The sequence below is a fragment of the Colias eurytheme genome, chromosome 4, assembly GCF_061535395.1.
Source record: "Colias eurytheme isolate Ceu_HAF_F1 chromosome 4, ilColEury1 Martin Lab GWU primary, whole genome shotgun sequence".
In the NCBI taxonomy this organism is placed as follows: domain Eukaryota; kingdom Metazoa; phylum Arthropoda; class Insecta; order Lepidoptera; family Pieridae; genus Colias; species Colias eurytheme.
The window spans coordinates 7,740,757-7,866,390 of NC_142983.1; the positions used below are offsets into that span (position 1 = coordinate 7,740,757).

Genomic DNA, 125,634 nt, shown 5'->3' on the forward strand with positions numbered 1-125,634 from the left:
CTGGAACATTACAGTTTCTTTTGTTCCATTCATGCTTTTAATTAATATTCTTAAGAATTGTCGCAGTTAATTTGATACCTGAAACAGAAAAATCTCACGACTTCATTTTCTTGTTTATTCGTTTTAATATTTTTCTCAGCTTCGGTTGTGATTTTAAATTAACCAATGAAGACGTTATGTTGAAATGACTGTTTTTTTTAATTAGCTACATTTAATTTCATTTTAAAATATAAACATGTTCGATCGATTTTGGTCGTTACAAAAACAAAATTTACCCATACGTGATTTACTTATATATTACATATAAGTAAAAATATATCAACTTGATATGAAACAAGCCCAGCTTATTTAACTTTCAGTAACCAATAACTCAAATCCAAAGAACAATGAGTACCAATAATCCTCACGAATAAAAACGCATAATGGTGAGTAAATAGCAGTCATTGTGGAATATTCGAGCAATATATGAAGCCGCTTTAGGCAATGGTATCGCTGGATTTACAGTGCAGTAAGCCGTAAATACATCGGCATGAGCCCGACGGCCACCATCGATCTTGGATGCCCCCTTTGTTTTACCGAAATTACGATTCGAGCGGAATGTTGATAGCGGTTTTTGCGATGATTACCTACTGCGTTTGTTTATGCATGCACACATAGTACATACATTTGAGTAATATGACCTATGTATTTGATTTTTTCTAGGTACGTATTTGGATAATAAGAGATAGGTCTCTTATGAATACTACATTTAAGTTCAAATAAGATAAACATGAACTTGGCATATCTACATCTGGGACCCGATCAAATGATAATCCTAAATTTTATTTGTATCTAGTGATTTGTTTTTTCATCATAATATTATTAAAAAATAAAAATGTATTATTTTATTGGCCCCAAGCTAACAGCCCTTTCTAATGTGCAATAGTTTAAATAGCATAACGAAACAAAAAACAAACATCTAATTATGACTAGCATAACTTGTTCAATGCAATATTTTCCATCATAAAACGAACAATAATAAATGTCTAAAGCCATAAAAAACTCTACAAACATCTGATTTGTTTACATTTCCTTGTCATTCAAAGCAGAGCACGTTAATCATGCATTATTACAAACTTGTTCGTGTTGCAATACAATATTAATTATAGTCTTCATCAGTAATGAATAGAGCGAACAATTGAAGCCCTTCCGCAAGACCAGTTTTATTGTTCAGCCATAAATGCCATGGCGCTTATTATTTTCCTGTCGTAAAACAACAAAATAATATTGCGACAATCATCTGAGCCCCTCTAATCTCGGTACGACAGTTTCTCACAATAACACATTTTATTACGCATTGTAATTCAAGCTTTATATAACCACATGCGATTTTTTATTGTCAAATGAAAATGAACGAGACGAAATATATCATAGTCTAGCAGTTAATCCTCGCAGTTTTATTATCGCTATAAACTACAATTATGGTAACTAGTATACGAAATTTAGTATTTATTTTATAAAAATAGACTATGTAAAGTAGAAGATGTTTTGTTTACAGCAAATTTTGCCATTGCTTTCTTTTCAGATGGTTTTAAATGAGTCTATATGCACTATAAGTATTTATATAAAAATTACTAAATGCCTTTTAGATTTTAAAAATGTATATGTATCTTTAATTTATTAAAACAACTCTCTTATATGCAGCGAAAGAGTGGATGACCGGACATATTTTCTAAATCCGAACTACCCAAATAAATCGTAAAAGTTAATTTTCATCCCATCCGTAAATAGACATAGTAAAAAGGTATCGTATATTAAAGATAACGGTTAAGTAATTGGTGATAGCTGTAACGAAATATAGTCTTTATTTCATTTAATATAGAGGAGGTTATCGGACAAATAGATTTTATATTCGGGTCGCAACATTATCTTTGCAGTGGAATAAATGAAAAAAGTGGGGTCCGAACGGACGAACTTTTTAATTTGTAATTACAGGACAGCGTCCGAGCTTTAAGCATCATTAACTTTTTTCCTAAATGTAGGTGTATGGCTTCCCTAGTGATATTACAAAGGAGAAAATTTTATTGTCCGCATCCGAATTACTTTGGATTGCTGTAATTAGTTGGCATTCTTCTTCTGTTTACGTTCATTGCTATTTATTATTATATTTTTATGAGAGTAGACAGGATTACCACAACATATATAATTTGCAATATGTTATTGATCATGTTTTGAAGCACTAATTATTGAAAGATAAACACGAGAAATAATATCGAGTACATACTGTCATACAATCAAATAAATCTGAAATATAATCTTTCATTTTACAATTACTCTACCTGCAGTTTTCATTGTATTACTGAAAGAACGATAAATCACAAAATATAATCAGAAAGTTTTGTGGGAAAAGTTTTACTTCGTTCTCTTTCATCACATACCATGCTAAAATATACATGAGCAAATATAATATAGGAGCATATAAAATGTCTGTAATAACCTCGTAAAATTATCAATATACCTTTTCGCAAGATGTGCATTTTTACAGTAAGTAGTGAGAGGAAAATTGATCATCACATTCTCTAATTGGTATTAAGCATTGTGAATAATTCCTACAAACCCACAGTTATATACAACAGAAACACACAGTTAAAGCATCCATAAAAACATTACTTCCAAGATCCAACTCAACCCAATTAGATCGCAAGTTCGACATCACATAATCAAGTCGTGCGCATTCCTCCATCGCTGTTTAACTCCAAACTCAAATCTTGGATATCAAAGTGCGTCGTTAGCAGATCTCTGCTTGACAATTTTATTGCGAACTCAACTCGGTATTATCGGGAGATCTCGAGAGCTCTTCACACCTCCCTCGCTAGTTATAACATTTTTGATGCGTAGCGCTTTTCGTACCGCCTTTTTGTGTATTTGTCTGTCATTTGCGGTGGATTTAGAGGCCCAAGTTATAGCTGTAAGGAGCCTATTATAAGTTTGAAGGGACGCGGTAATTGTAACTGTCGTGCGTTAGATTTGGTCAAAGGAAAACGTCGAATTATTTGATGTTAAGAGTCTACGACTAAGTGTTCATGTTTGATTTCTTAATGGTATTTTTATATAATAATTTAAGTGCGATTTATATCCTAATCATTTTAAAGGACAAATAACAAAGAATGGTAGTCTTTTTAATTATAAAAGACAAATAATCTTATGCAAGTAACCAAAAATCAAATTGGTGCAAAGACTAAGGAGTACTAGGTACATTGAAAGTAGGTAGATTGAAATTAATGTATAATAGCAATGTATAATAATACTACAATTTAATTACAAGTTATTTTATTAAATAAAATAAGAATTATTGATCTTCGGTACTCAAAAACAATAACATATAAAACTATAGCGGTTTCCAGTCATATTCAACACTACAAATTACAAAATTCATGATGGGCCGTCAAGAACCTTAATAAACTTTACCCCTTTGAAATGGTATTTCGAAAATGAAATGCTATGAAACGAAATACAAAATTCTCCGTTATCAAAGTCCACCATGTGCAAACATTAAAATGAGCAGTGCCAAAGTAAGCAAGATTGAAATAATTTTCTCGGCTCGAATAACCCTTCTTCTCAAATTAAAGCACTTCCTTTATATGAAAGCTTCACGATGTCAACGGCATTGTTTTGGTGGTACAAACAATACGTCGAAATTGTTCATTGCGCCAAAACTCCCTAACCCCTGCGATGAATTAAACTGAAAATTTCTTACAAATGAAACAAAAGCATGAGCAATGTTTAATGAGGACTCTTTAATTTTTATTGGTGTTAATGCAAATATTTGGTTAAACACATGTTCCAATTTGTGAATCTTAGAGATTTGTTATGTGTAAAGCATATAGAACTTTTAAACTCAAACCTTATAGATTTAGTTTGAAAATATTTTAATTAAGTTCAAAAATATTTAGATTGCTCATCTAATATACAATATCAACAAAAATATCACCTTTTTATATTTTATAATCAAATATGTTCCAAACTAGATTTTTTGAATTTAACTTTTAATATACTTTTTATAAATCCGTATGAAATATAAGGGTTATTTGAATAATATTACAATTTGAAAACTAAAGCGTTGGTCGAGTCGTGCTCTTATTTGCATACAACTGATAGTGACCTTTTAAATCCTTTTATAAACTTATTTGGACATATTTAATGTTATTTTAAGCAACGTATCTAGATAATATTATAGACGAGATTAAAAGAAAAATAAACGGTGTTTTATTAAATTTCAAGTTTACGGTCCGTTTTATTTGTGTTTTTAGTTAAAATAATGACGTAAAAGCGGGGGAATTAATGGCTTGAAAGTTTTAATACTGACCAACGGATGTAAAAAGCTACCAGACTAGGAAAAAGTTAATAACGCCTGACGGGCTCGCCCCGACGCAATTATGAATTTATACGAGAGTTTTACGAACAATATTTATTCGCTTTTGTTAATTAGAAGGCAAACGTATAGTACCTACGCTTTAATATGGCACTACTGATTAATATTTACTATTAAATTTGTTATGATTCGACGAGAGCTCTCTGTAGAGGCGGTCTGTTGAAACGCGTATGCAAAAAAGAAATTTAAATTAATTTGACACAAAGAGGTATCAGAATTAAAAACAAAATCACAATTTTTTATCCTCTTTTATATATTTAAATATTCATTTTGTTTTAACAAAAGAATTATTACAGATAAACGAAAGTTTAAATATAATTTTAATCATATAAAAATAACTTTATTGTTATTAATTTGAATGCAACTATAATCAATTTATAAACAATTTCGTGATAACTTTAGATAAACTTCCACCTTTACTTGCACATTAAAACACTTTTTATTTTGATATTTACTTTTTCCTTATGAGTTATGATATATCGTGAACCCAAAATATAATTAATTGGTTAATGCAAATAGGTAATAATAAAACCACTTCTTTGTCAATGAACATTTATTTATTCTTATAGTTATTTATTTATCATCTGGGTCTTCTATAGCTACATATGCGACGAAACAAATTACAGGATCGTTCCTTGCATTTAACACGGATAACTGAATGCAGTAGTCACCAAACATTTCTGGCGCGCAAAAATCAGAAGCCGAACTACCATCCATTAATAAATTATCCAGGAGAAACTCCTCCTGCAAAAGAAATACGTTATTTAAGTTTTTGAAGTGAAACTTCTTTAGGCGCGTTGAGAGTAAAAATTCAAAGTCGCGTCATGGCAATACCATCACGTTCTGAAGTAAGGCGACAAATTTGGTATCTTAGAATATTGCCAAAGAAGTTTCACTTCTGACAAGTGTGCTTGGCACGCTCGTTTTTATTGATGTGGTACAAAATAGATACATTTGTTTGAATAGTTTTAATTTTTAAAGAATAAACTGAAAAGCTATGTAATTTTTTATGTTTAATCTCGAAAACTACGTCACCAATTTTGAAAATTATACTTTCCAGAATATATATATATTTATACTTGGGAAGGTATCGGAAGGTATCGATAATGGAAATCCTTTAAAAATATGCCAATTGCCAAGTGTCAATTTTTATCAATCAAGTGTATATTATTTATTTTGATGCTGTTCGGGTATAACCAAGGTTGATCCGACAAGTGGGTAGTCGGTAAAGGTATAATTATTATTCTGCTAATATACGAATAATATAAAGTATTTTCATTCTATTAATTCTATACATACCGCAGCAATAGGACATTCCTTGATATTAAGTTGCTGAGCGACGGGATACCAAGGCGCATCTTTTTCCTTCAAAGCTCCACAGATATTATTTGCACCTAACCACATCACATCACTACATGAGGACCCGGCTACTTTTGATAGGCGGATTTCTAACTGAAATTATAAACATCCGATTTCAAAATTCTTGATTTATAGTAACAGGATTTTAAATTGAATTTATTCATAAAGATAATATTAAGATAGATTGAAATATTAAATTAAAAACTTAATCTTAATATCTAATAATAATAATCTTAATATTATCTTTATGAATAAATTCAATTTAAAATCCTGTTACTATAAATCAAAGATTTATAAAGATATTTAAGTTATATGAATTGAAAATACTTTTCCTGTGTATTTATTATTATGTCTATTTACATTAATATTAATTCGTATCAATGGCAGACTTGAAATTTTAAATAGGTAGTGTTTAAACCATTGGTAAGAAAATTTCTTTATAATTTCAGTTTTTTAGCAAATTATGTTTTGAATATTAAATAATCGTCGCCCGTCGGCTTATGATAAGTTTTAGGTAACATCTTTCCATATTTTATTTCGTTTCGTGTGATTTGTAATCATATTATGTTTATGCTTCAAATAACGTTTACCCTAGACCTTTTAAGATCGACCAAAAATAACTTTTGTGCAGATTCTAACTCTAGAAAATGTCAAGGGTAAAGTATTAAATAAGTAAATTTCTCGTTGGTTTGATAAATATTATTAGTTTCATGAATCAGCGAGAAGGCAGACATTTATTATAAATAGGCTGAAATTCATTATTGATACAATTTTAATTATTTATTTAATTGTATTCTGCTATTGTGTATATTATCTCTGTTGTAGGACTTCATATTTTTATGAAAGTAATAGGTACATGCTGTCCCTCCTTCGAGGGTGATTTTATCTTTATCCTATAAGTTCTGTAAGCTTAATGAACTTTACATTCTGTAATCAATATTTAATTAAAAAAAGTGATACAAAAAGGCCGTAAAATCTCCATTGTAAAAAAAATATTCGAGCTGAAAATGTTCAATGCCAATAATATATTAATGCGTACTTACTTGGTACTCATCACCAATAGTCTTCAACAGTTTCAGGATGCCAGTCATGCTGATTGTTCCATTAGTGGCATCGTACTTTAGAGCCATCGAGGGGATTTCCATATATTCGTTGTCGAAGCCATCACAATCTTCCATCGTGTCGCTGAACACTATTGCACAATCTTCCTGTTTAAAAAGGGAATAAATTTTTGTTGTTATTTTTTGGAGATGTTCTCATGTAAGAATTCAATTTATAATTAATTGACCGAAATATTTTTTATATCGTTAATACTGCAACAATGTCATCTTATGAACAGCTTACACATAATTATAGAAGATATCCGCTGTTATAAAAATTATATTATTACGGTTCCTTTTATGATTATCAAAAAAAGAAAATAAACTTACTTCCTCATCTTCCGCGATGGCACTATTTGCAATAAAACAGATAAAATACAAAAAATAAACAATTAATTTACATGACATGATGCGTATCCTTCATCAAATAAAATCCCATGTCTCATCGCAATAACATTTATATATCACTTGATTATAATCGCAATTGTTCAAAATAATAACTACATTAAATGTAAAAAGCAGAAAAGTTCGCGTGTATGAACTAACAAGAGTTATTATAATCATGCCATCATTGTACACGATGTAAAACCATTTTCAAGGACTCTTACTCCGTTCACTGTTAAAATCCGTACATTTTACTATATAATTTTCAGTACGCCGTATTTTTCGAGATAACAAACGTAAATTTAAATACAAAATAGTAAAATGACTAAAGAATCTCTCTTATGAATCAAAATGAGGCGCAATTTTATGCGTTTGTATTTTTGTAAAAAAACTTAACAACTACGTGACTGATTTTGAAAAACTGTTCATCGTTGTAAAGAAATTTTAGTATTACCGCTTTTCCCGGTAAAAAATTGTAACCCATAATAACACATTATGTAAAAGCCCGTATTATTCAATACAACAAACTTATCTGCACGATGCGATATTTTTCGCGTAAAACAAACAAATGGGGTGAACTCAACGTATATCATTTCCGATATAGTAGTTTTATGTAAATACCGCCTACTTTTAAACTGCCGTAATTTTTAGATTCCGATTGGAGTTTCCCCTCGCGATATTTGTTATCTCTGCGAAATGAATGTATTCAATATTTTGATTTACTATCTGTTTTTGCAAGTTGTGATTATTTAAGTTCACAGTCACAGGTAGACGTTTCTTTAAAATCGTATATAAGCAGTCAGCAGAGGGAGCTCTATCTGTCAAGATCACTTCTAAAGCTCTATGTAAAAATATCCAATTTTATCGACACTTTTAACCCATTGAGCCCCAAGCGGCCCGATCGGTCCCAGACACAATAGATTTTCTATTGTATGTGTGGTTCCGGGGCCTGTGTTATTAACAATTATGATGAACATGACCTATATTATTTAAATAATATAATATACATACAAGCACGTACGTTTTAATTTTCTATGTATGATAATTATGATATGGACGTTTGCTACAAAATCAACACGCTATTCACAAAGGGTAAACCAAATAAAATTTTAGATTACCAGGCGCCCATAACTTTGAAAGGGTAAATGATTTAATTATGCGCATAGAATTGTCAGCGTTCCATTTAATTTGATTGCGAGTGACACCTATGCAAATGATACGTAACGATTAATTGAATATCTTTGTAGAAGGGACGACACTCCACTTTTAGGAAGTCCCATAACGTCAATTGAGCGTAGTGAATTTATATGAAGCTTGTGTTTGTGTTTATCTCATCTGATATGAATTAAAGATTCAACCTTTAAGTAAAATTATATAGATACGAAATATTATAGGTATCCTTTAGAATTTTGTATACGTTGATTAATCGATTTAGATTATAATTTGGGAATATAAAATTAAAGGCATTCTTAAGAATTAAGCATTGAGAATATAACTTAAAAAAAATATAACTTGGGAGTGTTTGAAAGGATGAATTTGTGACTTTTTTATTAATTAAGAAGAAAGAAGTATAAAATATTATATTATAGTCATAGTATTATGGCAATGGGTTTTGACTTTTGATAAAATATTAACATTGCAATCCAATACGCACCAAGACCTCTCAACATAAAAATAAAACACAACATCATTAAAAAGAATTTATTTACGACACTTCACTACGAATTAGTATTGCGCATAGTATTCTGAATCCAGTCCATATAACTAGGAACAGAGGTGTAGACTCCAGGCCAGCCGTCCCTTCCACAGCCATATCCAAAGGACACCACAGCTACAGATTCCCATACACCAGATGGTGTTCTCTGCATCAAAGGTCCCCCAGAGTCCCCCTTGCAAGCGTCCTCAGCGAATACACCGCCCGCGCATATTTGCTTGTCTGTTAGACGCGCGTTTAAAGTGTTGTATTTGGAGACGCAGTCTTGCTTGTCGTAGATTGGTACACCGAGTTTTAGTTTTACTTGACTGCTTTTACCTGTAAGGGAAAATAAGAGATTTACGTGTGGAATATCGATGTAAATGTAAGATTGATGTGTTTGTTTATAAAAAAAAAAGAAAAAGAAATTATTAATAATGTTTTACATCTATATACTTGGATTTACACGGTGATTTCATAGATAAATTAAAATGTATGTAATAATATATAAACGAAACTTGAATTGTTTAAAAATAATTAGCGTTGTACGCAAGAACATCCCATTTACAAGTTATTAATGAATATAAGAAAAATATACGCCACTAATAATTGAGAATGTCGGTTTTTCTAAGGTTGGTAAATTATAATTTTAACATAAACTATTCACAAATGGCATAAGGTACATACATCCTTTTATCCTTAAAAACGGTAAAATCACAAACCCGCGATCAACGATCGTTTACTCGTATTAACAAATAATCATAATAAGTAATTGCTGGGAAATACCAAGTTAACCGCTCTTACCAAGCTATTTATAATAAAACAGAAACTACACAATCCTCACACAAGGAAAATCAATCACGTTGTTTGACTATTTTTTCATACAAATATGAAAGCCTACTATGAAGGTCATACTGGTGATTCTTCAAAAAACGTTCATATAAGAGTTTTGGAAGTACATAATATATACCATATATACATAATATACATTTGAAAATTCCGAGATGGTATAGACTATAGACATCTAAAGCACCCAATCAAAAGAGATATAGAAACGGCCGTAATCTATGTTGCTATGGTAACAAGATTACGAATGATTGCGTAGGATTGCGTACGTAAACAAATTATAATTATGTAAGTATTATTTACTCTTCCATTTCGTAATAATGAGGAAGCTACGTTATAATAATATTTTTTCTAGTAAGTAATTTCCCAATCTATGTGCATTTATTTCTATACTAATTACTATCACATCTGCCTTGGTATTAAATATGCCTTCATTTTATCACACAGAATCTTCAACAAAATCACCTTCATTAATACACTATGAATCTCATAAACATAGAAGCAGATCAAACGACCATACAAACATAATAAGACCAATCGATAACACCGATACGACAGGAAATTCCAAATTGATATAATCGAAACCCAACAAGAGTCCTATCAAATTGCACATTAGTTAACGATATTTCCTAGAAGCTTGTAAAGTAATCAATAACATACCGTTCAAGGTTTTTCCCCATCCAGCTACGTAGACTGAACTTCCAGAAGCCAGGCGTTGGCTGCTATCCGGCAAGCAGATTGGTTGTACGAATCCTGGAAACAATAAATCTTATATATAAAATTCTCGTGTCACAATGTTAGTCTGCATACTCATCCGAAACGGGTGGACCGATTCTCATGAAATTTTCTGTGCATATCGGGTAAGTCTGAGAATCGGCCAACATCTATTTTTCATATGTACCACGGGCGAAGCCAGGGCGGACCGCTAGTATTTTATATATGTACAAAAAGAAATTGAATACTTTTTAAAGGATTTTTAATATAATTTGTTGTGCAAGTTAAATAATATTTATTGAATGTAAATATTTGCACTAAAATTATTGTATTGTGACTGATTCTTGACAAGTGTAAAAAGCTTTAATTAAATCTGTCCGTTTAATATGGGCCAAAGTCGAAATTAAAGGAGTAGGTTAGAGTCAGTACATAATTATATGTCAGTTACATACAAACATACAGGTAATAAAAGCGTGTTAAAAGGGCTTTAATAATCCATCCATACTAATCCATACTAATATTATTATAAATGCGAAAGTAACTCTGTCTGTCTGTCTGTTACTCAATCACGCCTAAACTACTGAACCAATTTGCATGAAATTTGGTTTGGAGATATTTTGATACCCGAGAAAGGACATAGGCTACCTTTTATTGCGAAATATGTACCACGGGCGAAGCCGGGGCGGACCACTAGTACATAATATGCACAAAAATATTATTCAAATCAAATATAAGCACTAAAAAGACCACGGTCAGGACATCACATGAGTCATGACTACTACATTTTATTTTGCATCTTAAGGTAAAAACGTGTAGGTAATTAACTATAAATGCTTAATGGCTACCTTTGTACATCGATTATATTGTTTTTAATAGAGCGACAGATGGCATGTGATAGCATAAGTTCGTACGGTTGCTAATGACCCAAATCATTATATTATATTCTTATATCCTATTCTGAAAAGCGTATCTTCTTTTATTATATATATAATCTTCTTTTATTAAGTTACGTATATCAGAAATGAAAAAAAAATACATAGAGACAAGTATTTAAAAAAATATAATTATTGTCAAACCCCTTCAACAAAATTAAATCGCCATGTGTTGCTAAGCGCAAAACTTGAGAAAGGCAAAACCGATTTCGTTAATTCTTTTTATCACTACATAGTATAATACCAAGTCGCTTTCTCTGTCCCTATTTCCCTATGTCCCTTTGTTTGCTTAAATCTTTAAAACTACGCAACGGATTTTGAAGCGGTTTTTTTTTATAGATAGAGTGATTCAAGAGGAAGGTTTGAGTATATAATTTATTAGGTTTTAGACAAAGCGGGCGAAGCCGCGGGCGGTATGCTAGTTTACAATATTCTTTAAAGTACGAGGATGGTACTATGTAAGGAAAACGTAAATATGTACCACGGGCGAAGCCGGAGCGGACCGCTAGTTATATATGAAAGAAAGAATATCTTTATATATTTTATTATTCACGTACTAAAGGAACATAATATTATATAAGAGCAAATTCAGTAGTTACACACTTTTTCAGGGTTTATATTATAAGTACACATTTATGAATAATATTTATCACATAAATATCTATTAAGCTCAGTGAGGGTAGAATGGGAAGTAAATGAGTCTGCATAACCAGGTGTTGTACTAGTAATGACTTTATGCACTCTGCGCTATTTTATAAAACCTAATTAATGGGTATTATCCTCGCTCTAATGATCACTTTATTGGTAATGTATTGCTCTCATGTTTCTATTTAAAAAAGAATTTTAAAGACTCGTATTATCGAAGTTATTTTTGGATATTTTTATAATCAATTAACAAGTAACATAATTAAAAATATTAAAGCAAAGCAAAGAAAAATGTACTTATTTTTCTTTTTCAAGGCTGATTCCAATGAATTAAAAATACTTATATAATATTACTAGCGGTCCGCCCCGGCTTCGCCCGTGGTACATGTTTACGTTTTCTCTACATAAAAACCATCCTCGTACTTCAAGGAATATAATAAAAAAAGAATTATCGAAATCGGTTCAGCCGTTCTCGAGTTATGCGCTTACCAACACATTTTGCGATTCATTTTTATATATAAGATATGTATAATGTTGACATCAACACAAATTAATCAATTCTAAAATTCAATCTCCTTCGATAATCAACGCATTTAACGAAAATATTGAAACCAATGAATGATCTTATTACAATAAATGTTTTTCTACAACATATTATTTTAAAATATATAATACTAGCTTTCCGTCCACGGCTTCGCCCGCTTTGTGCTTTAAACTATCCTATCTCTCAAGTTGGATCGAACTGCACATGGTGTGCAAATTTTATTATAATCGGTTAAGTGGTTTAGGAGTCCATTGAGGACAAACATTGTGACACGAGATTTATTTATAGTAAGATTTACCAGTGTATCTAGCTCTAGTAGCCATTCTCACAAGCGCTATATCATCTTCTCTATTGGTTTTCTTATCCGAGAATCCAGGGTTGGGATACGCAGCCTGGACTAGTAACTCCTGGGGAGGATCAGCACAATCGTTACCAAGACAATCCACGTCTGTCTGTGTGTTGTATTCACCTAAACGAACTGTTGCTCTGAAAAATAGTATATGAGAATTAAGAAAATGACTGTTTTTATTTAAAGCAAGCGTTCTATAATATAATCATTATATCATTTACTAGCTGTGCCCCGCGGTTTCACCCGCATTGCTCCACTCCTGTTAGTCTTAGAGTGATGATATGTGGCCTATAGCCTTCCTCGATAAATGGGCTATCTAACACCGAAATAATTTTTCAAAACGGACCAGTAGTTCCTGAGCGTTCAAACAAACAAACTCTTCAGCTTTATAATATTAGTATAGATTAGTACCTACAACAAATAAAGCCAAAAGGTAACACTATAATATTCTGATTCGTTCCTACATTTAAATCAGCATTATCTATCATGGTGACTTAAAAATTTCTATTTTTAAGTCAGCATGATAGATAATGCCTTTGGTATCGTCACGATTTATTTTCAAACAGGTTTATTTCCAAAAAAATATTAGTTACAGCCTAAAGCTTTTTTATCGTTTTTTTTATAAATTTGTAATAAGGATTATATAAAGTTGGATTTGGTTATTCGGATTGTAATAAAAGCTGCTACACTATAAACTTAAAGTAATCAATCCGAAATAATGCCGTGTTATGAATTGATTTTTACTTCGTATAGGGAATTCCCATTCTACCATAATTTAATTGAAAATAACCGGAATATTAATATTATTCGTTAAAACGTGTTTTCATATTTACAATTTTCCTCCAGTTTTTAAATAAGTATGATCCAATGTTGGTTTTACAATAAGCGTTTATACATATAATTAACTATGTTATTTTTATCGTAGAGATATACTTATGCATGAGAAATTACAATGACATAATTATTACATTGTTTATCCTCTCGCACAACAATAACAAGGAATATAGTATAAATATAGCTCTTTATAAAATATATAGTCATATACAGGGTGTAATCGTTAAGTGTGCACAGGCGATTTTTCCGTAAGTATTACAGATAACAAAAAACTTTAAACTGATATCGAAAGTACTTAACCTAATGAGTAAAATGGCGGTAATAAATTTTTAAAAATAAATCGAGAAATATCAAAAAAATTATCTTTAAACCCTCCCATACATTAAGTATGAAATATGAATATCCCTTATACATACATTTAATATGAAAGATTTTAGCTTTCTTTTTCTTTTTTTGGTTTTCTGCTTTAATTACTTCGCAAATTTGAAGTGACATTTTCCACGTTTTTCCGGACATTTTCACGCATTTTCCGAATATTTTCCGGGAATTTTCCAGGCATTTTCCGGACATTTCCCTGACATAGCCTGTAAATGTCTGGAAAATCCCCGAAAAATGCCAGGGAAATGTCCAGAAAATGTCTGGAAAACATCCGGAAAATCCCCGGGAAATGCTCGGAAAATCCCCGGAAAATGCCTGGGAAATTCCCGGAAAATGCCAGGGAAATGTCTGGAAAATGTCTGGAAAATATCCGGAAAATGCGTGGAAATGTCCGGAAAAAGCGTAGAAAATGCCTGGAAAATGCCCGGAAAATGCTCGGAAAATGCCCGGAAAATATCCGGAAAATGTCTGGGAAATGCGTGGAAAATCCCCGGAAAATGCCAGGGAAATGTCTGGAAAATGTCTGGAAAATATCCGGAAAATGCGTGGAAATGTCCGGAAAAAGCGTAGAAAATGCCTGTAAAATGCCCGGAAAATGCTCGGAAAATGCCCGGAAAATATCCGGAAAATGTCTGGGAAATGCGTGGAAAATCCCCGGAGAATGCCAGGGAAATGTCCGGAAAATGTCTGGGAAACATCCGGAAAATCCCCGGGAAATGCTCGGAAAATGCCTGGGAAATTCCCGGAAAATGTCTGGAAAATAACCGGAAAATGCCAGGGAAATGTCTGGAAAATATCCGGAAAATGCGTGGAGATGTCCGGGAAAAGCGTGGAAAATGCCTGGAAAATGCCCGGAAAATGCTCGGAAAATCCCCGGAAAATATCCGGAAAATGCGTGAAAATGTCCAGAAAAAGCGTGGAAAATGCCACTTCATTTGCGAAGTAATTAAAGCAGAAAACCAAAAAAGAAAAAGAAAGCTAAAATCTTTCATATTAAATGTATAAGGGATATTCATATTTCATACTTAATGTATGGGAGGGTTTAAAGATAATTTTTTTGATAATTCTCGATTTATTTTTAAAAATTTATTACGGCCATTTTACGCATTAGGTTAAGTACTTTCGATATCAGTTTAAAGTTTTTTGTTATCTGTAATACTTACGGAAAAATCGCCTGTGCACACTTAACGATTACACCCTGTATAGCATAGTCATTGTGCGTTGTAGAAAAATTACATGGCAAATTATAATCCGGAATCCGATTCAAATCAAGCCAGAATGGGCAACTAGTACATGAATACATTCTGTAACCCTTTATGTTTAACGTACAGTACCTATATTCTAAGGTTGCCGCGCACCTAATAAAATTTTGATAAGTATATTAAAATATTATAACACAGGAGGTCGTATTCCTGTACCTGTGTAATATTTTAGTTTACAGATTATTCGCATGTTAAAAATATATTCCGTTGTGGTAGATGAATTAGACCGCAGTTGCAAGTTTGCATAACCATGTGTTTTATCCCGTAAATCCAAATGAAAATTCTAATACATTAGATTAAGGTATTAATAAACTATTTTTAAATAACAAATAGAAACCATGAAAAAACAAATACGTATCGTTACAATCTAAAACGAAGAAACAAAAAAAAACAATTTGCCCGTTAGCAAAGCAGTAACCACTGTCAAAAATATATTACTGCAATGATTTTCAGAGGAGACTGATACTGGGTACTCACAATTTTCCTACAGCAATCTCAATTTCTCCTGTGACACAATGAGCAGCAGTCAATACGTATCGATGATTGATCAAAACACCTCCACACTGGTACGTCAGTTTACCAGATTTTGTGCCTGAAATAGACCGTAAAAGAATTTCATATAAAATTCTAGTAAAACTGATATAAATATTCTGTATTTCCAAGAAATATAATATCAGGTAACGATCAGGTATGAGGTACAAAAATAGCCGCTATTTTTCAGGACGATAGATCCATATTTCATGCATCAGTTTCTTGGAAAATGAATATTAGCCTGTCAAACCATTTTCAATAGATACAGCATATCAAAAATTATAATATTTGCGATTTTCGTACTTTGTATAATACAATTGGTCTTATAAAAATAAATCGCTGCTGATGATCTTGTTTATCAGTAATAAATTATGCACTTATCCAGCCAGTTCTTCGTGTTGAAATTTTCCTGTGTTTTTAATATATATTTACTGGTGTCTCCGCTTATGATAAGACTTTAGATAAGCACAAAAAACCTAGCCTTACTCAGAAATTATATTAATCATTTAATAAATTAATATATGAAATTTTTCAAAAAATAGTTGAGTAGTTAATTATTTATCCATGAAATAATAAACATTGAACATTTCTCTATTTCTTCTTTTATAATTCTTATAGAACTAGAACTTCTTATCTCCCTCATAATCTTTTAAAACTAGTCGAGATAATAAAACTACTCACGGTATCCCAACAAAGACATCCAAGGGAACTCGTCCAAATCAGTGATTTGGCCTCCAAAGATCCTGTCACCATTATCAATACCACAGGCACCACGAGGTGCTGGGTACGAGTCCTCCTGCACAGAATCATCTACCGTGCCGTCGGGCACCTGCGCTGGTCGAGGTCTTGACTGCAAATAAAATCACGGATGATAAGCCACTAGGCTAACAAGAATTGAGAATAGATAAGTTACCAAGCGCTCTTCGTGATAGCACTGTTTAACTATTGCGGTATTTTTTAAGATTTTAAACCTTTTTCCTATAACTATATCTCGGTGGTTAAAACTGCCTAGTTGGTAATTTTTCTTAGGCTATCCTATCAAGTCATTTCCCCTTTTTGTGTATGAGGTTCATGCAAGAAGTAGGATTCCAGGCCGTTTGCGCGCGTGCATGCGCGTTCACAACTGTAGCTACCAAAGCAGTAGGATTCCATGAACTTGATAGGCAAACCAAATTTCATACAAAACAGAATTTAAACGTTAAAGACTTCATTGTGAAGAGCATTACAAAAAAAAGATAATAAACATAAACACTAACCGTTGTTTGAGATGGATTTGTCTGTGGTGGTAAAGGTCCACAGCAAACCTTCGGAGTATATCCATCGAAGCCACATTGTGACTGCTTCAAGAAAATTACAACATTATTTAGAAGAGGCCGCTGTTGAAACGCAGATAGCAGTTGTGGACAATCGTATAGCGATATACAATTACTTTGGGAGCCTAGTGGTGTTCTACAGGATTGTGATACTGAAAAAAATTAAATATTGTAGAAAATTGTACTTTCAACTGTATGCAGTTACACTGTTTAATGTACAATTTTTTTAAGTATTTTGTAGCCGACACCTAAACCCCTGAATACCCGAATTCAACACAATCTATACTAATATTATAAAGCTGAAGTTGCTGTTTGTTTGTTTGAATGCGCTAAACTACTGGTCCGATTTGAAAAATTCTTTCAGTGTTAGCCGTTAGGTAGCCCATTTCTCGAGGAAGGTTATAGCTAGCTATAATATATCATCACCCTAAGACCAACAGGAGCGGAGCAGTGCGGGTGAAACCGCGGAGCACAGCTAGTAATATATACATTTGAGATCGTAATTAATGATTCGCAAAATATTAATACTAACAATACCTTTTTTAATATGATACATAATTATTTATTTACTTATGCAAAAAAACGATGTTTAAACATAAATTACATCCCAGTATAGAACTTATACAATTTAAGGTATTTCAAAGATATATTCTTGCAATACAATGCCTGGCATATTTTTAATATTTAACTTTGGCGTGTATGCAGACGACTCAATTTGTAACGAACCACAATATAATCATTTCTAAATTAAGATGTATGAGTAAATGAAAATACGTGAATTTGTGTTAAAATTAAAAGAAATAACTATAAAATTGGAAGGAAATAATCTATCTTACATAATAAAAATTAATCGCCAAATATGTTGTTAAGCGCAAGACTCAAGAATGGCTGAACCGATTTCGTTAATTCTTTTTTTATAAGATTTCTAGAAGTACCAGGATGGTTCTTATGGAGGGAAAACATAAACATGTAACCACGAGCAAAGCCGAGGCGGAACTCTAGTACATTATAATATTTATCATGTATGAGGGAGGACACTGTCTCTTACAATCGTAATCAAAATATTGGTAGAATAACACATTTACTCGTCACAATAGTTATTTATTCCATAATACTTATTATAATTATAGCATTACATGTAATTCACACCTATTGTTTCGTCACACGCAGTAAATTAACTTTAAACGATTTTGTTGATTCTCTTTTTCCTCATCTTGTTATAAATATTATTATTGTGTACATATTATGTGTATACGATACATATATTCAAAGAAACTTCAAATATAAAAATATGGAAAAGGGCTTATTTAGGTTTTTAATTTGTACATTTCAATGGCTAAAACTTACTATGATAATGTATTTAGTGGTAATTTGCCCTGTACTTGTTTAGTGTTTACTATTATCGCTCTGTGTGTTTATTTTATATGTTGTTGTATAGATTATAAAAGTTAACCAATTCTTTACCATTTTTATGGGTTATAAAGACACATACACTAACTTTCTCAAATAAATGTGTACATAAGTTATTTTAACCGAATAATGAGCAAAACCTTCGCCTGAACAAAAATCGTTCTCTATAGCTTACTATTATTACATGTTAATAATAAAATTATTGATGATAGCGTCTCATAAACATGATCTTTGGTCTATTAATTCTCGACAACTTCCTTGTACATACAACAAAATCAATGCAATGTTATCAAATGACCTTCACAATTACTTCTTTATGAACAAAACTTCTTGTTTGATTAAAATTAAAATCAAATATATTAATGCGTAAGCAAAACAAACTTTAATCAATATCTTATAAATATAAATAACATACACAACATAATATGAATGACAACACTATTATTTCAACTTTTTTTATCGTACTTTCAAGTTTCCGTAAAGGTATGATTATTCAAAACAATTAGAACGTATTCAGACTAGCCCTATTATTATTTTATAATTAACTAAATAATACATACATGCATCTTTCCCCAAGAGTGTCAGTCCAAAAATAACAATTAAACACTTCATTTTTATATCAAACAATTATATACAATATTCACTAAACACAGATCATCACTATAAACAAAATAAATAGAAAACACACTGACAAGACACTTGTTCGTCTGCGTTGTTGTACTGGATCTTAGAGGTCATCAACAGTTAATATATATGTAGATATAAGCTCGTGTTTGTACGGTTCGCAGAAAAAATCATGTTTACTTTACTTGAATGAGATGATTTTAATTCAATTGTAATCTGTATAATGTGCTAATTTTTATTTATAACGTTGAAAGTGGAGATGTGGAAGTAAATATGTGTATGTTTAACTGCCGATTATAGTTACATATTGCTTAACAGGTTTTTGATATTTTTAAATACCTATAATCTACATGCTAATTGTAGGATGCCTAGGAAGCCTTAAATAATAATATATCGTCGCGAATAACTTAAATATTATAAAAAGGGCCCAAAGAAGGTCATATTCGTATAGTTTTTATGTAGATTTTTTTGCAGAAAATAGTCCGATATATTTTATGCTGACCTTACGTCCGAACGATGATCGAATGCGTCACAGGTGGATTTACCAGTTTCTGTTGTGGCTGTAGATAATTCGTACATTTTCCTTCATCTAACGTGCATTTATATATGAATCTGTATAATTGGCTCGTAAATATTAATAATAATAAAATTTATATTGACGCTTGAAGATGTCCAACGTCTATGAGTATATATTACGGAAATTGTAGAGTCGATTGAATTACTAGGAATAATCTTAAAACGAACTGTAAATAACATGAAACATGACATTTATTCTTCAACCAATAATTATCACTTACTCGGTTTTCGCGCTTTGTTAGTAATTTATATAGAATCTCGTGATAAGCAATTAAATAATAGAGGTCATTTTGAAGGAAATAATGACTCAGTAATAATACAAATAATAATTTTCCAATCAATAAAAACATGAGTTAGTTTACCTGTATGTGACCTTGATACATGGATCGAATCTTCACCAAAATATGTAAATAGAACCAAATTATATATCTTTGTTGTAACGAATTATCTTCACAGGATAATTTTATATGGAAATTTGGATAAGTATCTCTTCTAAATATAATTGACTTTAATTTTCTCTATCATTTGAATGAATTACCATTAATGAGGAAAATTATTTGTCCAATTCACTCTATAATTTAATAAGCTTTCATCTAATTGACAGGAAGAATCGTACACGAACATAAATCATGTACATAAATCATACACACAAACAATTTAATTATAAACATGCTTATTAATACAAGGAAATTGTATAAGAGGCGATATATTTGTATTATTTTCCTAGATTATCCCTGTTTATCAATTCCCATGGCCGTGTAATATATATATAAAATTAGGCATTAAATCACCGACATAATGAGATTTCATATTATTATATTTCATGTAGGGAAACTGTTATTATTATATTTTTGAAGAGAATCTATGCTTTTCTTATCTTCTTAATAAGTCAAACCAAAGTATAGAATTCTAGATCTATCTATATACAGATACATAGTTGATATAATTAGGCTGACCTTTGCGACAGGTCTCTCAAGTAGTCGGAACAAAGTCTACTATAAGTAAAAAAATAACCGATGAAAAACAAATCGTGTCCAGCATGACAAATGCTAAACCCAAATTTTCACTATAGATACCTTCATTATCATTATTTTATATGTATATCATAATCGTTCATTATTTTACTATTTTCAAATGATAAATATGCAGACCACTAATATAATTTTCTGCCTAGAAAATACAACTATCAATTTGTATTATTTTTGTACATCTGATGCACAGGAAAAATCCCACAGTTCAGAACCTACACTACAGAACTTCCCAAAGAAATATGCAAGCACACAAGCTTACAATTCCACGAACTGCATTACTTTCCTTCCTCCCTACTGGCATAGTATAAAATATTAATACTTATATTTGGCCACTGCACTGGGGACTAACTATAGTGTTAAAGCAGTACTCTTTCCAGTGTGGGAAAGTGACGGCACTAGACGAACTATATAGCTCTGTCACTTTTCATTCTAGAATGAATACTGCTTTAAGATAGTATGCTAATCCCCCGGTGCGTCGAATATGCAATACCTTGCTAAGATAATATGTAGCGCTATGAAGCGCGAAGACATGACGCTTGAAGTGGCTTCTACGGGGTATCGTCACGTAGCTTAATCGCTAATCGACCTTGCTCCAATCAGGCGAATCGTTTAGAAACTGGAGCGCAATTTCCTCAATTCGCTTAAGGATTAACATCATTAACTTTCATGTCCCGTCTACTAATTGTGTTTCAGTCCCCAATTCCACTCGTCATTTGATTACGTTCGCGCCTTAGCTCCAAATAGTACCAATAATACTGGATATGTAATTAATAAATGATTGTGCTGAAAAAAGATATTTTCATGTATAATATTAAAGAGAGAAATGGAATTATTTTCGTAGGTTGAATTTGCATAAGGTTGCAGTGCTGAAACAACAGTTATATTTCGATTTGTAAAATTAAAGTTAGAACATACTTTATTTTCAAATAAATACATAATAATCTGTGTTATATTCACTGTATTTGTCAGTTATGTATCTATGCAAGACGCGAAAATAATACATAATATTTATTAACAACGGAGCAAACTATGAAAATTTAAAATAATAATAAAGCAAATCAAATCTCTTTTTAAAGAAACATTATGAATTTCTTAATATAAAGTAAATAAACCACTCCAAAGTTAATTCTTTGGGCAAAATTATTGAAAATTGTAAGGTTACACTAAATATTAAATGTGAGTATTCCCAGCAAAGCAAATCGTTGTCTCGTAAGTGAATCACGTACAGATTCGTACGCTCGGACAGACAGACCGAGCACAAGTAAAAGTTCAAAAACATGCTATGAATAATATAAAACTATATAAAATTCACTAGAACAAATTATATATGTGCTTGCACGAACCTGGAGTAAAATATTTTTATTTAAAATAAAATATTTAAAAATTATCCAAAGTTTAAAAATAAGAGCACTATATCGGTTATTTTTTAATGTATTGTACCTGAGGTCATTTTGAAATAAATTAAGATTAACGTAAGACAGCAGCAAGAAATTTTTGATGATGATAGTTTATTCCGATAAAATAAAAATAAATTCAATGGCCGCGCATAGCAAGAAGTTAGATTGGAACGGAAAGCCTTAAAGGAGGCCTTTATCAATCTGTTATGAGGGAAGACTAACCATTTGGGAATCAAAAATGAAATATTGGATAAAACATCAAAGATATTTTTAAAATCCAATTATTTGTAAAATCCGAGAAGGACCGCTCTACATATTAGAACTTGGAACATCTGATATCAATTATACAACAAAATAAGTAGTGTCAGTACCTATACGTTTTAAAACCGAATATTCCAGCAAAAAATGCAAACAATATTCACTCCCATACTCTAATGTGTTGAAAAATCTAGCACTACCGGATAGATCAAAACAAAAGTTTTGAATTTAAAAGCGAATATTTTTAACGAAATCCTAGAAAAAGATTTTTGACACATTAATATTGAAATATCGGTGTATTTTCTAGTAGAGCGTCAATAACGTTGTGTCAAGATATAATCGATATTTATGGCGGATGGCCGGTGACGCGTCTGCTATTTGCACTGGCTCCACAATCTATGATATATGACCTCTTAATGTATCCACGTTTAAGTGAAAAGATTGTGAACCAATATATAATATGTTATAAGGGTTTAAGTATATAAATGTATTGAAAGATGTATCGAATGTATGACACAAATTATACCGAGAGATCTTCATATTATTATAATATCCTTGTAAATGTTTATTTTATAAATTCTTCATACAAACCACCGTAAATATTATAATTGTATGCTTTTCATTTTATACGCTTGCTCCGGCTCTGTCTGGATTAACACAATAAATAAATAGCGTATTAGACTACAGGCCCGTGTTGAAAAAATTATGGGTCATTTGACCCACCAGGTGACCTACCTATCTAGAACGATATAAGAGCATAAAATAATAAAATTCAGCACTATGACGTCACTTGTAAGCTGTCCACCCGAGTGCAGATGAGAATTCGAAGGCTCAGGTAGAGATTTTCTCCCCTTGTCTCCATGATTTTTGTACGGCGTTGCGGAATAATTGATTAAAAGTAGTATAGAAATAGTATGACACAAATGCCGTTTCTTCCCTAATAATAAAATTTCATATAAAATATATAAATTGTAATTCTATACACAACACTATGTTAAAATATTTACGTTAAATTCAATCTGAACATTAATAAAGCGTCCATACAAATAAGCCCACGGAAACTTAGGTCCTTTAGGGAATAAATAAACGCTACATTCCGACATAATTCACGAAGCCCAACTGTAATTAGTGACCGCCCAACACATTGATTTAACGACTTTGAATACGTTTTCGTTAAAAGGTTTTTTCAGAGAGCCCGTGTATTGATACAAACGAGCAAAGTCGTTGAATCGAACAGTAACAATAAATCACAGGCAGAAGTGCTGGGCAGGATTGGAAACAGATATGCGCGGGCCCCAAAAATTCATCTTCATACATATAAAACCTTTCTTAATCATGAGTGTGTATACGTATGTGGGTAGGTATTATGTTTAATTTCATTACATAACAATTATGTGGTATTGATAACCGTATTGGAAAGCCAAGTATGTATATTCTTGGAAAATTCATATGTAATTTTCTAAGGGATCTTTTCCTTCCCTATAATAGTGAATGTGAATGTGTACACTACTGTTAATTATGTTATATTGTAAATTGTATTAAGTTATTTCGGGGCCTTTATTGTTTTAAATTCGAGTTGTGAATGGAGGTAGAGATACGTGGATGTTTGTCCCGAGTAATAAACGATTGGTGAACATTTTCTCAATCAACTGATTGTTGTTCGTCTACGTACTCGGATGTCAAATAGCATTTGATGGCGGAGTAAAAATTTAGCTTAGGTATCTTCATCTCTAGAATATAGATGCCCACACAGGTATCTATTTAAAGTGTTATAATATTTTCAAGCTTTCGTAATTTCCATATTATTAATTTACGAAATATAGAGTTGTATCTATATGTTATATGTATGTACTTAATGAGAAATTGTATTTATAACAAATTAAATAATGAAGATTTAATAAAGCTAATATGAACGAAATGACACGAAACTCATATACTTTACGAATATCTAAACTTAAATACAAATATTTTATGATCTCACATCATTATTTATGTAAATATCACATAAAGAATATTATAAAAGGTCAAGAGCTTAAAATTAAATAAACCCGTAGTCGAATTCCTTCGTAGGTAATAAGTTTTCCTCATAGAAATGCTCAAGTAAAATGTTCGCTTCGAAACATTTTCGTATAAATTGTCTCTGAGGCTTATTTAATGATGGCTGAACGGAAATAGCAATCATTATTTAATGTCAATGTTTAACTAAGTTTGCTTCTGCAAATGGGCCGGTAATGATCGGAGCCGATTGCGTCCTGCCTCTTAGCCGAGACGGCGAAATAAATAAATGTAGGTACTGAAACTTTTTGTTTGTGGTTTTTAGCAACTTTTCTAATATATTCAGTTATTATATAATTATAATAAGATTTTTATATAAAATATTTTAAAATGTAAATTCTGCCTTATAAATAAACTGAGTAACTATACATTTTGTATTTTACTATTTAAAGCTCATTGTGTATAAACGCACAACCGAAAGAGTTGTAAAAATGGCATCTTCAAATGATAGTTTTTATTCATTTCGTTATTTTGTAAACAGGTATTTTGATTACAAAAAAATCTATACCTTGATTTAATCCTAAATAGTCTTTTTTATCATTAAAACAAGTCTTTATTTGGAATTGGATAATAATAATATGTAAATGTGTTGTCATGAGCTGCATAATATAATGTATTTGCTGACCGTCGCAAGTTTATCTGCTCCCAAAAGGAATAATATTATTCCCGCTTTTGCAAGATTTTTCATTGTCCTGTATCATATAGAGCCTGTTTCAATAAATTGACAATTCAACACAAAAATATTTGTTTTCAATATGAACCAGTAGTTACTATGAATAGAGCGTTGAATCAAATGCATAAACAAACAAACAAGCTATACCTATTGGCAGTGCATTTTTTATTTCCATTAGAATATCCAATACCTTAGGAGAATGCCTGAGATTCACAAATTAGTGAGTGTAATACATGCAGAATATTTTATTGAATTTTTGATAATATTTAATAATGGAACTGAACTCACATATTAAATTTGTATTGAATGCATAACCAAACAGGTATAAATACCTAATATACCTGCATAATGTCAAAAACTTAGTCAAAAATTACATCTTATGAACATTCAGTTAAATTTACAAAAAGCTCTCAATCAATTTCCAATTTTGTACACAATCAATCATATTTAAAGTTTATGTTCATTTTATAGAGTGTATCGCATATTACTCACATTTAGAATGTTAAATGTCTCTATGTAAGCAGACGAAATAAAACCGATACAAATAACAATTTAAACTCGTATTAAAATTTTCATTCCATAAACCTTTAAATGTTAAGAGATTCGCTTCAATAAATAAAGCTACAGGATTCCAACCACTAATGAGATGGCGACTCATAATTTAAAAGTATTCAACCTTATTGACGTCTCAATCCATCCTTTAGGGGAGTTCACAAAATAAAGATAAAAAGCGCCATACATAGAGTTCATTTAATATCACGCGATTGAGGGACATCAAAAGGCACATCTCGAAAGATATTGAAGTTTGATGACTGTTTGCGACGCTCCAACTTGGCTCGCAGTTGTTTATAAAGATTTTTATTTATCATTTATTCCAACTTCGCTAAAACTTGAAATAGAAAGCTTCAAATACCTATTACCTGAAAGTACGTTAGCTTCAGACTAGCGTCAAGAGACAGCTATGTTTTATGGATACATTATTTTGATTATAATCTACTTTAAAAGAAATAACGTTGAAGGTGCTTTGAAAAATCTTGCTCGACTCTTATATTTGTAACGAATTTTGCACTCTCGGCTGCCTTCTAACTTGGTCTCTCAGTGATGGAAGATAAGATATACATTGTTATTGTTTGTATTATTTTTATTAAAATATGTTTACTCCGTATCATAAAACGTCGTTTGTTTTTTTAGAGTATAGAAGTTCTCAAGCTTTAATACATTGTAAGTTTCTTAACTTTGTTATTTAGATATATAACAAGATTTAATTTTCAACGATTCCAATCTATACTATGTTTTTGAGTTATGTTTGGAAATCAGAAAGATCGAACGGAGCCGTATGTAAACTTCAAAACAATATGATGAAGTGACGCGTTCATCTGCATATTTAGCTTTTAAAAATACCTACGAATAAAATCAAACAAAAGTCGTTATTTTCCTCCAAATATTCCGAATACAATCCACATCTTTGTTCAGCTATATCAGAATGAGAAATGGCATATCTTAATTCTAAAACAAAGACAATTACTCAACAGCAGCTGCGAATTTGGTAATTAAAAGGACTCACGAGCTTTCTCTACCTTCTTAGTTTATAGTATTATAAAGAAACCCTGTAAACTGTAACGTAAATCGCAAATACGAGCATGTGTGCCCCGACAGACATAAAGGGGAATTAATAAGGCCATTTCAGAGAGCGATTCGGCAGACAGATAACCTTATAGTAAACCTAAAATACACGACGATATTGAAAGTTATCGATCCCAGTATCTGCATGTATTATGTGCGATTCAGTTTTATTTATAGCAGTTTAAGTAAAACCTGTAATGGATGTATCGATTATTGAAATGGATTTGTAGTCTTGCGATAAATTGCTGTTATATTTTTCAATATAGATAAATTTATACTTATGAACGAAATAAATCGAGTGAGGATGATTTCTGTCATAGGTAAGTTATGTTAAAAAGCTATATTAAATAGAATATTAATGTTCGTTATGAAAATAAATTTAAATAAGTCGCGAAAAAAATTCTTGAGCCGTATTTGCTCCAACAAAAATACAGGGCGCTTCATTTTACGCACATACATTCGAAGGTATAAAGACGATTATAAAATGCGGAATTAAAATATATAGTACCTTTTTATTATCACAGCTATAAAAGTAAAAAGAGTGTAAACGGTACCTTTCATCGTACCTCAGTAAATTCGAACATTTAGATTTGGCCATCAAACTTGCGAGCACTCAAAAATCCATTTGAAAAATACACATTTTATACCTTACTGAGTTTTATAAGAGGATTGGTCGTAACGATACGATAGGAGTTTATTTTAGCCCCCAGTCAAAGGGTCTTTAGATCGTTAAAATCTAAGGTAGTGTTAGAAAGATGATCTTTGGATTATTCTAATGTCGAGTTTATGTTTCATCTATTCGATATTAGCTATAAAGACATGTCATAGCATTGTGCCGCAAGTATAATTTCTGAATAATACTGCGTTGAGGTTAGTTGTAATGGCAACTCATAACTGTTTATAGGTGTAATATTAATTAAATTCTGGTAAAGACCTGAGGCAAGGATCAAAACAATATAATGCTTAATCGGAGAGCTCATTTGCATTTATATAAATGCGTGGTCGTTTATATGAGCATTGTGATTTGATTTTAAATCTAGCGATTTCATAATAGGTAGCTGTAAATACTTCAATTATTTTTGCATTTATTAATAAATAACACGACCCCCTATTGAGAAGTTATTTGAATATCGGTAGTCGAAGATATAAGAAGGTAGACAATTAATTGACAACTTGAACTAAATCACCAAGTACATAAAAACAAAACGTAGGTATAATGAGTTGATCAAGCATCTGTCTAAAGTCTTATAACATGTAGTTATCTATCTTATTAGCTGTTACCCGCAGCTTCGTCAGAGTGGTCAAAATAAATTTTCATGGTACAAACCTTCATCCCCTGTTTTATCCCCTTGAAGTAGAATTTATCCTTTCTTAGCAGATGCCTACTTCCTAGTGCATTACCAAATTACAGCTCGATCCGTCTCGTAGTTACATATCGTAGTCAGTCAGACACCTTTGGTTTTTATATATATCGAAGACACCTATTGCACATTTTTATCAATAAATATGATAATTTTATAAAGCTAATATTAAACTTAATATCCTGTTTGCGTATAAACTCATACCATACAATTTTTAACGCCTGTACATATTGCTATAGCAACACGCGTCTCGCAGATTGGATGATCTCATCTTGCAGGGGTTGTTAGAATGACGTCACCCCAACCCCATTACGAAACTGAGTTAGCAGGTCATCGCAAAGTACATTATGACTATTATATAACTTTCATTATACAAAATATAATAGCGAATATTATGATTCATTTATATCGGCATCATTTAATAATAGTAGTGGTTACAATACTATTAACATACTACACTGAATTTAAATATGTACTTAATATTATTTTAAGCTGTTCCTCGGTCTATAATATTCATACAACATTTATACATTTGAACTTTATATTTTTTCTAGTCGTATAAACGTTTTGAATAACATAATATAGCTGCTTTACATTACAGTCCGCTAAACATAATCTTCGTTGGAATTTGTTTGATGTTAACGTATTGAACAGTGTACTGTGTATGTATGTGTTTTATCTCGTGTTAAAACGGCCGGATTCAGGATAAACGCTAGTCTAGTTATGTATAGTTAAACGAGTCGAGTTAAATAGTGATTGCTTCCACTGATAAATAAACAATATGTTATTAACTCGTTTAAATTGCGTTGCTTCACATTTCATACAAAATATTACTTACGTAAAAGCTGGATTTATTTTGTTAGCATTTAATACACCTGCTCAGATTCATTTCCTGTTTTTGCGAAACATAAAATTGAAATATCGGTAGTCGAATCGGTCAGGTGATTCCGTATTTAATACAATCATTGGTTTTGATTTACAGCTTGCTTAAAGTGGTATTAGTGGTATTAAAATTAAGCAGTCATAAGTGGAAAATTAGTATTATTTAATGACTCAGGTAGTCTGTGGTCATAATATTATTTGTACGATAAAATCGCAACATTATCATAATATTATGAAAGTTCGTACTCACGGATTACCTACTAGCTATTAATCCGTGGCTTCTTTCGTTGTTTTCTTCAGGTTATGTAAAGATACTCTTTTTCTCTTTTGTAATAACCATTCAGTTAAACAAAAAGAAATAATATATTTATTATATCTCTTAAAACTCAAAGCACTAAAAATCGAACGGTAAATAGAATAAAAAAGATGGCCCTTTATTATAAACTCGAAGCAATTGAAAAGCGAACAGTAAATAGCGACACATTAATTTTGCATGGAAGTATAGGTACAATTTTCTTTACGAAATCATTGAGGTGAACCATAAATATACTCACGTTTCTATTTAAACCATCCTTTATTAATCGTTTAAAAAGGATCCAAAGCACAGAATATGAAAAGAACGTAGCACTGGTAGGTATTCGGTGCTACGGTACAGCGAAGCAATTACACAGATTAAAGGTTGTTTGAAGGAAACCATAGATGTGAGATAACCAATTGCTAAAGCCAGTAGCCACCGTAGAGCCGTGTGTAACGTGCTTTCATCGATAAACTGTGGAGATTTCAGTTGAAATGATACGCGTTTTATGACGCTGGGATTAAGCTTTGTTAATGGTTCTGTTGTTTTTGATGACGTTTTTTATTTTAGTTCGTAAATGTGTGGAAACAAATTAGGTACTCGTTTATATATTATTTAGATATTTCAGTTTAATCTTCTAAGTAAACTATTAGGTATATAGGTAATAATTATATTATCTGTGGTTAAATTATATAACTGATATGTCATATGGTAATGGTAAAGAGGCTGATGCCGAGTTATATGCTTTGGTTGTCTTCGTGCTTCTTCTATGAAACCAAAATGAGGACGAATAATTATAATATATATTATATATATATATTTGAAATAAAAAATGAAAATTCGCTTCTCTGAACGATAAGTAAGTATAGATAATATACCTAATATAATTTCTGTGATAGCAAAATAACGTAATAAAATGTGACAAACATAAAAAAACGTACCTATTTATATATAAACACGGATTTAATTGACTAAACCCCAATAATTCTATAAGCTAGCGAAGTAATTTAACCAGTTACTCCACTGTCTGGTCTACAAAAGCCAATTTCCTACGTCTGCACTTGGAAAACTTTAGCAAAATAAAACTCACATAAAATTTTTGTTTGTTCCCATGCAAATATTGGCCCTGATCTCATGCTATTATGAAAGACTGCAGGATGCAACGATTTATTTAACTTTCGTATGATGTTACGACGGCATGCGGTTTTAAGGTTTACCATCTTGTATAATAATAATTACATTTATGTAAGTCAATATAATATTTTATTTACAATACATTCGATAAATATTATAGGTATAAATTAATGGAAAATAATAGTGGTGACTAAACTAACGTGTCAATTTATGAAAATAAAGATCATTAAAGTTAATTGCAACTATTTATAAAATGGTTATTTCAATTAATAGACAATTAATAACTCCCTTAAGCTTGATATATTTATATATTATCTATATAGATATTATGATAACTATAAATTAGAAAAGATATTAAATTTTGATGTACCTATCTAATATCACATACACATAATATGACATAGACATATACATTAATGTTAAAGATTGTAAAAATAAACGTTAATTTCGGTTTTAATAAATCTGCTTTAAATTATAAGATTCCATTTTTATACTATCCATCGATGTATACATACGAGATTTATTTTTAGATATAACGTAATTGAAGAGATAATTAGGTATATCAGAAATTGGTTCACGCGATTTATCAAAATATTACTCATACATTTATTGTCTCATCGGCAAAAGTTAGAAAACCTTGTGCAAGTATAATTTAATGATATAAGTGTACTATGTAAATAAATCATGATAATTTTAGATAGTAGACTACTGAACTTGAAACTAGTATAAAAATCGATCGGTAAAATAGATGTAGGGTAGACTGGGTACGATTGAAACAAAGGACGGTTGAAACAACACGAATATCTCGCAAACCGTTGGTGGGGGGGTTAGGGGTCCAAGGGGAAAATGAAGCGCACAACTGTTCTAAACACGAACCACAATGTTGCGTCGATCTCCGCGCGCTTCAGCTGATTTTATAAGACCCTATTGTGTTTTTATGACCAAAAGTAAGTATTTTTGCTTGGAGATTTTTCCAATTATTGGCGTTTCTATTTAAGTGACAGTATTAAGTGTGCGTTTTTGTTTGAAGTGAATCTTGTGGAATATGACATTGTGACAAGTTTTTGTGTATCATTGTTGTTACAATTACTATAACTGTATTTTACCTAAAGTAGGAGTTGGGGACGGTTGAAACATTTTTTTTGGGTACGGTTGAAACATTGTTTTAACTATTTTTTGTTTTTTTAGATGCCGATAGTACGTGTAAGAGAGATTTCGGGAAGACAAATAGACTTATCGAAGTACAAAGACGCATATGAGGAGGTGAAAACCGGAGATCATTGCGAAAAGCGGCAGAGAAGCACGATTATTCGCTTCTAAGGTAAATTTGAATGCGAGATGACTCTGGCGAGCAAGAAAATAAAAAAATGGGATATAATAGAGGATATAACAATAGAAGGTATAATAATAGAGGGTGAAAAATCAGTAAGTCTACTATTTACACTAACACAGCAGTTAAGGAAGAGATAAGAAAAGAGCAAGAATTAATATTGAAACAAACAAGAGCTAAGCAAGTGAAGAAGCGATGGATAGAGAAAAAAGGAAGAAATTTGATGGAGTACAATGTAAAAGAAACACCATAATAGCAAAAAAGAAAAATGTACAAGAGGAGATATCATCAGAAGATGAGGAGTAGGTACTTCTGTCTTGTTTGTATGTCACCATATTAAGAGAGCAGACCTTATTGTAAAAGAGTTACTTAATTATTGTTAGATATAAAATAAAAAATCAATTAAACATATTTTAATACTATATTTTGTATTATTCGCATATTTTTCAACTTACCCCAATCACTGTTTCAACCGCACCTGGTATGGGGACGGTTGAAACAAATCGGATTTATTTTTTTAATTTGATCTACTATTAAAAATAATGCACATGGAACTAAAAACATAGCGCCTATTAGTAGCCAGATACATGCTCTTTTATTTAACATATATTTTTCATCGCTCGGGTTATAAAAAGCAAAGTTATGGTCGTTATAAGTGAAATTGCTTCAACCGTACCCAGTCTACCCTATAATGAAGGCATAATGCATCTGCCCCTGGACTTCGCTTGTGTTACAATTTACAGTATTTTTCAGACATTCGCAAAAAACCCATACTTAATACGTTGTCTATTGAAAATGTTTTATCAAACTCAGTGACAGTATACAAACCAAACCATAATTTCAAGATATCACTAAAAAGCGTTCTTATTTCAGACATTATTTGCAGCAAAGAAAAAGGTACGTAAAGCTGGCGATGAAAAATTAGCGAAATTAAAAAAAAACAACACCAGAATTTGTTGCTTATTTGTTGCTAATTAGTTGCTATAATGACGATTTTGTTGCTCAACCCGTTCGCTGAAAATCAGCAACAGTTCTAGCTTAACGTTAAGGTAGCGTGAAGAAATCGGAAAAAGGGATGGATCGTTGCAAAAATGCAGGTGAATTTGTTGCTAATTTGTTGCTGCATAAAAACAGTGAAAATTTTGAATTTTTTTCATTGGCGCCAAAAATAACACTGGCCACGTCAACTTAATTGTCGATTTTCGGTAGTGAAACAAAAAAAAAATTTGTTGCTCCTCACATCGTTCACTGGCACAGTGTACAGAGCCAGCAACAAAATAGAAACCGGAAGTAGAGTTAATTTTGAAACCGGTTTGCTAGAAATTCGTCCACGCCAGCTTAACTGTCAATTTTCGGTAGTAAAACATAAAAAAAAAATTTGTTGCTCCTCACATCGTTGACTGGCACAGTATACAGAGTCAGCAACAAAATAGAAACCGGAAGTAGAGTTAATTTTGAAACCGGTTTGCTAGAAAATCGTCCACGCCAGCTTAACTGTCGATTTTCGGTAGTGAAACATAAAAAAAAATTTGTTGCTCTTCACATCGTTCACTGGCACAGTGTACAGAGCCAGCAACAAAATAGAAACCGGAAGTAGAGTTAATTTTGAAACCGGTTTGCTAGAAAATCGTCCACGCCAGCTTAGCTGTCGATTTTCGGTAGTTAAACATAAAAAAAAATTGTTGCTCCTCACATCGCTCACTGGCACAGTGTACAGAGCCAGCAACAAAATAGAAACCGGAAGTAGAGTTAATAAATTGACAAATTTCTAGCAAACCGGTTTCAAAATTAACTCTACTTCCGGTTTCTATTTTTTTGCTGGCTCTGTACACTGTGCCAGTGAACGATGTGAAGAGCAACAATTTTTTTTTTATGTTTCACTACCGAAAATCGACAGTTAAGCTGGCGTGGACGATTTTCTAGCAAACCGGTTTCAAAATTAACTCTACTTCCGGTTTCTATTTTGTTGCTGGCTCTGTAGACTGTGCCAGTGAGCGATGTGAGGAGCAACAAATTTTTTTTTTATGTTTCACTACCGAAAATCGACAGTTAAGCTGGCGTGGACGATTTTCTAGCAAACCGGTTTCAAAATTAACTCTACTTCCGGTTTCTATTTTGTTGCTGGCTCTGTAGACTGTGCCAGTGAGCGATGTGAGGAGCAACAAATTTTTTTTTTATGTTTAACTACCGAAAATCGACAGTTAAGCTGGCGTGGACGATTTTCTAGCAAACCGGTTTCAAAATTAACTCTACTTCCGGTTTCTATTTTGTTGCTGGCTCTGTACACTGTGCCAGTGAACTATGTGAGGAGCAACAAATTTTTTTTTATGTTTAACTACCGAAAATCGACAGTTAAGCTGGCGTGGACGATTTTCTAGCAAACCGGTTTCAAAATTAACTCTACTTCCGGTTTCTATTTTGTTGCTGGCTCTGTACACTGTGCCAGTGAACGATGTGAAGAGCAACAAATTTTTTTTTTATGTTTCACTACCGAAAATCGACAGTTAAGCTGGCGTGGACGATTTTCTAGCAAACCGGTTTCAAAATTAACTCTACTTCCGGTTTCTATTTTGTTGCTGGCTCTGTACACTGTGCCAGTGAACGATGTGAAGAGCAACAAATTTTTTTTTTATGTTTCACTACCGAAAATCGACAGTTAAGCTGGCGTGGACGATTTTCTAGCAAACTGGTTTCAAAATTAACTCTACTTCCGGTTTCTATTTTGTTGCTGGCTCTGTACACTGTGCCAGTGAACTATGTGAGGAGCAACAAATTTTTTTTTATGTTTTACTACCGAAAATCGACAGTTAAGCTGGCGTGGACGAATTTCTAGCAAACCGGTTTCAAAATTAACTCTACTTCCGGTTTCTATTTTGTTGCTGGCTCTGTATACTGTGCCAGTGAACGATGTGAGGAGCAACAAATTTTTTTTTATGTTTCACTACCGAAAATCGACAATTAAGTTGACGTGGCCAGTGTTATTTTTGGCGCCAATGAAAAAAATTCAAAATTTTCACTGTTTTTATGCAGCAACAAATTAGCAACAAATTCACCTGCATTTTTGCAACAATCCATCCCTTTTTACGATTTCTTCACGCTACCTTAACGTTAAGCTAGAACTGTTGCTGATTTTCAGCGAACGGGTTGAGCAACAAAATCGTCATTATAGCAACTAATTAGCAACAAATAAGCAACAAATTCTGGTGTTGTTTTTTTTTAATTTCGCTAATTTTTCATCGCCAGCCATCGTAAAGTACCTCAAAGAAAAGCCCATTTAGCCGTAACAGAGAAATAAATCAGAGCTGAGTATAGTTCGTCGAACTTAGTTAGGGACAATCGGGGATGTAAATTAAATCGAGTGGCTCAAGCACTGGGACTCTCCCAACGAGCTTTTTACTTTTCTAACAAGTTTGTACGACTCTCAAACGCTTGTCAGTTACCTCGCCTGTAGTTTTGTACGTGTGTTGCGTAGATTGGAAAAGGTTGTTCACACATTTTATTTAATGTGTACCTTTGGTGAAGTGATTTAATTCAATAAATTCTTAAATACATCATATTCAATATGGAGCCTCGGAAATGATAAAATATCCTTTAAAATAGGCAAGCTATTTTATTAAGTGTTGATAATTGGAATTTTATGAAGAATAAGTGATCTCTTCAATGTCTTTTACAGTAAAATAGGATTCGTTTCTACAAAGACATTGTATTTTAAATAAAATACTAACACAATGTCGCTGTTGACTTATTTATTTGCAGCCGCATGCTGACACAAGGATTTTTCATGACTTAAAACTTATTTGGATACTAAGCCTATCAGTTTACAAGTTAAGTCAAAATTCCACACAATATGTTATTTTACTGCAAAAAGTGACAGATAAAAAACACCTTTAATATCAACTTCGAGAACATGCTTGGCAGAGGCTGCTTTTATCTAAGAGCAATCTTTTTCGTAACTTTATTTATCCCTATACTGACCTTCGTACATCAGAAAGACTTACGTGTATTTTTAGACGATCAGGTGAACGGAGACGAAATAATTCATTGTTGGCTTATTAAACGAACCTAAAATAGCAGATACTTATGTTATTTTTAAAGTTCTTTTTCCTTGAAAATCTTACAAAATGAAAAACAATTATATTACGTGTAGGTTGATAGCCTACCAATGTATAGAGTGATTAAACTTAGCTATAAGCAATTAACATTAGCCAGAAGCTTAGTGCACTTCAAACAAAGGAAACATCTTATTTCGAGAGGATACCAACACATGTGAAGACAGTTCGTAGAATTCATTTAGTCTTGAAATAATACGTTCGTTAAAGAAAAGTATACTACTTGGGAAATATAAATCACATTAATCACTGTTCATAACATATGTACCAGCTATAAAACATATCTGTATGACACCTAATATTTATAAGTCTGAATATTCGCCTCGACGAATCTAAAAGAACGTGCTCCATACGCTCATAGTTAATAGAGATAAAATCTGACATTATCCCAGCAAATTGAAATTCAAATCTGTCCTCGCAATATAATATAATACTTGAATACACAAGCCCGTTTTTAATACGTGTGACACGATTTCGGCTCATAATCTTGATACGTACCGAGATAGATTTTCCTTTTGGTGAAACAGAGATTGGAGATAAAGCTTGAATAAACGTTGTGTTGGTGATACGTCACGCTTCTCGTATTATAGGCCTGTATATGGTATATAATGTGTGTATGTTTGGCTGTAAGGAAATCTTCTAAACTGGGATTTTGTGGGAAATAAAGTTGATAGGTATAATAGTAAACAACTATACCTATGGTTAAAAATATACTCCGAAAGACACTTATATTTTTAAACAATTTATTAAAAATAGAGCAGCAGAGCAGAGCAATATATTAAAAATCGGAGTTTCTCTTGCCCTAAGTAGTTTCCTTCTTTAAACGCATAATACCTATCTATCATAAACGATTTTTAATTTCAAATAGAATGAGAATTAGTCATATAGTACTTGATTTTATAGTAGGTAATAACAATCCTATTTTTATAAAACTAAAATAACATCAATTAATTCGAATCGAACTGCTGCGTAAAATAAAGTTTATCTAATGCAGTTTAAAACAAACTTATCCGTTGAATACTTCTAAAAAAGCAAAGTCCGAAAATACAGCTTAAATAATCAATTCGAAAATCCTTCGCATTACGAAAATAAAACGTAAATTTCAAATTACTAAGAAAAGATTCGTTTAATCCATCACATTGAATTCTCTGTAAAGAATCTACGTGCAAAAACTTTTAACCCTCGGCATACAAGGTGAAAAAAACTCCTCACCTATACAACGTGGGGTTAAACTAACCCCACTAGAGATTGTTTCTACTTTATGTGTGCATCATGTGCAATAAGTTTGAATGGGTTTTTCTGTTACGTACATTAATAAGCTAATGAATAAAATACAAAAAGTATCAAATTAAACATTTATTATAAAAAAAACTTAAAAATCACGTAACCTTTCCGTGAATTCAACAAAATGTTATTAAATCGAAATAAAAAATCAACAAAAATATTTCTTCTTTTTTAACTTAATTATTTTACTTCTTATATAAAATAAGACAATAAGGCTTTATAAAAAAATCACAATAATTGGCTCTTTATGACTATTTGAGCGAGATCATTCGTTATCTAAAATAGTACAATTTTGACACATCAAATTCGCATATGTTGCTTACATATGGCGGCGTTACATTTGAAACATCCGTTCAGACTTCAGAGTCTTCCTATCTTTGTGTTATTCTGTCTTGGACAGAAAGAACAGCGCTGAGACCTTCTTGGTTGCTTTTGCGGTGGTCCTGGAACTTCTTGGCCCAAAGTTTTCGTCGTCCGACGAAGTTTTATTTTCTTCCAATAAGGCCGCCGCAATACGATCATCTTGCAGATTATTATTCATATTGACTATCTATACCTACAATAAAAATAAAAAAGTATAAATAAAACACTAATTGTAGCAGAAAATAACAAAAAAACACAGAAGTAGGTACAAACTTTTTTGACAACGTCCCATACAACGTGGGGTAAAAAACGCCCGGGAACCACTTTGCGCACGTGCTCACACGACCCTGGCGCGCGCAGTATTGATTCAACGCTGTGATTCGACGCGGTAATATTTAAACTTCAGCTACTATGAAAATTAAGTTATTTGGTTGCATTTTAATATAAAATCAACGCAATTTAAAAGTGTTGGGGTTAAAATAACCCCACCTTAAATAAATTATAAAACGCAAACTCTTTTATTATTCCAACGTTTACCTTTATAAAAATATTAATAGATTTCATCACATGCTTCAAATCTGTAGCTAATTTTTCTCTTTTTATGGGCACCTATAGTCATAAGAGAAAAATATATTCATGGACTCTTATACGATGCTTAACGTCGCCAGAGACTGAATACCTTGCTAGTCTCTCTTGCAAAAACGAAGAAACGACATAATATCTTCTTATATATAAAATTCTCGTGTCACAATGAGTCTGCATACTCCTCCGAAACGGGTGGACCGATTCTCATGAAATTTTCTGTGCATATCGGGTAAGTCTGAGAATCGGCCAACATCTATTTTTCATATGTACGGTGTACCACGGGCGAAGCCGGGGCGGACCGCTAGTCATCCTATAATCTAAGCCACCAAATCGTATCTTTATAATCTCTTATATATAAAAATGAATCGCAAAATGTGTTGGTAAGCGCATAACTCGAGAACGGCTGAACCGATTTCGATAATTCTTTTTTTATTATATTCCTTGAAGTACGAGGATGGTTCTTATGTAGAGAATGGTTCTTATGTTCGGGGCGGACCGCTAGTTCATGATAGATACATAAATTGCTTTTTTGCTCAAGTAAGTTAAAGTATCGTTTAAAAAAGTATTTAAATTTAGATTACATTCCATGCTTCTTAATTAAAGTGATTACTGAGTTCATTTTCCAATCCTGTCTTAGATTTCAGAACAAGATCACTGCAGGGAAAAACTTAGAAACTTCACGCTAAATAATATCATTGAATGAATCGAGTGTAAAATCCATTGAAATTCTATTTCAAGAAACGGACTTTTTGTTAGTTTAATGTAAAGACTCCTTCAAGTTCATAGAAAGTAAGTATTTATTTACGAAAAATTCCATTATCCTTTTATTGGAAACATTCTTTTTCTTTAATGTTTCGTTTGTGAGAAAATTCTTAAGTTTCTTAGCAAAATAGCTCAAGTTGAAAGTCTGTTTATTTCACAAACTAAACTTATACATAACTATGCGCGACTAAACAAAGAATTCGTTTTAGTAATAATGGTCTTCGGTTTCCAACGTTCACAATAAACAACGCCCCATAAACATCTCAGGCACGAATACTTCTTATTTTTCTTTGAATTTGAACCGAAAATATTACGAGCCATAAAGCTGGTCTATTAATTAAGTAAGTTCGACTCCTGGGCGTATGACATCACGTCCGCGGGCTTTCGACAAGACTTCTTTGTCTAAGGTGACAGAATAGCGTGTAAATCTTAGAGTGTGACAGGCGTGGTATATAAATCTGTGTTCACGAAATAATATTTTTCGGGTTCTTTGTGCTGGGGCCGTTGCGTCACTGGCTGTTCTTGGATGCTGATGACAGCGGTGAATGATGAAATGTATTACATTTGTTTGTACAGACTCAAGATAAATAAGCGAGTGCCGGTTCAGCATAAAGAAAACATTGGGTTTCTCATAAGCACATGCGAAATATGGTAAAAGAATCACCCAGTTTATGACACATTTTATTATGATACTGATATTTAAATGATCGCTATTCGACCAGCACCTTTTAGGGCAGGTGCGCATTTTATGTTTTCAAACAATTTCTAGAATTCGTATTGTTTATAGTAAGTTTAGTTTGAAATGACTTTTATGTACCTAGACCTAAATAATAATATTTACCTGTAAGAGAATAATACCAAAAATAAATAAATCATGATCATTTTTTATCTACAAGACATAGGTATTCCGTATTAGGCATGTAAGTATAGCTATGTACTGTTTGAAAAACGATAGTAGTTTGGTAGTAATTATTTTACTACCTAATTGAAATTTTCGTTTTAAATACAAAGATCATTATGACACTAGAATATTTTATTTATTAAATTGCCGTTCCATTTAAAAATATCTGCTGAAAATATTACAAACCTTAATAGCTATTAAAAACTTCAGCGAGCTTTACGGACCATGTTAAATAATTTATCGCGACCATTAAAATTAATAAATGACAATCGATCGCTAACGGGAATAGCAGAAACAAAACATTGTTCTTAACTAATATTCGGTTGTCTTATTAAGGGCCCTTTTCACAATTGGCAGCGTTGGGCGAGTAGAGGCAATCACGATAGTGTAGAGGGCCTACAATCTACATGTCTGTGATCAGCCGTCATTGTAGATGTTTATTCGTAATCGTCGTAATGGCGGCAAACATCGACAATCATTTGTTGGGCCAACGCTATCGATTGTGAAGAGGGTCCATTAGGGGTGTGGAGTAATCGTGATGATGACGGACAAATATAAGTGGAAATAATTACAACAAGCCGATGTGTCTTGTACAAACGCGTCCTGGGGCGGTGTCAGGCGCAGGAATAGAATGGGACATGGAAGAAAAGGTTTGTTCGACTTTGAACTCTTAATTGGTGCTCTTATTTTTTTATTTGATTTGAACAATATTTGTATTAAATGTAACCTTGTGGTATGAATGTAGGTACAGGTATTTATCTACTGATGTTTATATAATACATTTTTTCTGAAATATTTTTAATTAAACAATAGAGTCACTTGTATTTAACTCTTAGTTTTGTCTTAATAAATATAAAATGAATGAACAAGTAGAAAATATGTATATGATGCCCTTTCGATCCATATACTTGACTACAAATTAATTTTCTGTAAACGAAAAAAGGTCATCGGTCACCGTCGGAGATATAACTATAGCTATATATTTATTTTGATTTCAATATCTTGATATTATGGGCTTGACACACAAACATAATACACACTTTAAGCTCGGTGTTACTCATAAGTCATATCTTCCGCGTAACCCGCAATCATTTAATATCATAAAACCGGTGACAAGTGGAATAAACTCAGAGGCGAGAATTCGAGGTGTTTCTAATTTACAAACGGCGACATTCGTAATGCGCCACAAGATTTACAGGCGGTTTTAATTTAAAAAGATCTCGCTGACATAAGGTGCTATATTTGTAAATCTCATTGAATCACAAGTGCTCGTGATATCAATATTTATGAGCGAGTGCCATTTGCTGCAGATGCTATCTTGTTTATTTTAGTTTGTTCAAATTATGTTTTTTGTATGCGTTTTAAATTTTTGCAATTGGATTTTATTCAAATGTTGTATTACATACACTTAGTTATAGATAACAATCATAATATGTGTGATTATAGGTACAAAGTCGGTTTCAAAGAATTTGTTTGCGTAGCATTTAGTCTACGGAAAACTTTACAGTTGAGGCATGTTTCGAAACAGACATTGGCTATTTTATATTTAATTCCCACTGATTTAAATTATATATTTCTTTCATGCAAAAAATACTTCTCACACGTTTCATATCTTGATTACGGCTCCGATTTAACGAAAAATGAAATTCTTTGGTAATAATTTTCAAATCTAAAGCTTTTATCTATACAAGTTATGCAGGTGCAAAGAAAAGTAAAAACGTTAATTGCTAACATTCACCCGTATCTGATAAAAAGCGCTCTTTTATATATGTATTTACAATACCTACCTACATAATATTACTGTATAATGTTAATTAGCTGTCTCCTACAATATACAAGCAGACATTTAAAATTTAAAACTGGATAATATACATAGTGCCTAGCCCAAAGACGTCATAGACTTTAAAAGTTTTGTTACAATTTTGATATTCGCGCATTTAAAAATAAAAATCATTATACAGGATTGCCCATTCTGAGAATAGTACTACTATCCACAGATTTTATCCAAATATGTAGGTATGCATAGCTATTTCGTAGCCCCGTTCTTTGAACCAAATTCGCTATCAACATTAATCATGAAATTTATTAAAGCGTAACTCAAATAAATCGAAGTTAAGAGCATCTCCAGACAAAAGAATACATAAAGACTTTAATTAGCACTGAACACGCAATCTTCGCTTCTCAAAGTACAGTTATTTGGTGAAGCAGTCCGCCCATCACGTCGTTAAGTGGCTGCTATGAAAAAATCGTAAAAATGGCAAGGCGAAAATATGAATCTGCGCTTCTAAGAAAACTCATGTGTTAAAAAGCGGAGCAAAAAGTTATACGCTTTAATGCCTTACATTTTTCGGTAGTTAGCAGATTTTATCTTCTTGTTTTATAATAGTGTTAAGATAATAAAGAGAGGCTAAGTAAGTGCTTTCTTCATTGTAGGAGGGTACTCTGTGCTTTTAATATTTAGTTGTTTATACACAAAATGCAACATTGTCATAAGAATGATTTTAATCATTTTATAAAGAAAAATGTTTTATATTGGTAACTGGATAACTTACAACTTATTAAGGTCAAAAGTCAAAACTATGTACTTCCTCTAAAATTCTGCGACATCGATTAAACAAATTTGGCATAATATCAGCAACCTCACCTACAATCACGATTATAAAAATATTAAAATTTATTGAAAGTATTGTATTAATAAAGATATCTAATTAAGTACAATTTGGTGTCAATAGCAGTGTCCTTTGATACCTTCCGTGAAGGGCCAACAGTATTGTTCCACATAAGTACCTTCCTCGACTATTAAATTTATTACTTTCATGATACGTGCAGCCGGTCATTGAGGTCGTTTCCGTGTACTTGCACTCTATATTATTGCTGTACTTATCTATCGCTTTAAAATCAGTACTTTTGTTCAACAATTATAATGATTGTGCATTTAATGTACACGTCATACGTATACAGAGGAAACTGTTATTAAAAGTTTGTAGAGCATTGAAAATGATCTGTCTCGAATTTACGTCTTTCCCGTTGCCCTCAAGAAGCTTGTCTACAAATTCTACCTGACCTTAAATGAACAACACATAAACATTACCTACATACATTTTGATCTATTTATTACAATATCAAAGAACTAGATAATGTGTGCGTGGGAAAAGTTAATACTCTTCCCACTAATTAGGTATTCATTTCTAAACTAAAGAGTATCTTATATCACACCTATCATTACTTTAAGATTTAAATAAAATATTTTGCCTTTTTGAAGTGACATCAAAAGGAAAACTGATCCTTTTCCGGGCTGATACCTTTTGTCATTGTCGTACGAAGGTGGCCTCTGCCCTCTTCCTCATTGTGCCATACCCCAACTCCTGTCAATAGATTTCTTTATTATACACGAATACTTTTCTAATTCAATCCTCTGATCCTCCTGTTCATTTATTTATTCGTTTCAAAGTAATTCGCTGAAAGAGGCAATGAGAAAATGTCCCATTTTTTCGTATTAAAATAGTCAAAAGGGAGGCCTCGCGGGACCCTTTTGTTGCTTCACCTGTATTCTTTATAAGTCCAACGTTAATAAATCTTATTATGGCAGTCAATAGCATCAAGTTTCTAGAGGGAAGCCGCTTATAATATATTTATAACTCTTTAGTCAAGTCAAATTTCAGCATTCTTAATTTTTTACGCAATAGAATGAACATATTATACTGCAGTGTGTTTGTAAGACTTCTCACAATATTATTAAATATGCATTCGTTGAAATTTTAATTTGAATTTGCATGCGATATTTGAAAATATTGTTAGAGGTACAACGTTTTAAGCCACGTTTTGGTTACAAGTTTTCTTATTTCTAGATTTAAACATTCAGACAAGATGAGTGGGAGCCGGAAGATCTTAAGGCAAATAAAGAAAAAAGCAAAAACAATAAGAAAGGAGTAAGAATATAAATTCAAAAGTGATAGCGAACAACATCGTGATTAAGAGATTGTATAAGTTACAATATTTACAACTCGTTAGCATACTAGGAGCAGAGGCCAACAGATTAAAGTGATCTGTCGTCATTCCCATTAACCTTACAAAACAAAAGGAATAAATTCTGAGGACTTAAACTAACATCTTGTATATATTAGCATTTGATATATTTATAACATCGTTATTTTCATTTAATAAATAGAATTGCCTGTCAAGGATAATAAATTGTGTTCCATTCTAGTGAATAACGCAGTATTTATTAATGTTGGTACAGTAATATGCAGATCTAACCTTATATTACGCTAATAAATTTAGATGAATATCGCAACCTATATTCTACGTAATCGCGATATGCTCTCAGTATGATCTCCCCTCTCATATTCGTATAGATTTTTAAACACACTGACAGAAGGGTGCCTTTTATTTTCCAAGTTAAGTACACGTTTACGACAAACTCGTAAAACACGGATCACTGAAAATTTTTGATATGTAACTTTTCTATTCAAATGTCGAGTTTACGACGCGACCCATTATAATTTTACTGACATCGTATTTCTCTTTCAACGTAGTGATTATGAACGGTGGTTCAAAAGAATTTTTCAATATTAAATCTTATACGTTTTTAATCACTTCCTCTACAGACCCCCGTGATTCTTACCAATTTCGCTCAGTAGAACTATAAAACGAGTTTATATCGATTTTATTATTGCCTTTTGGGAACTCGCGTTAATTGAGTTTTTTAACAAGGAAAACTAGATTGCTATTAATTAACATTTATGTTACGACTACATAAATTATAACGGCAAGTCTAATACACAGGAATTCGTCGTATAGGTAATGATATATTATAGGTAATATACTTAATCTAAATACCGCGAAAAATCTCCTTGAATATTATTTTATCCCATTCTCCCACTTTGTAGCTATTAAGTAGATTCAATTAACCTTTATTTACTTATTTATTTTTTTAATACAATTAAGAATGATACTCTAAATTTTAATGTATAATAAAATGTCTATATATAATTCTATCCACAAACAATAATATTACTTAAGTATGTATAAGTTATAACTTGTTTCTACATTATAAATCATCCAATCCAAACTTTACCTAGTAGCAGACTTCATAAATATAAATAAAGAGCCATTACCGATAACGACTAATAAAACAAAATAAACAAATCCAGTTTTTATTGCCAACACGAGTTGTATCAAAAACTGCTCTAATTTATAGTCGTATGATGTCATATAAACGGGGACTCAATAAGAATAAAGAGTCGCAATGAAAAACATGTGGCACGGCAGCGTGAGAACATTAAATCCGATCTTATAAAAGAGACAAACAAGATGTATTCATAAATTTGTAAATATCAACCACGATATCGTTTGTATGAAGGGAAAACGTAATGAATAGTGCCATATTCGGAACATGTGTATAATGCGGTCTTCATTGAATACCGTGTTTTACTTATTACAAGAAGAATACATTTAAGTACATGGAATTTGGATACGATATCTGAGAATTGCGAAGGTTGCCAAAACATACATAATAAAGTTTTCGAATACGGTCCTAATGTATGTATAAAACATTTAAATTTCGCTACCTACGCGATAGGACACCAGGTTCTTAAATCCTGAATCGAGTCAAAAATGGTAATGAACTTATGGAACGCTGAACTATTTAAATCTTCGCTATCTACGCATAATATATTACATATCTAGGTACTGATATATTGTTTTGTTCAATATAGCCCTAAATATGGTTAAAAACAAATTTAGGTCGGGACAACTGCACAAAATATTTCACTTGGCGTTATCTGTTTATATTAATTATAGCGTATAATATAACTCTCTTCAAGCCGAGTCATCATTACAAATATTTAGATTATAAAAGTTATTGCACCGAGTCACAGAGCCCAACACATGATAGTTTTCAACAAGCTCGTATATGTGTGCCGATACTGTCTCTAATGATGCCACGTCTTTTGAAGAAGATAAAGTAATATACAAAAATAAATTAAACTTAACGAATTTATTATCAATTTATTATCATTGTCAAAAAGAGGCACCCAAGTTGTTATTTGAATGTAAATAATTTCCTAGCAATCAGTATCATTGTTTACGATAAATCAGTAAAAAAAAATAGTAAAGAGCTTAAAACTTCCTACATTTTTATTCGATTGCTAACAACATCATGTAAAATTGTATTAGGTAGATAGGTATGTAAGTAGTAACATTGCGATTTCACTTCATTTAGCTACAGGTGTTTATACAAAACATGACTATTACAAAAATCCTTTTCCCTCGCCATTAAAACAACGAAACTAGAAAGTTTTCAAGCTTTATTAATAACCTCACCCCAAAGTTGACGTTTAACACACCTTGTCTAATTAAAGTTGATTCTTAATTAATGATAGAAATCATAAATATAGCTGTCATTCAGATTTCCATATGGGTAAGCTCAGCTTTGTTTTGGATTCACAGTTATGCAAGAGGGAGCTGTAATGCGAGGAGCCACAAACCGACTGTTCCGAGAAACGTGCTTTGTAGAAAAACAACGAGGTTTTATCGATTTAACTCGATATGGGAACATAGCCAAGGTTGAAAGCATAGCTTTAATAGTTCGTTAAAATAGGGCACCGCAGATTGGTTCGCCGATTTCATTATATGGTATGAATAAGATCATTGTGAGGTGACTTTCTAGCAAAGGTGTTCCGACTGAACTTTGGTACTTGAACGATATTTTTTTTGAAGATGTTAAAGTTCTGTATATAAATTAATGATTATGGTTAATATACTTCGCCTTGGGGCAATTTTGTATTAACACTGCGGCAGAGGCCAAACAGGAGCCTGTTAGTTATTATATTACCTATTAGTATTATGTAAATAATTATACTCTAAAATAAAAAATAAAGGAAAGTCGAATGAATACTTTTCTATTAAGTAAGTTATTTTAGCTCTTTAATGAGCTATAGTTTAAGATAGTCTTCTTATAATTCTGTTCATATGTAGAGAAAACATGATTTACGGTAAAAATTTCAAGCATTATAATTAATTTACATAAACTTACTAGGAATAACTGAGCTTCGAAATATTTTACATAATTAATACAATTTTTTTACGCATTTTTCGAAAAGTTTTTCTGTACATTAAAACATGTTTTAATTTACAATTCAACTCAAATCAAGTGGCGTTTGTGGTCTCCGATTGAATAAACGAACATTAGGTAAATATATCTGATTTTTGCGAATACCTAGTTGAAGACGAAAAAAGGAAACGAGTTTAACAGGTTCCAAGTTTTCAATGTATCTTTTTGTAAGGTTTCCAATTTCTTTCACTACACAAACAACAATATGAGGGGATGTATGCACGCTACCGTGATAATAGTATTGAGTTGTAGACACAAAGGAATATCGCTTCACCTAGAAGGTGTAAATCCTTGTGAGCAAAACATAAAACGCGTTCATAGTTTATAGGTACGCGCAATAAAATAGATAAAAGGAAATGCGAAAGGTTTGTCTCTGTCTGTATTGCTGTATGAGGAACTATTACACCTTAAAATAAGTGAAAACGACTCGACAACATCACTTGAATGTCCTGGCAATCAGGGAACGATTTCGATCCAATCTTGGGTTGGGCGTCTTTATTGTATTTATATATACCTACCAATTTATGTACCACACTTGTATGCTGGCTTGAGCAATCTTTATTTTGATTACTGTGGCGAAGCATAAACCGAAAGCTAATTTAACGAAAAGCATGTAACGAATCAAATTTTGGTAAACCGCGCAGCTGTCACGATATTTCGCGGCGATTCGAGCGGCCATTATTCCGGACCATAAATAATCCACTCCACTATACAAAAACGACTAACCCTTCATTGCCTCTTCCTTTTACGGTTCCGCGAAAAGAAATAAAATATGTGCGAGCCAAAACAATGGCTATAAAACCGAAATGACAGGGCCACACGCTTTTCACCGAGATGGGAGAGAAAAAAAGCGAACTATAATTTCGCATTATGTAACAGTCGGAAGGAGTCGCCTGACGGGATTCGTATGCAAGCGTGGTTTAAAAATAACCCAAGGTTAGCGAGCGCCGAGGGTCCCTTTGAGAGATCAAGGTCTACCAGTTTCTCGGGATGCCTTCGAGCCACCACATATTTGTTTTGTTCGTAAACGTGTTCAAGAATTTATTTGTAAGAAAGTAGATGCGTATCGTTATAAATATTATGGCGATACCTCGTTGATGTGTTAAGTTAATGGACATGTTGATACTGAGCAAGTTTTTCTTATTCCGTACTCTTCGTAACAGCACGTTATTGTCTGACAACGCTGACATACTGCGATGAACTAATTTTATCGGCGCGGGCGCTCTTCATTGCTCGATTATCCTGATTTCTGTCGAGCGAAAATTTCAATTAAAATACCAGTCTTGTTGCTACTTGTTAAGGTACTTATTACATTACTGGATACATTTAAATATAATTTATTATCTTGATTCATTATCAGACTGTAAACGCGAGTGGAATGAAATAAAAAGTAAACATTTAAAATTAATGGAAGTAGCCAAAAAATAAAACGACTCTACACGAAGTAAACATTTTCGAACCAAAACTCGTCTGAGTCAAAAGTCAAAACATAACAGTGGCTAGGACTCGTATTTCTGCTATTATTTTTTCGTATTATGTATATAAATTAACATGAACAACATATTATTTTATACTAAATGAATGGTATGCATTATATTTATAGCTGTTTTGAAAAGGGCAGCTGATAAATCATTGCAACTCCTGCCTCGGCAGAAATATTTCATCATTTATCGAACAGCTAAATACCAATATTGTTATCTTGACAACTTACTTTTAATCTCGAAATATTATACACAAAATTCGTAGTGAACGTACTTCATGAATATTATCAATAAATAATAATTAGTTTGTAAATATAAACTAATTGCTCAATTTCTGAGTTGAATATAGTCAATAGCTTTCAAATCTTATTAGAAATACTACGAATGTACGTAGGTACTATGAAGGCATCTGAATGTTTAATATTTTGTTGTTTATGAAGGTCTTTAATTTATCACAACAAGTTTTGAAACAATTATGAATAATATGTGTGTGTCCTAAATCTTAATAATAATTAATATACATTTCCACGCGAATTATTTTCATTAACACAAGATTTTTTTTTGATTGTTACGTTATTGTGGAATAAATCTGAGGAGCTTTTGAATGTTTGAAAAGATAAGTTTTTTACTACTATAATAATTTGTAGATGATACGTTGTTTGATGGTTAGTCTAGCACTAAAAGTTGTTTCTAAGGCTTAAGCAATACATAGAAGTAAATGCAGTCTCTATGTAGGTACTTCGTATAAATATACAGAACTTAAACAACACGTCACGGTCTACGAGCAAAACTGAATGCGTAATTGCGTTAAAAAAATTCACATGTGTGAAATAAAAACAAAAAGCGCTCATCAAAGACCTTGAACAACCCCACTAGCAGGTGATCGCTTCACTGCACCTGCGTATATTATGCAGTGACCTATAAAAGTAATAATTATACAATTTATACCACAACAATTATCCCTTAGATGTGGGTCAAATAAAAAGGGAGAATTGAGCGTCCGTTGTTTTAATTAATACAAGAATAACTTTGAGCTTGTGTCCTTTACTTCCACTGGCCTGTTTCACACAATATTAACGATTCGAAATTGTTTATTGTATTACGTAACATTCGCATATCTGAAAGAGTTATGGACCTACAGCTATCTCGATAAGGGCAATTAATTCATTTTCCCTCAATATATTATTAAACATCGCTATCGAAGGATTATATCAACTTTACTGCCTTCATCAATTACTAATTAATGCTTTCGTTATAATTTAAATACCTTCGCATCTTGATAAACATAGTTATTCATAGTTGGTTGGTATGTTGTTATATTTATGTTGGTACTTGAGTGAGGCCGCCAAAGACGAGGGTTCCGTGTTCATTAATCTTTTTTTACATAGTAAACTTTAATTCAACATCTGCCTGTCATTAAATCAGAGCTCCGACGATCGAATATGTGATCGAATTGCGGATAAGTAATGTTCTATGCAAATATACCTATAAACTATATCGTTTCGGTATAGATGTGCTAAATTTTGTATATATGTTACGGCTAAAGGTAGGTGAGAACATAAACTTAAGATTAGCCGGCTAAACTTAGGTTTATTTTCGACGAGGTGTTAATGTTAGTTTGTTCTATCTTTAGCCGGCTAAACTTAAGTGTAACCGCAGGCCCGTGGCTAAAAATGTCGGGGTGGGTAGATTTGGTTACTATAATACATGTAAGGAACAGGGCGAGTGTTTTCTGGCACTTCGCCGGCTGCTGCCGCAGCACGCTCGCTGCGCTCGCTCGGCTCGTGCGGGTCTTAAGAGTTCTAACCTAACCTAACCTAGCCACCAGCTTTCTGCCCTGAGTCGGGGTGGGTAGATTTGGTTACTATAATACATGTAAGGAACAGGGCGAGTGTTTTCTGGCACTGTGCGGGCCCCTCAAGCCCTCCACCGGCCCGGCGCTAACCAAATCTACCCACCCCGACATTTTTAGCCACGGGCCTGTGGTTACACTTAAGTTTAGCCGGCTAAAGATAGAACAAACTAACATTAACACCTCGTCGAAAATAAACCTAAGTTTAGCCGGCTAATCTTAAGTTTATGTTCTCACCTACCTTTAGCCGTGACATATATATGTAAAGAATACAGATTTATAGATACTTTAATTTATATGCCTTAATATAGATAGATACGTATATTTTTATGAGGGTCAAGTCAAGCACGCTTTGACATGTATACTTATTATAAAATTAAAATACAAAAATGACGAATTGGTCCATTGAAAAGTTACATTTGGGGTCGCATTTTTTAGAGGACGCAATTTTATTTTTTTGATGTGTAGGGGGGGTCAGTGTGAAGCTATCACCAAGTTTGTGGGGTCGCCACCCTTGTCCCACGGCCGCCATCTTGAAAATAGCGGTTGAAATGGTTATTACGATATATCTCTTAAACTATTTATCTGATAATAAAACAATGTTAACATTATTCGTTGCAAATTAAATTCTCTACAACTTAGGTTCAGTAACTTTTTGTCGTAGAACTATAAACAAAAAAGTTATAAGCGAAAATGTTCAGAAATTAGAGATATTTATATTTTTCAATAAAACTTTTTTTTATAAGTTTACGAAGAAATTATATCATACCATTTTTGTAGATTGTTTTTCGTAGAGCAACTTTTATTTACAACATTTTTTCATTAAGTCAATAGCTAAGGTTTTACAGCCCTCCGAAGCGAGTACTATTTTAAGTACTCTTTACTATACAGAATACGATATGTGTGTACTAATAATAATTTGTCACCAGTAATTATTTTATTTTTGTTATAATAATATTTTTAATAATTAATTTTACAATATTATTAATAATTAATTATTGAATCTTTTCCCCACAACCCAGGAGGTAGAGTCTGGAAGTGCGTTTTTTTTTACGTCGAAAAGCAGGGCTGAAATGTTCTGCAGTGTGCTTCCATTGTTGTAGAGTCTGGGAAAAGAGCCAATAGCCAATTTATTATGTATAGTTACTACTGAAAAATAGTACTCACTTCTGAGCGCTGTAAAACCTTAGCTATTGACGTAATGAAAAAATGTTGTATATAAAAGTTGTTCCTCGAAAAATAATCTACAAAAATAGTCTTATATCATTTCTTTGTAAAATGATAAAAAAAAAGTTTTATTGAAAAATATAAATAGCTCTAATTTCTGAACATTTTCGCTTATAACTTTTTTATTTATAGTTCTACGACAAAAGTTACTGAATCAAAGTTGTAGAGAATTTAATTTGCAACAAATAATGTTACATTGTTTTATTATCAGATAAATAGTTTAAGAGATATATCGTTAAAACCATTTCAACCGCTATTTTCAAGATGGCGGCCATGGGACAAGGGTGGCGACCCCACAAACTTGGTTTTAGCTTCACACTGACCCCCCCTACACATCAAAAAAATAAAATTGCGTCCTCTAAAAAATGCAAGGTCAGGCCTAAAAAATGTAACATTTCAATGGATCAAATAATTTGATAGAATATTATTAAATTTTCTACGAATAACAAATAAGAAACTTTCTTTCACATCCGTACATGTGTTTATAATCAACTAGGTATAATTCTCTTAGAAGTATATACTGTATAAATAATCGCAATAAAAGGAACCCGATGTCCAGTTATAGCTTCAGTGAGCTTCAGTGTAGTGGTGATTCATTAATCATGTAAGTCCTACATGTCCTATATATCTAAGAAATATCTGAATATAAAGAAGCCCCATTAAGCGGTTTTTTATCATAAGATAAACCTTAGGCTACCTAACCCTTTTAAAAAAGTTTAACTTATAATATGCTCGTTGCGTAATTCAACAACCTTGCGGAATAGTAATGGCCGATGTCAATTGAATTTTTTAATAACAAACAACAGGTACTTAAATTATGTACATATAAGAATTTCCAAGTACATACATGTATACGAAAACCCGCCTTTATAGTTTATAGGCAGTAGGCACTTATGTGTGTATTCGTAAGTAGTAACACGTGATGTAATGTATGAGAATGTATTTAAGTTCTATGTAGGTGTCCTATAGATATTATACTATAATAATATATCCATTTAAGTACCTACAGCTATAAGTATAATATGTACTGGGATATTTTAGTCCCCTATGATATGACTAGCAGCTAAAATAGTAAGTATTTTTGGTGGAATAGATTATCTAAAGTTAAAACTTCATAGGTACCTATATAAATTTGATAATTTAAAACGAGTAATTTGTGTTATCGAGTAAATTTCTAAAAGCGAATGTGAAAAACAATGACGTTACTAATCCTGCGAAACATAATGATACACAGACTAGTGATGCAACGAATACTACTTTTACGAATACGAATACGAATACGAATATCAAACCTACTATTCGGCGAATACGAATACGAATACGAATATCTCGCCTTGGTAATAAAAGACTTTATTTACTTTACTCTTCTAATAATTAAAATTTACAATAGGCAAATTTTTATTTAAAAAACATAAAATTCGTAGATTTTCTGGTTTTAGGCAATTTTTTTTCAGTCTGGAGGTTTCCAGCCATTGAAAAAAGTCTTTCCGAAGCGACTGTACATGGCTTCAGGGAAAAATATTTTTGGGCGAGTTTTTTCAGACTTGGAAAACGGTTAAGGGCCTCTGCACACGTCATATTTTTACGCGCGATTTTTAAATCTTTAGTAAATAGAGTTGGGTACAAAAATATTCGTTTTTAAATATTCTTATATTCGCCGAATACGAATATTCGGTAAATGTCTACTATTCGGCGAATACGAATATTCGTATTCGTATTCGTTGCAACACTAACACAGACAAAAATTGACTTGAATCTATAATGTAAAAATCGACGCATAAAATATAGAGCTTCTTTCGCTGGTGAATTTTCTAAACATAATGAACCGTATGCTAACTGACCATAAAATTACTAGTTTCTCACGACGCCACAATGATTTAAAGACTAGATATAATAACATTACATTATGCCGTTGCAGACATAATACGTAGAGATAGACAGTCCCAGAAATGAGTAATATGAAACAATAGCGCACTATAAGGCTAGACGTTGGCTCATCAACAAAACTACATTATCGTAATAAGCGTACAAAACAATCATTATGTGCAAAGTAACTCACGTTTAGTTTTTGTATTCGACTGTGTATCCGTTGGCGTCGAAAGGAAATGAGGGTTTTATGTAAAGTTGTACACCTTGTTGGCGAAACGCCTATGTACAATTATTTTTATGTTTAGACTATAGAATTTGCTGATATGGGCTGAGTACTTTCTATTACATATACTTATGCAATATGCATATTATATTCGCACCCGCTACCTTTTACCAACATAATGTGTTAAAAAGTAATTCCTGGTAAAATTTGTTCAATTGGTATGTTTTATAACCTTATCGGTGAATTAGTTGTCTATCTCTAGAAGCCCTTCAAGAGCTCTACATAACAGCTATGATCCAACATAACTATGTTAATTTTTGTTATGTGTATCCATCATCCGTTGACCAACTAAACCTTAACCAACCATCCATTTATCTTTGTGGAATTTTGTTTATAAACAAAATAAACACTGCGTAGTACAACTCATGTGAATTGTTCTACCCCGTGATTTAAAATCTTTTACGCACAATTAACACGTCGTACACACGGTCACTATACCTCATTCAATGTTTATAAAAGATGCTCAAAAAATAAATGAGCGGGGTAGGGACTTCTCTAAACAGGCACATAATTGTTTTCTAAATTTAACGCACGAATAATCCCTTTAAGCTTTTTAAACCCATAATAATGTCGGGCTCCACAAAAGATATGCTCTGAGCATGTTCAATAATCCATTGGCCATTCAGAGGTCACACAGATGTGCGGACTTCAGACAAAAGCCTTATAATAATATCCTCGAACGAGTTGAAACGCAATTCCTTCGCCAAAATAACTTTGCTGTGACAATCTTTGTATTGAACGTTATGTTATTGCAATAAGGGTTATGTTTGTGTTGATTCAATAGTTTTTTTAAGTATGCGAAGGTGTTTTCGGCTGGTGTTCTCTACACGTGTTGGTCTCCCCTCAGTAAATGCACCTATCACCTGGTAGTGGAGTGGAAGTAAAAATTGGGTCACACGTTGTGTAACTACTTTCTTTGTTTGAATCGCTCTTTTATATAATCTTGATTAGATATGACGTTTCCTCCTTTATTTATATCACTTCAACCTTGGAGTGTTTATATTTTGTAATGCTGAATTATACATATACAATATTAATAGGTCATTTATTTACTGAAGCAGGCAGTAAATTAATGATGAGCGTAGATTATCATTATTGGCTTCATTTTGTGTGAAAATAAATAATTGTATGTAATTTCACACAAAATTAAGAAATTTTTATACTTAGGTTTTTTTTATGTAAGTATTCGAAACAAAATTAGACTTAATGCACGAAGAAGTTTTTTTTTCACAACTGCGTAGGACGTATCTATCGAATTGAAACAAAATAATAATTCTTACAATAATAATTAATACCTAGTACCTACGCGCTCATTAATTGTTCAAGTACTCAACTTTTATACTTCTCTCCAATTTCCGTATAATTTTTCCCCTTTATAATCATCACACAAAAAACTTTAAAAGAAATAGATTCTTCGTACATACTCATTAGAACTTCGAATTACACGTAACTGAAACTCCCTTACCTTTAAACTATTAAACGTCTCCTTTGTAACATGGTCCTTGAACCGGTCCGTTGTGGTCCTTTCATACTCCCCATGCATACCACACACGTGCGCTTGAGAATAATCGAACTATTCACATCGATGCCCCACTAAGATTTATTTTTAATGTTATGAAACGCGGGAACTGGTCAAGGATCTTTCTTTTTGGTTTTGTTGCAAAATTCGCATTTTTAATCTGCGTTCTTGATTTTTGAATTTCGAACGCGGCACAGATTAAAATGTAGCACGTTTTATTTTTTTTCTACCTATTTGAGGACAGGGTACAAAACAGACAGTAGGTATTCTTTGTGAAAATGATTTGATTTTTTTTTAATTTTTTATAATAAGTATCTACTTACTCACTGACAAATTTATTTTATTATCTACATAATATTAAGTTAAATGTTAGGGAAATATTCAATAGATATTAAAAATTATTACTAATCGTAGGTATTTTTTGGCACATGTGACTAACTATTTTCTGTGCCTGTGATCAACATAGGTTGGTACTTTAGCTTTGATACGAAAAAGAAGAAAAACGAAAAAAAAAAAAACTAAGTAATACATTCTAAATTTAAATATCATATAAGTATGAACGTCGTAAAAATAATTTAACAATAAAAAGTATAGGTAATAATACATTATTACAGTTTGCTTAATTGATAAGCGTAAATTATTATTTATTATCTAATAACCTGATTATAAATAAACTATAACAACTTCCTACGATAAATTAAAGGAGCATGAAGAATCAAGAAAGGTAATTGATTTGATATACTAAGGGTTCGATTACACTAGGAAATTATGTTCCCCTATTTCTCACAACTACACGTGCATTATCGATAAAGCATTTCTATTTCTTATCAAATCCTTATCAAAGGGGTCGAAGTATTGGAAGATTCTATCGCCGACATGTCTATGGTCACCTTAGCTATTTATAACTAAATAAATATTTGTTCATTGTTCACTTGTACAAATAAAGGCTTAGTAGAATACTCGTTTAGTTGTTAAAATAATCTTTACTTTTATTTACCTACGCATAGAAGTATAGATAAGTGCTTGAAGGGCTATAGTTTCTTGTAGTTTGCAATATATTGTTTAAAGCACTTGACCGCTAAATATACATATAATTAACCGACTATAGGTAGATACCTACTTATTGTTTAGTAGATACTTTGTAATGAAAAAATGTATAGGTAATGTTAAAGAGTAGGAATACGCATAACAATTGGTAGTTTAAATAAATCAATACAATATGTTAATATTAAGTAGGTATATAATAGCTTTAGGCAACCCATAAAAATATGTTTATTTACTCCAATCATCGAGATATACATTCTATCTCTATGACTCCAATAGGTATTGTAGTTAAAATTTTATTCGTAGGACAAAGCCACTTTGGAGCAGAAAATAAAACAAAACGCAGTATTTCAATACTTTTGTTGTTAATTGTCTGGACCACAAATAGCAAGTAGCAACAGAGTTTATCTTCCCACCGACTGTAAACATCAATGCATGGGTGCTGGGTGCAGTCAAAATCGACCGCTGCCGCTGCCGCGTCCGCTACCGCGCGAAAGTGAAAATTTGCTAGGCACTTTCTCCCCACCCGGGTCGTCTCGCGTCGCCATCGCCCCGCCCCTCGCTGCACCCCCGCGCCCCCTCGCACGCCGCAAGGTCAGCCCCGCTTGCAGCGGGTGGTGCGGCGGCGGCGCGGCGACGCGCTGCGCTCTTGAAATTTCGCTTTCGTTCACTCGCGGTTATTAGTCGGCCGCGCGCGCTCCGGCAAGCATGTGTTTCGCGTGACGCGCTCTACTACTCCGCAGCACGTTCGATTTCGTTGAGTCGATCGTGGTGCAGCATGGCTCCGCGACGGCAAGGCGCAACCGGCGAACGGGAATCAGAGGACACTCATGGGTGCTGCGTGCCCGGCGAATGCCTGCGCCCCCGGGAGCCCGTCCGCATCGAAGACGCTGTCCGCGTGCTTTGCAACAATGACACGTGCACCGCCGGCCGGCATATGCACAGAGAATGCTTCGAGCAATGGGAAGGAGGAGTTCTTGCTTATCTGAAGTCATGTGGCCGAGCGCGATCATGGTCCGAGCGGCAGCGGCATCAGAATCTATGGACGAAAAAGGGCTACGATTTGGCATTCAAAGCTTGCGGCTGCCGTTGTGGACGCGGGCATCTGAAGAAAGATCTAGATTGGTCACCGCCAGGCGCGGCCATAAGAGCAGAAGAAGAGAAAAAGAAACGTCGTCGAGCTAGATCTAGCCGCACGCCGGCTGCCATTGATGTGCGATCAAGAGCTTTCAGCCTGTCGAGTTCAGGGTCATGCTCTCCACCTTCCGCGCCTTCGGAGCCGTCTACGAGCCCTACCCACGCTCCGCCAAACCCTATGACTCCCGCAAAGAGAAATTCTAAACCTGAAATAGTATCCGACAGGGTCAGGTGAGTGCTTTATCATGCTTTTGTTTTACCCATTGCGTATTGTTCCCGACTACAATTACTGCTTAAATGCACAATTTATATGAGTGAATTGTACACCTATTAACAATAGCACACCTGTTAGTAAACAATTAATTAATAATGTATTGTATATATGTAACGGAATAGAACTCACGTTGTTTACTTGTTTGCAAGTTGTTTGTCACATTGTCACTTGTTTCTAATAAGAATAGCAGTAAGTACATAAAAACAGGAAGATATTGAAGGCATTAATTACTATGAAGTAAAAAGGTGCTTACAGCTTAGATAGTAATATAGGAATTGCATTAAATGTACGCCCTCGTCTAGTAATAAAGATATTTGTATGTGCTTGACATGGACTGTTAATGTAGGCAATTTGAATGCATTTCTTGTCCGTTGTATAAATCGTATCAGATAGCAGTTCTGTTATTGGCGCGGCCGAACTGGTTGTATATTATCAGAGAAGCTGGTTAGATGATGTTTGAACTTTGAAAACCGGCCAATTGCCCTTTCTCCCAGTCATTATGTATAAAACTAACTACAAATGTATGAAATTACACGCTAATCTTCATTATAATGCAAATGCGTAACTGGCTGCGAACATGCAACTGCACAAAAACTATTGAATATATTTTGCATTCATGTAATGTGTGCATAATTGGAGAAATACAATTACATATGTAATGGATTACCTACTGATATAACATAACTGTCTTATGTTCGTTTCACAAAAAAACGTAGATTTAATTCTATTAATAATTGTACTGAGAAAAATAATGTATACCTACCTACCTGAGATAGGTACATATTATAAATTATACATATACTTAACCTACCTATTTTAAATTTAAATTCAATTAAAAGTAGAATTAACATTTTAAAAAAAATAATTAACACAATCAGCCATTTTAAACTTAGATATTTAATTTAAATCGTACACATAGGAATTAAGAACAATTAGGTAGGTAAGTAGATACTAATAGGATACCTATTCCGGATTTATCATCTTCAATTGACATAACCTAACCTAACCTAATAGATTTTAGTTACCTAACAATTTAATTAGATAAATCTTCAGGTTTAAAAATTTGCATTAGAATATATCTACCTACCTACCTGCACTTGCTTATTTTAATGCGTAATTGATACCAATTTAATCCAATTAGGGACCACATTTCCAATAAATATATGCAAGTTATGGTCTGGTTTCTCGTCCAGTTTATTATAAACATTCGCTAGATAGTGACCTTACCTGATTTTCTTGTGAGATAAAATTGAAGTTTGCATAGATATTAGGGTCTAATTTCCATTTATGCAAAAAATATGCATAAGTATATACCTATATACCTACCTAGGTATGTATACAAAGTGCCTCATAATGTAATTATTAAAAACGGTAATAAAATATTACAGGTAAATTAGCTTGGAGAAATTTTTGCGTTTGTAGTAGTGTATGGTCAGCAAATAAAATAAAACAACATTTTATTTTTAGTTTTTATTTTATACAGGGTTACTTGTAAAACACCAGCAACCTCGCAGGACAAGATAGCTAACATCATAAATAACAACATTTGTTCTACGACTTTTGGCATAACGCAATAAATTATTTTTAAATGATTTTTTAAACTTTTATTGTACTCTCCTTACATTTGTAAGTCTATGTTCTATTAATTATCGGATGGACGACGCGACGCCCCCTTCCCCCTCTCGTTCGCTTTTTGTTTACGTAATTTTTGGGAGGCGTAGAGTTTATAATATTCAGACGGAAAATTAAATGAATATTTATTTTTGTATGAAAATAAAATCTAACAAATTATCAAAAGTCGAAATGTTGTTACTTATGATGTTAGCTATCTTGTCCTGCGAGGTTGCCGGTGTTTTACAAGTAACCCTGTATATATAAGGGATTTTAAATTAAACTATATGTGTTTCTCCTCTGAAAAAGATGAGACTTTATTTTAATATTTGCACATTTAACATACATATAACTTTTACATTAACAATGTTACTAAAATGAAAAATTTACTAACCTGAAAAAGAAACGACATTTAAAGTTTAATTCTTTAGTTTGAGAAGTCAAAGGCTTGCCTCGACCATGTTTTAACACTGGAGCCATATTGAATTAACAATATAAAGTTACAACACTTACACACAAATTAAACACTAGTTATGGCCCTGCCTTCATACAAAACTGCTGAATACGCCGTTCGCACGGGAATAGAATGTGGATGCGATTTCCCTTATAGCATCCAAGCTTACGTCTTTATAATTATTAAACTGTATAAATTCATTCTTTAACTCCGGTCTGCATCGTGCAGACATGGGTGTAAAAGTCTCATTTTAGCTATTAAATGTAGTTTTTAAGTACATCTGAGTTTTCATTTGGGGCCTCCGGCTGCGGGACATGTAATTCACTTCAACAAATATTATAACAATAATAACAACAATCAACAAATACAAAATTTATCAATTAAACTACGTACATAATAATTATAATTTTTGAATGAAATGTGCTTTATGTTCTAACGCTACCAAACGACTGCACGTGGCACCTGCGGACAGCGTAAACTGGTTTATTCTGGTTTTGTGCGTGTTTCCACTTTCCACTATCAAGTGACGATTTATTTATTTGTTTTGTTTCGTAATTATTATGGTCAAATATTAATTATGAAACAAATTATTATGGACACGATATTTTATTGTTTCACGGTAGTCGCCTTGTCGTTTGCTCAAGGACGTAAAATTGAATGATATATTTTTTTTTATAAAGTCAAAACCATTTTCTTTCAAATAAAAACTTGTTTTTATTGAAAACAAAAGTGTTGCTAGGAATAAGTATAAAGTTAAATAGTAATGTTAGGATATCGAAACATTTTTGTATAGGCCAGAACGATATAGTGGAAACGCGCTCTAAGATCTGAGTAATATACACACCACTACATATGCAAAAATTTCTCCAAGCTAATTTACCTGTATTTATTTGTAACTAGCGAATGTAGTTATAGTAAAAGAAGCGCCTTAATTAGGTACCTATGTATATTTCTTTGTATGTACATAGGTACCTACTTAAAAATAAAAAATAATTCGTGTGCGGAGATTTCGAACATAGATATGAAGACTAGCATGATAATGTTAACGAGTAATGGTTTTATAATTGCCATGCTAAATTATTAAGCTTTCTGCCGTAATAAAATGAGCAAAAAATTAAGTGCATCTATAAAATTATTGTCTTTTTTGTCTATTATCCACGAAGAAAATAGGAGAAATAATCTGGTATGAACCAGATTGTAGGTGGGAATAAAAACAGGTTTACGGTTTACCGAACGTGCGCGCAAACGGCAAAAATAAAGTCGTAAGATATTTTTTATTTTCTTTATGAATGGAATCATCGTCGGTATTGATATTCATGTAATTTCCCCATTAATCAAATCCATTAAAAACTGCAATGATTTAATGACCTTCTCATAAACTTTAGCTTTCGACAAAATAGGTATTATAATAATTATTGATTATTTTTAGCAGTGATCTAAAAAGGGATTTTTGAAATAAATAGGTACATATGTATTAAAAAACGTGTCGGACGCAAAACCAAAGATAATCTTGATTTAACGATAAAAATATTACAAGTTGCGGTTGCATTTTGACTGCTTTTTTTGATAAATTATGCGGATAGCAACACCGCACGAATGGTAGGTATAACCTTAAAAATGCAATTTCGCCCGTCCCATACATTAACTGCGCTTCGGTGCACATGGTTTCCGCTTCCCGTACACAGTTACAAAAATGCTTTCCCTAAATTGCACCAGCTGCCCAGTGTCCAAATTGGTGCGGTTTCTTCGTAAAAAACAGTCATTACGCTATCATTGTTCTTTCACGATCGATGCACAAAGTATTCAGCACATCGAAAATTTGCATTTTAAAAGAAATTTGTTTACTGTAATGAATCCAGCATGCAAGATGAATAATCGCACTTTAATATCTCTCTGTCTTTTATTTAATATCCGTCGTTAATTATTAACAACGTCGAAATCTTCAAAATCTCTCGCCTCAATCAATACTTTTTCGTATGCCATTTAAGCAATGGAATGCACGCCAAATAACACTGTCATCGCGATTAAAAAAGGTCCAATGTTTATCACAAGTATGTTGTATTAAAAAAGGTATAAAAAATGATCCCGCAATCGGGTTGGGCAGGCCAACGTAAACAAGACTGTTAAGAACCGGTTCTATGGAAGCTGATAATCATGACTTGAATGCGTTTTCTACGCACGATTGTACAAAATATGTACGAATATAGTACGCTGCTTGAGATGGGTTCTGTAATTAATATTTTAATTGTTATGTTTATGCATTTGCCGACGGACTTGCGTAAATGGTTTTGCTGCGATAATAACATGGAGAAATGTATGGAAAAGTCTTGTTTCTTTACTTTGAAACTAAACGGACGATTTGGGTATTCCAAACTAGAAAATTTGACACAAAAAGCAGATAGGGAGTGATTTTTCGTCAACGTAAAACAAACAAACAACTAAAACAATATTTTGCACATGGTTTTTTAATCAAGGTTTTGATCAATAATATTAGTAGGTGTGTGAATGTGATTAATAAAACGTGGGCGAAGACCTTATGACGTCGTTCTTTTTTAACTTGACCTATACAGATATAAACCTCGAGATTCATACATGGCTCTGGATAAATGATGTTAATTTGACCCTCAGAATATCACAATTGCTGTTCGTTAAAAGTTTACGCTTTGTTAAATCTTTCACAAGTTGATTTTACATATCTTTAAACCACAAACGTTTATAAAATTGTATAAAAAATAGATAAGAACTCGTTTTAGTAAATTTACGATCTCACATAATTTAAATTTAACAAAAATCTTCGATTTTTAAACGAAGCGTTCTAATTTATTGTTTTACAACGCAGCTAATGAACTTAAATTCCAACAATAGATTCCTTGGACTGATTTATTGATTTTCGATTAAAATTAAAGTGACATAAATATTCTTATAGAGTCGGAGTCTGAATGTACCCGACACACATACCTCCAACCAAATGTAACTAATGAGGTACTTTGTATGCGAGTCAGCGTGTATGGCTGTTGCTTATTGTATCTATTATACCATATTAGGATATAACGTATTTAATTATACATTTGTAGGTATTAGTGTTACGTAATAAAAGTGAACTTCGAACGTTCAGTCATGAAGAAAGTAGTATAGGTACTATACTGCAGTATCTATTTTTTAGCATTTCAATATATGACATTCTATTCTGAGAAAAATATTTAACGTAGGTGTCTCTTGTCGTGACCTGGTGATCACATAGATTTATCATTGCATGCTAAATCATAAATATGTATATTTCTGGCGAACTTGCTTTATGACAAAGTTAAATATAGAATTGACACTGAGGAAGTTGTAAATATTTAAAAATACATATTCATTCATCTTATATATAAAAATGAATCGCAAAATGTGTTGGTAAGCGCATAACTCGAAAACGGCTGAACCGATTTCGATAATTCTTTTTTTATTATATTCCTGGAAGTACGAGGATGGTTTTTATGTAGAGAAAACGTAAACATGTACCACGGGCGAAGCCGGGGCGGACCGCTAGTTCATTATAATTATAGTGACTGTTGTAGGTAATTATTTGAGCATTTAATGTTGTTTATATTACAGTTCGTGATTTGATTTGTGGTAGGTGCTATACATGACTCACTCTGAGTTTGTACTGAATAACACATTAGACAACCAAACATGAATATTTGTATTTATCCAGGTTAGAGGTTATTATACTTATCCATACTGAATTAATGCCGTTTCTAAATACAGTCTATGTAACAAAATTAAATTGAATTTAATTATTCAATTGAAATTGAAAATAAACTGCAAAACTGCAATAAAATTTAAACCATTCGATGGAAAAACTAAATGGACCATTCATTGACTTTTCTAATGGACATTCTTGATTATTTCTGAAACGGCCCATTATCAATTTACAACGATTATTTATTCATACAATTATTGCTAAAACACGTATCGGTTAATTATATTTTATGACAACTAACATTTAAAAATAGTAGAAAAATTGACTTTTTATAAATCACACCCTGTTATTGTACCAACGCACCTATAACGAAGTTGTCAAACCCGTTCGTAGCAATAAATAACGTATGACATACGTGGGTGTGTCGCGTTTTAGTTTGAAAAATAATCTGCTTCATGGCCTTTTGCGTCGGAAATAAAATATAATCGGCAGTCGGCACTAAATTCGAAAACAGTGCAGCGTGCTTCGAAGAATGAATCTCGTGACACGATTCAGTTTTTATAACGACGGTGTTTATTTGGATCGCGAAATGATTGTGGTACAAAAAATAGTCTGATCACGTTTCTTGTAACCTTGAGACGAGCCCACCTAACTAAATATTACGTAGCGTTGAAGCATAGTAATTCGCTGTCAGTTAAATTGAAATGTTCGATTCCCTCCGCATACAGATAAAAGTTTTTTTTTTCATTCTTTCGCTACAGCTTTTTTATCAGAAGCAATAGCGACAGTAGTTTTTGCCGCGTGCGCAGAAGACTAATATAGAAGGAACGTTAGTAAAATTATCTTACTATATTATTTTAAATATTAGTTCGTATTAGGTATAAACTATAAACAGCTATAAACGTCATCTTGTAATATCTAGTGCATTATAAAAAAAAAAAACAAGTGAACGCTAAGTCGCGACTGCTATGAGTCATACGTCAGTGACGCGTGAAACGGCCGATACGAGGGGAGGCCGCAAAAGGGTATTAAGATACTAAGTATTTTTAATACGAGATCAAATGCTGAATGAAATGAAAACCGCAGTCGTTCGCGAAATCAATTCCCGTTAGCTCATTGAGCTCTTAAATGAAGGTATCGATATTGAAAGTTGAAACGTAAAATATATTATAATAATTTTAAAATGATTAGAATTACCTATAATTAAACTTTCGAGCAACGAAAGCGCCTGTTTTATAATTATTAATCCATTGACCATTATTATAGTGCACTAGGCTGGTAAACTCGTAAATAGCTGATCAGAACGGAAGGCAAAATTTACGTTGCTATTTAAATGAATGAAACTTTCGCTTTACGATTTGAAGTGTTTGGTCTTAAAGCCGGACAAGGCGGTGGTTTCCGTTCCCATGTCTGCACTGGAAGAGGGCGGCGAGCCTCGTTAACGTCGTTTTTAGGGCGTGATCGACGCAACGGCGCATGCCTGCATAAATTGCAGCCGAATACATTCTACCGATTCCCTTCTATATGCATCTCTTTCGGAACATGCGTTCAAATGGCTCGTCACGTTGTCGACCTTGTACTCAGTTTTTGGTCGATAATAGTCGGATATGCGATCAGACGCCGGCCGTTTGAAAACAATGCAATTTTTACATTTGTAAATCTTAAAAAGTACGACGCTGCAATTGACTTGCAAATGCATGCGATTATGCATAGCGATGCCGTGAAAAGATGTATTTACGCGTATATTGTATGCATTGTGCTGGGTTCGTGTGGGTACACACCTATATGGCTAGTATAATGCAACAAAGCGGTCCCCTTCAATTCAGGTTCACTTGACAATTACGGACACAAAATTTATCGTAACATTAGTGTGGAACAAGCGAATCTGAAATGTGAAATCTAACTCGAAACTGGTCGCGCTGGATCGCAGAACGATAGCGATGTTGGAAATGTTGGATATTTTGTATCGCATCGAGTTTGTATTTCGATTTACTACATTTTCATTGTTTAAAGAAAGTTTTCAGTTGTTACATTAAATTTAAGGTGTATTATTACTTATCAGCCCTTTATTAAGGAGCCCCTTAATAAGTGAATATTATAAACGACTAAATAGAGAAATAACATTTCATTTTGTATGCATATATAAGTACATATGTCGGTACTCGGTGCATGGCTATTGTACCCAGCTGGTATAATTCAGACTGTCGGCAAAGTAACGACAGTGTAGAGCGAGTTATGCATAATTCGGCCATTAATTTACAAAATGACTTCAAACTTCTGGGCTTCAGACGCAATTGACCAGTAATTTATTATACATGTGTCAAAATTTTTGACTTAACTTTCATGTCTATTAATGGAGTTCGTAACCAGTTCATAACTTCATAGTTAGAAAACAAGTTTCAATTAACTTCACATTGTAGATTAAATTATTATCTTTTAAGCAACGCTTTTAAGATTAAGCCGTCTTCCAATTACCGAAGGCGAAACTTTCTTACTAATTCTATATCAACCGTTATAAGTATAATGAAGTTCAGTACTTTAATATAATTTGTAACTTTATGTCATTTTATCATGTGCGGAATAATCACAGAGGTAAATTTATGGGGAAAGTTTAATGTTTCTTCAAATTACTTCTTCGTTAGTTCATTAAGTACCCTTTAATCCTACTAGTATTCAAAACGGTCTCGTTTCCATGGAGAAAGTTCGGATAGGTTCACGGACGAAGCCGTGCTATTTGCGGCGCGCAGCGGGCGATCGTCAATGCAATTAAATTTGTAAACGAAGCTATATACTGGCCTAAAATAACACTCGATTCCGTTCTCTAAATGACACTTTAGTTCTGCTTCAGAAATACCTAAAAATAATACCAAGCCTAGCATGATGTTTTTAAGTATTTCTAAATTAAACATGCTATAAATTACAACTTCCATTTGTAGACAACATGTTACGAAGGTTACAAGTTGACCAGCATTACGTTATCCAATTTAAAAAGAACTTTCATCTGTAACAAAATAATTGTCTTTAATGAAAATACATTGCACTCGATATTTATTACGCCCTTGAGGATGCAGCACATAAATTTGCTCGACAAATTGACGCGTCAATAAAAGAATTACGCCTATGTAGTTACCATCTTGTTCCTTCAACTCTTTATTGCTTGCAATTCTCTCGAGTATCCGCATGAAGTACAAATTACGCATGTAAATAACCTTTAATTTTAACATTCAAATGTACGCCCTTGTAATAACCAATAAGGAATTTTAAAATGCCGCTTTATTGTGTTTGCATTTACAATAACGTTGTTGGCAAGTTCACGCAAATAATGAAATCATTTCAGTATCGCAATAATTGACGATACCTATAGGATATAGCAAATATCAACACCGTCGAAATAATTTATTCCGCGTTAAAATATAACATTTATAATTTTCATTTGTCCAATAAAAGCGAACACGGTCTATCTTGCTTTTATTATCTTAAATGTTAAGCGACGATAATAATTCATGAAAATAATTTTCGATTTAAATATTATTTGTATCATACGACTGCAGCTAAAAGCAAAACAAAATTCGCGCTGGGATAATAAATGTCTATTTGCCGTTAAATATTCATGTATTCAGAAAGATAACAGCTCCGTAATTAGTCTCAAAATCGACTGACATTTAGATACTTAATTTATCAGACATCTCTCCCTGCTGGGAATCTTAGTTTGCCATTTAAATCAATTGCATTCCATAAGCTTCATTCTGGTTTAGTGTTCTTGCTTTGAGTTTAATTTGTTAGTTTTTCCATCCATGTACTATGTGAGACTACCTATGTGTACATATTAGTTCTATTACATATAAGCAGAGGGCTCTGTTGCTAGTAAATCTCGAAATATATCTGCCGCAATAGACTGAGAATGACGTTTAGATTAGATAGCAGATTTATGTTTGCGTTGACTTGTCAGCTAGATATCAAATGATGCATTCTGATGCATTCTTGTATCAATACAATGTGTTTGAAACATATCACATCACAATTGCTTGAACGATATTTTCGTTTAGTTTGCGAACGGCATAGAGCATGTACATAGTGTATATTAAAAATGCATGGTAGAATATTTAAACATTTACATAGAACATTGTAATCATAATTGAGTTCCTCACGCAACAATTATCTGCCTTTTGAACGGAACAACATTCTTATCTACACGACCGCTTATGTAACTAGTGTTATTTTTAAAACGTGCATTTGCGCAGTTTTCATTACTATGTTGCTCGGCTATAAACTGCAACCGCCCTTACATAAATAACTAACCATCCTCAACACATACTTAGTTGGCGTATTGCGTCGTATTTCTATGCACTTGTTTATGAAACAATTGAGGTCACGTTGCCGCTGTCACACTTCATGGCTATAAACAATTTGCAGCAGTAAAAATTGCACTTAAATTGTAGAGTATTTACTTATAGGCACGTATGGTTCTGATACTTTTTATATTAAATGTCTATTTATATTAGTATGTTTGTACAAAACATACACTTCATATCTCATTCATGTTTTTGCAATGGTTTGTTGATTTACACCTAACTTGCATCTAATAGTGCACTAATAGTTATTATTAAAGGCATGACTGACGTGTTTATGCCAACTTATCAAGAATGTCTTTATTGGTCTTATAAATATACGCGTAAATATGTATTAATCGCGCTGCTAACACTGCAATTACAATATTATGATTTTATAAACACTTAGATAATAGCTTGAATTATATTTATTTTAAATTGCCTTACACTTGCATGTTTTCTGCCTCTTTTTCTGTTTTATATAACAAAGGACACGGGAAACAATATAACGTAATCAATTAATGTTTTTCTAGTCATTCCATTGATTATCATATAAATAATACGTAACTAGAAGATAGTTTAAACGCATAGCTATTGTATCGCGTGTGTTAATAACAGAATTGTTGTCCTTGGTCAAGAAACAACGTGATAGCTAAATAAATTATAGCAATCGATAATATAAATAGATGAAACGAGTGTTACGAGTGTATTTATATTTTATATCTTAACGTACTACTCTCAAGAATTGATTTTCAATTCTCAAGTGATTCATGCTACGATATAAGGGTTATATTCTTAACTGCGTAGTTTATTTCAATTGCAAATTAATGTATCTGGTAATTGTTACTTATAGCTAATAATTACTATAAAAACAGTGTATTTCATCAATAACAATTTAAAGGCTGTACTATTGTTACAGTGGTTATATATAATATTTTTTTGCCTTACTCCAAACTAAAATATACCTTGTATGAAAATATAGTAGGTATGTATAATGTATCTTATTTGACACTTTCAAACGATGACGAAATATAGATCTATGCGTCTGTTCATTATTATTTCTCTTAAAAAAACACTACATAGAAATAACTACGTTAAAAGATACACTTTTGATGACCTATAAGGTCTGAACGTAATTGTACGATGTCTGCGCTTGCGACACATTAATGTGCAATTACTGTTGTGCCTCTTAAGTAGCAATAAAATGTTGTCTTTTTGTCTAGTAAACGTAGACACTGATTTATAGTTTAATTAAGACGTCGTGTATACAAGTGATCCTTACATATGACTCCATTTTACGACATATTTCCTGTCGACAACTATTATGGGTAGGTACAGTGCCGTCTCTAGGATCAACGAGGCTATGGGCCAAGGTACTGGCTGAGGCCTATGTAAGGGATGGAAAATCCTTAAATTTTAACTTTATCATTTTTCAGTTTACAATAACGCAATAGGCTAAATCGTAACCCCGTCTCTTAACACCCCACATAATATGAGAGTTCAATAAATATTATAATTTCTATTTTACCAAGTGTGTGATTTGATATTTTTCTTATTATGTTATAAAATTTGTTGTTGTATATCGAAAATTTTCAGAATTGTGGGGCCCCTGCCTACCTCGGGGCCTCGGGCCAGGGCCCTGCGGGCCCTGCCTTAAAGACGGCACTGGGTAGGTATCATTTTTGTAGGCTCATGGATAATATTCGAAAGAAGTGTTGCGTTTATTTACAGATTAATATTGAAATATGTAAACTAAATGATGTGTAAAATTATCGCTTCATAAAATAGATACATATATAATTTAACATGAATGTTTTGCAAAATTTATTGCTTCAAGGAACAGTAAATAAGAATAGTATTGCATGCTATTTGGTCAGACTAAGATAATATTAGATTTTCTAGAGTGTTCTGTCACTTGGAGCTCGGCGGTATTGTTTGTGCGAAAACGTTAAGTTGTTTTGACAGCAATCGCTTTTGAGTCGAATCATTCGGTTATTTTTGACCATACATGTATGTGTTGTTTGCGAATACAAGTGTATTGAACAAAGCGAGCGTACAAATAAATTCATACATCAGCATAAAATATGCGTAACGTTATATTAAAATGTTTTCTCTCACAGCTTCATTAAAGGAAACGTTTTAACAGCAAATAAAAAGTTAATTAATGAAAATTTATTACTTTACGTGCGAAAACTCATTGGCTGCATGCCCGCTCTTTCACGCTCTACTTTATACAATTTTAGGGGTCCCACGTATATGCGATAAACTTAAGTTTTCGTGAGGATGTAGGTAATATTTTATTTTAAATGCCATGCACAAACTAACTACGTGCTATTATTCCCTCGGAATATTAATAGTTAAGTATGTTTGCTACGGACATATTTCGCTTACGATTTTTCGTATATTTTTAATGATTTTTATGACTTTTGCAATAATCTTTATAACTGTTATATCGATTTTACTTCGCAATATAAACGAAACAAGAAATATTTGCTTCATTTGCGTACTAAAAAAAATACTTAGCAATTGTTTTTAAAGTTGCCAAATTATTTATAAATAACAATTAGTAAGTACTTGTTATTTGCATTGGCAAGAACCTAATAATACAGTTGTTTATATCGTCGTCAAGTTGTGCTCGAAACATTTTCCGTATTTATTTTTGATGTCGAACTGCGAACATCTGGCATTTATAATTAAAAATGCTCTGACATTTGTATCTTCGATGCCGTTTCAATTCATTTACTTGCAAGGACCTTTACTATGAATTAATAAAATACTCAAAAAATTACGCTATGACAAGTAACATTTAATTTATAATAAGAAATAGGTAACAGCTGTGTGTTCTTCCTCTACTCGTCACCATTAAAATATCTACGAAAATGAGAAGTTATCATAGTTTAGATAGTTTAGGTGCGAAAATTAACGCTAAGAACAAATTATAAACGTTTAAAATTTAACCTACAATACATCAATGATCCCATAACAAATCACTAATGCTGTTTTATTTACTACAACATAATATCACACTTCATAACAAATAAAATATAACTTGAAGTTTTCTGATCATAAAAATAGAAGTCGTGAAGTATTAAATTTATTTTAAAAACACTTTTAATGGCTCGGAGCTCCTACCTTTTATTATGTATCAGCTTTATTTATGGGATATATTTTGAACGTTGTCGTTCTATTTTGTCACTTCGGGACTGTTAATATATCTTTGATATTTTTTATTTTAGTTTAGAAAGAATAAACAATATTGTTAATATTTTTCTAAGTATTCCTATGTTTTAGTTTTATAACAATAGAGATTAATTGTAATTTGCGTCCATTTTTCATTATATTTATTAAATGGCGGCTTGCCTCGACCTCGTCTGTGTTATAATAATATGTACAACTAGCTGTGCCCGCGACTTCGTCCGCGTGGAATAGTGACTGCATAGTAGGTAGTTACTACTTAACTTTTATTGAATAAACACGTACTACCATAAATAATTAAACGAACTGTTAGTAAAATTTATTACTAAACTGAGCTAAAAAATAAAAATAAATTCCTTCCTTGTATGGATGTTTTTGACAATATATATAACCGTTTCTACGAAAAATCTATTTTTTCATTCGTTGATCTCAAAAATAAAAATTCCAATCACCAGAACGACAGGAAATTTTAATAATTTATTTTTAATTGTGTTTTGCACAATTTTGTTAAATTACGACTGGATGAAAATTTTGTTCATGGTCGTCGTCGTCGTTGGTAAGGTGAACAAATCCTTATCAAAACATCATACGCTTAAGACAATAATTAGTATCGATAGCGGATTCTATTCCTTTGCGTTTTGACGTTTGTCTCAGCGCTCAGATCTTTCCTGTCTCACGCCGTAGTAACTAAACCGTTTAGACCGTGCAATAAAAATTATTTAAAAAAAAAAAAACTAACGCAACGAAGAAAAGTGCATAGAAAAAGGAAAAAATGTTGTGTGGTTTTATGAAACCACGGTAAAAGTGAAACTTAGGCACAAAATTATCGTATTTGTACGATAATGACTCCGAACACTGCTTTACCTACTCGGCAGCTGACCGTCACGTGACATGCGCTACACAGACCAAAAAGTTTGAGAGGATGTAATAAAAGTTTCACTAATTTTACAAATTTCCCGAAGATCTTTAAAAATAAATACCATTTTAAATATTTATAAAAATAAAAAAACAAAGTCATCGGGGCTGCCATACCATCATTATCATATCATATACAATTATATTTTTTTTATAATGGTACTTTATTTTAAAGATCGTCGGGAAGTTTGTAAAATTATTATTTATTCCTTTTCCTTCGTTGCGTTGGGTTTTTCTATTTAATTTTTAAATTTTTAACTTCGGTTTCTTATTTTCATGTGATATTTTCAAGTGAGCGAGACCTACCTCTACCTCCATATTACATTCCTACATCATATTGATATCTATAAGTTTGTTGCTCCTTGACATCTTTTAAGTTGGGCCGTAACCGTGCACAAATTGTAATGGATCACAGTGGCAAAAGAAGTGGTATCTTTAGGAAAAAAAATTGCCAAGAGCCAGGCCTATGTGGCTTTGAGTAGAGTTCAAAATTTCCAGGGTGTGGCTATCCTCTCGCTCCCATATCCCCCTCTTCTTTCACAGACTTTCAACCCTTCTCTTTCCACACCTAGTAAATGGCAGAACCGATTTTGATGTAAACCATATTATCTAATTATACCTATATGTACACGTCATATCCTGTCGTTTGATGCTCCATTTGGTTTATTTATCTAACCACTGTCACCCCTAAATGTAATAAATGGATGAACCGATTTCGATAAAACACGTTGCTCTTTTATATTTTGATATGCCGCTTGAGTATATTATTTGACCACATTCGATTATTGTTCATTCCCACTTTCACCGCTGTAATCTAATAAATAGATAAACCGAATTGGATAAAAATATAACTAATATTTTTTCCCACATTCCCACTTTTACCTCTATATACCTAGGTATAATAAATGGATGAACCGATTTTGATACACTTTATCTAAGAACCAGCGTCGGAAAATATGCTGCCTAACACGCATCTAATTCGTATTACCTGTTAGCGAGCTACGGTGGCACAAACAGACAAACATAGCGGTCAAACACTTATCACCCATCTTTTTGATGGTTAAAAATGGTTAAAAGGGGTTAAAAATATAATACGACATAATTTAAAGGACATTTTATGTATAAAATTTACCTAGAAGTAAGCATAATTCTAATTTGACCCCTTCCCCCCCTACTACCTCAGCTTACCCCCCCACCCTTGGGGACTTTCGATATGATCACCTGGACATTTATAAGAAATAATTACTGTAGCGTATAACAGATAACTTACGTTTTATCGTACACTGTATAGTGTACAATAGAATGCCTTTGCAAATGTTCGCCGTGAATACTTAAATGGTCATAACTTTTTTATTTACAAACAGATTAACATGAAATAAACACTTAATGTTAAATGAAGATTACCACAATCTATTAGTGAAAACCGCATCTAAATCGGATAAGCCGTTTCTGAGATTAGCGCGCACAAACATACAGACAAACAGACAAAAAAATTATAACTACAGTTTTGGGTTTGAGATCAATTTAATAATAACCCCTGCTATTTTTTTTTTACATATTTTCATTGTACAGACATCACTTTTCTAGAATTTTATTATAATATGTATTGAATATTGATTGACCACGCGCAAGGTTACTAATTTCCACTACATCCTCACGCAAATCGTCAATTTTTATGAACATTGAATCTGTAAATAAAAAAAAATCAAAAGATAAGTGTACCTAATTTTAATAAAAAGCTACTAACAAATAAAGTTTTATCAAGAACTAAAGTGACCTTCTTTGGGCGTATAATATAGTCTTGTAAAAGTTATACATGATAAAAATAAAATTTCATCATTTTCTTATTTTGTCATAACTTTAACTAATTAAAAACATGAGTCTAACTATATAATTATAATAAACAATAAATATAAAAAGCTACAACTTACCTTTTGTGGGAACGCAAGAAGGCGAAAATTAAAAAAAAGCCGAAGATTTTTAAAAATGTAACCAATGAACACAATCACTGTTATCTACTATTACCCAAAGAGAATACAAATACCACATGAGTAGAAAGACGGAACAGAGACTAAGCTTCTTAAGAACGTGCAAAATTGTTACCTATTTTGGTAGGGTTGTCACAATAGGTTAAGACAAATTAAACAAAACTACCTACTACAACCCAACCTAGGTATGTACACACTTACAATACATACATACATACTTACAAATGCTAAACTTGTAATAATAATGAAAGGTAAAAACACACCATGTACAATTCTCATCTTATTAAAAAAGGACCTAATAAAATAAACGCAAGTAGGTACTTACTTGAAAAAGTAATAATCAAAATATTTACTCACCTATTGTACTCCTTGAGATAGTTGAAGTATGATATATTTTTGGTTTTTCTACTATTATTCATACACACAGTACAATAAACAACCATTTTTGACAATGAAATATTACGTTTTATATTAAAATATTCAAACTTGCAAGTTGCAACTAATAAAACAAACAACGTGCGTCGTATCAACCCTGAGACTGTCCTCTGCCTAAACCGGTTTTTTCCAGAATCGCTGCGTACGCGACAAGCGGCCAGAGTCACACACACATGGCCCCGCGTACTTGTAGTAGTGCAATCGATTCTCGCGTTTGTTTGAAGCTTAGTCTCTGTTCCGTCTTTCTACTCATGTGCAAATACTACGTCTATTACCTATATAACTGTAACTAACATCAAATAATAAACATCTACCCTCACTTATAAAAATTTAGTATATTCACATGAAATATAAGCGCACCTGAAATTTACTCTGGGAAGATATGAATTATTTATTTAACTTTAAAAAAAAAACAAACTCACCAACATCATAATATTTAAATTATGAATTTCCAAGGAGCGATAATATTATGTAAATTGATTTAATTTTAATGAAATCTCATAGATGGCGCTGTTTTAAATTTGTCTTTATACTACTAAGATTCATTATACTGTTTCTCTGCCAAAATTACTTATATGATGTAGTTTTTATAGTGTAAAGGTAGACAATAGCATGGCTTACTCAAAAACAACATTTAAACATGAGTCTTTATATTGTACGCTGTCGTAGTACACGGAATACGTAAGAAAAATAAAGGTTCACAGCTCCTCCCCCGAAGGTGATAGCATGATAATATGTATATAACAGCCTGACCCGACCTGTAAGTAATATTCATGCAAAATTTGAAGTAAATCCGTGCAGTACTTTCTGAGATTAGCCTGGACAAACATACAGACAAACAGACAAACAGACAAACAGACAAACAGACAAAAATTCTAAAAACTATGTTTTTGGCTTCTATATCGATTATAGATCATGGATTATGTATTCTTTTAAAAAAATATTCAATGTACAGTTTTGACTTTCCTACGATTTTATTATATGTATAGAATAGATATATTATTATTTATTATATTTAATTTATATGTCTATCTGGAATTCAAATTAGTGGACTTGAAGATTATAATCTGAAAATTATTAATATTGTTATATTACACCATTTTCTTAACTTTAAGAATAACATTACGAAGATTGATTATTATCATTCGTCATCCGATGCGTTCACGTATATGCAAATTGTTCATACATGCATCAATATTAACGAATCTGGATAATTTTAAGTTGTTTTGTTACGCTCAATTGAGCGCTTATCTCTTTTTTACATACAATGAACGTGGATCGAAGGCACGCCTCCGCACTATTCGACTAATTGCCTAATTATTTTTATTACCCGTTTGTTTCGACTTTCGGGCGCGACCATCTCGACCTATTTTCCAATTAGTTCTTATACGAAAAATGCGTAACGCTTTCGATGAAACATGAAAGATTTGTGACTTTTTGTCACGCGAGAAGTATTGTTACTTTATGTTTAACAGAATTTTCCTTTGTCCACCGCACGAAACGTACTTCAAAGAAACATTTCGTCTCGAATCGTTAATGAGGGTATTGATATAATCCGAGCGAATCTTCGGCGTCTTTGTTCCCTAGACGATACTCGATAGAATTCTAATGAGGGGTTATTTTAGAATTTTAGAAACTCTCAAGCATAATAAGTAGGACCTAACCTAAATTTTGCCAGCCAATCGTAATAAAATAATAATTCATATCAGTTGTCTTATAATTTCCGGGCATTGTTTGCTACAAGAATTTATTATGTAAATCTTGTTAATGTTGATGTTTCGAACGGTTACTAGGAATTTAACAAACGTCGGTTATATGAGAAGTTAAATATTACATTTAGTTTCATATTACATTACTCTGAAAAGTGTGTTTATACAAATAATTATGTACTCGTTGTATTATTTTTACAAGTAAGTGGGTCACGCGTTGAATGTAATTTAATCTGAACTGCAGAGTTAAGTGATTTATCACACAGAGAAACTGAAATAATATCGCGTTATTTGTTACCAGAGGCGGCTCGTGACAAAATTTTATGGGTGTTCACTTGAAATAAAACACTGAAAATACATGGTGTAAAGCAGTACATTTATCAAAAAAATTACTTATAAAGGAAATACATACGTCTTTCTTTTTGGTGTGCAAAAATATCTATAACTTAAAGCGACCGAACCGGCAACGTTTGCGGGAGCGGCGCTCCGAATTTTGCTATTTTTACATAGAAAATCTTCTGTTTCACGCGCGCAGGGCACTGGCAACCCTCTCTTTCACTCCTATTGGATTACGTATAAGGAAATGTACTAAATATTTTTTCATTGGAGCGCAATCGTGACTCGTGAGCGCTCCGCTTCGCGCGTCTGTATAATACAGTATTATTCAGGTGTATGGAATGATGGAATGATGGATATATTCATATTTCATTGGTATTGACAGTAGTTTTTTACGAATACGATTGATTTTAAATAGTAATAATTAATATTAATAATGAAATTAAGGAGTATGATTTTATTATAATTATTTATGGGAGTTCACTGCACCAGCGCTCCTTAGGGCGAGCCGCCTCTGTTTGTTACAACTGGATTGCAAATATGTATAGTTAATGAAATATTTGAACATGGTTAGTACTCAAAACTTTTTGCCTTCAACATTAATTTGCTTCACAAAACCTTATGAATAATATCCGCATCATAATCTATGGGGAAATAAGTGGCGCAGTTTTTTTTATTAAAAACCGTGAACAAAATAAGCGGCGCGTGTTAAGTAATCGAATTTAGTGGGGCCCATTGTGCGGCCGAGGCCAAGGTCTTCTTTGTTTACGTCGCGCTCCACAATGCATTGTAAAGACTATCACATAATATAATATCGTTTACTTCCCTTTTTAAATTCGTGTGCACATGACTTATTGCCGTTTACTTATCTAAACAATTCGATATTCAATCTATCATTCAGCAAAATACGATATGCAAAACCGACACAGATTAATGTTTGTTGTGGATTTTTTTCGACCTTGTTCACAAATTCATTCTGGGATTGTTTCAAAACAATCTGTAAGTGTAAGCGATAACAATCTTATTACAATACATTTACATTTGAATTTGGTCGGTATAACGAATGTTCATCTTATAAATATACGGTAATTAAATGGCGTCGTGATCGGTAAATGATGCAATGCGGACAATGCAAGCAACACCCACGTACAGAGTCTCGAACCTTTAGATTAATGGGTCTGTGTTTGAACTGAGCACACGATGTTTATTCCAACTGCTTGTATGTGGGCTCGCAGACAGTATGATAATTCAATACGTGTATTGACATAGTGACTGACGAGTCCTCGACAACATCCGTAGGTACCGACTAATTATGAGGCGCGGGTCACATAGTAAGAAATTTCGAGGCACGTTCGTATTTAAATGGCGCCACAAAGGCACCTTGAAGCTGCATTTACTTTGTCATATGTATTATGTTTTACGTTCCTATATTCTACGTTGTTTTGCTACGATAAGTAAGGTCATGATTTATAGTCTCGCTATATTTACGCGCCAATTTTTTCTCAGCTCTTGAGACGAAGGCTACGGCTTATCGACTCCTCTCTAATTGTGTCTATCAGTAACAAGTCTATAAGATCAGCACGACTTTTGAATCTATTAACCCTTTGGAGGTCAACTTTATTGAAGTAGTTATGTTCTCCAACTCTTCGCTTCGGTACAGTTGTACGGACTGTCAGGCCAATGAATTTAAATTGTTTAATTTGATAAGACTGATTTGTATCTCGTAGCGTATTTGCTATGAAAAAAATAAAATGTTTACGGCTTTATTCCTCAATGCTTATATGTAATATGTAAAATCAAAAATGTATAATATGCCAAATTCCAAACGAGAGGAGCAACCCTCTTACTAAACTTTTGGTTCTACGTAAATTTTAGACATCTAAATAGTTACATAATAAATAATTTACGGCTGCATGAATTGCGTCCATGTATTTTTTCCAAATTGCTCACCCTATAGAGAAGCTCAGATATATGTTCGATCATGGCCGTGGGCTGAATGAGAAAGTTAGGACCGGTTCCCGAGCTCCCACTACGTGTCTACTTTCAAATTACAATGAACATTCAGCTTATCTCTGTACTAAACTGACGGCTTCTGTATTTAGTGTGTTTCGAGGGACAGAGTAAAAATAGCTGTTAAATAAAATGGAAATTCCAAATAATTTGTTTTTCATCAAGATAATTGATAGTTTTCTGCAATGTTATTTTAATGAATTAATGAAATTTAATACTTAAATTATCAATAACGTACAAATGTTAGAAAAAAAATGTGTACGTGTACTAGTGACTAGTGTACACACGTAAGAAGTGAAACTTCTTTATGACCTTATTTTTCAAAAAATAATTTACTATATGCAACTTTACAAAAATACGTCGAATCACGCGTGGTAGGGATAAGAAAAAGACGGCGCGTAACGGAAAAATGTCACGCGTAACGAAAAAATGTTACACTATTTTTTTTCCAACCCCGATAAAGAAGTTTCACTTAAAAAAGTAGCTAAGTATTGCTATTTCATTCACCGAGCAGACTATTATTTCCGGCTAATAAGATACGTAAATAAATAAAACACAGGATACATTAACAACAATTTATACACGTATTATTTTATATGGCAAGTAATAATAACAATTTGACGAAGCGCACGCGCACATACAAACTCCTTTGATAAAGCATCAGGGCACACAAACATAGTTATTTTTATTCAATATTCAAGGCCAAGGCAGCCATTTTGCATTCCCGATCGTGTATCGATTCAAAAAAGTTTGACTCGTAAACAAACTGCTTTATTATGTTGCATTTGAATATTATTATTAAGTTACGACAGAGCATGACGTGTTTTTTTATTATTGTTGTTGTTTTGTGGGTTTCGTATTTATTTTAGGTATTTTACATAACATATTTGGGAATTTTATTAGAACTATCACAATTCATAAACATGTTTTCTTTGTTTTGACATAAAACGTTACTGATTATTATATTTAATTTGTTGATTATAAGGATTACTTAGTGATATGAACTATAATTAGCTACTAGCATGTCGATGTTATTTACATGTCTGCAGATTCTAGAAATCGTATCTAATCGCGAACTTAAAAAATAACAAGCTCGACATGCGACCTGCAACAGCATACCCCAAAATAAACAAAGCATACACGTGTAACCATCCAGTGACCTTCATACAATTCGCTTTTTATGACTGTTTATCTTTTTTAAATGTCAAAATTGTACACTTACGTAACTGGGCCAACGTTTGTCTGTGTTTTTGTTGATTAAAATAACTAAGGCATTGTTCATCCAAGGTCACCCACATTAAGTCTTGCTAACTTCCGTTATTTGTATGACACAGCCTAAAATATGTGTACGAAACTTTGACCTTCGCATAATTAATCAAATGCAAAATAACGTGCAACATACATAAATCAATAAGTAAAGTAGTTAATAATTCAAAATTACCAAGTTTTAACATTATAATAAATTCGCATCTCATTACACATTTAACACTTATGAGCAAAACAAGAATTTTTAATGTCTAAAATATGGTACATATCTATTATATATTATATATGTATCATCGGAGCAGTTAAAACATCCAGTATAATAAAACACGTTCAAGATCATAAAATGATTAACGAAAACAATGTAATGGACGACGAAGTTTTTTATCTGTCGAATGTAAACACAATGCTATGTTGACACGCCCGCGAGATATGAAACCCGGTATCTAATTCGGTTGGCCTTGGCAATGAAAAAACAAGTTTTTTCGCGTAGCCTTGACGTTTTATTTCGCTTTTTGCGCGGCGCCACCGCTGCGCCTTGCGTTTCGCTATAAACGACCGTATTTCTGTTACCATTCCAATTCAACCAGAACAAAACTTATTTTTCGTTCAGATAGCATCAATTTTATGCTTTAATGGACGAAGTAATATTACAATGTCACTATAATTGATTGCTCCGCCAGAAAATGGATGTTCAGAAATAAAGATCTTGTTTTCTTTGTTATTCTTTAATACACAGCTTTAATACATATTTTATATTGTACTTATTCTCGCATTGTGTCGTATTAAAGTATAACAAGGTATTTTGTATTTTATAGGTGGGCCGTAAAGTTTTGTTTTTTATAAAGTTGTTATTCACAGATGATGTACATGTGTATTCTACTGCTGAAATTAATATTAAACTTTGTGTCCTAGAACTTGGATAAATTGAAGCAATATAATATTTTACTTTCGCTATTAATTTATTGTGAGATTAATTAATTTTACTAACATGGTTGCCTTTCGCTTAATGAATTCTTCATATTAATTACATTACCCAGGCCATATTATATTATGAATTATGAAGTAAATATTTAATATCTTCAAATATCTATAATAGTATTACTTAACATTATTTCTCATGATAATAAAATACATTCACCAATATACATATAATTATAGAATATATTAAAATAAAATACGTAAGTGGTATTTTAATTGTGTATTTTTTCTTTTTACTTTCAACTTACCAATTTTATTTTCTTACAGAGCTGGTGCTGGGGCAAACGGAATATTTTCAAGAAGACTGGACTTTTCCACTTTCAACCTTTTGCCGAAGCATAAAGTCAACTCATATCAGATTAAGGTGAGTGCATTTAGGTTAAATGAATATAATTACGTGTTTCCATATTCGGGTATTTCCTTATTCGGCAATCACGATTATTGTATTAAGAGATGTCAATATACAATCAATTATCAATTCGATACCAGACTGAACTTTGCTGGCAGAAATCATATAATCAACTTAAAACTATATTCATTCTACACAAACAGCTTAAATATATTTATTTATATATGCATATTTGTATTGTTAAGCATATACATTTTACCCGTTTAAATATAATTCGTCAAATTTTCGGCATGAGTTATTTGTTTACTCGCCAAAGATTTATTTTACGTCACATCCAATATGTTATGTTTTGACAGTTTGACATTCATTTCTTTGAATATTGTCTGATAAATAATGAAGGTGCTTATATCAGGTAGAGGTGCTTGTATTGTAAATAAAAACATAAATGTTTAACACTTGTAATCTATTTGTCAATAATTGAATGTGGAAGCATTATGTGTAATTTACCAAATTGATAATTATATCCACAAATGTTGTTTACTCTCAAACATTTAATTTATGTAAGCATTGCTACAATCTAATCTAGACTAGAAAGTCCGAATGAACACGTAAGACCCGCGACAGTAAAATATTTTTATTACAGAAAAGGTTTGCGGAGGTGAAAGTTTGCTTTTGTTAGGGAGCGCTGTAAAAACACTGGTCTGACACTTTTCGCGATAAAGCGCCGTCACGGGAGGCGCCCGCACTCCCGGTACCTACCGTTTCTACCAAATAAACGTAACCCTACTGTAATTTAATCGTCCCACTGCATGTTTTATGACTACTTCACGGGCAATTCAAATGTTTATTTTAAAATACCGGTAACTGGAAAGGAAGGACATTAAATTAAAACACACATTGTTTAGTTTAAACTTAGTTTCTTATTTACACGACGTTGAGAATTCGTTTCGGAACACGAAAAACAAAAAGGTCTATTATAAAAATTTCAAATCGATTCCGCTATAACGTTTACGATCTGTAAATATATCAAGCTAAAAAACGAATGCTCGCGGCTCGACAGCTCCGCCCAGATTCTTTGCCAATTCTCAGTTATTTAATAGATTAGGTGGAGTTTTTATAGCATTAGAGCGGCGTTGAATTATTTTGCAATTCTAAGTACATCGGTTGTGTGTTTGTTATGCACCGTCGGCATTTGGTATCTAATCTCCTCAGGCCTTGAGCTCGTTGGATGTCAACTGACGGTCATTCGCCCGCCCGCCGCGCCTGCATCTATTTTTACCCATCGTTGTTTGATATTTATTACTGACCAGCGCGCACTGCAGAGTACTACGTATTTTTGGTGTCACAATTGAATAATTACCTCAGCTACCATTTCACCGAGCGATTTTCGGAATTCTAGCCGGTTCAACAAATCATATCATTCAAAAACCTGCTCAGCCAGTTGCGAAATCGAATCGACAAATCCAATGATAATAATAATGATCACGACTTAGCAATATCAGGTTCCTATGTTTCGATGGTGATTGCTTCAATTTAGTTTCATTATCTCGGATACGGCTATGACCGAATCTGAATTAGATGATAAACTGTTAACTGACGCACGATGTAGTCAACGAATTTGGCACACAAAATTCATGTCTGTTATTTTTCTCTTGAAATTTTGTTAAAGTAAAATTGGTTCCAAGAAACCAATTGATTAATTGAAAAGTAGTTGTGTATTTACGCGCCTCCATCGAATATTACAAGCACGCGAGATAATTTAAAGCATTCTCATTGCTTTATCGCGTAAAAGCGACCAGTACTGTATCTACCAGACTTGTTTCGCTCCACGTCGCGTGACATTACCTCGTTTGTTCGCTACCAGGGGAAAACTTCATAACTTAGCATTCCCATATATTAGTCTAATGCTTTCTGTGGGATTTTTATAGCGAAAGTTTACCAGGATTAATCGAAAAGTCGTATAAGCTTCAGGTATATTCTATTTTATGGCGATAGTTATCATTTCCAAGATGAAATGTATTACTACATCGAGTAAACAGTGTAGACTTCTCACATTCCTTGTCACATTTTACGGTCTGACGATCGCTGATACCCCAGTAATCGGAGTAAACAGATACTAAGTTGTAGCGTGATTGATAATAACGACAGTTGAAGCACGATTTCGCGGAGCCGTATCATTAAAAGCGTCCACTTCTTCTATTTATGGAGCCTTGATGTCTGCGAGTGTATTGATTATCCAGACCGGTTACTCATAGCTGATACTACCTAACTGAGCTTATGAATTCTTCGTGTGAGCGATTTTCACATCGGTCGTATCATCGTATGTACATAAGTAGATACTATCTTGTCACGATCAAACATCAGACTAACGAGCTCAACGGCTTCATAAAGTGTCTCGAAGGATTTATTTGCGACGTTCAGGAGACGCAGACTAAAGTTTAGGTAGTCATATTAACTGCTTCAACTTCGCCCTTACCTGGCATGTGAAATACGTTTTAAATAAGAATCATTATTAACGAGTAAGATAAAGTAAAGTGGGATTAATCAGTTTCTATAGAGTAAATACAATATCAGACTGTTGTTTAGAAAGGTTTTTTGCAAGAAAGGCCAAAGTTTACATCGGTATTTGTTTGTAAAATACAAAATAACAATTTGACGAGCACTCGAAGATGCGGCAAGTGCGCGGTCGTCCATGTAACTGAATCCGAGCGCGCGCCACTTGATACCCCGCTCAAGGCTTCCCATGTGGATTAGCTGTGTTTTTTCTTTTAAATCGTCTTGCCTGGCAAACACACTGAGATAATAGCTTTATCGTTTTGGCCGGGCCTCAGTTTAATACCGCAATTTAATGATTGTGATTCGATTTTGTTTTTAGAACGCTGCGTTCGTTGACTGTATAATGAAATCATCAATGAAATATAGTTACAAATTTTAAATTAATATTGTGTAACGATTTATATTTAGTGTCACTATTGAATTGAATATATTCAAACTAACGTTGAACTCTCTTAACGTCGTATAGTTGAATATAAAACGTGGAAACGATACCACGTCAGAGAGATTATGCTGTCATGCGTTTTCTTTATAACTCTACAAATACCCATTACGAATTCATCTTGATTTTCTCAACGAACCGTAAATGGCAAGAAATAAGAAAGTAGCCGGCTAATAGATACAATAGGGCTGAATGCCTGATAGGTCTCGTGTTGCAACTTTCTTGTACCAGAAAAAGTTGCCTAGCGATGATAGCACGACGCGCAATCACATACTAGTTCAGATATCAATCGTTTCGTAAGACCGCTACACGTAATTGCTCCATTACTGAGACGTGATAAATAATTGCTACCACCGAGTCCTTTAATCAGTAGGAATCTGCTAATACGATGAACTATGTCGCAAGTTCGCAACTACGAGCATTGCGTCCTGCGTATTCTTAGCGCTACATTCAGTTTTCGTCACCGCTTTTAGTAGCAACCTATAAATGGTAATCTTAACTTCGCCACCGACTGGTTCCACCATTTCGTGTGTCTCCGATCAACTTTTTATCACGATAACGCAAGTATCCAATCAGAGAACATTAATACCATACTTGGGTAAGAGATCGAGTCTGGTTTTTGCAGCTAACGTAGGTGATGTATGCAATTTAATCTTTAAAATTGCATACTAAGTATCATTGAAATTTTCTCAAATGTTTCAGTGCTGTAACTAAGTTCCTCGTTTAGCGAAAAATTAAATAAAATGTTTAGCAGAAGTTATTCTTCCTGTGGAAAACAAAAAGAAATGACTGTTTAGTATTCAGTGGTAGACTGAGGCAATTGTCTACTTACCATAATAGTGCTGTGGTTATATTTATTGAGTGCAATTCACTGTCTGCCTACACTTACCCCACGCTTGAAACTGCTAAAGGTATATTCTATAAACAGATTGTAAAATTTATTTTCGACATTTGAGACGTATCCATTTTCTTGTTTATCATTTTACGACCCATATTGTTTTAATGTAACTGATGGATAATTTTATATGTATCGATACATGACATCGGATTTCAAATGCTATTATTGCATTGGAAGAAAAATAATTAAATTAAAACGGAGCAATAAAATAATCAAGCTGCCTGACCTTCAGCTTGTTTTTCTCAGCCGAAATGAGTCATTAGGCCCGCTCTTTACAGACGTACGCTTAAAGTGTTTAAAGTACGTGATCACTATCACCTAGGCGTTTTTCAAACATTTTCCATCCCACTATATAATCGCCTTTCTACGAACAACATAGTAACTTGTCGTAGTCGCTGTTACTAGAATAGAACTAGAGCGGTCGTTGATCCCTAGGCACTATTATTATCTCAATAACGATAATATTATTGTTAGTGGTTTGGCGATACGCATCGCGTTTTTCGCCGTTCCCTGTAAACAATTACGCTGGGAAGTGCGCGTTAAAAAACGGCGAGATATTTTGCAATGAATGGTTAAGTGGTTGGATAACTAAAAGTGCATTATTATGTTGATGAATGGTGTAAATTTAGTTACGTAAGAGTTTGTTGGCATGCGTGGATTGACAAGCAACTCGGTAACCCTGAAGTCGGCCGGCAGGTCGATGCTCGCTCGCGTCCCACTTACAGTGCACGGCGCAAGCGCAGCGTTTGCAAATCCAATCATAGCTCAACCGACGTTTGGTCTAATAAAATCTTTGATCGTATGAGACAACGATGCTAATGGGATAAATACATTACGTGTGCTTTTTGTTTGATTGAGGCTCAGGGTTAAGTCTTTTTATCTAAGACTAGCGACCCGCCCCGGCTTCGCACGGGTGCAATGCTGATACTAAATACACTACAGAAAAACTTTTAACGTTGTATATAAAAACATAGCGGCCCGGCCGGCCGGTACCGCCGCAAACGGTACGTCCCGCAATTTTTAAATCTGTAATATCTTCGAAAATATTCACTTAAAACATACGGTGTAAAGGGCCATATAGATCTATATTAAATGAACAATGTATTCAAGGTATTTAATTGGTTAAGGATTAATGCTGTATTGGTTAAAATCGCTTCGAAAATTAGCCATTATTTGTCGTAAAAAGTAAATGACAAAAAAAAGTTATTGTGGGTTATCCATAATAGATAGACATATGCCATCGCGGACTTTTCTGTAGACCTTTTCAATGTGTACAATACTTAGTACATTATTTTGATAAAACTCGTAGGGTTCAGCCTGCGTTTGCAATGTAAGCGGAAAAAATGTAATTATTTACGACATCACATTAGAAACCTCAAAAATAATAGTACTTCTCCACTATTTAACATATAAACCTTCCTCTTGAATCACTCTATCTATTAAAAAAACCGCATCAAAATCCGTTGCGTAGTTTCAAAGATTTAAGCGTACAAAGGGACATAGGGAAATAGGGACAGAGAATGCGACTTTGTTTTATACATACTATGTAGTGATGAGGTTACCGCTCCTGACTATTCTAGAAAACAGTCAAGTAAATTTATGTATTTTATAGTTTAAATAAAACTTGAACACAACAAAATGATTTTGAAATGGCTACGTAAGTGTTTCTGACAAACCCAGTAACTTTATTTTATGAGTAGTAATTTAATCAAAATTATAACTTCAAGCACACACGTCTTTCTAAATCAATTCGCTTTACATTCAAAATATTTTACACTTGCCATTAAGGCCAAATGGTGTGCATATTTAATATGCGTAATACATTTTAAATATATTATGTAGTACTAGTATTTATGTTATCGCTTGCGACACACAATTTTTATGTTCGTCATAAAAAACATTCTGTTGGTGCACATGGACATATTTATCAAGAAGTTTCCTTATACAGAGTCATTTATGCATTGCTTTAATAACCAAGCGATTCATGTAATTATGAGGTGTGTTCTGAATACATTACCTACGTTAACAAATTATAACCAGTGGATGTTGCGTGATTTCATTTTACTATTGATGGTTTTCATGGCGTTTAATAGTTTAGCCGTAATTATTACTCAATTAAGGTTATTGTATGACTGTTAGTTTATATAGCTGTTTATCATTTTGTTTACATAACAGTCTAGCATGTAACAATTATTTATATGGAATGATTACATGTTAGTTCTCATTTATAAATCCATATTTTATATTCTACAGCTAATAGACTGTCTAAACACTGACAATTTGATTTGTTCTATTTTAATACCTAATAATCACAACAAGGTCGTTATAAAATGCGTGTTTGTTGAAGGTAAAATAATTGAATAAGTTGTCACGTTTACACAATAACGATATACCCTTAAATACCAATTTACCTAAGAATGAAATTGTCGTTGGCTACGTGACCTACCTACACGTCGCACAAGTTATGATAGCGACTCATTACAAGTGGAATGTTTTATTATATTATATACTACGAAGCGATGACACATAGTTCATTTATTTATACAAACTTCTGCACTCGTGGCTATACTATTTCGTCTACGTAATGCTTGGTATGAAAAACTTTTCAAGCTTTTAATTTTGCCTCTACATCCGTTCATGTTCACACTGAAGAATATTTATTACTCTATTACGATGAAATCGTGTTAAAAGCAAAGTTGTAATAAAAGTTGGCGTTTTATAATTTATGAATCGTTAGGTCTGAAGCTTGATTTCAGTTGTCGAGGATTTGTAAAAGAATATTTTAGTGGAACGGGAATTGAGAAGATTGCTGGAACGCCATTAGCCGTATTGTTATTGCCGACATTCCAGTAATGAAGCGCTCGTTTTCATCCTCTAATATTGCCGATTTCCATCCCTCTCACTCATAATGCATAGTAAGCTGGGCTGAGCAGCCAACTTTTGTGTTATTTTAATTCAGTCGCTTTCTGTTGGAATTTTTCGATTAACAAAGTAGTCTATGAATCGTTAGGCTTGAACTGATCGACGTCTATTTAATGGTACCTATTTGTATGGTATGTTTTATAAATATTAAAAACTATTTTTATTTTCTTAACTTTTTTCTTTCAATATAAATGTATCATACTACGAAGGACCACCTTCATTGAAATTAAGTGAAAAATGCACATCAGCTGCAAATGTCACGTTTGTTGAGATATTCAAACTTTCTCCCCGACGGGTATTGTGCACTTGATTTAAATAATGAGACGCGCGGCATCGTGATTCGTGAAGCGCATCGGGGCTCACGAACCTCCAATATTGATTATTCATTTTATAAGACACACGTGACGCGTGAGGTGTGAACTACATTGTTCACCGCAACACACGCAAGCGATTGTGACGCAATGGGAGATATTTTCAGACTTTCACCCGAGAATTCTGCGGGGGACCGAGGTGAAGTTCAAGACTATTTATAAGCAAAGCGGAGTCCTTTCTTGGCGTTTATTGATCGTTTACGAACGCACCCCGCGTATTACGGTAGGTTAGTATGCCCGCGGCTCCGACACGGCTCCCGGAACACGCCGAATCCACCCGAAATTTTACATCCCCGGCCGTTATTGATCGGACTTGACATTGAAATCGTAATAGAGGCAAACAGCTGGGAAGCGAGGGTGCGTACTCGCTCTTGAAAACGCAACCCTCGCCGTTTCGATAAAACATGACGATAATTTATTACAACAATTTCGTCGCGTTTATTTCAATTTAGAATTATATCAGATTTTGAAACTCAATTGTTGTAAGTCTAATAATTACACAGAGGAGCCGAGCCGGGAGATGGCTAAAATCTCATTTATATTCAGCGGTCGGAGTTTGAATGTTATCTAAAATCCGTGTTTAGGTGTCGGACGGGATTGCTCTAATCTTGAAACTAAACACATTGTCGAGTTAGCTGAGCTTTGTTCTTGGCTTAGAATCTTCGGCTGTATAATGGAGTGCAATGAGATTATACGGAATCTTGTATAGACTTGTTAAACGGGTTGCTGAATAAAAAGTGTCGCTACAGCAAATTTGTTGAATGCCAAGACAAATTATTGTGTACAGATAACAAGACTTGTAACCAATGTTAAAGAAACTTACTTCCTTCGTAGTATTTTTTATCATATCACCTATGTTTCCGTTGCCGGTGACTGTCTGCATTTCCTGTACCTACTAGCTATGACTTAGGTAACTTTCTTGCGATAAAACACAAAAACTAGTCCTCTATTTATAAAGAGAAAGATAAGACCGTCTAGAACTAGTAATGTATTAGCTTTTTATCTTTAGTGTTCCTATTAATAATACTTTCTATTGAATAATGATATTGCACGCCTCATAAGCGAAGCGTTGAGATGGGTACTACTGTCACTTCGCGCAAAACATCTGATTTTTCAAACTTAAAATGTCTTTATGTATCATACATTGCACTTGTAAGATAATACATACACACACATATTAAGAAAAAACACTATTTTTAACGTTCATGATATTTTTGATGTCATTTTTGTTATTTAAACTAGTTAAAAAACAGTTTAAAAAAGTTCTGTCTTGGACGTCCGTGTGTCTGTATGTGCGGATCCTTTTTCTTGTTAACACGATAGCGACCGAAATACTTTACTAATCGAGTCTTTTTTTTTCTCTTACGCTTGAGTATGCTCAGGAATAGAACCCTTTCATTTTTCAGGGTCTGATTCGATGTGGTTTAATTGTTATTAAATAAACAAAAATAATAATTAATAAATATTTATTAAAAAAAAATTATGAGGCGTGCACTTTTGGATTTTCCAAATTATTAAGTATTTTTTTGTTTTATAGTAAACTAGCTTTCCACCCGCGGCATCGCCCGCGCAGTCAAAGAAAAACCCGCATAGTTTCCGTTCCCGTGGGATTTCCGGGATAAAACCTATCCTATGTCCTTTCTCGGGTATCAAAATATCTCTATACCAAATTTCATGCAAATTGGTTCAGTAGTTAAGGCGTGATTGAGTAACAGACAGACAGACAGAGTTACTTTCGCATTTATAATATGTATTAGTATGGATATAGTATACTGCACAATAAAATTAGACAAATAAAAGCAATAGATATATTAAAAACAAAATCTATTCTACGTAACTGTCATTTGTTGTTTCATAAAGTAGATTAAAATTTAATAAACGTTCAGTGTCTCAGACGCTATTGTTCGGAAAGGCAACGGACTGCTATAAATTTCATAAGACTATGCTCGGTCACAGCCAATTTCATTGGAGCTAAATACGTCCTCCCGAGAAATCTTGAGACATATAAGTCTTAAATTAAATACACACATGTAACCAGTCTACTAATTAGTGCTGGTAATTAAATGTTGTAGGATTTCCAAATAAAAGAAATAAAAAATGCAATGATAGTTAAACTTATGCAATTAATCTATCATTTGTATTAAATGTAGACACAATGCTTCATTATTTACGATATTCTTTATAGGTGGGTGGTATTTCCCGGTTGCAAGTCGACTCATTCTTCGTACGACATCGTAACTGCCACCCAGTTAAATCAATTTATTTTATATTTATTGATAAAAGAAAACAAATATAAAATATGGCATTATTGCTCAATATCAACCAAACAGCGAGCTTAGGTGGTCGTTAATATTATTGTTATTTAAACCATTCAATAATTGCACAATTCAAATAAAATACCGTGTATAATGTTAAAGCAAATACTTACAAAAAGCAATTAAATTATACCTGTCAGAATTGCCAATAAAACTATAAATTCAATCAAACGCTAATCTCTAAAAGCGATGCAATGCTGTATCGAATCTAGGAAAGCCGAATACACACCAAGGGGCTTATACAGAATACTGATGAGTTTGGAAATTATTCCATTATGCGATAGAAAATTTCATAAATAAAAAATGATCCTGCATTTCTATAGAATCACGGTTCCAAGTTAAATAAGTGATCACCGGTCGGTTACGTGAGGTGAATGGTGGAGTGCCTGGGGAATCTATTGCCAATAGCTACTACTCATCCTGCTTACTTAATTGATATTCATACGTGTCAGGCAAAATTATTGTGAAGAGGTATGATTTAGCTCAGCTTCATTCCATTGGACCGAATATTGTTATTAGGCAAATACCGTAACTAGCCCCAAAATGGTACTCGTAGTTACAAATATGTATGATGGTCCAATGACATCGTCTATATACATGTATAAATATAAATACGTGAATATGATAAAAGTCTCAACTATGGTTTCATGAGATGACACATACACGCCCACAGATGGTCAGTGCAGCGCAAATAGAAACTTGCATAAATAGTTTAATCCTTGTGGAGGATATTGACACGCAGTGATGAAATGCATATCATTACTATGCAATGCACCGATGCCTATGCGACAAGCTTTGCCTGTACACAGTGAAAGCCACTATTTGAGTTTAGTCCGGCGGTATTTGTCGCGCGTGTTAATAAGTGATGATGGTATAATTGGGCGGTTATTTTGAACTGTGGTCGATATCGGCAATGACGCGCGGGCCAGTCCGCTAATCGATCGTCGTGAACACTATGCTGCACTCCGCGCCCTATCATTTGTCTCCCTCGCAGCCGGGACGAGCCCGATCGCTCATCCTACTCGCTTCGTTATTCAACGTCCCTAACCACCCGGTACCCTACCTACCGTATTTAGGATCTAATTTATTTTTAAATTCTACGCTTTCATACTTCACCTCGTATACTTAGCTATCGTTATGAGCTACCTAATGGGCTATATCATTATGAATTTGTCTGGCTGCCTCGCTTACGAGCTCCGATAGCTCTTACGAATGGCTCGTAATTAGTGCTTCATTGTGCGTTGTTTTATAGAATTTAAGTTATTTCGTAATGCTCTAATGAACGACATCTACTTTCAACTGAGGCCTTGGCACAAGCGCTAACCAGCTTAGGAATAGCAGTGGCATTTGGTATCGGTACGTGCGCCGGCGCAGTTCGCTTACATAACACACCTGCCATATCGGGCTGCACCTCGCTCACTCGCCCATTCTATGAATTACTTACAGGTCATAGACCTTAAGTATTATTTAACTCTAACTTGGCACATGATTTTGCGAGATTTAAACTCCATTGGATTTGGCTTTGTGCGTTTTGATTTGCCTATGCGTCAGCTTGCTTGTCTTTGATGTCCTTTATTTATTGAGCGGTGGATATTCCAATGCAGCTTTAAATGTTCTTTAAATAAAGATGAATAAATTGGTCGCAATTTTAAATAACGACGAGTCATACATAAGTAAAACTCTGCGTTGTAATCAGACAACACTGAAAACACCCAATCCTTTTTAAACCTCGGAAATATCCCTTTTATTTGAGTGTACGCGGTGTCCGTGCCAAGAGAAAAAGCGTAGACGTTTACTTCGGTTTCCGAGTTTTTATTTTTTAAATCCGTTTACATCCCAAGGAGCTGATAAAAACGACTCTGTTTACATTTCAGCGTTTTCAACTATTACTAACAGTCTCGAGTTTGGTTAAACAGTATCAATGCAATGTAGGTAATCTATTATTTAGCATGAATTATTAGCATTAATACGGCATTATCGTTTAGAGATATCGATATGATAGACGATTGTTGATGTGATAGTTCAATAACCTACATACAATAAGACATATTGTATGTATTGCGTTTGTCCTAAAACAGTTAATATTAAGTATGTGCAAACATTCTGAGACATGAGAATAATAAATCATACAAAACACAAAAAAGTGTGTAAAATTATTAAGACTAGTACTAGGTATACAACTCTTAGTATTTTTAGCTCTTATTACTGCATCTATTAGCTCGTATTATATTAATTTTATAGGTTAATTGTTACTATACTGCGCCTTGTAGCGTGCACAATAAATCGCATGTCAGTATCTCTTAATACATGGATTAACTGCGACGAGCTTCTATAAACTATGAAACACTGTATGTTCAATGGAAGCAAATGAGTTATTTAACGGATAAATTTACATTTGTAATTGCTCATATTTTTTTTGCAAGTTGAATTATACAAGATAATTGCTACGCTTAACGTTATATTAATTAGTAGGTAATTTTTTTTATATTAAATATTTCAGTACAATATTCAGACACGGCACGATCTGATCCCATACTAAGCTTTCGCTTGTGTTATGGTAATCAGATAGCTGATAAACATACATAATACATATACATATAATTTTAAATAAATACTTATATAGATAATCAACACCCAGACACAGAGCAAACATCTATGTTCATCACAACTATTTGCCCCGGGTGGGAATCGAACCCACGACCTCAGGCTTGGAAGGCAGGGTCACTACCAAGTTGGTAGTATCAACCAAGCCAACCGGTCAGTAAATTATTTAAAACGTAGTATTTAAACAACTTGTTGTAGTCTAATATCCACTTTATGCCTGCAGCCTGAGTCAATCCTTATGTAATTATTCAAGTCAGAAAGTTTGACATTGACCGATACCCCTCATGCAAGTGAAGTCATATGTAGAGCGACTAATTGTTATCTATTTCCTAGTTAAACGAACTATTGAAGTTTTTATCTACACATATTGGAGTGCTTCCAACGATACGACTCGCTTACATAATGTTTTATTATGGTACAATGACCGATAGAAATCGTAGGGCGTAGTTTGCCTTGTACTGTTCAATACACCTTAACTACATTATAATGTCGATGCAAATTGTTTATAAATACAGAATCGAGTGGAATTCTAAATGAGCTGTACTTTGGATTAACTGAATATAGTAATTGATTGATGGTTTGAGTACTTATAGGTTAATACTTGTGTGAGAATAATTTATGTGACGGGTCAGATATAAATGATTCTATTGAGATCTAATATGTTATTTGCTACCATATTAAAGGTTAGGAATACGAATATGGCGATGTTATAAATGCGAAAGGGTATTCAGTTCTGCTTCTAAATTTTTTGCTAGATCTTTACGAATGTGTATTACCAAATTAAGATTGCTTGGTTATTTTGGTAAAATTACAGAATATTATTGTAATAAATATATTATCATAAACGGTTAAAATAACATTTTACCCACCCACTGGTATAAACTTGGTAAGCATAAACAGTAAATTCAAGAAGAAAGTTAGAATTGCAAAGAGACGCAAATACACCGTTATTATTATCATTTCAGTCCTGGACTTTTAAAAGCTTTTAATGTTATCTCCTCGAAGCAATCTTAACAATTATATTTTATCTCTAAACTTCAAGTTAGACTGCGAGTTGAAACGAGACCATAATGAAGTGTATTTATTAAAATATTCATATGAATTCAATACGTTACCGTATATTTATTAGCTAATAAAAGTTATGACTACTCGTATTAAGACCGGATGTATTCAGATAAGTGGGGCACAATCATTTGTATGTGTTAGATTAATGACTTATTCCTATGAAATGTATCGACTTCGACGAAACGCTATTGATAAATTCACACGTTGTTAATTAATAAAACAAGATCTTAATCTATGCTTGAATGGAACGGTGGACATATTTACGAGTATATATATCTACTTTTATATGCACTTCCTACTTCACTAATTAGTGCATCGCTATTTTGGTAAACCAAAATAAAACCGTATCTTTTAAGTAAGATGTTTTTAACAAAATAAAAACTGTATCATTTGATGTTAGACATTATCTAAATTTCATAGCAATCAAAAACGGCTTGTACATATTATATTTCGTCGAATTATTTTGACGAAACAACCCTAAAATTGCAGTATCTATATTCTATTACCAACATTCCAAAAGCGTAGGTTCTATTCGTGGTACCTTTTATTACAAGAAATGTAATAGTAATTTCGTAATATCACTGTGCGTATGTTTCACGTACGTTAGATTGCGCAAACAAGGCATTGTAAGTTCGCCTTGACGGGGCCGTTATCCTCTGCTAATACTATGTATAATGTACTTATCGATGCTATTTGTGTATGAATAAACCAATTAATTTGATTTATCTTTAGATAATTTATCCCGCGCAAATAATATCTAAATTATCTTGGTCGTAACTCGTATGTTTGTAAAATTTAATTTTGTGAATTAAATAATGTGTATCTCGGTGAAGTTGTTTAATATTTATATGCGTATGAAGAGGACTTATTAAGGCTTTTACATGCGCTAATAACCTTGACCATACTTGACGGATCTCAAACCTCTCCCGCTGCACCTTCTTTTTTCCTCGCATTTTGTATTTAAAAAGATACTAATCAGTGAAACAAAATATCCTCGTCAGGGACTGTTGTGTAACTGATAATTTATTAAACATAAAATTTTCAGAGCTCTAAGTCAGCAGGTTACGAAGTTTATAGAGTATTTGCGGAAAAATCGATGACCACGGCACATTTTTTTTCTAGAAATCTATTAACTTTGGAAAAAAGTCCTCGCGAGCAATTAAAGATCGAAGACCATCCTATTTTATATATTTTTTTCGGTATTGTGCTTTATGATGTACCAGACTTTATAGAGGTTGAACATAGTCGAAATTGCCGGGTAACGCCTTAATTATACAATTTATCATATTAAACTTTAGTATGTTTATGCAAATGCTGTTGATTAAAAATCGCGTTTTCTATTGAAATAGGTATAGCAAAGCTTCTAACATTGCTATGTAAATAAAGACATTAATTAAAATATTTCGTACATATTTGTATACTTATCGATATGCTTATTTGATTGCCATTTATACCACTTCATTCGGCGTAATTTTTTTTTTAATAAATATAATTAATGTTTTATTTGCATTCCATTTTATTATTTTATATCTACACATTTTACATGCCCAAAAGGCTTGTTTACGTTTTAATTAATTATAATGGATTGTAATTATAAGATTCTACAAATTATTAATATTTCAAGTTATATTTCAATTCTTTATAAGGTTTTATTTTGGCTATAACATAACCATTTTGATCAACGAACTAAATAACACACTACAAATATTTCGTGTGAACGTTTTTTGTAAGTTTATAAAATGCCAAATAAATGAGATTACTCTTTTTACATATTAAAGATCTGTATTAGTTGAAATATTACTAAAATATACAAAATTTATCGACACCCACGTCACTCATACTTGTTTACAGAATGCACCCAATGGCTTTGATAAAATTCTATCAAAGGTTCCGTATAATGCATGGTATGAATATATTTATTATTTATACCTTTAGCTTTGGATGTACAATGTGAATGTTCATTACATGCTCACTCACGTAAACAATCGGGAAATGACAGATTTTCATTTGCGCCAATACAGCTTTTCACTTTATTTTTGCAAATAAGGATATAATAGTGCATCGACAATTTTTAAAATCCATACTAATATTATAAATGCGAATGCATGAAATTTGGTATGTAGATATTTTGATACCTGAGAAAGGACATAGGCTACCTTTTATTGCGAAATATGTACCACGGGCGAAGCCGGGGCGGACCACTAGTCTTAAATATGTCATAAATTACATATAATATTATGAACTATTAGGAAGTTACATCGTGTCTAGTCATATTATTTAAAATCTGAATTTACTGCGTAGTTATATGTATATCGTTTCCTTTTATAACGAATTCTAAATAATATCAAATATTGTTTTGCTAGATCGTTCGTTGTATAATTTACATAAGTATAATATATAACTTCGCGTCGACCTTGAATTTTATCAAACATAATATAAACAAAATGCACCAATTCCATTATATAATGTAATTAATTATCCAAAGTCTTATTTACACCTTTCACTATCTTATCAGCATTGTTACACTCCAACATTGATAAAACTTATCACATTTCGTATTACTGATATGACGAGTTAAAAGATTACCTACATTTTTAGCAAAGCTCTCCATTATGATAGTTACTTATACAAATTATGGGTAGATACTATGTAGGTACATTATATTATAGACACCATCTAGAAGCATTCCGTCGCCAATATTAATTTAGTTTATTTTCACATTGCACTATATTTAAACCACAATTTATTCATTTTATTAAATGTCGTAACTATTCCCTAACAAGATTATTGAAATTCTTGGGAGCATGTCGAGTCGAAATATATTTTAGTTAATAATAAAATTACCCTGCGGACTACGCTTGGACAGATTTTAATTTACATTCATTTTAATCTGACTTGCGAATTCTGGACACGAAAGCGCGGTTATAATCTGATAAAGAGTTCGTTTGTTATTTAAATCATTATGATATTTTTTACTTTGTGATTACACAATATTTCTTAATACGTGAAATAATATCAATCATAAAGTGTCATGAAATATCTACCAAAGTCCATGGTAGGATTTAACACATAAAATGCATGTTCATCTTATCAAACAGACAAATATTATCTCTAAAATAAATAATTCAAAGAATTACCTCAAAATTATAGGTTTAAACAATAACCAACAATATCTATTGTTGCGAAATACAATAACATGGCAACGGAGATAAGAAGTGAAATTACTTACGCGTTATCAAAAATATTTTTTAATGTTTATAAATTTACATATAGATTGCATTTATAGAAATTCGCTAATGTGTTTATAAGCAAGTTTGCAATATCACTTGATATGGCGGAGTTGACATAAACTTTGCAGGGTTATCGCGGTATGGCAAACGGTCGGTTAACATATCTGCGTTGATAGTGTTATCAGTTATTTTTGTATCGAATATAACTCATAGTATGCAAGCCGGAGCAAGTTTGTTGCAGGGCTCGTATATTTTAAATTTTAATGTAGGTAGTTATGTTGATTAATTGAGGTTTCATATCTCAATCGTAAACAAATTGGAGTAGCTAGACACTACAATATGCTTTTATATTTATCTGGTGCGTAATTGAGAAAGATGCCTATTATTTACAATAAAATGCTTTCGAAATAAATAAAAAGGCTTATATTATCCATACACATTATAATTAATAATAATAATATTGTAATTCTTCCTGAACACTTATGAATGTGAACAAACATCGTTAGATCATACAAGTCATTGAAAACAAACGGTAATATGTTATTTATAGAACCATTAAAACAATTAATCGCTACACGACACCGATATAGGAAAAGCGTTAAGATTTGCATACATTAAGCTAGAACACAAGGTTGAATTTGTTTCTATTTCATATTTTATGCTTCCGCTTGATTTATGGGCTATTATTGTTTTATTAAGCCTTGCTGTAAACATTAACAAAAAATGTAACATTTTATAGGCGGTACCATATCTAAAGTCAAACACATTCTAGTGTTAGTAATCTTATCGTAAGATAAAGATGTAAACATCATATCATTCAGTGCATTTACATTTACTCTGCTTTAAAAAGATCCAATCATTTTCAATTCCTCGTTTTATGGATTCTGTATTACCTTCGCACAGTCTCTATACAACACACCTCGAGAACGCTAACAAAGTTCGCATTCAAAAGTTTATAATAATTTCTGGTCTGGTTGAAATAGCAAGTAACAGTTGGAAATGTTATTGTTTGCGCAGCCGGGTTATGGAATTTTTGCACGTATATATACGTATGTATACACACTCACAGTTTTATATTTACGGGTAAGACGATAATTACGGCTGCAATGTCACATTCGTTATGTTCTTTATTATAATTTACTTTATATTTTACTGCAGCGTTGTCAACATGGTCGTGATTATTAAAAAAATTCAAAAGGTGTGAGCTTTAATGTAGGAATGTTTCTGCATGTAGTACCTTAATGCAGTTCCAGAATAGTTTCAATTTTATTTTACTTAAATTAGAAACTAATTGCAAGTAGTAACATTGCAGAATATGTAGACTGTAGGTGTAGGTTAAATAACAAAAGTATTTCTTTCAAACAAAAATAATATTCATACCTACATAATGTTACCTAATAATTAATGTTCTGAAAATTTAATAGTTTTGTTCAGCATAAAATCTTATATGTAATTCAAACAAAACTTATTCAAAAGATTACCGCACCACATATCTTATATTTGATTATATACGAGCTACTTCTAGACATATTGGCGTTCCCGATCGAGTTTCAGCTGATATCAAGCAATTAATTCACAACAGCGATCCATTGTTTACCCAGCCGCAAGGGATTAGATTAGACTTGAAGAGATACTTAGACGAAGAATCAAACGATTTCACTTGGAGCGAATGTTTATCTTTTATGAAGATGTTTTATTCTTGCTTGTATATACCCTTTCCGCCCACGGTTTCGCCCGCTTAGTCTTAAACCTAATAAATTATGTACCTTCCACTTGAATCTATTAAAAAAATCGCATCAATAAGTTGAGTAGTTTTAAAGATTTAAGCATACATAGAGACATATAGGGACAGAGAAAGCGACTTGTTTTATACTTTGTAGTGAAGTTGTAAGATTGGCGTTTCAAGACGTTATTTTGATGCAATATTCAGGTGTAAAGAACCAAGAATACATTGTTATGTATGATACAAAAGTAACACATTTCGTTAGGTATGTTATATCAATGATACATATTGTTTACTCAGCTGTGACACGCACGTGGTGAAGCATGTGTGTTTTCCGACTGTTTTATATACTCGTCGCCATATTGCTATCTTGTAAGATTCTTATGATAATAATATATTTTATTTTGAAATTTTTTGTGATAATCTTTACTTTTTTGTTAATGTTTAATATATAATATATAACATATTAATAAAGAAATGGTGATTATATCGCTTTACGTATTCATAAATCTTGCAAATCTTATTTATATGTCATGGAAAATGATATACCTGCTAGATTTAAATAATAATGTAATCGTATATACGACAAAATATTAATATATTTTAAGTCATATACTATTAAAAAGGATATTGAGAATTGTTACTGTCTAATTACATCCAACTGCATGACTATGATAAATCGCTTTGGAGGTATTTAAATTTGAGTGCCTATGTATTATCAAAATAATTATTCCACGAATGACTAAAGCAAAAACCTATTTATATAGGATTACCACTCAGCCTCAGTACCTACTCAGACTAAAAAAGACTAGACGAATTCGTACTAATTAATCTCATTAGCGATAGCTAATTGGCACTAATTCTGATTTCAGAACTTCGCAATCACAGTCAGCTTTGTGGCAACTGCGCTAAGTGTATTTAAACTATTTTAAAGTAAATTATTAAACATCGTTATTTACCCATTGCTCATGAGTCATGAGTAAGTACGCCTTGACCTACATCAATCAGTTTATTTGTTTGTATATTATTTTATGCGTGGACAAAGGAGTTATTTAAAAGCAATAAATAATTGATAAACTTGATTAATTTATTTATCCATCGAGCTGTCTTTCGAGTCGAGTTATTGCGTTAAATCTAAACTTTAAAACCGTCGGATTTATATTTATAAAAACACATGCGAAGCGTAAAGCGAGTAGCCATTATCTAGTAGCACTAATGACATTACTTGAATGGGTAGTACTGACATAACAATACAGTTAACGATAAAACCAAGTTAGGATAAGTAGTTTTCCATGTACTAAGCACCCGTCTCGACTGCGGCTAACATATTATTTTCTTTGTGCAAATTATTTTTTGGTACTAGTCTATGTTTGACACAAAATCGTTATATTTATTTTTGTTAGGGCCGATTTTTCAATGCTTGGATAAAACTTATTCGTCGAATAATGTATAAAACTACCATTTTAAAAACGTATTCTAATTGCCCGTATTTGACAGTTTACGTGACATTTTAATATTATCGTGTAATACTTTATTGGACGGATAAGTTTTATCCAAGAATTGAAAAATCGACCCTTGAGGCAATCAATTTTATTCGTTGTATATTTCTGTAATTGACAGAGCACCACTCAATTGTTCCAGAACAGTTTAATAAAAAATAACAGCGCTATGTTTGTGTCGTGTTTGACAGGGAAACTCATCAAAATCCCATCAAAGACCTCACGCCCACTCGCAACGCGTTTAAGAATTTTTACACCCGTTTGAATGTAAATTCTTGTACATTTTCGTCGTAAAGAGATGAGATAGTTCGTTCTGCACTTCATTTTCCTCTGGGGGAATACATTTCACTATTTCTCAAGCAATAAAACGACAAGATTCCGTCTGCTTAAGCAGGTATTATGTAGAGAATTTTCATACAATTTCCACGTGTAGGTAGGATTATGTGTGAAAAGGTTTCGTTAAATTAAAACGGTTGAACTTCTAACAATGTCGCGGAATTTTGCGATGTGCGAAAAGTGGAATTTTCAGGCCTGATACTAATTTACTTATGTAAATATCAAAATTATGAAGCGTGGAATTTTCGCGCCGAATATGATTAGGTATTTGAAAATTCTTCTGTCAGAATTATGATTAACAAATATTATAAGAAAATATGTACAGAAGGTGCAATTTATTTTCGTCAAGATTAACAAATTATACGTTCTATGAATCTCGAGACGCGGTATATCGACATTACGGGGCTGCCACGTTGCTGGAGTAATAAATGTTTGAGATTTACATAAACCACAATCCTTTGACAGTCGAATACTGATGAGGTGCGGACAAGTTACACGCAAGAGTGATGGCTACGATTGTATAAAGCGTCATTTCTTTAGACAATGCTTTGCATTTGCACGATATTGTATTCAAGGCATTTGTATCATAATTATATCGTCCAAATTGAACTATAGGAACGCTGAATGCATTTTCTGTAACAAAGAGCATTAACACGAAGCTCTCAGACAATAGCAAACATGAAACGGAACGTAACGCAACCGTCAGGATAAATGTATCGAACACCGCAAATACCATCCACTTGCAGACTTATTGTTTGGTATGGCGTTGGTGAAAAATTGCTTTTCGTACGCTGTCCCTCTCGGAGCAGAATATAGCCACGTCTGCAGTATGCTCGACCATCTTTAATATCATTTATTGTCAATAAACTCTCTTCCTTCTATACAAAATGGTACCGCTTTGAACTGCATTACATTTCGCCAATATCGCATTCGATATCTTGTTGCGGCTAATTGGATTTGCGGCTAGGTTTCTGCTTTTACATGGCCTTTGCGTTCTCTGCCGAGGGTTCTTTGTATTTAATTTTTATTTGTACGGTACTTACGCCGGCTGCCGACGACGGCGGAATATAATAGGAAACTTTCATTTGCCTAATTAAAAATAAGCCAAGCAGGGGAACAATCTGGATTTATTAAAGTTATTCAACATTAACGTCGGCGACATTTTATATTAAAAGCTCATTTAAAAACAGTCTCAGTAAAGATAGCAAAGACAATGGAAAACGAAGGTTGTCTGTGTGGTGACTGGTGAGTAACTTCCAGTTGTTTATTTTGAGTAAACAAAAGGCTTTATGCACATAATTTTGAGCAATGTATATAGGTTTATGAATAAGACTCTTCTTTCGACATCTTTCGAGGATTAATATTTATCTGTAAAACTTTCAGAAAATTTCTAGAAACAGAATGTTGATTTAACCATTAATCTTAAAAATTGGAGATCACGTGTGTGATTTTCTGCAACATGAAAGTCTTAGGCTGTGTTGATTTAAGTTATATGGAAATATGAGGAACTATTTTCAAGCTAAGAACGAGGCGTCGACAGCCAAGTATGAATATACCTTTATTGAGACCATTTCACTGGCTGCCAAGTTTCTCTACTCTATGTAAATTTAAGTAGGCGTAATTATAGGAAGTAACCATCGCTCGCTCTCGTAACTCGTTAGACATAGCTGTCTGAGCAGACTGCTCATGTTAACTGTCTGTGGAAAGAACTAAACGGTCTTGCATTAAAACACAGACAAGCAGTTACATCACATACGAGAACAAAATGCATGTGTTCGAATGTTTTACGTCGGAACTTTACTGCCACGAATCAGTCGTATAATGTAAAGGCGACGATTGCGAGACGAGTCGTGATCGGATTGAGTAAATAAATAGTCTCCTTTAAAGTGCTCATCAATCTTGCAATATCTGCAGTATGTACACAGTAAATTGTGCAAGTTGTGGCGGTCTTGGTGGGTCGTTGCCCGCGACCTGCAACCTCTCTAAACTTTCCTGAACGCGACACTTAACAATTTAATTGTCACTCATTAGTCCTGAGGCGGCTTCATTCGCACCCTTTTAATTAATGCACAGTGAAATTCATGAAGATTTCACTGTTTTGCGGGTTGTTCGCGCGTGCATTTCGATACGGCTGTATCAATCACGGTCGCCCGTTTCTAGACGAATCAATCACACACGTCCTTTGCAGGCGGTCCTATTAAATCGTTATTTATCATGACATAAAACAACGGGCTGTAGTAATTGCGGCTGTATGCACTTAACATGCATAGTACAGTCAACCTGCATTCTAATTGACTAGAATGTCAATCGAATAAAATAGCAAGGCGACGTTCATTTTAAACTTGGGAAGTTATCAAACGTTAGCTATGCCGGATGGCTGCCCCCGCTCCGTCTCTTGGCAAACTGCAGTGTTCTATACGGCAAATCATATTGAGTTTGTTTGCGTAGGTCATTGCACTTGCTGGGACGTTTTATGTGTTCCTGGTGTCACGACGTCATTCTATTAATAGTATAATAGGAATGCTAACATCGAGCACACTGGAATGCGCAACGTGCTTGCATATTATAACATCCTGCATTACACGTCTAGTGTAGTCTAGTCTACAACATGTTACCGATCAAACGTATTCATGTAACGCATGTTTAACACAACTAAATCATCTGCATCGACTAACAATAGACACGCGATGAGTTGCCGATACAATGCGTAATGAAAATATTTGAGGGTGTACGCGTCATAATATGTTTAATTAAGTTTAGAGCGCAGAAGTAGTAACTCGTTAAACTTTCATTATTATTCGCGTTCACAAATTGTTCGTACGTGAATGAATTTCGCTTCACAATCGATCTCTGCGGCGCTCGTGAGCCTTTGTTTGACTTCGACTCCGAATTCAGCGTAATTGCCTTTCAGCCTTTCATTATTCAACTTTATGCAGTCATTTACTTGGGTTATTACGAAGGGAGAGTTGCTGCGGTAAGTGTCGTGGGTGGACGCATTAATCGTAATATGTAAATGTGGGGAAATGAAATATTGAAATTGCAAGCGTGGTTTTCCTACGAGCTCTAAACAGCCTAGCATTACATTGTTTTCTATTGCGTTACCATTTTATGCGCTGTAACCGCACATTTCTTCCTATTTCCTTTGAGTTAATATATAATATTGATATGGTTTCTTGTCGTTTTAAACGTATCGCGGAACTGGTTGACTGTATGCAAATAAACTATAATTTACTTGAGTGTTGTAAAATAGATAACTAGACAGTTTTCTACAATTACATTAATTATAGATATTTTTGTTATTATTTTAAAAGTAGTGTTGTGAACCATTATTTATACTTCATCACTTAGTATTTAAGTCGTGATTGTTTATTTAAAAGAGCAAGGTTTTCCTGTTGAACATCGCCTCAAGTGTTGCCGTCGAAGATGTAATTTTATCCACACCCGTCTTAGTATTATTTATAATCACATATGTAAATGTGACTTGTTGCCAGCATATTTAACAACATGTATTTAACGACTTACATAAATTATCTTATTTTTATTTTTATGACATATACTTTAAATGATTCTTGAGTTTAATTTTTGAGTTCGCATCTCCAACATGCTAAAGTGCTAAAAGAATTTTCAAATTTTAATAAGTACATAAATTCAAAGCTGTTTTCATTTCTAGCTACAGCTCCTAAGACTGCATACTGTATACTTATCTTCTAAAGAACCTTTAGAACATTTGACACGCAAGAAGCTTTACAAACATTATTGTTACAGATCGAAGACGAGGGTAACCATGGCAACGACGACACCAGGCTCTTCATCCTCTCCACGCTGGCTGGTCAGCACAAGCCGAGGGTGTCCTGCGCGCTATGCAAGGAGACCCTGCACGTGTTCGACCGGTATCCCCTGGTCGATGGGACCTTCTTCCTTAGTCCACGGCAACACACTAGCAGCGCTGTTGAGGTAGGATATGGTTGTTACTAAAACTCGTAAAAGTAAAACTTAGGGAATAGCTATTTCCAAGGATTGTAGAAAACATTAACAACAGTAACACGGCAATGGCATGCTTTATTCGATAACATCTCAAATATTCACGACAAATTGGTTTTCCATAAACTCATTCCAGAAAACTTGCGTAAAATCATTAATTAAAGCTATTTTAATCTTATATATAAAAATGAATCGCAAAATGTGTTGGTAAGCGCATAACTCGAGAACGGCTGAACCGATTTCGATAATTCTTTTTTTATTATATTCCTTGAAGTACGAGGATGGTTTTTACGTAGAGAAAACGTAAATATGTACCACGGGCGAAGCCGGGGCGGACCGCTAGTTACATATATTTATCTACACAATTCATCATTCAACGCTATTCCATCTCCCAAGCTACACATCTACCTCAATGATACACTCGTTAATTAAACATGGGGGGAACAAGACGCGTTTTAAATTGGCGAGCCTCGAAAAGTCTCAAACTTAAATAAGATGTGGCAAAGTTTGTTTTCTACGAAGCGTCCCCCGTGCAATCCATGCGACAAACTTCTCGGCTCGGCGTTGTTTATTCAGCGAATTACAAGAACGAGCTCAAAGATACTTATGTTTGTTTGGAGATGGAATTAGCATTCCCCTCGCATCCATTCGGACTAACCCTTGCACAGGTGACATATTTCAATGGATTATCCCCCTGTAACGATGTATGGAAAGCGAGATGCAATTCTTATAAGATTTCCATGCTAAGATGGAATAACCATGATTTTATAACTGACAACTATTTTTGGCATCAAAAATAGTCCCAAAAAGGATTGACCACCATGCCTATAATAATACCAATAATAATTTTTGCACATTATTTAATGCCTCTCGTTAGTAAATTATACATGGTTTATACTTCTGCGATATTAAAGTAACAGCTTATTGGTTCTTGCATACATGCTTTGAAAAAGTATATTCCCCTAGGTTAAAGGTCGTACGCTTTCCTATGTACGTATGTGTTGCTGCAAGGGACTATTAATTAATTTGCTGTAATTGCAAAATGGCGGATGTATCTTAATTACCAAGATATGAATTACAATATATTTTCAATAGTAACTATTAATAATAGCAACTCAATACTTTAATTAATATCAATTAATTGGTTTTATTTAACACACAGCGCAAAAATATGTTGTTAAAAATAAATAATTAAAAACGTGTATATTTAAAAAAATGTTCTTTTCCAACAAATGACATGATTTTTACATTTTTTAATGTGAACAATAAAAAAATATACTTAATTTTAACTTCGCACTCGAAACTAATTTAAAATCAAATTATAAAAAAAAAGAAATTTATTACAATGTTTATTGATTACAAAATGATAACGAGCTACTTATTATTCCGTAATTTATTTGCTCCTTTTACATTTTTACGTATAAGCGTTTCCTTTCTCATATCTCAACAATTCCTCCAAAAATGTGTACCAAAATAAAATTTCTTCAAATAAAATTGACCCTTATTCCCACAGGTGAAAGTGGAAGGTCGCACGCAATACCTGACCTGCGTGTGCATGGGTTGTCTGGAGCGATGTGACCCAGAGCGCACCATCCGCTGCCGGTTCTGTGGCCAGAAGTGGGACGGCTCATCTTTGGTACTGGGCACTATGTACTCGTATGACATCTTCATGGCCACCCCGTGCTGTGCTGAACGATTGAAGGTGAGGTTTTAATGCCTTATAGAATATTATATGTATGTATCGATAAGACAAATTATCCTGTTACTTGATTTGGCACTTTAACTATTTTTCGTTCAATGTTGTAGATAGTAAATCTCTGATGGTAGTTGTTATATTATTGCCTTCAAATATTGCTAAGACATTTCTATAAGGAGTACTATCATAGACGAAAAATACAATATGTTCTTTGAAACATGTTAGAAAACTCATATCTGCAAAAGACGGCGAATTCGAATAGGATTTAAGCTGCAATTCATAGTACAAAGCGCACCTTGCAAAAGGTAGTATTTTATAATTTAACAAAGCCAAGTCTTTATTTCCTATTCTCCGCTATTGTTATATTTTATTGTGCTTTACAAGAGACTTAAGTAGCTAGGTTAGTTTCCTTTTTCTAGACTTATGATTGATGGATGTTTTATATTATTCATTGTGTTAATGCTATTTAAATTTTAAAATGAAATGTGGAAGTTTGTGAAACATCAACACTTTAAGTGCTCATTTTTTACGATGAAAATAGTTTACAATAGAATGCACATTCATTCACATGGATAGGTATTAATTTGAATTTTATTTTAGTTCAGCGAGTATCAAACGTATAAAATTGTGTGTTTTGTCCCAACAGTGCAACAACTGCTACAAGCCGCTGCTGCACCCGCACCAGCGGCTGAACTACTCGGACTACTCGCACCCGGTGACGTGCCCGCACTGCCGCGTGCTCGACACGCACTTCGTGAAGCCGCTCACGTACTGCTTCACGAAACGGGCCTTCCCGCTGTTCCAGCAGTGGCCATAACACACGGCGGTGCCGGGCCCGTCCCCCGGCACCCCCCCGCGCCGCTCGCCGCGCCGCTCCCCGCCCGCGCCCGCGCTGCGCCCCGTCGTCAACACGAGCATGGCCCGCGCGCCCGAGCCGCAAGAGGATAAGTTCGCCGGGCTGGCCGGCCTCGCGGAGTCGCTGTCGCTGCTCGGGCTGAGCCCGGAGACGCTCGCCATGAGCCTGGGCGAGTCGCTGGCGGAGCGCTACCTGGCGGCGCTGCGCCCCAAGCCCGAGCCGCCGCAGCCCGCGCTACAACTCTTCTCCAACGACTTCATCGACTACCTGAACCAGCTCGCTTGAAGTGCGTGTGACGTGTGTGTGACGACCCGGACGTTCGCCTCGCAGGAGGCCCTAGTGATAATTTTTGTTAAATTAAGTTGGTATTATTGAAAGTAATTTTATGCGTCGGTTTAGATCGTCCTATTGATTTTATTTTAATTTTATTCTGTACTTTGTTGATTGAAATAGATAGATGTTGATTTTATCGAAAATAATATTTACTGATTATTGTGACACCAGAAATTGCATTTTGTTTTTCGTTTTCGGTTCAGTCTCGGATCGGCTATATCTGTTCCTTCTGAAGGACCTAAAGGATTTTTTTGTTTTAAAAATTATTGATTCTTCGATTTCAGTGATACGGTGACCCTATTTGATAGGGCGGTTCGAGTGGTGTGTTATTTAGTTCAATTTAGTTTATTAGTTATGTTTTATTTTAGCAAAATTTTAAACTTTAACTTAAGTGTTATACGATATTTTCGTAGGTTTATTGCAATCTTTATTTTCTCCCACCAAAATGGCACTTTCATCCGAGGGACGTCTCGAAAATGCCAGTTAGGTTATTTTCTTAACGATTTCATTTATTCATTTTCACTTAATTATCGGTAGGGGTTTTAATTGTAAGCGATTGCTGTGTCACCAATAATATGATTAGCTTGTGGATTGTATTACGATTACTCTAAGGTTTATTGTATCGAAGAATTGTTTCGGTTTTTTCTCAATAGCTTCAGTGATAAGCGGACGATAAAATATTAAAAAAGTATTTATTTGGAATCGTGCCATATCAAATAAAAAACGAGTCTCGATGTTTGGATCAGATGTAAGGGTAAGATTGCCGCTCATCACCGAAGTTACCTTCCAAGTTATTTCCTTTTTTGTTATATATTAAAATTTTGCTATGTCTATCTTAGTTTAGATTAAGATTTTCTTATAATTATCATGAATGTCTATTTGTTTATAAGTATAGGTCTTTGGCGTGTAGCGTCGAAGTGAAGCCCATTTACTCATTAAAGTTTAAAGATAAAAATTTTAGATAAGTTTTTGATACATTTGATACTTACTCGCAAAGTGATTAAAAGTGATAAATTTTATAGATGTAGACGTGTGTTAGTGATAGATAAAGTGGTGCGGATAGGTAGGCGCTTACTGTTTACAATGATAGTGAAATGTGAATTCGTTCGCACCGTAGGCAATAATTCTATAAAGACTTGACGATTTTTATAGGTGAAATTTTTTGCATTCTTCTAAAATCAAAACTGCCATTTATCTTTTATAAATATATCACGACGGGGTAAATGCGCACGAGTTTATGCGTAACAACAGAATAATGGACCACAGAACATAAATACTGATATTTTCTACGCAACATTTTGAAATTCCCCTTGTCTATTACAAACGGAACAACTTTTAGAAACCTTTGCCGGTTTACGTGTAAACAGTGTGCATTGCCCTTATTAAGTGTAGATTCTTAAAGGAAATTTATAGAGGACTGTTTGTCCGTTAGTGAAGGCCTCATCATCACTATCATCCGCATCACTGCACATCATCATCATCATCCTTGTCATCTGGCACGGTTTGATTGGCGGCTGGCTGGCTTTGTCTTTCATTGATCGAACGAATAGAGAGAAGTTCTAGAATGTTCGAGAACGTTCCAGAACCTTCTAGAAGGACGTTCTTGAACTTTCTGGCAGGACACAAAGGAAATCGGGTAATAGAACATTTGCTTAAATTTTCATACTCATAGCTGATAATGATATAGGCTTTAGAAGACGTAATTGCTATTTTTATTTAAAGATAAATATGGATTCACAATAATAATAAAAAGTATAACCTTTAATAAGTTGATTGCCTGTTAAGCGATCTATTTGGTACAGTTAATAACAATAAAATTACGTATGAGATCATTTTTCTGTAACAAATGCAATGTTTAATCAATCAAATTATTGAAGATAAAAAGCATTCAATACACTAAAATGTACGTGGAGCTTTGCCAAAGTAATATTTTTCAATCGGTAACTTTACGCAACAAAATGCAATATTTGAACACTATGATTTGAATATTTCAGCAAATAATTTGATATATTTATACATTTACAAATTGTGTTTAAGTTTAATATAACAATATTCCTTGATCTCTCATGAAATCGCGTTGACTTAAATCATAATAAATTAATGGACCATAAAAGCCAGTCAGTCGAGTGTGTTTGTACGTATACCTCTCTTTAATGTTTTTTAAATTTGTATTAACCGCTTATTTATTCTAAGATCCAAAAATATATCTAAAAATCAAAGCACGGTAAAATAGTATTGTAAATAATGCCGTTTATCTTATTGTACACGCAGATGCTTACAAAGTGTTTATTGAGATATATTATTGCGTATTTCTAGTTTAGCCATAAATCGATAGTACATAATATCAACAATATCAAAAATCCCTAATAATTTTAATCAAATCCCCGTAACTGTAATGCCATCTCATATGTTAATCAATTTTAATTTTATCGAAGTTTGCTCGTTCGAATATAGAAATATATTTAAAAGTTTAGTATACATTATATGAATGTATATCAATAATAAAATATTTGAAAAAAAAAGATAAAAAAAATAAATTTTTGAAACGAGCTGTTGTTGGTATATTTAGGAAAATATTAAAAAGAACCAGATCATCTGATGGTGACCATGTACAAATGATAGTGGAATGGCATTACAGTTGCGTTATCTAGAGAAAACACAAATTATAGAATCATATTGTTTAATAGTCAAATACAGAGCCATCTATCTTAGATTATTATAGAACATTTTTACAAAGACTCGTAAAGATGTCGATCCCCTCTTTCCGGTACAAAGTTATAATGTAGTGGTAAATATCCATTATACGATATATCAAAGTCCTCCGAAACATATATATAATCGATTTTTATTATAAACGTTTCGATATTTAAGATCTTATCATTACCTCTTTAGATATAAAATAGAAAATTTTATTAACAACATAGCAGAAAGCTCTAAAGAGAACAGTTAATTCCTTTTTGCATTTCATCTTCTCTATAAGGAAGTTACGTACAATTTATATTATTATTTAAAGATCGAAACAATATATTTCTATATAAAAGTCTAACCGTTTTTTCGATTAAACTTTTCGTCGTATAAGAACATTTATGTTTCCCCTAAATTTATATGAGTTGATTTAATAATATATATTTATTTTAAAGATACTTGAAATGGTTGTACAAGGAGGCTCATAGCAATATTTCATGCAACTCTTCGCAGTCGGAAATTAATCGTAGTATGTGTTTGATTATTCATATTTTAGTGAGTTATTTGTTCAGTTTTAATAAATGTAATTACACAAACGTTGCCAACTTCTTAGTTTATTTGCACATACTTATATTTGTTAAATTTTTGTAATTAATAACAATTTATTTAGACACCTACGTTTGAATTTCGTGTTGAATTTTAATGTGGTGTAATTTAGTGAATTGCTTCAAAGTACAAAGAAACAATTTGTTACTTTTGCAAATTTTATAAATTAAATCAAATACATATTAAGTAACAGATCTAGATAATCTTTACGAAATAGTTGCTGTAAATCCTAAATATAACGCGCAATTGTTTCAACTCACATATACGTGACTCGTTATAATATTTCATTTATATAAATTTTGTTTTTCGTTGGTCGATTTAGGAACAAAAATTGTTACTTAATATAAAAACTATATCTCGTATTTATTTCTTGTATATTTATTTGAATTTTATATTTATTAAAAACCTATTAGAGTAGTATAGTAGCACACAGTACTTAGAAAGATCGTCATAATAATCTCTCGAGTAGTAAGGTCTCGTGTCCCGCTTCTCATCATAGGTTTAATCGTACCTTATTTCTGCGGTAGTTCTCTTAAATTTAAGTATTTCATTCATTAATTAATCGGTGTGAATGAGTCGAGTGGTTGTGGTCATATCTATTCTTAAGTCATCGTCACGTTTTTTCATAATATTAATTATTTCTTAATGATAACCTCGTGCCAAGCGAGTTTTGTTAACATTGTGTACATTCTGGTCATAGGCGCTGCGTGAACGCATCGCAGTTAGGTATTTCAAATAAATTATTATTAATATACCCGGTGTCCCATTTGTAGAATGGTATTACGCGCTTTTCTTCTTTGCTTTGTCACTTGGAAATATAAAGCCCCATTCATAATTAAAATTAAAAGTTCTGGTGATTATGGTTGGTTCCAAATTGTGATAGTCAACAAGACTTGGTCGCGGATAAAGATATGCTAGGTGTAAGCTTTGTGATAAGGAAAATAAGGAACCAGTGGAGAAAATAAGTAATGTTTGTACATTTTAAATGTTTCTAAAAGGGCAGTTATGCATAACCCCAGGCGACAATAGAAATGGTGATTGGAAATCATAAATACCTTTGTTTCACACCCATTTCAGCGTACAGAAACCCCATTAAAGATACAATGCAATATCGAAAACTGCGTCCACTAAGCTCAAAATTACTTCAAACGCATTGGCTGATTCTAGTATACGGCTGTTATTGGTTAGTGAAAGCAAATCAACGTGTTAATTATATTTTGATACTCGATGTTTTCTACACTACGTAGTAAGTAACATGTTAAGGTTTGTATTAACTTTTTAGGTAGGGCTTAACGTCGCGTTCCATTGCATTTATCAATTTAACAATCATCCATATGTCACGTAGTACTTACGTATTTGTGATCGAGTTGAATTTACTTCATTGTAGCAAACGTGAAAGTGATATGCGCAGTAGCCGGTGTCGCGGAAAGGCTTTAGGTCAGTTCCCCGGCTGAATGTTAACCACCACTGCTAACATTCGGTTTTCATTACGGAACGGTCTCGAGATGCACGGACAATCAAATTGGTGATAATCTTACGAATTGGTTAATGATAATAATTAAGTTATTGCGTGGCAATTAGACTAACATTAACTACGTAATGCGCGGGGTGCATCAGGGTATGAGTGTCATAATTTGTAATAGCGTAACTTTTTGTACTTTCGTATGAATAACGAGTAATTTAGAGGTAACATTTTTTTCTAATAATATGTATAAATTCGTAAATTAAACATCAAGTAATATACGTTTTTTACTGAAATCGTAGTTGTAGTATTTTTGTAAGACAAATCGAGCCTCGAAGCTCGTTACGTGTATCACAGCGATAATAGGTATTGTACGACAGCCCGTGAGCGCGATTTTGAGAAGTAATCTCGACTGAAGCTCTTGCTGAACAACGAGGTAATTGAGATTTCTTCTCGATTGAAAACTCACGGAAGCTATGTATTTTTTATTCGTAGATTAGTAAGTCTTCACCTAACGTGCGTTTCTTGTGATCAGATAAGCTTTTCGTGTCTTGTAAGGGTTTCTTTGATGTTTTCACAGTTTATTTTCACACTTAATTGGGATCAAATTATGGATATCTCTGACTGGTGTGAAATTTCAATAAATGAGCGCTTTCTGTTGGTGCATATTTACGTTCTAAAAATATTATGTTTTGAATATAATTAATGTATGTCTGTATGAATGGATAGTTGTCATGTTATCAAAATTTTCCTCACTTTGTGTAGGTTATCTACACGTCGAATGAGACAATTTATAATAACTGTACGATGTTTCCTCGCAAAGATACGAAACATTATAAAAGGTATATTATACCGTATTCTTAAGTACATCATTACATATTATCGTCTAGCGGTTTTTATAACTTATCTCAATATGTGGTCGTGTGGTCTTTTAATATGATCTCTTGTTTAGTTACAATTTTTCTGGAATATGGTTCGATAAAGTGAAGGGTTACGGGGTGAGGAAGCTCAGTAAGGAAACGCCAATCGTTTAGATTTTAAAATTGTTTAAAATTAAGTGCTTGATATAATGTTAAGTCATTTTAAATATTCAATATATTATAGAGGTAACTTATACCATTGAAAAATGATATTATTTTTAGAATGCCTCGATAGGTTTCTGTATATTTTTATACATTCACAAAAGTCGATGCGTACGGAATTGGCACAAAGAAAATGTTACTAAGCAGTTATTATACTTAAGTGAGTAAAGTTCCATTTTGTAACGATTTTAATGATGAAAAACTATTACTTTATAATGATAGTGAGCGTTGTATTGTCTATTTTGTAATGTTGGTAAAGCATGTTTAGTATTTAAGGTTGTTTCAGAAAATTGTAATAAAACTAAGGAGGCAAAAACATGTTATATTTTATACGGATACTGATATTACGCCCGCCCTAGCGGCGGGCTTCGTGTTACTTTACGAATGTAGTGTGTAAGTTTACTCTTTAAAAGAGTTTTCGCAGGTAGTAGTTTTAGTAGGCTTAGTGTTTTTTATACTGGCTTGATGTTGTGACATTTACTATTAATATGATATCGATACGCAGAACTACCGAACGAGCGGCCAACACTGATCAATAGCAGAATGTGTAGTGGGTTTGCGATGGTGGATCCTTACGTTTTTATTTAAGGCATGAGCGGGCAGCAATTCTGCAGTCGTGATCTTTACCAAAGTGTCGCTGTTCGCATGCATATCATTTTAATACGACGCTAGATACGTTTTTGGTACAAAATTTAGCGAAGTTTTTATTCTATTCAATTTATTATATTGTTAGACAATTCTGTGTTGTCAGTTTTGTAGTGGACAGTGCATTTCCAATGAATCTAAGCCGTCTCTAGTCGATTACATCGGCTTACGAACGAATGTTTCGTCCGAGCGAGGACGTCAGTTCGAATTGTCCCATTACAAGTCTGGCGATGGACCTGAATTACTTCAGTTATTTAGCAGAATTATATTATCGTCTAGTGTTTCCGATTATGTTACGTTTTATATTGCTTATATTATATATTATGGATACAATGTTCATTAAGTATTTAATATTCATTTGATGAGGACCTAGTCGATTCTCTATGATATCACATCTCCCAAAGTACAAATTCCTTGTTGTTTAGTCCAATTTTGTTTGACTGTTATTGACTGGAAATTAATTTAGAGAGAGTAAGCCTCGTTCGCGGGCCGTGGAGAAAGTTACGTCTAAGGACTGGCTTTGTATTGAAATTTTCTTTGCCTGCGATGAAGCAACTTAATACAATATGCATAATTATTTTATGGTTTGTACCGCTATCGTCGCCGACAAGGATTATTAAATTATAGAATACATGTGTAGTTAAAATGAATGCATAAGCGTTTGCTGATTCATGTCATATTGTGCCGCCAAGGCGTCAATAACCATATTATGTTAGCAGCTCTTTATTTTAGTTTGATGTTAGTATAATTTTTTAATATTTTACCTTTAGTTAATGCACAATTTGTAACCCGATACTTAGTTATTTTCATTTTTCCACTAATTTTAAGCTTCTTGTTTGTATCATGTAAACTTTGCCCAGCAAAATATCTTTTTTACTTATATTTTGTTATACTTAATCGCCTACTACACATTATCTAAATGAAAAGCTAATTTGCATTGAAATATATTTCAAATGACACTATACCTACGGTAAATACAATAAAACCTTTATAAAAATATAATAAAACTTTTAAAAATACTACGTGTTTTACTTATACCCTTATCCAAATATTCCTTATTTGTATTTGCAGTCCTTATTCCACACATATGCATGATTTTCTACCATCTTGTGAAAATTGTACACAAAACAAACTAAAAATTTACCTACCAAATACTTAAAAATTCAACGATTCATAGGTACTAACAAAGGGAAAAAATACTGTATTCAAATGAATCTCTATCTTTTAGAAGCAAGCCTTACATTTGTAAGCCTTTGGTATCAGTAAATAACTCAAATTGGATAAAGGTCACACAAATATCAAAGCGTAAGTTGAGAACTCGAGTAACTTTAGAACAAAGAAAACTCGATAAAAACCTAAAATTACAGTTGGTAGATGGATTGGATTAAAGATGTCAGAATGAGAATTTAGATTACAATATATTAAAAGTATCGACTTAATTGTAATAAAGAGGCTTAGAACCTAAAATATTTATTTTTAACATTTATTAAAACATATTTACTTATAGTGATAACAGACTTGAGAATATAGGTGGAATGAAGAATAAATTCAATACTGGACCGATTTCAAAAATTCTTTCACCGGCAGATAGGTACATATCTTTAAATAAACAATCTTTGTTGTAATTTATTTTATCAGGGATCAAGCCGGGACGAGTGTGACAATAAAAATTATTACTTTTCTACAGGAGCATGGAAACAATGAAGAAATTCAACATTTGCTTGTGATGTTATAAAACAAAAACCGGCCAAGTGCGAGTCGGACTCGCGCACCGAGGGTTCCGTACAAACCTGCAAGGTTTTTGATGGTTTTCGTAATTTTTCCTTTATCTATGCTATAAGACGTTGCTTCGTACCAAATTTCAAGATTCTGAGTTCACGGGAAGCACCCTGTAGGTTTTGATTCCCTTGCAAGTGTCGAAAATTTGCGGCATAAACGGCTGTATCTTTTGATTGCGTTGGCTTAGAAGTTTGATTTTTTCACAGCTTCAAGGGACCGTAGACCTGAGTAATTGATATAAATTTCAGCTTCATACCTACCTCCACGCGTTCCTGAGAAAATGGGTCTTGACAGACGGACGGACGGACAACAAAGTGAACCTATAAGGGTTCCGTTTTTTCCTTTTGAGGTACGGAACCCTAAAAAAAGAAACGATGGCGGGATATAAATGAAAAAAAAGCGCAGTTAGATTTTTTACCAATTCTTAGTACTTTGTGTATATTCATGTTAACTCATATCTCCCAAATGTGTAACTAATAGGAAATAATGTTCAGGCATATGAAAGCTAAATCTTGAAAAGATCTTTGAAACTCACAGTTGATAACGTTGTCTAATTATTTTCGCATAGAGTACCTATAGACTAATTATTAAGTAATAATAAATAACTGTAGTAATTAATAAATTAACTAATAAGTAATAACTATCAATATAATATCGAACAATAACAATTAACAGTAGGTATAGTAAATCTTGGAGACTAATTTTGGAACACATAATGGTGTGAAAATAGCTTTAGGTGGTACTTTTACTTAAATGAGTAATGTGAGATTCTCGCCGAGTGAAATAAATCGACAAAGGGCCTACGTGACACATTTGATTCTGTAGGCGCAGAGTTCTCAAGACGAATGTATTTTGTATTACCTATATTACTTTCATTTCTACCTCTGAAATCTGAATATAGACATAAAAACATATTATTATCATGAAGATAATATTCTATTTTTCTTGTTTTTCATTAGAATGTACAAACAACTTTGACAAATATCGATAACGATTTGACTAAGAACAGCAAGTAGTAGTAAACAAGTTTTGGAAAACTTTCCGCATTTATTCATAAGGATTTCAATACCTATTGAACAAACGAGTGCGCAGTAAATTTCGTCAAGTGTCCGCTTGAAGGTTATTCAAATTGTGTCTAATCCTACCGCTACAAATTTAGAGATAACATTGAAGTACGGGTTGCTTGAGCAGACTTGTATTTCCCCTGTAAATAGCTGCTTTAGAATTAAATGTACATTGAATTTGCATCGCAGATTTTGAGATTTGGAACGTAATTAGCAAGTGAGATATTATGTTGCGATTGCGACTACGTATTTATGCTTTTTGGTCGTGTCGGGTTTTTGCTGATGGTAATTTTATAAGGAAATCTAAAGTGAAGCGAAACGTCTTTAAGATTAATGTACGATTTGACATAAAAATGCACCATAAAGAGCTACATTTTAAATTCAAATTATATTTTCATAGCACGATATTTTGAAATTTAATAGAAAAAAATATATACCGAATCGAAAATAGAATATGTACAAAAATAATAATTAAATGGTTTATTATAAATCTAAACCTCCTTCTACTTATATAAGTTTACCTACCTACCAATTACCATGTCATCTAGGGTAGTATCTAGGTACCTACAACTAATTTCGTCGTTGGCCTATTTGATCTGTAGTAGATCATATATGCAGTTACATTTAAATTTCAAAAAAGAAAATTTTAATTTATTAGTGTTGCAATTTTCCTAATCAGTCATGATTTAGGGCAGTGTCGTTCGTGGCTAAAGAGCCCGATTCTGGAGCGACAATAACGCCCACAAGTCTTACACTTATATGATGATGTTGTGGAAGGTGATAAATTGTTTAATCTAGTCCGACGATCACGGAGTGCATCGAACCAACTGCGATCATGTGCATTACAACCCTCATGAATAAGACTGCGCCAAGAAGTACGGTTTTGGGCGAGCTTTTCCCAGTCCGGGGGGTTGATCTTGAACGTGGACATGTCACGTTTCACGCTGTCTTTAAAACGTAGCAAGGGTCTTCCGATGCCTCTCTTCGCATGTGCAACCGCACCGAGCATAACTTGTCTCGGCAATCGGGAAGGGTCCATGCGATGGACATGTCCTAGCCAACGCAACCGACGCTGCTTAAGCAGGGCTCTAAGACTGGGCAACTGTGCAATCTCTAGGACTTTTTCATTCGTAATTCGGTCTTTCCATGTTATACGCAGAATACTACGCAGACAGCGCATGTTGAACGCATTCAGCCGATGTTCCTGCTTGGCGTACGAAGTCCAGGTCTCAGCGCCGTATAGGAGAACACTAAGTACTGTAGATCGGTAAACAATCATCTTCGTTTTGGTTTTTAGATGTTTATTCTCCCACACTCTTTCTCGGAGCATCCCAAACATTGCTGCAGCTTTGCCGATGCGACTGTCAATCTCAGCATACATGGAAAGATTGCTCGTAACAGTTGATCCAAGGTAAATAAATTTATCGACTAATTGTAATGGAGTTCCGTCTAGAAGAAATGTTGGTCTATCAGTAAATCCCTGAGCCAAAACAACAGTTTTCTTAGTGTTGATGGACATCGAAAACAAAGTACAAGCGCGAGAAAATTTGTCCAAAATTGTTTGCAATTCCACGACGGAATTTGCAACAAAAGCTGCGTCATCTGCAAATAAAAGCTGGTCCACAAAGAGATCTAGGCGGTGTCGCTTAGATCTAAGTAGAGAGGCGTTAAATAGTTTACCATCGGCTCTGGTGTGCAGATGTATACCTTGCTGGTCATTATTAAATGCAGTTGTTTTTTTACAACTAATTTAGGACCGTAATAAATATGTACATAATTAACGCACATATTGTTTAAATACGTATTGTACAAATTAACATCCTATAGGCCCATAAATAAATTTACAGTTAAATTAATAGTTTTCGCGTCTACATCGCAATCTGCAAGACTGCAATAATTATTACCAGAGGCTCTATTTCAAACACTTCTGACCCAAGATGTCGATTATATGAGATTAATGGTTTTACACCGTAATACTTACATAATTTAACTAGATTTATTGTTGTTAGAATCTTGATAATTAGTGATATTTGTAGTTACACTTTACTATGTTGATATCTGATCGTGGAAAGGTGAAAATAAACAGAAATAAATCTTGGCACTTATCTTATAGAATTAACTGCGATTACGAGTAGGTACCTAGTAGGGTTGTATTTAATTTTGTTAACAAGGATATTTTAAAGTCAATGGGCGTAGTAATGTACCTACCAAGGCAAATATTATATGGTTTTGTTTATAAAAGAGAAATAACAAAGAGAGCCTAAAGTATCGGGCCGCTGTTTGCGGGTTTGCTTAATAATGTTATGGTTTAAATAAATACATAGTACGTACATTGAAAATAATATTCACTACCAATCTCGTTATCCAAATAGGTCTATACTTGGTCTATATTAAAAGCGAAAGGGTCTATCACGTTCGCGCGTAAAACCACCAATAAAACAAAACTATAAATGCGGGGTTAGTTTATAGAAATTTGATAATCATAAAGTGGACGGTATCGGGAGAAGGGACACCTCGGGGTACTTTATCAGGCCCTACAACGCATATAAAAAGAAAAAACAGTTTTTATTGCATCTCGCTACGCGTAACTGCGTACGTTATATGGTTTTATGCATCGCATATTACTACCCGTAGACTGTTTACCAACTTGATTGGATACGTGCTCTTTTTATTTACGCAAAGAATTTATATTTTTAGTGCTCCTAGAATGTTAGAGGCTAATCCTCCCCACGGTCTGTGTTTTCGTTGTTCAATCGAACGTGATATGGGATTTAGGTATTTGTGTTCTGTCCGCGACAGACTCCATTCGAACAGAAGATGGAATGGATTAAATGATTCAGCTATTTTTGAAATGTGAAATAATTGAAATTTCGATAACTTTTCGTTAGATGGATGTTTTTTATAGCCTAACCTAACCTAACTAATATGATTTAGCGTCTTTATTCATAAATGAAATCACTCCATCTCAGATTTAACCGATTCCCTGTCTGGCCAGAATGTCTTCAAGCCTTTACTGAACGTATTTCTTATAATATTTTTATTCAATTGTATTAAGTTGTTGCCCTCACAATATTTGGTTATTCCGTATACACTACACATAGGCATAACAAATGTTTTAATAGCATTGTAATTATTCGTAGAGAAAAAACTTGTGGTACCCGTACATGAGGCAGACATTTCTGCATTTTATTCTTATCTATTTCGTGTATTCGTAAGCTATACGGGCATTCTATGCGGCTGTATAGACCGTTTACTATTGACGTTACTTCGCTATTACATAACTATTTAAAGTCGTGAATGAAATGTACTTAATTGAGAAGTACTTTCTTTCATAGAACCTACGCTAAGGACTATAGAGTATCATATAGGTCAGGGAGCAATAAGGCTTTAAATTCAATCTAATCGAGTGTTAAACACAGCCAGTAAGAAATTTAATAACAATTTCCAGTACATTTCCTAGTTATTATCGGGCAACACACATCAACTATTAAGCTTTTACGTCCATGTAAAATATATCCCGGCCGCACTTTCGACCACGGGCCGTGTTTATGATGCGTAACAAGCAATAAAAATGAGGTCCCATCGTTTTGCGATCCAACACGGCCTACTGTCTCCTGATGAACCCCTAGTACTTTATTTGTCTATAAACTTTTTATGTCCTACGCACATATCCGATCTTAAGGTGCCTGGTCAGCGAACGTAAACACTCGTAAAGCCGGTGGACGGTGTAAAATTGTGTATTTACTTTGATCTCCCGAAGTATGGCCACGCTCTTAGCACCTATCGAATGTCTTTTACATTTTTTATCAACATAGAAATGTGAATAAACATTCGAATCACATATGTAATGGGCACGAACCATGTTTTTAAGAGTGAATCAAATACAATCTGGCACCATTAAATCATTAATATTCTTTTCCCTATGCATAAATTATAAAGCATTCCCTTAGATTATTATCTAAAGCAGATGATTTATTAACAGATAAAGCGAAAGTATTCTTTATTGCTCGAATACCCTTTTATTTTTTTAATTACAAAGATTCGGACACAGCAGAGGGTTGTCAGCCCCCGTCGCGCTGACGAAATTAGCAAAGTCGGAAGAAATTAAAAAAGAAATCAGGCACAATCTCATTCGAAAGTTTTAATTACGTTTATAAAGCCATCAGGAAATTCGGCTCTAATTAATTTACAAAGGTTTATTTGCTGACAATACGGAGGTTGCGTTAATTCTAAATCTTTTTCTTGATAAATTTTATTTTTAAGATAAAGGAAAATGAAGATTTTTTTCTATACAATAGAACCACTATAGCGACCCATGCATGGTAATAAATTTTTAATATGTTATTTTACGAGTGAACATGTATGTTTACAAAGCATGTATGTTGTTAAAGTTCATATATCTGAAATACTGTCTTAAACCATGAAACAATATTCTCATTAAATAATGCATCATCAACCACCGAATCTTCCCTCCAAAAACCTGACATAAATGCACACGAAACGACTCCCAAAAAGTGCATAGTAAGGAGTGTGAAATGCGAAAGAGTTGTTTACTCAAGGCAAGAGCCCTTGATTGCACTTCGCACCTCTGCTTTGTTCCTCACGAGGGCTCTCATCTCACCGCTTAAAGTATCCACGTGGTGTCGTCAACTTAACCGTGTGTAATCTTTTGTTTCTGCTGGTTCACTTTTAATGTCTCTTTCAATGCCTTTTGTATGGGGCTTAATAGAGGCGTAATTGCTTGACTGATTTATTGGATGTGATTTATTAAAATCAGTTTAAATGGTTTTTGAAACTTTGTATGTTGCTATATTTTAATTATGCTAATTAGCGAGGTGTGTATTTTGTAGTTCTTAGTTATATTGCAAGGAATCAAAAGCAAATTTAATTGAAGCTTATGGCTTTTTGATTGCAGTTCTGTAGAAATGTTATTTACAAATAATCCAGACATCTTATTACCTTGCACTAGATATATAACAAGAAACCAATCTTTCATACAAATGCGATACCCAAGTAGGTAGGCAAAGAAGTCATTATCATGCAAATATTCATTTAAGTACGCAGACAATATTAATCACGTTGTCTCACCCAGTCTACAATAAATCAAAAGGTAAACAATTATAAGTCCATTCGTCAAAATCAGTTGCTGTCGATTTGATAAATCTGACAGCTATACTTAACTTAAATTTATGCGCTGGGAATATGCTGTTTTCGAGAATAAAATGAAGAATTTTTATAAGAAATTGGTCTTAACTATATGTGATCTAGAGCTGATATTCAGAAGCTGAGCGTAAAAAGCGATTGTTCAAATTCAGTGAACGCGGTTATAATAATTCACTTTTACGAGCGACTCGCGTCTGCTCGATGCGTCTGCGACTCCGCCTTTAAAATTGTTCTAATGGCGGTATTATCGCTGGCCATCATTTCTTGTAAAAGCACATACATGCGGGATACTTAACTTTATCTTGATATCTATATTAGAGTGGAAAGCTTTGGCTTCTCTATGTTTTCAAATAAACTCTAATTTTTCCTTGGTCTAGGGGCAATTCTTTTTCAGGTTAATGTAAAAAGGTTTTAGGTATTATCGATGAAGTATGGTGCAAACGAATCTATGATGACTCAACTTCTCGATTGTAATTTAGATAGAAAAATGCGAATGACGTTACAATGAGAACAAAAACCCAATTAGTACGAAGACAAATGAATAAAACTTTTTCTGTTTATAAGACAAAACGCTACCTTTATTAGTATTCACAACGTGGAAGCATCTAGAGACTTGTTTTTGTTTCAGATTAATTACAAATTACTACATTTTTATACTGTGTACCAAACGCTGTCAGTGTCAGTTTATAAATTATAAAAGGACTCCTTTGAATACAGGCACTTTATTTGCGCTGTAAGATATTTGCGTCGCAGTAAAAGCGACGTTACCGATCCCGGCTCCTTATACAAATTAGACACGAGCATTCCATTCGGAGATGTTAAAAGTGGTCGTAACATAAACTTTTTCAATTTTCACCTGCAGTTAAAGTCGCGTAAAGTGAAGGAGAATGGTTTTGTAGAAGTAAATATTTTTAGACGGTTGACGGGGCTCCGGGCGAAATGTGGCGAGTTGATAAGGGCTTGCTATAAAATATATGTAAACAGTTCCTTACAGCAGTCGCTTGCACTTCACGTGTGCATGTATAAACATTCGTATTATGCATTCGCTCCTACAATGTTTGTACAATGAAGCGATAATGTCCTAAATTGTTGAGGTTCGCTGGGAAAATTTAAATTCGTGGCATTATAAGCAGATTGGAAACACAACTTAAAAGTTTTAGGATTAAAAACCCACGTATATGAAATAATGTAAATAACACATTTAAAAGTTTCAATAAAATAAATATGAAATTTGATCGTAGAAATAAGAGTAATATTTCTTAAACAATAGGCTTTGTTACGAGGTTTTAAATCTAGTGCCCATACATGCTTGCGTATAAACCTGTTATAAAATCTTGCCATAATAAACTCATATATTCACCGGATATAAAAAGAGCTTTTATATAAAATACAAAGATGAATTTCATGATATCCTTATATCCTTACTACTATACCATATTATAAAACTTTTATAGGAAAAACACCAATTTGTATCAAACACTATTATAACTACGAGGCCATACGATATATGAAGGCCATGTAGTCTCTATTAAATAAAACAATACTTGATACCAAAACAATTTTTTATTACGTTAAACATGATAATGATCAGCTAATCTGACAAGCAAACGATATTCCTACCTCAAGTTAAACATACAAACCTCTCCGGGCCGCGTTTCAGCATTATTAATCTCTAATTCAGCGTCTGTAACGTAGCGAGACGTATAAAATTCAATCTTTTAAGAGGCCCAGTCAGTTTGAATCATGTTCTGCGTGATGGGGCGGCAATCATTCTAATGGCCTCGCCGGATCGCAGACCGAATTAGTTCTTTACAAAGCTCCATCATTGGATTGAATGCGTCCAGACGTAGCTATCGCGTATTAGTCTAGCCTATTAATAAGCACAATGTATAAAAGATACTCGATATTCCGCTAAATTGGATTACACTTGACACACCGTTTGATCTTGGGAGTTGGGTACACCCATATTTGGTATCGCATTGTGTTTTTATCCACAAGGACAATCTACTAAAATGAATTATATTACTTTATTTGAGTTTAAATCTTCATACTAGCACATATTAGTAAATAGTTACTGATGTTAGTAACTTGTAGGAGTACTTAATCCATTAGCAATAATTATCATCAAGGTTTAAACTCAAATAATGAGGTCCTATTTCCATTTTAAATCGAAATTGTTAAAAATTACACGATGAGTGAAGTCGTCTCCTATCTTAATTTGCCAATAAGTAAGGATTTATATGGTATAATCCTTATAATATGCATATATAAAAGACCGTTATCTAAAATTACACTCCATCGAATCGCAACAACGCCGCCACACGTATGTAGTATGTACTTCTACAATCTAGATATTTCTAATACAATAAAAGACATTGTTCGTATCTCTCGGCGGACCTAACTATAGGAAGACTAGAATTGTATAGAAATGATAGAATTATACACCAGGGGCTAGACTCGGTGTTACTATGAAATTCTATGCTGGCAAAAAGACAAATCAAATATGCTTTTACAATTGCGAAGTTGTATTCATTTGAAGTTTCGTTTGCAAGATTAGATTTACTTTGATGCAGATTTCAGCGTTCAATTATTACACTAAATTTAATATTAAAAGGAATTTTAATTTCAAAGCTTATTGTAGATTCATTATTTGTATATTGTAAATTATTCACTAACATTTTTTAAGATAGGGTAACATCCAATTGAGCTATTTATATGGCCGGTTCTTGAAGATATAAATTACCAAGGTAGATAAGTATAAAGGGTAAGAAGAAAAATGCCTCGGTAATAATCATTCGAGTAACGTAATGATGATACACAAAAGGTACACTTGAAAGAATATCTTCTTATATAAGAATATCTTAATATCTTCTTAGGTAAAATAATAATGATCAACAACATTTGAAGAAAATATTTATATTGTGATATATTTTGATTTTGATCAATATTGGGTAAGGCCTCTGGCTCCTGAGACAAAGTATTAAACTAGTTCGGAAGCCGAAGGGTTCATAATTTTTACCTGTATTATTATGTAAATTAAGATTTTATTATTTTATAATTAACGTCATATTACTAAATTTCATTGAGATTGAGCGTGTTTTACACGAGATAATAATGCAAGGAGAATTAATCATTTATCTATCTTAATTACGACACGCCATCAAAGTTCATAAAGCGTACTTAAAATTTCCTTTATACGAGTTTTGGGAACAATTACTTGACGCTATAATAGCGCACCTCACCTGTGAAGATAAAAACTTTGTAGACATACGTTTATCACACGTATTTAACACAAATTAATGAACTTTTGATTCATA

General features: G+C 33.2%; 4 protein-coding genes across 4 annotated transcripts; 2 read left to right on the plus strand and 2 right to left on the minus strand.

Annotated features, from left to right (window-relative positions):
* Positions 1 to 4,984: 4,984 nt before the first annotated feature.
* Positions 4,985 to 7,278, minus strand: LOC149909089 (uncharacterized). Its single transcript, XM_090120275.1, has 4 exons — positions 7,201 to 7,278; positions 6,814 to 6,978; positions 5,711 to 5,863; positions 4,985 to 5,155 (listed from the first exon to the last, which is right to left on the minus strand). Exons 1-4 carry the CDS (start codon positions 7,276 to 7,278, stop codon positions 4,985 to 4,987), a joined length of 567 nt encoding a protein of 188 aa, XP_089976401.1.
* Positions 7,279 to 8,941: 1,663 nt separating this feature from the next.
* Sp7 (Serine protease 7) lies at positions 8,942 to 19,421 on the minus strand. The gene is made up of 7 exons (XM_090120691.1): positions 19,266 to 19,421; positions 17,239 to 17,447; positions 16,664 to 16,832; positions 15,929 to 16,043; positions 12,927 to 13,114; positions 10,454 to 10,546; positions 8,942 to 9,286 (listed from the first exon to the last, which is right to left on the minus strand). The coding sequence occupies exons 1-7, from the start codon at positions 19,315 to 19,317 to the stop codon at positions 8,973 to 8,975; spliced, it is 1,140 nt and encodes a 379-aa protein (XP_089976817.1). The 5' UTR covers positions 19,318 to 19,421; the 3' UTR covers positions 8,942 to 8,972.
* A 37,579-nt stretch (positions 19,422 to 57,000) lies between these two features.
* Positions 57,001 to 107,551, plus strand: heca (hdc homolog, cell cycle regulator). Its single transcript, XM_090120692.1, has 5 exons — positions 57,001 to 57,705; positions 80,926 to 81,022; positions 104,731 to 104,919; positions 106,460 to 106,648; positions 107,289 to 107,551. Exons 1-5 carry the CDS (start codon positions 57,116 to 57,118, stop codon positions 107,457 to 107,459), a joined length of 1,236 nt encoding a protein of 411 aa, XP_089976818.1. The 5' UTR covers positions 57,001 to 57,115; the 3' UTR covers positions 107,460 to 107,551.
* Positions 107,552 to 107,558: 7 nt separating this feature from the next.
* Positions 107,559 to 115,330, plus strand: LOC149909092 (uncharacterized). Its single transcript, XM_090120694.1, has one exon. It carries the CDS (start codon positions 107,559 to 107,561, stop codon positions 107,781 to 107,783), a length of 225 nt encoding a protein of 74 aa, XP_089976820.1. The 3' UTR covers positions 107,784 to 115,330.
* The last annotated feature ends 10,304 nt before the right edge of the window (positions 115,331 to 125,634 follow it).

What these genes read in the sequence shown, in the direction of transcription:
- LOC149909089 (XM_090120275.1), bottom strand. Translation starts at nt 7,278, where the DNA reads ATGTCATGTAAATTAATTGTTTATTTTTTGTATTTTATCTGTTTTATT. An exon ending in CTATTGGTGATGAGTACCAA is followed by an intron (nt 5,864 to 6,813) that starts GTAAGTACGCAT and finishes TTATAATTTCAG; the next exon opens with TTAGAAATCCGCCTATCAAA. An exon ending in AGGAATGTCCTATTGCTGCG is followed by an intron (nt 5,156 to 5,710) that starts GTATGTATAGAA and finishes TTTCTTTTGCAG; the next exon opens with GAGGAGTTTCTCCTGGATAA.
- Sp7 (XM_090120691.1), bottom strand. Translation starts at nt 19,317, where the DNA reads ATGAAGTGTTTAATTGTTATTTTTGGACTGACACTCTTGGGGAAAGAT. An exon ending in TACTAGAGCTAGATACACTG is followed by an intron (nt 10,547 to 12,926) that starts GTAAATCTTACT and finishes TATTGTTTCCAG; the next exon opens with GATTCGTACAACCAATCTGC. An exon ending in ATGGGGAAAAACCTTGAACG is followed by an intron (nt 9,287 to 10,453) that starts GTATGTTATTGA and finishes TTTCCCTTACAG; the next exon opens with GTAAAAGCAGTCAAGTAAAA.
- heca (XM_090120692.1), top strand. Translation starts at nt 57,116, where the DNA reads ATGGCTCCGCGACGGCAAGGCGCAACCGGCGAACGGGAATCAGAGGAC. An exon ending in ATAGTATCCGACAGGGTCAG is followed by an intron (nt 57,706 to 80,925) that starts GTGAGTGCTTTA and finishes ATTTTCTTACAG; the next exon opens with AGCTGGTGCTGGGGCAAACG. An exon ending in TCAACTCATATCAGATTAAG is followed by an intron (nt 81,023 to 104,730) that starts GTGAGTGCATTT and finishes TTATTGTTACAG; the next exon opens with ATCGAAGACGAGGGTAACCA.
- LOC149909092 (XM_090120694.1), top strand. Translation starts at nt 107,559, where the DNA reads ATGGCCCGCGCGCCCGAGCCGCAAGAGGATAAGTTCGCCGGGCTGGCC.